The sequence below is a fragment of the Onychostoma macrolepis genome, chromosome 14, assembly GCF_012432095.1.
Source record: "Onychostoma macrolepis isolate SWU-2019 chromosome 14, ASM1243209v1, whole genome shotgun sequence".
Taxonomy (NCBI): domain Eukaryota; kingdom Metazoa; phylum Chordata; class Actinopteri; order Cypriniformes; family Cyprinidae; genus Onychostoma; species Onychostoma macrolepis.
In genome coordinates, this window is record NC_081168.1 from 30753092 (window position 1) to 30897270 (window position 144179).

Consider the following 144179-nt stretch of genomic DNA (forward strand, 5'->3'; position numbering starts at 1 on the left):
ACAAATGAAGTAAAGAATATGGATTCTTTACGATGACGTAATACAATACATGACACGGAAATATAAAGGAAGTTATAAAGCTGCAGAACAACCACAAATAGCACAAAACAAAAAAAGAAACAATATAAAAGTTAACTCTGTTATAAAAAAAACCCAAAGTACAAAAAAAGAAAAAGGAAAACCACAGCGCGATGCGCAAACAAAATTATACTAAAAGAAGCTAAGTCAAAATAAAACAGATAGATGGCCTGGCAAATGCACAGAGATCGGCCTAAACGACCTGCCAAACAGCGAAGCCGTAAGCAATGACTTACAACAGGTCTGTACTCAAAACAAGAACAAAAATGCCCTAAGCAAAACAGCAGTGGCGTCACAGGTAGTATCTTCACCAAGAGATCAACTTAGAGGCGGTGATGTTTCATTCCCCCTTTTACGGTTAGGGTTGAACGAAGACCAGCGCAAAGCTATATGGTTACTCCAACAAGCGTGACTCAACATACCAGACAGCATTCACGCATCCGCTTGTGTCACCATTACTGTAAGTGAACTCCGCCACACACTTGCCGCAATATCGATGCCACCAGCCACACTCTAAAATCAAACTGACGCAGTGAGGAACGGAAAGGGGAATGCCAGGAAGAGGAGAGCTCAGAATCAACCAGACACCACGCTACCCCTCAAAATAAGAGTCCTTAAGTAGTAAGGCTGCTTACATCTCATTGGTCCACCAATCAGATCCAAACCGGACCAAAAACAGATAACACTACCCTGCTACATACAGTCTTTGATGATCGGGGTATATCATACTTATTTGTTCTTCTGTGAAACATGTAACTATGTAGCTACTCAAGGGCAGTACTAAATCATCACATCATCATCATCATGTTCAAAAATTTATACCCCCAGGTCTTAAAACATCAGTTGTTGATCATCCAGGTAACAACACGATTGAATTAAATGATATTATTTATTTTCTAAATGTATAACACGTTGTCACTCTTTATTACTCATGCAAGACACTGCTCAGTGTCTTTAATTTTGCAAGCAACAGTAATGATCAATGGCAGAGCTTCTGACAAATGTATAATATAAAATATACGTATATGTATAATGTAAATATATGTATAATATACAAATATAAACTTTTATTTATTTGTATAGCATATTTTAACACAATTTTATTGCCCAAAGTGCTTCACAATTTAAAAGAAAGCATATACAAAGATTAAAACAATGACATCTAACATAATTAGTAAGAATAAACCACTTGATGAACCAACCCACATGTGACAAATACCCTTGGTTGTTCCTCTACAAAGGTCTTTCCTCTACGAAAGCTAATGTAAAAAGATGAGTTTTCAACTGAGACTTAAAGACTTCTAAGGATGGAGCCTGCCGAATATGAAGTGGAAGACTATTCCACAATTTGGGAGCCACAACCATAAATGCTCTATCACCTTTAGACTTTTTTTTAGAACCAGGAACTGCCAGTAACAGTTCATCTGCTCATCTCAGTGTCCTAGCTGATGTGTGGTACTCTAAAAGATTAGTGATATAACTTGGGGACATGTTATGAAGTGCTTTAAAAACCATCAATAAAATCTTAAAATCGATCCTGTACTGAACTGGTAGCCAATGGAGAGAGGATAATATTGGAGTAATATGATCTCTTTTCTTCGTGCCTGTCAAAAGTCTGGCAGCAGCATTCTGTACAATTTGCAGACGAGATAGTTGTCGCTGACAGATCCCAACATAAAGAGAACTGCAATAATCCAATCTTGAGGTAATAAATGCATGGACAACGGTCTCTAAATCTTTAAAACTAAGAATGGGTTTTAACCTGGAAATCATTCTAAGTTGGTAAAAACTACTTTTTACTACCAACTTTATCTGATTGTCAAAGCTAAGAGTTGAGTCGATTATGACACCCAGGTTTCTTACACTGTTTTTTACAATTATTTCTAAAGGAGCAATAGTACTAGAAATCATCTCTTTAAATTTTGGTGGACCAAAAATAATTATCTCAGATTTTTTCTCATTTAGCTGAAGAAAATTTTTAGACAACCAAATTTTTACATCTTCCAGACAGAGTAACAGGGACTGTAGCGAGTGCTCATACATATGATAGGAAATGTCATAGCGACGACATATAGATCCAAGTGGGCACATGTACAATGAAAATAATATAGGGCCCAGAATAGAACCTTGAGGAAGACCATAATTTAAAGGAGCCACAGAAGATGAAGTATTTGCGAAGTTAACAAAAAATGTTCTATCATGCAAATATGAGTGAAACTATTTTAAAGCTGGTCCTTTGATGCCTACATCACACTCCAAACGTTTTAAAAGGATCAAGTGATCAACAGTGTCGAATGTGGCACTGAGATCCAGCATAATTAAAACAACCCCCAACCCAGAGTCAACTGCCATCAGTAAATCGATCACAACTTTTACCAAAGCGGTCTCTGTACTATGACCAGCTCTAAATCCAGATTGGAATTTATCCAGAATATCATTTTCACTTAAAAAAGAGGTAATTTGAGAAAGAACAACCTTTTCTAAAACTTTAGATAAACATGGTAATTTAGAAATTGGGCGGAAATTATTCAGCTCTGTAGGGTCAAGGCCTGATTTTTTAAGTAAGGGGGAAACCACTGCTTGCTTAAGGCAGGGTGGAACAACACCATTAATTAAAGAGCTATTCACAATAGATAATATACAAGGACCCATAATTTCAAACAGATCCTTTAAAAAGTGAGGTCACCACTTTGAAAGCCTTGAGAAAGTCATTTAATAGAGAAAAGGCATCTGTGAGACATAATTTTTTACCTAATTTGAGTTATGTAAGATAAAATATGTTTGCACCAACCATACAGTACCTGACGTATGAACCTTACACACATACAGTAACTGGAGTTAAAAATACATGCCTAAGTGCAGGCAGCGGTGCAGACACTGGACCATTCGTATACATGCTGATTAAACAGAATGTTTTCCCCTTATAGATTTAGAGCAAATATGTCACTGTCCATAAATAGAGTTAAGCTCACAAACTGCATGACGCCAAGTCTGTAGGAACAGAAACTGTAAAAACGGGAGTAAAACAAACTATTACCACCTTAAATTAAACACAGTGTGACTCGACAGTGATCCTTACAACTTACCAAGGAACTAGTGATCCAAGGACATTGACATATTTCCAGGAATCTATTTTCTTGACATATATTTGTGCCTGATTTCAATGCCAGCAAATTACATAAAGCAGAGCCTTGATACTTTTTCTGTTAAACATCAATATACAATATAGCTAGATCTAAATCCAGAGGAACATTTGGTTTCACTTTATTTTGATGGTCCCTTTAACACATTCTATTGACTATAAGTAATGTTGCACCTACATTTCTACTGACTCTCATTAGAGTGTTAGTAGTGTATTAGTCGACTGGTAGGGTTAGGGTTAGATTAAGTTGACACGTTCTTGCAAATTTACTTATAGTCAGTTGAATATCTGTTGGGAGACCAACACAATAAGGAGTCAGTAGATATGAAGCAGACAGTCTACTAATACTCTTATGAGAGTGTGTTGACATGTAGTTGCAACATTACTTAGTGTCAACAGAATGTTCAAAAGGGACCATCAAAATAAAGTGTTACCGAACATTTATATCATTGTTATATTTTCCAGCCATAAATTCCCATTACATGTTGGCCAATAGTATGTTATTAGTTGCTGAAATAAGCACAAATGCCAGGGCATGTCAAAACATCTCAAGGGCCCCAAAATCACCTCAGACCCCAGAGGGTTAAAGCACTAAGGCATTATAGACATTATGACTTTCTGTAAACTTCTTTGAAATGACGAGTAATGTGAAGTGCTATACAAATAAACTGTTGTGCTGGTTGCATGGGATTTGCTGGTGAAATTGAAGTGATGATTAAGTTGTTTCAATATTTTGGTTGCACTTTAGTTTAGTAAACAATTCTCACTATTAACTAACTATTAACTTTTGCCTCAATAAACTCAGAGTTTGCTGTCTATTAATAGTTAGTTAGGTAGTTCTTAAGTTTAGGTATGGGGTAGGGTTAAGGGATCTAAAATATGATCATGCAGAATAAGGCATTAATATGTGCTTTATAAATACTAATAAACAGTCAATATGCTAGTAATATGCATGCTAATAAACAACTAGTTAATAGTGAGAATTGGTGCCTAAACTAAAGTGCTACCATTTTTTTTTTTTTTGTAGAAACTTAATGGTTGAAAGTCAGCTGGATAACTGTCATGACGTAGAGTTTGACTTTACCCCCAAATTCAACATACATGACACAAAACAGTAACTACAAATCCATTTTTGGGTGCCTGAATCAATTGTTTCTGCAAATTGCAGTGATCCATTTGCTTCTATTTTCTGTAGTCTTTGGCAGTCTGTAAAAAGATAGCTTGTTTTCTTATTGAACCCATTTGTGCAGTCAATTGAACAAGAGCTCTTTCCCATTTTAGAAGTGTTTCAAGCTGAACACTAATGCTGCCACTCAGTCTTTCTGCCTCTCAGTTGATGTAACCGCAGTGACGTCATGTGTACACCATCTATACAAATGTGTAATATGCCACCTGGAAAAGACATCACATCACTGCTGCTGCTGTTACAAGTCCCCATAGCAAACTGAGAACTGCAGAATACATCATGAATGCAAATAAATATTTCCACTTGAATATAGTGATCAATGATGATGGCTTGTTGATATACGCTGCTGTTGGTTCCCCAGCCCTGTTCCTGGAGGCACACCAACACTACACATTTTCACACTCTTCCTAATTGTTAGTAAAGACTCCAAAACTTGCAACAGATGGGTCAGAGAAGGGATAGATCCAAAATGTGTAGCTTTGGTGTGCCTCCAGGAACAGGGTTGGGTTCTATGCATCTACACTATAAGAAATGCTGGGTTAAATACAACCCAGTGCTGGGTAAATACTGGACAGAACACATGTTGGGTTGTTTTCAACCAACAGTTGGGTAAAATGTTTAACCCAGCCTTCTGGGCAGTAACCCAACCGCTGGGTCTAAACAACCCAATCGCTGGGTTTGTCCATATTTTACCTATTATACATTTGAAAATTCCGTTTTCATTTTTAAAAAACTCTCTGTCCAATTTAGCGTTTTTTCCAAAAGTTTCTCATCCACACTGAAATGTCGGAAAACGTTAAAGCCAGTGTAAAGTCAATTCTGAGAATTGTTTCTAAACATATTATATATGTTTGAAATGCATTGCTAAAACATGTTACAAAGACTATGATCTATGCAGTACTTAATTGTGGAGTTAGACCGTTAAACAGTTTTTCAACATTTCTGTTTTCAGGATTTTTTTGAGTGGGGTTAAAATCATGACTCGATGACAGCGCAGCACTGCTTGAAGTCAAACACACCTAATAACTAGAGTGGATTAGCATCAGTGCTTTGCCCACTCAGTCGCGAGTTACTGTCATTACTAGCTATGCCTTCATCACGCAAATGCATATTAGCCTGGTTGCGATAATTTACAAAATTAGGGAGTATCGGTAATTGACAGTTGAGAGAAACGGCAGCTTTCCCACGAGTGGGTGTGGTTTCAGTGGGCACGCCCTAGCGTTTGAGAGCAGAGAATGCTGTTTATTTTTTAAAGATTTTGATACCTTATTTTATTTACTTGGCTTTTTTATCATTCAAATTTGGCTGGGTGGTTAGTAACACATTTTCTGTGGTGTGACAAACTCAGAACACACATTTAATATTGCTTTACATGGACTTTAAATTCTGGGCATGTGTAAAACCTCATAAAAGCCCACTGAGATGATACAGAAGGAACAGACATATTAAATTTGCAATGCAGTTCTTCTGGCAGGATCATTTTATTTATGGAAATATCTTTTAAATTTTGTTTTTAAAAAGTTCAATTTTCCTTGACAAAAACGCTGTCTCATTGTGTACAGAAGCCCAAAACGGAGAGAAAAAGATGCATTTTCATATGGACAGGCCTTACCTGCAGAGTTGAGCTCCAACCCTAATCAAACACACCTGAACAAGTAAGTCAAGGTACTCAGAAATAATAGGAAGCCACAGGCAGGCGAGTTTGATCAGGGCTGGAGCTAAACTCTGCAGGAAAGAGGATTTCGCGGGTCTTACAGTCTTACAGGAATTAGCATGTTGTGTCTGGTTGCCATGGGTTGCAGTAATTTTAGGTTTCTTAATTAAGATGTGAATGCTTCCACCAAGATAAAATGACACCAGTGTGCCTGAAAGACAATCTTTTGTCAAAGCTAATCACGCTTACAATTGTTTAGCCCATATGAACGTGAATAGATAGCATTTCTGAAAGCATTAATGAATTCATTGTCTTCTCTTAACAAGTTCATAAAAACATAATATTCCCAATCATACCATCGTTTAGTTACTTAATAATCACAAGCAACAACCTTATTATTCCATTAAAATCCCAGAGAAACAAACTTTGAACACAAATTGCATTTTATCACAATATAAGTATTACTTAATATGCTTCATTAGTGCATTAATATTTTGTTTCTAATGGACAATTAAGCTCACTGACACTGAGGTGAAATGCATATTTCTTTATAAGCACAATGTACTTAGTTGTGTCAGCTTAAATTATCCATTTATACATGTACATTATATTTTGTTTCTCACTACTTGATTTAACTCATTAACATCTATTAATAGCTTAAGTCTAATAAATATTCTTGTTTTTATTTTGTACATGTTCCTGCCTAATATGAGAGTGTGTTGCATGCAAACCTTCTGCTTAGCATTACTTATATAACCCTATGTTAATATACATGCTGATGTGCACTGCATAGATAATCTTGTTGCTCTCCCTTGCTAAGTTCATGCTAATTCCCATTTCATTTTTTCACATGAGTTCATTCAAGCTGAGCTTAGTTACTGTTTCCTCACAGCAATGACATTGTCTTCCTGCTGCTGTGGTTACTGAACGCATTCCTTGCGCTATACACAACCTGTTAAAAATCAAACATGATTTTGATCCATGTTTATGTTGCTTCACTTAGGAACTGATGAATACAGGCTGTGCAACAGTTAGTGATTCGGAAAATGAAAAGAACGTTCACTTATCCAGGTGTTTTCTTGTGGGGGGTCAGGACCTGAAGTGGGAACCACTAACATTCCTTAAAGTATAATCTCTACTCTGAAGAAAAAAAAAAAAAAAAAAAGAAAAGGTTTCTATTTGAATATATTTTAAAATGTAATTTATTCGTGTGATTTCAAAGCTGAATTTTTAGCATCATTACTCCAGTCACATGATCCTTCAGAAATCATTCTTATATTCTGATTTGCTGCTCAAAACACATTTATTATTATTATTATTATTATTATTATGTTGAGAACAGCTGAGCAGAATCTTTTTCAGATTTCTGCCAGCAAAAGAAATGTTCAATAGAAATCTTTTGTAACATTATAAATGTCTTTATCGTCACTTTTGATCAATTTAAAGGATCCTTGCCCCTTCCCCAACTTTAAATGATTAATTAATTAATTTGAAAATATGTTCAAATAGAAAGCAGTTATTATAAATAGAAAAATATTTCACAATATTACTGCTTTTCCTGTATTTTTGATCAAATAAATGCAGGCTTGGTGAGCAGAAGAGAATTCTTTAAAAGTCTTACTGTTCAAAAATTTGACTGGGTTTTGTGTGTGTGTGTGTGTGTGTGTGTGTGTGTGTGTGTGTGTGTTTGTGTGTGTGTTTGTGAAAAGTCAGGACATAGATTTGTATAATGACAAAGGTATGACAGGTATTACAAGGTGAAGGTGACTTTTCAGGACATTGACCCATGTCCCCACTTTTCAAAATGCTTATAAATCATACAGAGTGAGGTTTTTTTGGGGAAAGTTGAGATGCACAGTCTCCTGTAAGGGGTAGGTTTAGGTGTAGGGTTGGTGTAGGACAATAGCACATACAGTAAGTACACTATAAAAACCATTACGCCTATGGGATGTCCCCACTTTCACAAATGTGTGTGTGTGTGTGTGTGAATTTCATGTTTAATTCAATGAGAAAGTGGCATTTCTTTGTAGTTGTAAAAATGGCTAGCATTTTCAAAGTGAAAATTGTTTCTACACCTTTTTTTTGTTTTTCAATGTAATAACTATTCCACATTTACCAGGCTTTTCGACAGGTGCTTGACTGAGCGGGAACCTGTTCGGAAGCCTAACAGGAACAGGAGAGTAATGCTCAGTTGCATTTCCCTTCAGCCATGAGGCCAAGTTGTCACTCATAACCACATCCAAAACAATAAATGACTGTTTTTTTTTATTCTCACTAACTGTAGCGATCGTTCACATGCGTGTCTCTAGCTCTGTGATCTTCTTCATCAGCCTGTTTATTGCCTTGCATTCATCTCATGTGATTGTGAATGATCCCTCACTGAAGGATGCAATAGCAATAGCAAGAGATCCACAGTTGGTTGATGAATGAAGAGTTTGTTGTTTCCGAGAGTAGGAGGTTTGAGACTGATGAAATTAGTGTGAAATGTGAATCACCAAGATAAAGATAGATCCATGAAGTATGAATCACAGAGGAGAAATAGCCTGATGTATTCCATAGATTCTTCACATTTAGAAAAGAATGTTTTCAGTATTGTCACAACATTTTGCACTTGAAATTAAATTAAAAGTTAATTAAAGTAGTATAGAAATTGGTGTAAATTGTGTATAGAAATTGATTAGCTGTCTACCAATACAAAATAAATATAATGTAATAGGCAAACAGAAACAGAAAGCAAACGGTATGAGATTATGTTTTTTAAGGCAAATGTAAATTCATGTTGCATTTGACTATCAATTGTATGTCTTTAAACATTTTTAAGAATTAAACAAGTTTCTTTTTTATACCAAGTACAAATTGCACATCTTGATGGCAAAGGCTATTTACATTAATCTGCTTGAGCAAGACAAAATTACAAAAGGATTTTGCTTTTGACTGAACCAAACTGAGTTTGAATTGGAGTTTGAATCCACTTTTTTCTGATCTTTTTCATTGCCCTTTTCCATCATATATCAGGTCCAATAGGCATTTATTTTGCATAAAAAAATTAAGGATGATAGTTGAAAATTGGAAATAGTGCACAACACGTATTTAATGCAAACAAACAAATGAACAAACATAATCAATCTAAGAAAATACAGTTTAATTTATATTGTATAAATTGTATCTATCACTACTGGCACTTTAGGGGTAGTTCACCCAAAAATGAAAATTAAGTCGTTTACTCAACCAGGTGTTGTTATAATGCCGTATTCTCTATATTTATTTTTTTGGACCACAGAAGATTTCAAAAGGAAAAAATAAAAAAATAAAGTGCTGCTTGCACTCATCTATATATGGCAGTGAATGGTGACAAACATCAAGCTTTTAAAAAAAGATGCAAAAGTTGTATTTTCCCCAGCAGAAATCCAGATCTTGGCCCCTGGTCTGCTGTGCATGTCTGCATCACGAGACTCCATTAGCACAGCAGCTCATGCCGATTTTCCCAGAAAAAGCATACAAAGTAATCAAAATATGACAATACACAGTCATGCACAGAAGACCAACAGCCAAAGTCAGGATTGGTGTTAAATAAATTTTGGTTTGTTTGCACCAAACCCTTTCGTATACCCCCAGAACACCTGGAATATATGGCACGTGTCACAAAGAATCATTCAGTGATAATTTTGTATATTTTTAAAGATTGATGCTGGTCGCTATTCACTGCCATTTTATGGGCGAGCACGGGAAGTGTATGTTTTTAACATTTGTCCTTTCGTGGTTTGAAAAAGAAAGAAGGGCAGACGGTGTTAGAATAACATCAGGGTGAGTAAATGATGACTGAATTTTTTTTGGGGTAAACTATCCCTTTAACTCTATTTGTACTTAATGCAAATAGCCTCTGGCAAATTATAATAATACAATAACAAGCATATTTTATTTACTATGCTTTATTTTATACTAAAAACTAGTTTTTGTCCATTAGTAACCAAACCCCACAGATGTAATGATGGATGCAGTCTCATACTTGAATTTTCCTCGAGTACTAGCTCACTTAATCACTTCATGTTTCAAGTTATTTCAAGCTTGTTTCAATCCAGCCATGACCAAAAGTAAATAGATTTTATTTACTCCATCCATTTCCACTGCACATAAATATATCTGTTATTGACAGATGTGCAGCGTTGTGGAAACTCTTGCTCGTCTCACATGACTTTCTCCTGTATTTTGCACAGCATGCTTCGCTGAAATTCACTCCCGTGTCTTTTTCTTTTGTGTCTGTGAGAGCCATAGGCAAGACCACCTACAGTATTGATCTGAGATCATTAAGTGTTAGTAATAACGTTCTATATATATATATATATATACTCTGGGATTGAGCATGGCAGGGGTAGCTGATAATAGGCAGCTCTGACAAATTACTCACATGGCCTCCCACACGAAGCTCTGATACGCCAGAATCCTCCCCACTGCCCTAACTAGGTTAAGTTTTCTCTTTATCTTTCACACTATTGCTGATGTGCCAATGATTGTCTTGTCAACTCGCTGTGCTTCTGTAGTATAAGCCCTGGAGAAATGCACAGCGCTTCTGCAGCTATAGAAAACCTTTATGTAATAATCACTGGGGTGCTTTGTAAAAATCTCTAAACTATGAGAAAGAGGTAATTACTACTATACAGATAGACATACAGTATGCTGGGCAAGGTCTTGTGAAGAGAAGCACACCTCCATCTGTATTCTTGTCTTGTCAAGTAGATGCATTCATTTTTTAATGAGTGGAAGCACGCAAAGCTAAGATTGCAGATCTACATGTAGAAAAAGAAACAATCTAAGCAAGACTATAAAACTGTTTTATTTTATTTTATTTTAGACACTTTACTTTTGATTATTTATTCATTGCAAAATTATCAAATTAATTGCAATTGCAAAATATGGGATGAATAAATGATGACAAAATAATAATTTTCACTTGAACTACCCCATTAATCTAAACTGAAGATTACACTTTTTAGCTTTAGATTGTTGGCTATACTTCTCTGTTAGTAGTTGTTATTTAAAGTGGCCTTCTGTTAGCAGATTTTTAACATTCTTTTAAAGAGATGTAATTTATCCTCACCACCAGGGGATACATTTTGAATGCGAAACCCTTAAGCAACATTAATATATATCAATAAAAAAATTATAATTATATATATATATATATATATATATATATATATTCTGCAATGTAATTACCAGTCCAGCTCAATATAAATACCCTATCATGGTGAGCATTGATAGATGCTCTCAAACTTCAGCTTGGGCATCTTGGGTCCTCGACAGCGCTCTGCAAAAGATCAAGTGGTTTTGAATTCCCCACTATCTGTGCAGAGATAAATGCGGTAATGAAATGCTGGGACAGTGCTTTCTGAGGGTGGGGTTAGAGTGCCTTGCGCCACACGCTCATTAGTGTGTGTGTGTGTGTGCACAGAAAGAGACTAAAACCCCTGCAAGCCAGCCTGCTCAGCGTGCCAGATAATTGCACACTGGCGGCCCAGGCACTTGATATTCTCAACACACGGGCAGAAAACACACAGCTGAAAAGAACATCCATCACCCTTGGTGCAACATTAAGTCAGACAGTCGGTGAGACCGCCTGGACCATGCCAAGACTCCAGCCGAGAGGAAACCAGTGTGTTGTGCTATAGCTTATTAGATGGACAGGAGATGCTCATATAAATAATATAGTGAGACAATGCATTGCTCGTGTGCAGAGATGCTCGAGTAGATCACCTGGCTTTGGGTTTGCTCTTCTGTTAACAACATCCAATGAGTTCAAAGGACTAGTTCACACAAAAATGACAGTTCTGTTCATGTTTATTCACCCTTGTATCATTGCAAAGCTGTATGACTTTCTTGCTCTGAACACAATTTTTTTTTTTTCTGAAGAATGTATGAGCAGCTCTTTTCCATGCAAATACAATGAACAGAGACATTGACTTTCAAGGATGCAAGAGCACGGCTCTGACAGTATTTGTCTTGCATTTCTTACATTTCTACATTGACACAAGATAACCTTAAATAAATTTGAATAGCAGAGAATTCAAATAAGTTATGTTTTCACAAATGATTGAATGTTTCATGTGCCATAAACATACAAGACATACAGTGTTTTAGTATATCAAGTCAACTCATCTTTATTTATATGAACTTTATACAGTACAGATAGTTTCAAGCAGCTTTAGAGTTATAGACAAGGAAATAGTCATTCAATGATGCAAAAAAAATAAATGAATAAATTTCAAATTCGTTTGTAAAGCAGCTCTAAAAAGACAATAGTAAACAGAATGTCTTGTCTGTACTGTACAAAAGTGAATAAAAACAATCGCTTTATTCCAAAACTAATGAGCTTCCTACCTGTAGCATTTAAGATATAATAAACATTACATGCATCTTTCAATCCCAGTAAGAAATTGCAATGAATCTGCCTAAAAATTTTGAAAAGCACTGAAAAGCACAAATAGTTCAGTCTAATTAAAATGGACTTCTTCACATATTTTCTGTTACAAAACCCACATTGTTAGCTTAATTCCAGCTGGAACAGCTGTTTGTTGTCTGTTTGTTAGTTAACTCTCTTATATGCTTCATGTAAGCAGCACTATTTGTGAGTCTTGCTTGAGTGACTTGCTCCATAAAGCTGCCTTATATGGTACTTTCTTATGAAGACAAAAGACAGTGGAGTATCTTACTGGGTTTTGTAACAGTGTCAGAATCAACCTGTGTGCAGGTACGTGATGATTGGTGTAGGGTTAGGGTTAGATTGAATGTCAGCTATAATGTTTTCAGGTCGAGTTTTCCTGTTTTTATTAGGCAGTTATTGATGAAAGCCATGGCCTGAAGCAAGAAACTGCTTCTGTGCCTTGTTGTTTTTGTTTTAATGATTTAGATTGTTTTTTTTTCCAAGATTGTTTTTTGTAGAGGTACTGACCAAGTTACTATGGATATAATGATTTTGCATCGAATGATCTTGCCTCCTTATTTTCTGAGCAATCTGGTACAGATGCAGTAAAGTTTGCAGTGTAGAATGGGTCATCAAATCTTGAGGCATCAGATTTTTAAGGCAACATCAAACTGTTCGAAATCCATTATTTGACATACAGGTGCATCTCAATAAATTAGAATGTTGTGGAAAAGTTCATTTATTTCAGTAATTCAACTCAAATTGTGAAACTCGTGTATTAAATACATTTAATGCACACAGACTGAAGTAGTTTAAGTCTTTGGTTCTTTTATCTGTGATGATTTTGGCTCACATTTAACAGCATCTTTAAAAAGCTGGTCAGCAGAAGGAAGCATGAAGTGCTCCAACATTTCTTGGTAAACGGGTGCAGTGACTTTGATTTTCAAGAAACACAATGGATCAACACCAGCAGATGACATTGCACCCCAAATCATCACAGACTGTGGAAACTTAACACTGGACTTCAAGCAACTTGGGCTATGAGCTTCTCCACCCTTCCTCCAAATGGTTTCCAAATGAAATACAAAACTTGCTCTCATCTGAAAAGAGGGCTTTGGACCACTGGGCAACAGTCCAGTTCTTCTTCTCCTTAGCCCAGGTAAGACGCCTCTGATGTTGTCTGTGGTTCAGGAGTGGCTTAACAAGAGGAATACGACAACTGTAGCCAAATTCCTCGACACGTCTGTGTGTGGTGGCTCTTGATGCCTTGACCCCAGCCTCAGTCCATTCCTTGTGAAGTTCACCCAAATTCTTGAATGGATTTTGCTTGACAATCATCATAAGGCTGCGGTTCTCTCGGTTGGTTGTGCATCTTTTTCTTCCACACTTTTTCCTTCCACTCAACTTTCTGTTAACATGCTTGGATACAGCACTCTGTGAACAGCCAGCTTCTTTGGCAATGAATGTTTGTGGCTTACCCTCCTTGTGAAGGGTGTCAATGATTGTCTTCTGGACAACTGTCAGATCAGCAGTCTTCCCCATGATTGTGTAGCCTAGTGAACCAAACTGAGAGACCATTTTGAAGGCTCAGGAAACCTTTGCAGGTGTTTTGAGTTGATTAGCTGATTGGCATGTCACCATATTCTAATTTGTTGAGATAGTGAATTGGTGGGTTTTTGTTAAATGTGAACCAAAATCATCACAATTAAAAGAACCAAAGACTTAAACTACTTCAGTCTGTGTGCATTGAATTTATTTAATACACGAGTTTCACAATTTGAGTTGAATTACTGAAATAAATGAACTTTTCCATGACATTCTAATTTATTGAGATGCACCTGTATTTCTGAGTGCTTTCAAAGAAAAAAACATTGATTTTATCCATTGAATCGTGAAAAGTGGCCCTATGTTAGAAAGTCAGTGGGGCTGGAGTAAGTTAGGGATGATTTTAGGTTAATTGGGTCATCTGTTCAAGTTAACCTGAATTTAGCCTATTTTACCCTATTATCACACATTATTATATTTTGAAGAAAAATTGCAACCCTTTTTATATATATTGGATTGAGATGCACCGATGAATCATGCACAATAAGATCAGGAATGCGCATTAAGACAGTAAATGGAGAGAATTTTGATTCATGTTGACTTGCAGAAGAGTAGCGTCTGCTGAGCACCTTATACAACGCAGTGAGTGTTTGAGCGAGCGAGTGTTCTCCTCCCACCTGATGGTGTATAAATCACAGTTCCCAGAAATGTCACACTTACAGTCTGGCCAGGACTTGCAGACTTGTGTTCACAGTCCCTTCTCCACTCTACAGCCACTAAGTCATTTGAACATTGAGATTCCTGCAAAAATAAATATGTTTGTTTTGTAATTTATAATTAGAAGTATGCTCTAATCAAAGATTATCATTTATAATGAATAAGAATTGTCTCTTCATTTGCTTACCCTCATGCCATCCCAGATTTATATAGACTTGCTTTCTTCATATGAACACAAAAGGAGATTTTTAGAAAATAATCCAGTCCACATAATACAAGTTCAAAGTTGATGCTTCAAAAATTCAAAATAATGACGATGGTAATCCATATGACCCCAGCTGATTAATCAACGTTATTTTGCAACCCAGCACTGGGTAAACATTGGACAGAACACATGCTGGGTTATTTTGACCCAGCTGGTTGGGTTAAACGTTTTTACACACCATGCTGGGTTGTTTTATTTAAGTCATCTATTGTTTAAAAATTATTATATTGCTGGCTTAAAATGGGCTGGAAATTAAAAGAGAGATGGCATGACTGACTCCAAAACCTGCCCAAAAACAAACAGTACTGAGATTAGAGAATGTTATGTTATGCAAGGCAAAGGCGTTTCCAGCGCGAAACGACGACAGCCACTGATCTCGTCCTTATGTTGCGTAAAATAATATTAAAGACTTTATAAATCAAATAAAATGTATACAAACCTTTATTTCCCTGAAAGAGTGCACCAAATCGTTGGCAGCGGCGCTGAGAACCGCTCTCTCATGTGGACTTAAAAAGCCTGTGCTCTCAGCAGCTGTGTTGTTGAGAAGTTTCACCGGAGACAAGCTCAACCCAGCGCCAGCGGTTAGGTAGAAAAAAATAACCCAGCATTTTTTAGAGTGTACCAAGCACATTCCCACATGCACTTTTAAAATGGATTTTCCAACATAGTAACAGGGTAGGAAATTATATGTTTGAATTATTTTGCTATACTCATGTTTATTTATTTATCTATTTTACTTATTTATTTATGTTTTAAGTTGCATTGCTCTCAGGAACAGGGCAAATATGGCAACCTCCATATGTAACATTCACCCCTGTGTTCACATAATTTTGATTCTCTTAACTGTTGTGATTTTCTTATTTAAAATTTGAGAGTTTTACATTGTATCCAGTATACTATAACACATATAAAGGGACATGAATATACACTTCACAACAGGAATGACAGAACATATTAAACACCTCATTACTGTTTCTTATGAGACCACTTGGCATGAAGTCTCCTCTACAAACCTGACAGTTTTAACAAGGCATCGTTGGAGGTGCAGTCTGGATTGATAGCGAGCCAGTGAAGAGGTGTTTTCCCAATCCACATATATTGTTTCCTGTCAGTAAGGAAAAGACTGAAACCTCCCCGGACTCTCTTGCTAATGACTTCAACTTTGACTCACTTTGTCACTTCACAGCTCAATCAGTGTGTAAACAGTATTCTCCCATTGTTAGTCAAAGCATGGACTGCTGCCAGTCATGAGGCTGAGCCGCAGACAGCGGGAAGCTCCGTATATCATGAAAGCTCACTGAGGAGCAGAAAAAAATGACACATCCAGGCGATCACAGGACGTCACAGGCTGCAGCTTACGTTATCACGAGGTCCGTGAGCATTAGTATGACTCCCAGTCTGAGAGCTTTTGCTGAAGGAAATTTTCCACTCACATCTGCCAGTGCTGCACATTTCCATCGCTCACATCTCGATCCACCCTCAGCACTTGCAGCGTCTCATTCTTCATTTCCAACTGCCGCCCACATGCAGCCGAATAGCCCTCCTCTTCTGTTTGTTCCAGATAAAACCTTCATTCGCTTTGGCAAATGCACAGTCCATCATGCTAATGTGCTTCTGGAAGCATTTGTTGTCTGAAAAGTCATTGCCAATCAACTCTTAATGGCAGTTTTGTTAGTAAGTTTGGATTTTGCGCTATTCGTTGTTTCAGTCATCTTGACTAGTCCTTTGGACCACAGCATAAAGAGATGAATAGGTTACACACTCTGTATTGTTGGATCAGTTATTGTATTGTTGGAGATTTCATGTCCAGTGTGAATGTCTGTCTGTCCAGCAGGGCTGATATAATTGGGCAATTATTGATGAAAGACGCTGCCTAAAGCAAGAAACTGTCTGCTTGGTTTTGTTATAATGGTTTGTATGTCTCATTCCGGGGTTATGTTCTGGAGAAATCTTGACTTCAAGGATCTCTAATGATCTTAGACTTTGTGTAGACAGTCAGATCTTGTCTGTATTTATTTGAAGTCAGCATAGATTATTACTCATAAAAATGTAAGTCATAAAAATAGCTTTGCAGGTATAAATTGATGTATATTGGCGGGTTCTGTGGTTGTTGATTTTTTTACTTGAATAAAACCTGTCTTGATGTTAGGCAACCATTTTTAGGTTACCATTTTTCAGTGCATTTTATATGGCTTGTTTAGGCCTATCGTGGATTAATCTATATGCCACTAAAACCGCCTGCAAGTCCCTGTCTTAATGAGTGATTAATTAGATCATTCATTCAGAAGATTCATTCAAAACAGCTGAGTCATTTAGACATTAACCAAGTCTTTATGAATCACTGATTCAAATGATTAATTCAAAAATAGATTAATTCAGGAATTAAACATTGCAGTGTTGCTCTGAGACGCACAAATGTTCTGATCCGACTTTGTTTGGAACTGTTTTCATTGACGAAACAGAAAAATTGTCAACATTATTGTGTCTAAAATGTAATTCACTCAGTATTAACTTCATGCTTGTTGAGCTGTTGTATTAAATTAATATCAGATTTGCGATCACACTTATGAGCTGATAGGATTCTTCATGCAGTGAATGCTTTTGGACTCTCAGGACTTTTTTATATTGTTACTTGTGTAACAATATACACTACTGTTCAAATGTTTGGGGTCAGTAAAATTTTTTCAGCACTTTTTTTTTTTTTTTTGAGAGAGAGAGAGAAATTAATAGTTTTATTTAGCAATTGATTTACAAATAATATTGAAGACTTATATTGTTAGAAAATATATATGTTTTGAATAAACAATGTTCTTTTTAACTTTTTATTCATTAAAGGATACTTTATCACAGGTTCACAAGTTCCAAAAAAATAAAAATAAAAAATACGCAGCTGTTTTACCAGGAATAAGCAGAATCATGTGACATTGAAGACTGGAGCAATGATGCTGAAAATTCAGCTTTGCATCACATAAATGAATTATATTTAAAGTATATTAACAATATAAAATCATTATTTTGCATTGTAACAATGTTTCACAATATGATTTTCTTTTTTTTTCATATATTTGATCAAATAAATGCAGCCTTGATGAGCATAATAGACTTTAAATAAAAACATTAAAAAATATTTTAAAAATCCCACATTTTTGAACAGCAGTATATCATTTTGGTGTATTTTATCTATTATAAATTGACTTAATGGTAAAAAGTGGACATTTATCAGTGTCGTTTTTTTTTTTTTCAACTGTCCTATTATTTTTTACTTAGACCACGAAATGAATATCCAGAATTGATCTATTCAAATAAATATTGTATTGAGCATTAATAACAGACCTGTGTGGTTTGTAGACGCAGGACAGCCTGACACTTTTTCTTATTGTGCTGGAAAAATCCTTAAATCCTGTTATATTCATAAAAGAGGCTGCATAACCTCTAATCTTTCTATTCCACTTGCAAAGATGCTCTGTCAGGGGTTGGTGAATATTCTTATACATCATGTATGCTGTGCTGTTCCCAGCTGCTGCCAGCAATTTATTTTAAACGCTAAAATCCATTTGACCCTGAGATAAACATTTCACGATTGCTTTTTCACTGCTTTATGAAACACAATGGCTGCGTATCACCCAGTACCTCTGCAGACATAATAATCTTCCCTCTGGACAGGGATTGCTTTACTCTTCTGGACCCATTGCAGTCGCACTAACAGATGGATCATTTCTTCTCTAGAAAGACATTGTCCATCTGGTTGGGTCCTATTGTTTTGGTGACCAAACATTTTGTATGCATCCCTTCTCAAAAGCACCTGATTCAACTCATCAGTTAGTTAATAGAGACTCTAAGACTTGAAATAGGTGTCAGACAAGTGAGAAATACAAAACATGTGCTGAAATGCATGGCACATAAAAACATCAGCATCTCTGCTCATTTAACTTAAACTAAAATATGGAGTATATTTCTTCCCAAGCCTAAAATCCTTCCATTATTCACAATCCACCCATTATTAAAAATCACATCCTGCAATAACCTTCTCCAGTAAAACGCTAATTAATATGTTGAGTCACTAGCTTTTGTATTGGAAGGCAGCGTCGAGTCTAGGCTTCTGTGAATGGTGCTTTTAAGGATAAATATCACTGTTTTTGTTGCCTCTTCAGTCTTCTGTCTATCAGTGTCACAATACAGCTGTAACGCTTTGAGCTGAATAAGACGGCTTTGATGAATGAATAATGCATATGTACATAGGGTTAATTAAATAGGAGCCTTTCATTGCTGTGATATAACCTGCATTGAGATGACTGTAGCACACAACCATGATTCGGCATTCTTAAATCCCAGGTTATATAACCTGCAAGCAAATAAACTAGAAAATTAACCAGGACTGCACAATTAATCAGAAAAAAAATAATCAAGATTATAATTAACTAATCATAAAAAATGTTCATCACGTGAATCTTTCCATTGAGGTCTACAGTCAAAGGTTTCTATCTACATCTCCGCTATGAAAATGCATTTAGTCATTTAGCTTCTACATTAACGAGGAAGATCACGAGTAATTGTTCACACTAGCCAAGATCAAGTGTGCCAAAAACAAGCATCAAGAGTAAGCTAGAGCACAGAAATAAAAGTGCAGGAAAGCAAAGATGTTTTTTTTTGTTTGTTTTTTTTTTAACAGAAATGTATAAGTAACTTTGGTCTCTCTTTATTAGGTGTCTTTAACTTACATTTACTTTCATTCATTGCCAGACCCTTTTATCCAAAGCTACTTACATTGCATTCAAGGTTTACATTTGATCAGTTCTTGCTTTCCCTGGGAATTGAACCCATGAGCTTGGTGTTGCGAGCACCATGCTCAGCTCTTTGATATATAGGAATACATTCACTGCTGTGTTTACGAGAACAGTTTGGTATTTTTGTGTTGTACTGCAAAACGGAACATGGATTGATTAAAGGCCAGGGTCAACGGTGTAATTATAGATGTAATTACAGACATGAATTGCACATGTAATTGCATGCAGGTAATTTGTAAATATTCATACACAGGTGTGTGTTTTCTATTTCAGAACAAAAGCAAAAAGTACTATCGCTACTCTAATTCATTTTATGGATGTCACATCTATCTGTCACTGTTTTTATGTTGTTTGTCTTGATTTACTAATGTATTAAACAATAAAGTAAATCAGAAACCAAGTTCTTAGCTTATTTTGATTGTGTACATGAAAAATATGGCATACAACAGCAACACCCGGAAAATGTCTTAAAGTAAAATGATACCGCACATGATTTGAAGTATCATTCATGTCCATAACACAAACAATGCATGATAAGCTATGCACTGAAACATGATATTATGGTTAGGTTACACACTGAAGCAGGGCTGCTGCTGGCCAAATGGGTGCCCTAAGCAGGATTGTATTGTTGTGCCCCCCTCCCTCAAATATTATGGAAGCAAAAACAAAAAAAAAAAAGAAACACCTACTATAGGGGTCAAAATAGAACTTTAAGTAAGGAATAATTGATGTCGGGCTGTTGAATTCTTAGAAAATAATGCACACCCGAGGTGGTAATATGGCAAATTTATTTGTTTGTCGTTGTGGGTTTTGGATATTTTGCTGTTTAAGGACCTCTGAAATAACTAAAATCATTTGTCTAAGTGATATGGTCATGTAATGTGGTCAAGAGCTGCCTGGAACTATGTTCGCTGTGCGTTTCCCTGAAAATAATTGCACACCTTAGAACATTCGTCAGCCAATCAGATTCAAGCATTCAACGGCCCCGTAGTATAATAAAATAGTAGTATAATAAAATCTAGACAGCTACATATGGCTATTATTTTATTAATACAGTTGTCTGATTGATTTTATAGTCTCAAGCATTCAGAAATCACGCAAAAGAAAATTAAGCAGTTTTACTACGATAAAACCATGGTTAATTTTTGTAAGGGTTGCAATGTCCACATGTTTTTTGTTGTTGAAGTAATTATAAGACTGTGTCATCTATAGCAAAAAGGTGGACAAAAATTAAAGATTAAGTGGATATTTGAATTAAATGTCAATGTTTGGCCTTTGGCTCTCTTTGCAGGCATTTGTAATAACATGTAATGTTGAAAAAAAAAACAATAGACACCATCACAAAATGTGTAATGGTTTTACTGGTTATAATGGGACTTGTATTGGTTTTAATGGAAACTGTAATGGACCCTGTTGGTCTCTACTGGTAATTGGTCACCTTCTATTAGTGGTTAAAACTAAACCCAAAATACACTACAGAAAACCATTTTTAATGGTTTTAATGGTTAAAAGTTGATGGTTATTTAATGTTTGTAATGGTATTTGTGATTCATTTGTGATGGTATTAGAATTTTCTGTGATGGTTCTATTGTTTGTTTGTTTTCAGCAGGGTTGCCTCATTGTTTTTTTCTAATGCATTTTAAGTCATTTTAAAGGCTGTTGTTGGCTTAGGTTTGTTTTTATAACCACAAAAAATATTATTTTAATAATTCTTTGTAAATTTTTATTTGAAGTGACAAAACCATGGTTAACTTGCAGTTACCATGGCTACAAGAACCATGTTTTTTTTGGGGGCATTAGGTGCGAGCGGTCGTGGGTGCAGATGAGGAAATGGCGCGTCACGTTTTTTGTTTGCTTTGTTTTTTTGGAGCAACTGCGATGGTACCCCCACATCTGGGCGTGACTCAATGAACTGTAAATATTGACCCAAGGTACTGCTTCACTTTCTTTTGAAGCCATTTTGTCGGCCTTTGCAGCCGTACTTTGAAACTCACAAACTGAAAGAGAAATGGGCACATGCCAGTAGAGCTCTTCTTGAGCTCCCATTGAAAATCTATTCGGAAAGGATAAATAGTAGACAGTGGAAATAATTCAGTTATACAATTTGAAGTGGGACTATTCGTTTCCAAGCACCAGATGGGCCTCAAATGTTGCTTTTAGACAGCTGAATCATGACCTTTTGTGGTAAGCATGGCCTCATCCGCTGTACCAGTGAGCAGACAGCTCTCAGTTGGGTTAAAAACGGCATCAGCAGGGGTAAATTATATAGCAGATTAAAGAGAAATGACTGCTAATGGCCAGTAAACGAAACCGTACACACAGGACTCTTAACCCTAAAGTGCTACATTATTCAGGAATTCATTAATAACTCATGACATTCTGTAGAAAACATGTTTTACGCTAAGCTTGTTACATTCAAAATGCATGGGACTGAACGCTGTAATAATCGCAAAAACAGCTTTAATTTTACATATTATCATACCAGATCACATTACATACAGTCAATATTATTTTTCTTACTGAAAAAAGAAAAGATGCGATGCAGTGGCCAAAAATATGCACATTGACCAATATCGAGTTATATAGTATATATATGTATATATACTGTATATAGTTTCTCAATAAATTCTGACCATGCTTTAATTGTTCTTGGTTTAGCTCTGTTAATCCTTGCTGTTGGATGTTCTAAACATGTATTTTTTTTTAATTCTATGAGCCACATTTTTGTCAGCCGGGAATGTGGGTTCATGCCAGATTTTAAAGATTAGCTTCTTGGCTGCAGTTAGTGCGGTGTGAAATACTCTCCGCAGGTAAGCGTTCAAATTAAGATCAGAATCATCGTTCAACAAACAAATATTGGGATGTTTATCAATAACCCTATCACGAAATTCTGCAAGAATTAGAAAAACCACGTTGACCAATATTTAAACAATAGTGCAGATAAATGCGAGAACATGAGACTTGAACACTAACTGGTCTTTACTTTTTACTTTGACGTCACTGATTTTATTGAGCAGGATTCATCAGTGCATGTTAATTCAAAGAAAATCAGAACAAACCAAGACATTAAAAATTATCATGCATTAGTATGAGTAAGAGATCAGGTTTTTGTCCTTGGTGACAATTTTAATGGCAAAAAAAATAACATTTTTTTCCAGTCAGATGCAGACACAGGAAGACATGTACTGCTTTCAAATGACAGAATCCGTCAGTTTTTGGGCCGTCTGAATGCTAAAATCTTCTCAGCCCAGACTCTGGGAGGAAGACTATGAGAGCGGTGAAGATGACGTGTGTGGTCTGTGTTACGGCAGGTTGAGTGTAGCCATCATCTGTTGCGGTCATATACCTCACTTTTCATCAGCTCACATCTGCTGTATCCATGGCAACACTTCAGCTAGTCATGCCCTTGGGATGCATTTCTTGACAGTATTACTCTGTCTTCATTGCTGAAAAGGTTGGCCTAATGCTGAAGCATTGTTTTGTATGCATGTGTCCTCTCTTCTAGGTCTTTTGTTTTGTGTATCCTCCTCTGATAGGGATTTATTTGATTTAAATCTAACTGATAATGACAGCAGCTCTTTTGGGTCGTCTCACTAATGTCATTACAGTATTGTACACCCAAATTAGAACTGATGTTCTCTAAATTAGAGTTATTTACCGGAATACTGTATCAGTCAACTGAAATCTGTCAGTAAACAAGTGTCTGTACTCTCCAGTAATTTGGCAACCTATGTTATGTAAATCAGAGATCTGAACAATGACTTGAGCAATGAGCTTATACCAAAATATCCAATAAAAAGTCTGCATTAGTATTTGTGCTGTTTAAAATACAGGAAGACAAAAAGGTGTTAGAAATGGTGAAAAACTAAACTGATTTTTAGGAATTTTATGAGCAACGCCAGAGGCAAAATGAATACATACTTTCAGTTGAACATAACTGAAACTGAAATGAAAAAAAAAAAACTCATTATGAACGCGTAACCTTTAAGCAATAACATCTTCCTTTGCCAGGTTTCTAGACCAAATAAGATTTTTATGCAAATTGATAAGCACACCTAGCATGAAATGCTTTAAATATTTAGTACTAAAGCAAGCATCGTTATTACTATTGTTCATACTTGAGTGTTAAAATGAACTCGTGAATCATTGCTGGGACTGTGTTGGTGATGCTGGCCTGAGGATGCTGCAGTGTGCTTCTCCATCTTCATACTGGCCAGAGGTTTGCACAGGCATTCACATGCATCGTGGCATTCACCTGATGGAAAGTAAACCCTCGTGACACATCCCGTCCCGTCCCGAGCGCAGCTCACCTCCAGCGCATGAGTCATCGTGCTGGGTGATGTTAAGGTTACCGCTGCCTCAAATACAGATTTCCACAGCTGCCTAAAGTGTTTTAAACATACAGCAGGAAGAAAGTGCTAGAAAGAGTCTGGGGTGAATAAACAAGCTGCTGTAGCCATGACCTTCAGAAACTGCCGGGAGGAACTTGATGACTGAAGATTGTCACTTTGTTGTGACACATTCACAGCCAGACGTCAGCAGCCTCTGCTCTGCAATATTACCATTCGTACTAAGACCTCTCCGTTTTTCTTTTCTTTGTCTCACTTTGTCTCTTTCATTCTGACTCTTGGCAAATCCACAGCACAGAATAAAAAAAGAGTCTTGGTTGAAATCTATTATTTCACCCTCCATCAACATGGCCATGCGTGATTCACACTGGTTCTAAGAGTTTTAAGTGCTTTTGGCATGATGCATCTCAGAATATTCCACAAGGGCTCTGTTTACCATTCAAGTCTTTTATATAACGCATGGCTTTAAGAGAGAAACTAGTGATATGCAATAAGTTATTATTTATTTTTAAATTTGTTATTAAAGAAGTTAATTAAATTTGCAGTATGAATTGATGTAAACTCTGGAAATTACATATCATAGACATATGAAATCTACGCTACATTCACATTTAGTCATTTAGCAGATGCTTTTATCCAAAGAGACTTACAAATGAGGACAATAGAAGCGATCAAAATCAACAACAATTCCAAAAAATGTTCCCTTTTACAGGTTCATTCGATGCTACATCACTAACTGATGCTTTGGAAATGCTGCAGTTGCATGCTACTGGATAACTGTGAGTTTATCAGCGTGCACTTCCCAAATTAACCAGAAGTCAAGTCCACATTCAAATCAGATAAAACCTGATAAAAGTCTTCCAAACATCTACTAATGTGGGGAGCACAGACAAATTTGGCAGGAGATGTCTGCCAAAAGGACAAAGAGAGGTGTCAGGTGCAAAAGCGGGCTTTGGTTGATCAGACCTTCCAGGGTGGGGAGCTGAAGTTACTGAGCTGCAGGGCAACCCATTCCTCAGGATGAGCGGTCGGATTTAACAAAAAGGCTAATCTGTAGCGGTTCAACATCTGCTCAGGGATGGCCTTCCTGTGCAACAGATGAGGAGGACTTAATCACTGTCCCCTCAGGGTGCATATGTGCCATCAGTGAGGCAGAAGACCTCAACTTTTCTGGGGGGAATAAGTTGTTCTTTTGCAGTATAGATCTTATCAACTTATGTTCTGGTTCCATATTCACTATTGCACCAATCTCATTGGCCGCTGGCATCTCTGAATAACCCTGCCGTAATGCTGGTGAAGTCAAAAGTAGCATGATTAGTGACATGCTGAGATTGGCTGCTTCCAGGATCTTGAGATCTCCTAATGGAGGTATTGAAAGCACAGCGGAGCCTGCAAAATCTACACTCTGGGCTGTATTGGACCACAGGGGTGGACTTAACCAGTAAGCAAGGTAAGCAGCCGCTTAGGGCCCCGGGGAATCAGTTGGCCCCATCTGATATTGCAGAAACATATTTGCAGCGTTGAACAATGTTGCCAATCACAGACATATCTGTTAATTTTCATGAACGCAACCAGAAGTGTTTAAGTTAGAATCCACTCACCGCTCAAAATGCAGAGTTCGCTGAGTTCTGCAAGCTTGGGAATCCTCTCATTATAACAAAGTGTAGATATGATGTAAATAAGAGATTCATTGTGCAGTGTAGAGAGCTTATTAACAGAATGTTGTGAGATCGCAATGAACTGAATTGAGTGACAACTTTTAGTGATTAAATGAGGAAGCGTTCCTTGCACGCATTATAGGCTGTATATTAGTCTGTCTCAGAACATAGATATTCACCTCAGTAAAGAAAGTATTGTGTTTCAAGTCATAATTTTTATTTGTCTTGATGTTTCAAAATGACTCTAGTGTGATTTTCTTGTGTGATTTTCCTTGGCACGCCGGTGCGAACTGGTGCCGGTGCACTCGTATGAAATGCACGTATAAATGCACTCGCATAAATTCACGAATGCGATGACTGGAGATTTTTGCTTCATAATAGATTACATTTTTGATTTGTTTTTCGGCAAACCCTACCGTAAGCCTTCAGAACAATTGGACTATGGAATGAGTTGCATGGGATAATTTCATGTTTGTAAAAAGATTGAAAAAGTTTACAGCTTATTAAATGGACAAGTGCAAGCATTTTTTTTATCTTCTTTCGTGATCCGAAAAAAAAAAAAAAAGGTAGCCTAATATGGCTTTAGAACAGAATCAGGTTGACTACTGGTTGTGAAGCAATAAATAAACAATGAGAACGAGCGAGAAAATAAGGGTTAGGCGTAAAAGAGCACATAGTTATTGTGTTGGGGCCCCATAACTGGAATTTCCATAGGGCCCCCAAATCACCAAGTCCGCCCCGCCTCCTCAGAGTCTGATGCGCACTGGACTCTGGCATAAACTCTCCCGTGTGAATTCATCCAGAGACATGCAGTGCATGTGGTCCAGTGACAGAGAGAGGGAGAGAAAGGGAAAAGTCTGTCTGCTCCCCTTTCTTCCTTTGCCTCCAGCTCAACATCGGATCCCCAGGACCCTACTTCATGTGTCACTTTGGCTACTGCAGAACCATAGCAATTTACCTCCTTCCATTGAAAAGAAGCAAGCCGAGAGCTTTCGTCCTGAAATGATCAGAGTGCATGCAGTTGGAGGTGCCATCATGCTGCACACCCAAACACTCAACACACCTCTCATGCGAGTCCTCACTCATAAAAATAATAAGATGGCAGCAAACACTTCCCGAACGACATTGTGTTCCCCCCTGAGGAAGTACAATATCTACTTCATGATGGTTACTGAAACATGATAGCAGGTTTGATAAACCGCTTCTTAAAGAAGAGAAATCTGAAAATTGATGGTGCCGGCACGTACTTTTGAGGCGCTGATGATGACGTGTCTCAGAGGACAGCATTAGAGCCATCATCCAGTGGATTGCCATGTTTTTAATCGAGATTCAGAAAATTATCATTCCTGGAGGTTGCTCCCATAGCATCCACTGTAGAACAGATGTAGTATGGAGTCAACTTATGACAGGGAGCATATTCTTACTCAAAATATTATTCCCAGGCTAACAAGCACTCATTCTGACATCAGAAACCTAGTGATGAAGACTGGACCAGAATTTGTCAAAATTGTACTCCAAGAAATTTTGGAGTACGACTTATTCAATTTGTAAATATTAAATCACTTTTATTGGACTCCCAGCAGCTGAATGTTAGCAATGTGAGAAAGAAAATCTGATACATGCTCTGTGAATTTTGTTCTATGGTTCATGATTATATCAGTATGCTGCTTTTCATTTTGCCCAAGTATTTATGTCTTAGGGGAACCATCTTTTTCACTTAGCGAATGGATCCAAATATGTGGGAAGATAAATTATTATTATGAGAGACTGGCGGTCAGTGGGGGCGCCATCGAGAAAGGATTATAGAAATAGGGAAAGTGGTAGAATATGAAAAAAAAAAAAATATATATATATATATATATATGTCTTATACTGTAGTTAACTAACTAACATGGACTTTTATAGGAAAAGGTGAGACTAATATTTTAGGTGTATTGAGGATAACCTGGGGCTTCATGTATAAACGTTGCGTATGCACAAAATGGGCATAGAAATGTGCGTACTCTGTTTTCCAAGCACGTATATGGATTTATAAAAAATAAACTTGGCGTAAATATGTGCACACCGTGCGGATGCTCTTGACTGTGTGTACGCACTCTTTTTCCTGGAGTAATGAAGTAAACAAGGATTTTAAATTTTCATTTAGATATACACATTTACATTAAATATTCCACTCTCATTAATATAATAAGTCATTACACAGAAGTTAAACCAAAATTATATTAATTTAGACATATTTGTAGTTGATGCGCTTAATCACTTTTCCTGTGGCATGCAATGTTTTAATGACAGCGATGAGTGCTATAATAATATTTAAACTAAACTGCAGATCGCATGTTATGAGAAATTTTTTAGAGAGAACAATGATCAATGGCGGACACTGCTGGATTCGGTGGTCGAACGGTCTATTGTCCGGTTTGAATAGCTACTGTACAACCGCAGCAGCACAAAGGTGTTGATGTCGTATGATGGCATCTCCACAACATTATGAAAAATACCACTGTATTTGAAGGATAAAAAACTTGGGGAAAAAAAATAAATAAATAAACTAAGATTTGCCTGTTTCCTTTTTAAAAATACTTTGTCAGTGACGCATGAGTCAGACAATTATTTACACTGCAATGAATGGCTGTTTCCACTAAAAATAGCTAAAAGATGTTCACCTTTTCAGCAAAACTATTTATAAAAATATTTTATTTGATTTGAATTGTTTAAAACAATTGAAATACTATTTCAGTGGAAAGAATGAGGTCAAGTATATTCAAAAATAGGTTATTTAGGCTATCTGAGAACTAAACAGTTTTGTTTTTATGGATATTTTGATATATTCTAAAACATTCTGGATGATTTTCGCAATAAAAATTAATGTGGCACAAATGGCATTTAGTCCGTATCTCATATTTCCTTAACGTCTTGTACCTTTGACGGTGTTAAACACGGTGTCAGGTGGATGGGATTATGCATGGAAATTATATGCAGATGAGGTTATGCATAGTAAAACTAGGCGTTGTAAGCTCCATATATGGTGATTTCTGGGAGGAGTCGGGTTGGAGATGCATGTATGCACAATCTTCCCCTGACTGGGATTTATAAAGGGATTTTTGCACATGTTCTGGCATACGCATGCTTTTATGAATCTGAAAACTTTTGTGTGTACGCAAAATCTAGCTTTTGTGTGTATGTACACTTTTAGGATGAAATCTACGGAGAGTTTTATACATGAGGCCCCTGGTGGTGAGATGCAATATAAGAATGAATATTTTTTTTAAATACAAATGGACTATATTTTATCTTGTTTTTTTTATTAGATATGTTCTAGCAATCTAAGCCTAATTGTGACACACGTATGTAGTATTGGTCATCTAGTGGTAGGGAGTTTGACCTCCATTTTACAAAACAGTGCACTCCAATTTAAAATTAATTTTGCCTACTGAAGGAAAATAAAAAGTGTGAATCATAAAAAAAAAAGTGTTTAAAAAATGAAACGATTTAAATATGCATGATTTGACCTCTTATAAATTACAGCTCATCTTCTCTCATCTTTGTCCACCCAGGTGAATGTGTAGGAAACAGAGCCAGCCCTCTGAAGCGGTTCACAAGGTCCGGTTCTGTCCTTTCAGGGGATGGCCCGGGTCCAGGATGGGCACACAGAGGAATATGACAGGTGCAGTCATTAATAATCCTCTTACATCAAATGAGAACAGTGGGAAGCATAAAAGAGGCATTACCTTATCTTTGCACACATACAAAGGAAATCACCTCATCTATACAACACAGAATCAAACAATGGCACAAAGCATTGATGTTTTTATTAATGGCTTGCTGTTACATGAGATACAGAGATCTGCATGAATGTCTATATTAGATGTTGGAAACTAGTGCTGGGCGATATGGACCATAGTCAAATCATCTTATCGTCAACCTGAAGGATCGCCAATACACAATATTATCATAATTAATTTAATTATTTACCTAGTTTCATAGCTGTGAACATAAAGTGAAACAACTCAAGGGTAAGGCTAAAAGCAGCCTAATATTAGTGTAATTTATTAACTACATATTATATAGCATATGGTAGCATATGGATGTCATGAAATATACTGTATATTTAATTTGTATTTAACATGATAACAATTTAATAAAAACAGTTTAAGATACTAATTATAATGCTTACATTTCCTCAGTTATTCAAACAGCAACTACAGAAAACGAGCAAAGAACATTTACATTACCAAAGAACATCATCACTGACTCAGTCTTCAGTCTAGCGCACGTTTGTGAACTTTAAAAAACACTCCCATTATACCAGTGAAGCTGTCTACACTGTATGATGAATAAATCTCTTACATCACACACACATCTGCACTTTGTTGTTTATGTAGAGAGAATTCACGAGAGAGCAGAATGTATTGCAATGAACAACGAAACCCAACTGTTTCAGCGATGACTCATCTGAACGCCTCTGATTGGGCACTGCATTCATAAATGGTTATAATGCACAACACTGTAAAAACATCTAAAAAGAAATATGATGATACCAAATAAGCCCTAATATTAATTACATAATAATACTAGCCTGATAATAATAATAATAATAATAATAATAAATGAATAATCATCTTAATATCATCAAAGGCATCAGCCACAGATATCGATACACAATACTACTGTATATCGGCACAACCCTATTGGAAACCTAATGCTGCGATAGTTATGCAAATCATGGACAATAAATCACGTTTACTTGGAATATGTATTTATGATTTGTGTCACCCTAGAAATGTGGTTTCATTTTGCTGACACTCAAGAACTGTGTTGTCTTATTTGGTAGCTCTGTGATGTTAGAGGACGGTCAGGATGGTATGGACAGTGGTAGCCTGACTCCTGGCTCAGCTCGACAGGTCTGCATCCAACGCCATCCAAGCCACGGCTTCGGGTTCATTGCCGGCAGCGAACGGCCTGTCGTTGTACGCTCTGTCTCTGCGGGTAAGACGTGTGTCTCTGTCTGGAGCTATGGGACAGGTGTCTGTTGTCCCCTGGCTCTGGTGTGCCAGGTTTTTGAGTTCTTCAGATCTGAGATGAGTCTAATCAAATGGGAATTCAGATACTGTACTTGAGGTGTACGATTAAGTTTCTATTTGATGCCTTGATAAGATAAGTGTGAAAATCCACTGTAGGATAGGTTATTATAACTGCCTTAGGAAACAAGTGTGACTAAAATGATTTAGTGATCTATATCAGCATATATTTTGGGACAAGAAAAGAAGACGACAATGTCAGGGACTTTAACTAATCAAGTCTATACAGAGCAAGACGAGTTTACAGACTCCTCCTTTACAGACGGACCCTCAAACGGCAAGCTTTACCCCGGAGATCAGATCCTAGCCATCAACCAGGAACTCGTGAGCGACGCGCCCCGGGAGAAAGTCATAGACCTTGTAAGGTAACACCCTTTACTGTCACCAGAGGGAAGGGCCTTGTCTGGACGCATGACTGTGCTTTATGTATTTCTATTCCATGTGTCTCCATCAGATAAGAGAATTAATTTCAGATAAGACACTCTTTTCACATTCTGCAGCTCACTTGCCAAAATGTCTTTTTCTTCTGCAGGCGGTGCAAGGACTCGATTGTTCTCACTGTGCTGCAACCACAACAGGTAGTTAAGGACATTATGTCTTCTCCGAACCAAATTACATTAAATCGGTCCCTTTCAGTGATGCAGTCAACCCACTATGCCAATTTCAATAGAGTCTGTACATTTTTACTGGAATTTGACATTCAGGTTCAGCTTTGTGTACAAAAGCACATTTGCTTTGTGCCAGTGTTACATAATTACTATACATACACAATTACATAATTAGTATATTGAGACTAAAGCTCAGTAGTGAAAATGTCATGGGAATGATTCATGTCAATGTTCCCCAGTGCACTGAGCTCAATGGAGCATTAACCCTGCCGCCACATTGCAAACAGGTCAAGCTGTAACAGCGCTCAAAAGTTTAAACAATTTCAACTTTGACCTTGGTTGCTATTGAGCTTGCAGTGTACAATCAATCGCCCAGCTGTTGACAGAAAAAAGACTGATCCTCTGTATATACAATTCCAGCTGTACTTCCATTCTAAGTCATATCATGATATTCAGAGAACAGTGCTGGGTAGATAACTTACAAATTGTACAACCCGAATTCCGGAAATGTTGGGACATTTTTTAAATTTGAATAAAATGAAAACTAAAAGACTTTCAAATCACATGAGCCAATATTTTATTCACAATAGAACATAGAGAACATAACAAATGTTTAAACCAGTTTTACAAATAGTTGGGACGGGGACATGTTTACCATGGTGTAGCATCTCCTCTTCTTTTCAAAACAGTTTGAAGACATCTGGGCATCGTCTGGGTTATGAGTTTCTGGAGTTTTGGTGTTGGAATTTGGTCCCATTATTGCCTGATATAGGTTTCCAGCTGCTGAAGAGTTCGTGGCCGTCTTTGACGTATTTTTCGTTTAATGATGTGCCAAATGTTCTCTATAGGTGAAAGATCTGGACTGCAGGCAGACCTATTCAGCACCCAGACTCTTCTACTACGAAGCCATGCTGTTGTAATAGCTGCAGTATGTGGTTTTGCATTGTCCTGCTGAAATACACAAGGCCTTCCCTGAAATAGACTTCGTCTGGAGGCGAGCATATGTTGCTCTAAAACCTTTATATACCTTTCAGCATTCATAGTGCCTTCCAAAACATGCAAGCTGCCCATACTGTATGCACTTATACACCCCCATGCCATCAGAGATGCTGGCTTTTGACCTGAACGCTGATAACACGCTGGAAGGTCTCCCTCCTCTTTAGCCCGGAGGACACGGCGTCTGTGATTTACAACAAGAATGTCAAATTTGGACTCGTCTGACCATAGAACACTTTTCCACTTTGAAACAGTCCATTTTTAATGAGCCTTGGCCCACAGGACACGACGGCGCTTCTGGACCATGTTCACATATGGCTTCCTTTTTGTATGATGGCACGTCGGATTGTGTTTACCGACAGTGGTTTCTGGAAGTATTCCTGGGCCCATTTAGTAATGTCAATGACAGAATCATGCCGATGAGTGACGCAGTGTCGTCTGAGGGCCCGAAGACCACGGGCATCCAACAAAGGTCTTCGGCCTTGTACCTTACGCACAGAGATTTCTCCAGTTTCTCTGAATCTTTTGATGATGTTATGCACTGTAGATAATTGACATTGAGGAATGTTGTTTTTAAAGTATTCCACAATCTTTTTACGCACTCTTTCACAGATTGGAGAGCCTCTGCCCATCTTTACTTCTGAGAGACTCTGCCTCTCTAAGACATCCCTTTTATAGCTAATCATGTTACAGTCCTGATGTCAATTAACTTAATTAGTTGCTAGATGTTCTACCAGCTGAATCTTTTCAAAATATCTTGCTTTTTCAGCCCTTTGTTGCCCCCGTGCCAACTTTTTTGAGACCTGTAGTAGGCATCAAATTTAAAATGAGCTTATTTAGTGAATAAAAGTGTTAAATTTCTCCATTTAAACATTTGTTATGTTCTCTATGTTCTATTGTGAATAAAATATAGGCTCATGTGATTTGAAAGTCTTTTAGTTTTCATTTTATTCAAATTTATAAAAACGTCCCAACATTTCCGGAATTCGGGTTGTAGTTCATTACTGATTATAGATTACATGATGAAATTTGTAGTTAGTAACATACTCTAGGTCAGTGTTTCCCAACCTTTTTTCTGCCACGGCACAGTTTTGATATGTAAAAAATCCCACGGCACACCACTAAACATCATAATATATATATATATATAATTTGGTCGTTTACTGTTGTTAAAATATGCTATTTATAGCCTTTTATATCGCTCCACAAATTAGCATTTCAGACGTACACATTCATCGTAATCGTGTGTTTATTATCTTATATAATCTATAGTGGCTGTTGTCATGTTTATTTCTGCTGCTCTGCTGAAACTCACGTTGTTTGATGTTACAACCGCCTCTCCGTTCTCCGTTGCCAGGGATACATTCCAAGTATAATACACATTAGTAAAAGGATCTGTTTTAATTTTTATTTGTCTATATACACTTTGCGCGTACATTATAAAAGTAGCACAAAAACCGCAACCCACGGCTCTGTAATTTTTTCCCGCAACTATATTTTCAAAATAGCCCACTTGTGCCGTTACCCTGGCAACACTGGTTTGCTGTACCCTCATCACACAATGAACGATAACCTTCCGCGCTGCGATGATGGGAAGAAGTTGGGGTCAAACCTTATCAAACAATTAATTTGCGTAACAAAAAATATTAACGCGTTAATTTTTTTTGATTAATCGCATGTGTTAACGTTGACACCCCTAATATATATATATATAGAAAGAAAGTGGGAAAGTTTTTCCCCCCCCAATAATTAAACATTCCGTCTTCAGAGTTGGTATTTTGGCTTTATATATGATCAGAGACTTGCACTTAATTTCTTAAAATCATATTCAAATGGAATTAACAAGGTTTTTGACGACCGAATGACAGAGGTCTGTTTTGTCGCAGCACAGTGGTTGGGAAACACTGCTCTAGGTTACTCATTTTAGGTAATGTAGATTACTCTTTTTATCTAACTTGTTTTAAACTTTCCATTAAATGTACCATATTGATATATATATATATATATATATATATATATATATATATAAAATGCAAATTAATCAATGATTAAAATAGATTTTTGGGTGCTATTCTAACACTTGTCGGGGTAAAAGCAACACTAAATGTTTTTTGTTGCCTTGAAAGCGGGATGTAAGTCATGTGAACAGAGCTTCAGCAGTCTAACTGAACTACCATTATATATTCACCGATTTCAAATCTACACTGCTAAAAACAATTACTTTAATCCATATATTTCTCTTGTTGTCAAGTAAAAATGTATAAATGTCCATAAAAAAGATACTTTTACTTGAGAAGCAAAACTGCATTAGATATTAAGCATTGTTTGCAGAGAATATAGCTATTTAAGACCAGATGAATGGTTGTAAAGGTTTTTTTATCACTCTAAATAAATCTAGTCTTAACCTCTGTTTTCCTGTCTATTTCTCTTTCTTTCTTCCTACCCTCCCTTTGTCTTTTTGTTTCCTTAGTCACCTAAGTCTGCCTTCATAAGTGCAGCCAAGAAAGCTCGTCTGCGAACCAATCCCCCCAAAGTGCGCTTTTCTGAGCAAGTGTCCATCAGCGACCCAGACTCAGTATGTGCTGCTGCCTCTTGCCCACATCACACCCCAGTCATATGTGTGCTAACACAGCTGTCTTTATGTGCTGCAATGAGACCCGCACAACACTGGCTGACACCAAGACTCCATAGCTCCTGCTATGACTTGTATGGATTGTAAGATTTGAGTTTGTCGAATGGACTCAAGGTATTTTGTGACATGACAGTTCACAGTCTGCTCGTGCTAATATTTGTTAATATTTACAAAATCAATGTGACAATCGTTAGTGTCTCTTTTTGAGAGTGTTACATGGCTGTCATTTCAGAGTTTCAGTATTGAAGTGCGATTCACTCTGCATCTCCTGCTCATCTCATTTCATCAGGTTTATTACCCGGAGGGGCAACACGTAAATCCCTCTCCGATGGTGCTTTCTAGATGTGGTCCACCATTTCAAGAAGCTAAACGGATTAATTCAAAATATGTGCACTTCTGCGGTTTCGTCTTCTTCCACCATCCATGAACTCAGACTTTATTAAAGTGCATACATGAAAACACAGGGCTTGGAATTGACTACGCTTGGTTTGGTTGGAATGAAAGGGATCTAGTGTTTCTCTGTTTCATATGCATAGGGTAGATTTGCATAGAAGTCAGTCAGGCAGATATTGACGGTTGCTCTTTTTTTCTGAATAGAATATGAGTCCTAGTTTGTTTGTTTGTTTAGTTACTGAGATTTACTTGGATTTACTATAGACCGATTTGAACAAGTGCTGCAGTATTGCAACTACGATTTTCTGAAGCAATTCACTGACTATTGAAAAAGGAAATTCTTACAGCAAGAGCTTTGAATAATTCCCTCTGATTCTGATCAAGGTGTTTAAGTTAGAGAGTTACGTGGAGGAACTTAGCGTCAGCTTCCTTTGAACCGTTTCAGCCTACTTAGCAGTAATTGAATAAGGTAGCATTGCATCTAGAGAAAGGCCACAGCCTCCCCATGACCTTAAATGTTGTTACTAGACATTCATTCATTCGTAGCTTTTCATTAGCTCTACAGCTGCCATCTCCTCTTGGTGAACATGGGTCGACAGCACCCATGTTAATGTCAATGTCCATGGATTATGTCCCATACAGTTTGATATCTGCCTTGTGAGCAAGGAAGAGTCAACACTACACCCTTGGGTGCTGGTCGCACCAATTTAATAAAGCGGACCGATGGGAGGGGTGTGCAGCTCTCCTGGAAGAAGAAACTTGCTGATCAGGCCTAGAGGGCCAAAATCGGTAAAGATCAAACCACCCTCACCTGAGCCTCCTCCTCTAATCATGTCAATCCATCTTGTGTGATCAGCAGGGGCCAGCGGGGCTTTCTTCATTAAAACTCGCTGTCAGCACAGAGTACACAAGCTGCTACGTTTTTATTAAAGGGGTTAGGCTTAAAGACAAATGCCAACGTGGGACTTATTATTCATATCACATCATCTCACGCCGTAGCTAACGTGCAATTGATTGGGATTGTGCTCAATGTATGAAATAGAGTTAGCCAACCTGCTCACTTCACCGCCTGTCATAACATGATCCCAACCGACACACCAAATTGATGCTTGCTTATTTGTTTCCATTCTGTATTTGTGTATAAAGTGTAATAGCACTTTGCACATGTCTCCAGAAGCAAGCCTAAAGGGACTTTGGGTAAAACTCTTGCCAAATGTACAATACTTTCATGGGTGTATCAGACCTCATTAAGTGTCAACATTTGATTACATTAAATCATTTTATTGAAAACACTCAGTGGAAGATCAATGAACAGCTGATAATATGGAACCTAGTATAAATCAATATGATTCTGACTAAACATAATGACCTTTCATTCTTGATACAAAAGTGCCTTCAAGGTCTCTCACCCACTTTAAGGTGCACTAAGTCATTTTTACCCACTTTTTTCGAAGTTGCAAGTAAACAAATTTTTGACAAATATTAAAGAAAATGATAGTTACATCAGTGAAATAGAAACTGGCAAATATCATTCACCTTATGTCAGTTACTTTCCATTACAAAATAACATAATCATGGATGACAATTATCCATCTAAATAGGATATTTCTTAAATCCAATACCAAAACTTTGCTTTAGCCCTTTACTGCAATTTGGCAACAGGTGTCAGGATAGCATCCAAAATCATTGTCACTGGTTGTTCCGAAAGATTTATATTTACATTTATTCATCTGTCTGAGTGGTCTGAATAATTGTTCCACTACAGAAAGAACAAGTGTGACATGGACCTTTTTGGTTGAAAACCAAATCCACTGCTGTGTTCTTTATCATTGGCTAACAGAGCATTGCAGTAGTCCAGTCTTGAGAAGATAAGAGCCTGCGCAAGAACTATGCATGTAGGGTCTGATTTTCCTAATGCTCTAAAGAGGAAGGGTCCAAGCACTGAACCTTGAGGCACTCCGATACTTGATGTGATTTAGTAACCCTCTCTAGGATACTTTGAAAGATCTGCCATTAGGTTAGGCTCAAAATAGTACAGTGTACTTCTAGTAATGCCCAGTTCAGGGAGAATGAGTGACAGATAAATCTGGTGACTCACTATTTGAAAGACAGCAGACTGTTGCAGTTTAATGAGGATTGATGGTTTGGGATTGTTTTTGGCCAGCCACAGGGTTTCAGCGATGGCACCATAGGCTTTGAACCAGGAAAATGAATGAGCCAGTTCAACATGAAAAGAAAAAAAAAAGAAAAAATACTTAGTGCACCTTTAACTTTTCTTATTGGAAATGAAGTAGATGCCTTGAACAATTCCTCTCTTAGCTACAAATATATTCTGCAATTTAATTCAGTGTTTGTGTCTAGTTGATTTGCATTCATAGGACATGGTTTCACGTTGGATATAGAATGAATGTGATATGACTTCTGCTTAATTCTATACTCTGTATGTTTAAAAGTCGAGTTTTGGTAGTATTTCCAATTCATTTAAACTATTGCTCATTTATTAAGTTAGACCAAGATCTTCCCTTTAATCACTGTTTCAAACTTAATGTTTTTCCTTTCAGGTTTTCAATATAGTTAAAGTCCTGTCATGTCTTTCTACATTATTTCTTTTTCTCTTAGATATTAGATTTTCTTATTTGAGACTCTGTATTGACCTATTGAGTCTTTTCTTTTCTAAATATCTCATCCAAGTTTCACTGACTGCTTTCTCGCCTCTGTCTCTTTCAGACCATGCTTAAAGACGACTCTCTGCTTCTGATACCAAATGTGTTGAAGGTGTTTCTGGAAAATGGACAGATCAAATCCTTTACGTTTGACAGCCGCACCACTGTTAGGGTGAGTGTGATGGGAAAACTCTTCCCAGTAACACTTTATTTTAAGGACCAATTCTCACTATTAACTAGCATGCATATTAATAGCATATTTTATTAGCACATATTCTTATTCATAGCCTTATTCTGCATACCCATATTTTAGATCCCTTACACCTACCCCATACCTAAACTTAAAAACTACCGTTACCTTTACTATCCGTTAACAAGCAGGACAATTGTTTGATTGATAGATAATAGTGAGAATTAGGCCTTAAAATAAAGTGTACTCTTTCCTGTTACTAGAAACACAATAGGGGGAATTCACTCATTTTTGTTTTTTGTTTAATAGGGACAACGCATATAAATGAACATGCCATAGTATAGAAACATTGCTATTTACATCTGTAGTCCCTATACAGGTAACACAAGACAATGATAATGCATTTTTATTAATACAAATACAAAAACACAATACATAAATGACAACGTAAAATTGTGACAAAGCATTACAAGAGATCACAGATCTGGTTTACTTCTGGGTCACCGTCTAAGATGGCTCTTGAAAGTGTAAAATGTAGAGCACTGCCTTAATGCATGGAGGGGTAAAATGACATGACAAAGTAATCAGTTATGTCAGTTATGTAAATACATTGGTTTGCGTTAAATGCGTTGATGAGTCACACTGATGGATGAACTCATGCCTCGGACTCATTTATTTAACAAGCTGTCAATTGTGGTAGAATCTGGTTGTGATTTCAGCTTTTCGTTCATAAACAGCGACTTCAATCTGCTTAATTAACATAACATTTCAAGAAAACATTTTCACACCTGTAATCAAATGCTACTGCCAGTCCCAAATAGTGTGAACACAGCCATCATAGACATTTGTTGTCTAGGAAGAATCTGAATTCCAATGTTATTCCAATATATAAATGTTGCGTTACTGACAGTTTTTCCAGTGATGGGCATCAGTGACACTGTTAGTGCCCTATTCAACTATTTCATTTAAAAGGGGTTTAATTGAGTGTAGGTACATAGCAGCATTAATAAATGTGCTTGACATTTTTAAATTAAATTTTACTGTTTTTTTTTTAGAGTTCAGTTTTGTTTTGTTGAGCTCCTCTCCTTTCAGTTTTGTAAACATCATACACATTTTTGTTTTTACTTATTAATTTATTTATTGTTATTGAATAATAAACATGACTAAGTAAGCCATGCAGAACATAGGTGAATGCAGATGTGAGACTGAAGGATGCTTCTTGAATGTCATTTGCATAAGTAACAAATGCTCCATCATCGGTATACATTTGAATATTGACATTTGGACATGCATGGGGTAAGTCATTAATATAAAGTTTAAATAAGATTGTACCAAGAATAGAACCTTCTGGGACCCCTGTAAAGCAGTCAAGGTGAAGAGATGTGGTCCTGTTGGTGCACACGCACCACTTTTTATTGAAAAGATGTGATGTCATCTAAAGAATTCAAAGAATATTAAAAATGGTTTTGTAAAAGATTTTTTCAGAACTATTTGTAGACAATACGCTACAAATTTTTAAACAAGGGATTATTCTTACTACGCCCTCACTACTCAAGTATTACCTAGTCTCTGTGCAGCAACTACTAGTGATCTGGAGAATAATTTTCAAATTAATAAAAAAAAAAAAAAAAAACTACTTTTTTCACTTCAAAATAATGGTCCAGAGCACTAGTAGATCTAGGTAACACAACTAATTAGTAATGCATTTGATAACCATGTTCAGAGTGGGGAAAAAGGACAATTGCCCATGTCTCAGACACATTAATGTTGTAATTAATTAACTGGCAGTTCTTTATAATTGCTCATAGTTAGTAGTTCTTAATTATCCTACTCTCATTCAATAATTATTGATTACCTAATAATTGCCCTGAATTCACCCGTACTTACTGATTAGGTCATCTTGTTCCAGTGTTAGAGCATCATTCTAAAGTGTTACCAAATAGAGTAACGTGACTTGGAAAAGTCATTAGCCAACATTCTTTCTGAAAGCAAAAGTGGTAAAAAGGGTAATCACTTTCTTTTGTACAGCTGATCTTATGTTACGTCAGAAAAAAAGCATGAATTCCAAGAGCTGTAATCAACTGAAAGAAATGCAATACAGTTTTTATTCAGCCTTCAAAGGCGATGTAATTGTTGAACGTGTAGATGAGTTGAGGTTTGATGGTTTCAGACCATTAAAACACCTAGTGAGCTTTTTTCTTCTCCTACATTTGGGGTTTTACAGCATTGTTGACATTTCTCACAATCCCTCCTGAGCTGATATCTTCAGCCTTTGGTCAGTATCACCAAACAGATTATCTCAATCCTGGTGACAGAACACAGTGCAGTAATCCGTCTATCTCCCATAGCTGGAGTTACTGTCATCAAACACTAAGTATATAATGCATCACAGCAGCCAGTACACATTGGTGCTTCAGCACAGTGTTTGAGTACAGTATTTGCTTTGGTCACATGGAAACCTCATTAAATATTTGGCGTCCATTTCAGAAGCAAAGCCACTAGTCAGTAAAAAGCCTCATTTGTCTCCAGAGCAGGATCCAGTGACTGAGAGTGTTGATTTCAGTGCTCTGTCACTGATGGAAATGTCAAGTCTGTCCTCCTGTAGTTCACACACTGCTGATTCTGTTGCTTTCCACTACATTTACTTTGCACTGCAATATCTGAGATACAGTAATACAGTAATCAGAAGAGTCACTACAGAATACTAGACCTTGTTCTCCTTTTCCCATTCGCCCCAGGATGTGATATCGTCGCTGCAGGATCGCCTCTCTCTGCGCTACATCGAGCATTTTGCTTTAGTGCTGGAATCCGGTGGACTGGCCCAGAATCAGAGGCTGCATCTGCTCCAGGAAAACCAGCCACTGTCTCATGTGAGTAAATGCCACCCAAAAACCACTGACTGATGCATTACCTTCACTCTAATGTTTAAGAGCTTTAAAAGCAGCCTTAAATATCAAGTACAAGGTGCTTTACACCAGCTTTCTATTGTGTGTTGCAACAAACAATCCTAATGAAGTTTAAAAAAAACAAAAAAAAACGAAGTAGAAGTAGTGGTGGCCAAAATTGTTAGAACACCTGACAGATCTGAAAATATTGACCTTTTTTTGCCTCCAAAACACGATTTAATGTTCATGAAACATGCAGATGGTTGCTCTGAGCACAACAAATATTTGATGAAGTGAGTCGTACTGTTTTTAAGCACTTTTAACTTTAATATTTGGTATGTCCACCTTTTGCAGCAATTACAGCAGCACATCTCTCTGGCATAGTGTCAATATATATCCTGAGAACTTCAACACTAATGTTATCCCATGCCTTCTGCAACTCAATCCAAAGGCTTTCCTTTGAACGTACAATAGATCTGTCCAGTTTATTTTACAACTCGGCCAAAATTTGCTCGATGGGGTTGAGGTTCGGACTTTGAGAAGGCCAGTCCATTATTTTCAATGTTCAACAGATTCCTTCCGTCACAGGTAGTTCCAGCAATAGTTTGTTTTATGGGTATTATAATGGCCAATTCAACAAAAACAATTGAAACCTCTTAAATATGCCAAGTGTTCTAACAATTTTGGCCACCAATTTATATAAGCATTTAACTGTAGTAGTATTAGCATTTGAATTAGATTTAATTGTATTTATGTCTAATGTTATCAGCATGATTTCAAAAATATTCCAAAAAACATCTTGTGCTCCAATAGAACATCTGACCATCTGGACAAAGCAGTTCAAATGCCCAGTCAATAATTCAGTTATTCGATTAGTGGCAGAAATTAAATTTTCAATTATATTACATTATTTCAAATCCTAAAATGCTCTGTGGTTTAAACTGGATTTTGAATCATAGATTTTCTATTCAGTGTGGTCTTAGACTCATAGACGCCATTGTATATGAATATACAGTAATAGAACCTTTAATAAGAACCTGAGTTACAGGATAATGAAATTGATTTGTTATGGCTGCTATATCACATCACCTTTCTACCGTAAGGAATGCAATGTGACAATTTAGTACTGGTGTATTTGTTACTGTTTTATTTCAAAGGTGTATTTTATTCTGTATTTTCAGGTAGTTCACAGGACCTACTTCCAGGGAATGAAGTGTCTTTTCCGTATTTGCTTCTTCCCAAAAGACCCTGCTGACTTATTGAGGAGAGACCCCGCTGCATTTGAGTACCTCTACATACAGGTGGATTACTCAGGAATATTCACATAATAAGAAACATGATTGGTCTGATATTAATATATAGCCTCTTAATATGTTATTCGTTCTAAATTCCCCCAGAGCCGTAATGACGTCATTAAAGAGCGGTTTGGGATGGACTGGAAGTCTGACATCACGCTTAGGTTGGCAGCCCTCCACATCTACATCACTGTGTCGATTGCGAGACCCAATCAGAAGATTTCTCTGAAGCATGTTGAGTAAGTCTTTAAAACAGTCATGATTGCCTGAAAATAGGAAATTTCATGTATTTATATAAGACCTGGATCCCTACCTTGATTGAAATATTATGCTATGAATTAAGGATAAGAGGAAAGATGGATGTTTGAAAATTCAGTGCACTTAATTGAAATGGAATTTAACGTGCGTGTCAAAAATGCAAAGTTGCCAAGTGTTGTCCTTGTGTTTTTTAGCAACATTTTGAACAATGATGATATTTTCGTGCTAAACATTGTGTTTATGTGAACAGGCATTTAGAGTAACCTAGAGTAACCAAAGAAGCATGCATTAGATTTTGGATGAGCACCATAAGCAGCATATAGTTTTACATCGGTGGCAGATGACAACCGTGAAACCATCAGAGAGCACTGTAAGGTCTTGTAGCTGGTTGCATGTTTTGAAGACTAAACCCGCATCATTATCTTAAGGAAAGAATGGGGCTTGGAACCTTTCCTTCCTTTGACTCTGTTGCCAACTATCAAGGAGAAAAACGTCTGCAAGACTCTCTCACAGCTGTTGAAGACATATCAGCATCCTCCACCAGCTGGTAACAAGGTATATGTTGTTACTAAGAATATTTGGAGCAAATATCATTAAAAAATAGGGCACCATGTACTGTATTTGAAAGAATTTTCCGTATTTATTTTTTACAGTTGTTGTACCTGTATTTTGGATTTTACACTGCATTCTGTTGTTTACAGTTAACTGAAATGTCTGTAGAATTAATGGATTACCAGTTCTTTTCTCTTTCTTTTTTTTTTTTTTTTCTTTTACAGTATATCTTAAATGGAGGTCTTTGTCGTCTAATGTGAATCAAGAAACCTTTTATCTCTTCAGTCTAATGCATGTTTTTGTATTTGTGTATTAATTTTATGCCCTAAGAGCATAGTTTATATGTGTAATGGTGGAATAGAGATATGCAAAACAGTGTGCATTTAATTTCTTCATACCAATCATACATTACACATCAGACCTTATAGCAGCAAAACATTGCCCTCTGCTGGCCAGAATATTATCCTCTATGCACTTGCACATCTTATTTTCTCTTTATCTGTGTTTCTATGCAGGTTTCTCCTCTTCAAGGAAAACTACAGTACATGCGTGTCTTAAATGACCTTCCACCATTCGGAGGCTTCTTGTTTCACACAGTTGGCTTGGTAACACACATCTGAGATCACTTCTTAAACAATAATCAAGAACAATTTTGCATTGATTTCATGGTTTTACAAAAATGTTCTAAATATTACCACGCTACCTTTCAAACCTAAAAAAATAAATAAATTACTTGTCCTTCTGTTACTGAATTTCTCATTATTTTATTTTTCTACTAAAAAGGATGAGAAGCAGTCAGCCACTACGTTGTTGGTTGGGCCGAGACATGGTATCAGTCATGTGATTGACTTGAAGAACAACCTAACAACGGTCTTAGCAGAGTTCAGCCGCGTGGCCAAGGTCCAGCTCTTCAGAGAGCATCATGGAGTAGCCCGGGTTGAGGTTGTTATTCTGGATGCAAAGGTGTGGAAAAAGCTCTGAAACTAAATCTGAAACAGTATTGCATTATACAACATCCTCAGATGTAATACTATACTAATATCTGTTTTCATACTAATTATTGTAGCCCTTGGTCTTATTAATGGAGTGGCCAGATGCATCAAACTTTGCCTGTTTGATATCTGGCTATTACAAGCTATTTGTGGACCCTAAAAGGACAATCTACTGCAGGATACCTGGTCAGCCTTATATGATCAAGGCAGGTATGTTAGAAACCGTATTGTTATTGTTGCAATTTCATTGAAATACAACAAAGTCATTGCATGTAATTTTCTGACAGTGCATTTGCTTTGCTTTTCATCTTCCACTGACTAGCTGAACTAAAATGTGTTGCGTTGCATATGAAATTTGGGACATTTCAAAATAAAATAGATGTAATAATGGAGATAAAATGTCCATGGTGACATCTAAAATATAAAACAAAATAAATTTAATTATAAACAAAAAATAAATATTTGAATCAGTCACGAAATGAATTGATCAGGTTGCTTTCAAAAGGATCTTTGATGATATATATTATAAGGACTTATCATGGCAATCATTCATAATTCCAGCTTGATCCCTCCATCCTCATCTTGAGTCAGTTTATGCAAGCTTAACTGAAATGCTGATCAAGATAAATGCATATTTCTGGAAGTTAAGTGTATGTTGCATCGCGTTACTAAACCATGTATTGGATGTTCGCATCTCCTGTGGTCTGCCAAAGAGAAAGATCACAGCATGCCATCACATCCCACAAGGCTCTTTTCCATCTCTGAGAACTCTATTCAGCAGACTCACCTTTGTCATCTGGACTCATTCCCATCCATCATGTTTTCTACTCGTTCAACCACTCAGACAGTTCTGTCATTTAGATTCCAGAAGCTCTCATGCCCAATTCCGCTCCGGAGCCACTGTGCCAAGTGGGAGTCGGCGAGAAGACAGAGAGGGGTCGTCCAGAGAGGCAACACAGAAGACATCAGCATCACCCATATCTCAGCACCTTGGCCTGTGTCACATCCATTTAAAAGAGCAACAACAGCTGCAAGAGCTTCAGATACAAGCTGAACAGGAGCTTGACATTAATGAGAACCTTATCTCACAGGTACAGAATCGTTCACGCACAAAGTCTGACCCCACTCTAAAGAGCACCGAGTCAGTGGCTGAACAAGACGGTCCCACCGATGACAAATCAAGCTTCAGAAACAGAGCGAAAACAATGGAGCCTTCACAGAGGTTTTTCTGTGACTCCTGCAAGGCAAAACTCCAAGCTGAAGGTTTGATCTCAGACACTGGGGAGGCAGGAAGGCTCATTTTGCAGCAGTGCACAAATGCATGTGCTTCCCGTGAAGTAGGGGTTGTTGATCTCATTGCCTTACCGCTACCTGGGAATGAGGAAGATGAGGAGATGGATGATGGAGGAGGAAAGCTGCAGCCTCCCCCTCCCGCCATAGCAGCACCGCCCCCTGGGTTTCGTGACAACAGCTCTGATGAAGACGACCCTAAAAAGGGTCGGAAAGGAATCAAAGCCTCTGCTGCTGTGGCAGAGGGTCGAGAGGAAGTTCCTGTAACACTGATTGATAATGTGACCACTAGGACGGTTCAAGACCACGCTCAGGAGTTAGACGATGCATTAGTGTCCACCCTCCAGGCGCTGGAAGCACTAGCTGCATCAGAGGATTACCCACACCATCACCAGCAGACACAACAGACAGCAGGTGGACTATGTACTATTAAAAGTGCTGGTTCTTTACATGTCTATGAGTAAATAAGACTTTTAAAAGTCAAGCAAACTGTAAAATCAGAAATAGTCATTAAAAACTAGTTGTTTGTACATCTTCAAATTACAGAAGGCTAACATATTAAGTTATAAGGTCTCAAAACAAATATCAGTGCAGTGTTACATACTCATTACCAACAAAATAAAAAAAAAAAACATGATCTTAACACCCTTTTATAATAAAATTGTTGACTTTTAATTCTTAATTAGAACATGCATTTTCTCCATATAATTTTGTTTACCTGAAGTGACCTTATGAGATTTCTTATGAGCATGGTTGTTTTTTTTTTCTGTTCCCTTACAGGGTTGATTGTGCTTGCTGCCATAACCCCTGAATCGTCCCTAGACTCTGGACATGAGACAAATTCTTCAGAGCTAACTGATGTGTCTGAGATGGTGTCTGCCATGAAGCAGCATCAGAACCAGGCCTATCTACTTGCCCACCACATCAACAAAGAGCGACTTTTCAGTCGGCGAGACTTCCCCTTGACAATCCCTGGCTGTACCACACAAGCAATTGGTGGAGGGGCTTTTTCAATGAGTCAGATCCGTGGCGGGTGTCCACCAAAGTCTGTGATCTTAAGTAAGACCGTGCCCTTGAAAGTATGCCCCAATCAAGGAGTTAGTCCCTCTGACAACTCTGTGGAGCAAGGGAAGAGCCATGAAACAAAAGGTGAGAAGGATATAGAAAAAACAGAAAGAGGCCCTGTCAAAGAGTCCTTGGAAAAGTCTGAACTGCAGACATCTGAGGAGCTTAAAGCATCTGATCAAGAGGGTGCTCCCAAAGTCAACATGGATCAGTTGCCTCAAGCTAATGAAGAAAAAACAAGCTCCGTTACCTCAGAAGGTGTCCAGGAAAAAGAATCTGGTACAGTCACCCTAGAAACTACCAGTATAGCCTTACCTGTTCTTTTACCAGTGGATAGAACTGCATCTGCTAAGATTTGTCCGACAAATATGTGCCAAGATGCCGACAATGCCTCAAGTGAGACCACTAAGCCTTCAAGTTCAAAGGGCCTTCTGCCAGCTGCTGACTTGTTCTGCACCTGTCCGGTACGACCAGAGCCTGGCCCACAGGTGCGTCTGAAAGATCCACAGGCCCAAAAACTGGTGGTGTTTCACTCATCATCTCCCACAGATGACGAGCGTCTCCGTGCCAAAGGACTTCAGTTAGCTAACAACAAAGAGAATGCAGCAAAGACACCTGATGCAAGCTTGGCTAAGCCTAGTACCCTGCCCCCTACCAAGTACTCACCAGCTATGCCTGTTAAAGTAGAACGGAAGGAGATGCCAGAGGCAAAGGCAGAGAACTCCCAGAGTAAAGACCCTGTGGAACCACAGAAACCTGCTAAAAGTTTGCCTGTTCTGGTAGACCCAACACTTGTCCTAAGTTGTGCGGAAAAGGGTGCAACTATCCCAGGAGCCGAGTATAAGAAACAGGCAAATAACAAAGTCAAATCCCAGCGCAGTACTCCCTTCCTGAGTTTTAGGAACTTAATTTCAGCCACTTTCCCAGCACGTTTGCGCAGAGAGACGGATGAGCGTCGTGCTCAACTTCAGAAGGTCAGGCAGTATGAGCTAGAGTTCCTGGAGGAGCTTCTAAAACCTAAAACATCCCAAGGAGAGTTCATACCACAGGGATCCTCTCCTGTTCCCTCATTTACCCCATGTGCCTGCCAGCTGCGCACGAGTCCCGTACAGAAAGTTCCTGGGATCTCACGAGAACAGCGACGCAGCTGTGATTGTAAGAGAATGTGCCGCGGAATGCGTCTCCCGGATACAGCTGTTGGTTCTGCAGCGGACCAGAGAGGGCGAGAGAGGACAGTCTGCAAAACTCCCCCAGCTATTCCAAAGTCTCCACATGCTCAAGGAGAATTACGGAAACCTCAGACTTTGGAAATCAAAACCACTCGAATCCGCTCCACAAGCCTAGAGTCAAGGGAACCCAGAGATACACCCACGTCATGTTTGCCTACATGCGCTACCCGTTCAGAATGCATGGCCGCGCCACAGTACAAAAAGCTACAAAGGAGATATAGCATAGGGGAGATTGACAATAATGACAGCACCCCCCTGTATGCTGAGGTTAAAACGACAAAAGCAAAGAGCCTTGAGAAAGAAATGGAAAGAGTTAGGGCCACTGGACTTAGACTTCCAACTCCAGTAGAGCCTGTACATACTAAAGATGGGGATGCAAAGAAGAAGGGGATATTTTTTATTCAGGGAGAGGAGCTTCTTCAGGAAAGTCGAGAGGGTACTGCTGAGGTTCTGGGGTTGCCAAGTGAGGATCCTGAGGACAGAGAAAAATGCTGCTCCTTCTGCTTTTGTTATCGCAAATGTGAAGCTGCTGATGAGAGCAGTGAAAAAGATGAACTGTCTTATTCCATCCCCCTGCAGGTTTTGCCCGGGATGCACCTAGACTCAAGGGCAATGCCAGTAGTCAGCAAAACACTTCAGGTGCTCGATGCAGAGGATTGCAGTGGGGAGGAGGAGGAAGAAGAAGAGGAGCCACAAACACAGAGGATTGATCTACGGGCCTGTGGGAATCTGGAAACTAGCCTGGCAAGGGTACAGTCCTTGCAGGGCAAAACATTCTCGCTCCCTGACGGATTCCTAAACGCACAACTTGATGCCAATGAGCTGCTCTCAATTTTAAGGCAGTGTGCCAACAGTCCCCAAATCGAGGGTGAGCCTCGTATCCCTCCTGCAAAACTGGCAGAGTACAAGCAAGAACTTGCAGTCCGTTTTAAAGAGTTCAGGGCATCATGTAGACGCGTGGCAAGTGTTGAGAAAAGTCCCTCTCGAATGCTAAGTGCTGTCACAGCTAGCTTCCAGGTGCTGTGCAACCTTACTCAAACATTCATTCGGCTGGTCAGGGGTGTACGTTCTGAAACCCAAAAACTGCAGCTTTTACGTAAGGTCGAGGAGGTAGCCGTCAACTACACCCTTCTTCTTCGTGCTGCTGAAGAGGCAATGGGACACTCTAGTAGCCTCCCCAATAAGAGTGCAAGTCCTCAACTCCACACATCCACCAACATGGGCTCTCTTAATCGCCCAATCAAAACCTTGCCCAGCAAGTAATGACTCATTCACTAATGAGATTGTGGGGCAGGCCGGACAGACAACTGCCCAACACTTTGGCAGGAATCTCTTCGGATCCTTCATCGGTTTACATTTTTACTTGCCTTTCTGTTCACCTACTGCTAAATTCCATAGCCGCATAACTATCTACTGTTATATGTTTATGAAGGTTGTGCTAACTTGTACACACAAAGGATCTTTTACATTGTGCACAGAAGTGGGAAAAAAATACATCTGATCCTGTGCATTATAGATGACCAACAGGGCTGTTCACTCGTGTTCTTAGAGAAAGGGTACTGTGAAATGGACTTAGTTTTTGTATATTTAGTTGTTCCTATATTTAAATAATAAAGTGACTGTCTAGGGAAGGGCTGGTGGGGTTATTTTGTGTCCTAACAATGGTTTATAAAGCATATTATGGAAAAACTATATTATCATTATTGCAATTACTGTAGAGACATTATAGCTACATAATCTAAAACATGCCCTGAGGGTGGCAAATCTATATATGTATCACAGAAAATTAAATGATAACAGATTTTGTAAATTAGGTAGAGAGAGAACTGGTTATTTGGTAATGTGCTTGTTTTTCAATTTCGTTTGTTGTGACATGAAATACTCCCTTTTCACAATATCGCATTCACAATGTCTGGATTTGTATCTAAGCGTCTGAACTGACACTTTTTTAATGAATATTTATGAACACAAGAGCCCACTAACAAGATAGTGGAAGGAAACACCTGCCCAGGGCAGACAATGTAGCAGATTTAAATTCACCGGAATATTAATTGAAAGGATACAATGGTTGAGCTGAGACCAAGATGAAAAAAGGCGCTCCTGTTTGCTAATGCACAAAAAAAATCCTCTCTCACTTTCACCCCCACAAACTCATCCAGATCCATACATCGTACATGTAGTGGCAAACAGTGTCATCATTTTTTGTACTGGAGGAGTGGGCTGAGCTCATGATATCTGCATAATTTAGTGCAATCACGAAGCTAATGCTTGTGTAGATGACACACAACCATTTTCTTTCCAAGTATAGCCTAAGTACACAGATAACCAATGGTTCACAATATTTTTTGAATATTGCTTTGTTTTTCTTCTATCCCATATTTTGAAATGTCTTATATGTAGAAAACTTTATTTTTTGGATTTTCATGTGATGTCATCCATTGTGCACTCTTGAGAACATAACCCCGTCCCCATCCACACACACAGAATAGTTTTATATGTATTTTAATAAAACCAACTGCTGTCTTATGTCTGAAAACTTTTCTGTCTCCTCTTCCAATCTAGGATATGAATGGTTAAATTATGGTCTTATAATCCATATAAGGCTCTACTACTGTGACATTTAAACAATTAACACCTGACTGTTTTGGGTGTCTTGCATGTTATGCCTACTTTAAAATAGAACCGAATGAAGTGGGCTCTGTCAAGCCAGCAACTAATAGACTGTTTAATGCTGGGATTGGATTAACTTATATCATTAAAAGATTAATAAGAGTACAGATACAATCTAGTGTTTTACAATATTTCAGTATAAAAGTATAATTATTCTAAACTCAACAAAAATATTGTAAAGAACATGAGATATTTGTGAAGCTTAAAGTCATTCTGAAAAGAACATTGCAAATATTTATCAAAATAACTTTTTATTTTAAAGAGAAATCACATGTATCTTATGATTTATAGTAGTATGTGCCAGAAACAAATAGTAACTATATTTTAGAGTATAATATAGCATGGAACATGTTTATTTTTATAAAATACAAACAATATCCTCATGTTTATACTTTTTTCCCAGACATACTTTCTGTCAAAGACTAGTTGCGTTGCCAAAATGAGATTTGTCACTGTGCTTCATTTTTGTTGTATGTGTTCATATTTAGTTCTTTGAGTTCTTGTCAGTGTTTTTGCTTCACTGTGGTCTTTTTGTGTGTAAGGTCATGTTTTAAAGCAATAAAGAATATTAAAAGTAACATTTTCAGCTTAGTTTTGGCTATGAGATCAACTGATCGAATTCATAACGAGTGCTCTGAAAATATATATATTATTCATATATTGACTTACACCCTTCCCGGTAACACTTACACAGTAACAAAGCATTTTTAAATCACTTGCAATCTATTATATTTAATTCATTGATTATAACTGTACATGCTACATTGTTAATGCATTAATAGGCTAAATACAAATAGCGAGTCCTTCATTTATTAACACTGTAATTAACCAATTATTAATGTTTAATTAGCTCATATGTAAAGAGTTAGATCGTGTTTTTCATCCTTTGTTAAGCACCTGTTAACCATACATGACTGATGTACAGCATTAAACCAGTAGTTGTTAATGGTTATAAACAGTTTGCACTTTAGGTCATAAAAAATACTGGATTGCCATTAATGAAGTGCTTTAGACCTACCTTTATTATTAAACTTTATCTAGTAATAGTAAGTGTCCCTCGATGTTAAGTATAAATGTGTATCTCTTCATTTTATACATGAAAATTTCTTTAATATGACTTATTTTGAATGTTTTCACAAACCATTAACAATTGCTTTACTGGTCTCTCATTGTTTATATGCAGATATTCGTATGTAACATTTACAGGTACAAAAAGGTACTTTTTTGTATGTTTGGATAGATGCTGAAATGTACAATATGAATGTGCTGAGAGCATCTAAAACGATGTTATTACATATTACAAACATTTTTACAAATTCTCAAGCTCTCTCTATAGACCTAAATATTATATATAGTTAGTTAATAGTTGATTTTATTCAATTGATGATCAGTTATATTAAGGATTCATAAACATTTGTACTTCTGTATCTAAATGATTTATGTTTTAGATGCTATCAATACGTAATTATTGTATTTTTGTGTCTGCAAACAACATACTAAAAAGCTGAGTAATTTTTTTTTTACAAAAAAAAAAAATACATCAGTTAAGGTTAGGATATAAAGCATTATCTAACTCATTCAATTTATTAAATTCAAGAAAAAGGGTCTAACACTAATGAGTTAATAAAAATAATAAATTAAGTTATATGTCTGAAGGGTATGTGTTTGCTTTCCCTTTCATCTCAGTGGCATTTGTGTGACTGGCGTAGATTCCCCCAAAAGTACTTGATTTCAGCCAAGAATCTGATTTCAGTTTAGTTTTTTTTTTTCCTGATGAACTAAAGACTAACCATTCTGGAGCCAAAACAGCATCAGCTAATGACACTTAAACACCCGCGTCTCACAAGCCTACATTTACTCTCTTTTAATGCTTCACTCAGAAACCACAACCTAAATTGGGCTGACTTTAATTTGAATGAATGTTTGCCCACTCCTCCTCACCACGGTCGGAATCAAAGCTATTTGTATTGTTTGCTTTAAATCATTTCATGTTTGTTCTGCTTCAGATTTCTGACCAGTGTCTGCACAATCTCCTCAGGTACTGTTTAGATATATATTGTGAATTCATGGTGGACCCACTGACAATAAGACCAGGACAGAAGAGAAAAGAAAAAGAGGCAGAAAATTAGTCCAGCAGAGAGCTGTAGAAACTGAGGAGAAAAGCTCTCAAAAGTTTGACCATTAAATCTCCTAAAGAAGTTATGACGAGGTAATGATGTGACAACAATACACTACTGTGGCTAGCGGCTAACCTTGTAAAGCAACTTAACTGTCAGTAGAGCAGCATTGGTATAGGGGTTATGAGATCAATACGCTTGCCAAAAACAACAAACTACAAAACTGAACTGATGGACAAAAACTGCGTGTAAAATACAAACCAGAAAATCTAACCTACAATACAAAAGCAGTCCCAGTTTTATTTGTTGTTGTATTCAATATTTTTATGGCTACACTTAAATAAATACTTGGCTATATTTTATTTTAAGGTGTCCTTGTTACAGTATAATTATACAATTAACTACATGTGCTTACTATAGGGTTAGGGTTTATCTTAGTGTTACTTGCGTGTAATTGTGCATAATGTATTGTTATTATAATAGTAAGTACATGTAACATGTAACAAGGACACCTGGAAATAAAGTGTTACTATATACTTTTATTTTAATGCATCACTTTATTCATTGTCAAACTCCGGGTAGGACTTCTTTAAGACACTTCACACAATTTTAATTTAATTTTTTGGGCTCAGTGAAAAAGGTGCTTATCATTCAGAGAATGATGTTCAGGGAGGTCAAATGAAATCTCATGTGAGCAGTCTTATTCATTTGATGTGAGGTTTAGGCGGTTTTTGAAATCTTTTGTCAGCATAATTTCCAAGTGCAGTTTAACACCTGGATTGTTTTTTTTTTTTTTTCAGAAAATAAACATCAAATAAGAACAATAGTGACGTGGAATGTTTTCATACACTGTAGCAAGATCTTTTTTTTTCAGTACAATTCAGAGGATTCCACTTTATATCATGTGTCATTTAACCAATTTGTGTTTAGAATCAAATAAGAAAATAAATATTGATACATTGATATAATGTAACTCTTCGGAGATTGGCATTTGCTGTTATTGAGGTTTATAATTGACATATGTGGTCAATGTAATTACAAAAATGTGACCCTGGACCACACAACCAGTCATTAGTAGCACAGGTATATTTGTAGCCATAGCCAAAAATACATTTTATGGGTCAAAATCATCATTTTTCTTTCATGCAAAAAATAATTAGGATATTAAGTAAAGATCATTTCATACGATAAATATATCAAAACGTATTTTTTTGATTAGTAATATGCATTGCTAAGGACTTCCTTCGGAAAGCTTTAAAGTCGATTTTCAAATAATTGTATCCAAATATTGTCCTATCCTAGCTTGTTTATTCAGCTTTCAAATGATGTATAAATCTCAATTTTGAAAAGTTGACCCTTATGACTGGTTTTGTGCTCCAAGGTCACAAACGTCCTTTAAATGGAGATGCAATGTAAAGACATGTATTTGAGTAAATGGTATCAAATGCTCTGGAGTAAATCTACAGAAGCCCTAAGGATAGTCTGAACAGTCATGCATATTTAAACTTGGAGATGAACTGTCAAAACGTATGAAACAAAAAGCACTCAAAGAGTGTCTCCATCAGCTCTGAATGTGCTCATCATGCACATGAACTCAGACACTGGTAAAGGAGCGTTGGCTCACCACACATTGTGACACAGGACTCAATTTCCAGTGGCATGGCCACATACTCATGTTGCAAAACCAGTGATATTTATCAACAGGCAGAACCAATATCCTCCTGGCATGGTTTTTATGCGGCTTACAGTACATTATGAAAAAGCATTTGTTCTGGTAAATATTCCTGCACTATTTCAGCTGAGCTGTAATTACAAATAATCAAAGGGAACAAATTATCAACATGTTCTCTAAAAGTAACGTCTCGCAAAATGCCTTGCAACTCTTCAAAGTTTCGAAAATACTCTTGATTACTTTTTAATTGGAACAAAAATGGCTTAAGGCTTGAATAGCTGTGCTCTCGACCACTAGAACATGAAAACAACTTTTACTGTATTTTCTGATCACACTGGGTGAAAAAAAAAGTTTCCCCTCTTTTGTCTTAAATCTTGTTTCATGAGAAACTGGTCAAATCTGAGTCTGATTAAACTAGAACAAACACCTGCCGATGGGCTCAAAGGGAAAACAAGTTTCACACCCCATTGACATGTTAGTCCTCGTTTTGTGCATTTTTTCAGAAAACAAGACTTTGCATGTTCAATTTGCATTTCAAGTAAATGCATCTTGATTTAAGGATGTTTAGATACAAGAAAAAAATACTGAGGAAGACGTTCATGGTTTTGCAGTGCATGTGACATTTAATGCAATTCATATTTAAATAAAGATTTTCAACTCAGTTTTATTTATTTTGAGGAAGAGCGAATGAGACATTTGGAGACCTGCAGAAACAGTGTAATTAAACAGAGGTTTGTCTTTAAATCTTCTAACGAATGTCATGATATTTCTTGAGTAGGCTTCATGCAATTTGTTTTGTCCATCTAAATTTCTGTTACGGGAACATAGCGAGCGTCCTGATTGTTGTGGTGGATTGTGGGATTTTTAGGGACTTAATGTTCCAGAATTATTCTGTGATTGGGAAAGCCCCTGACGAGTGCCCTAACCCTGAAGTAGGGAAGTGATTGAGACGCACACAGTAGCAGAATACAGTATGTGTAATTACCCACTTTAATGGCATAATACAACACTTATAAGCAGGTTAAAATGATTTTCCTTGAATGATTTATTTAGACTGTGTTAATTTCTTACATCTGAAAAGTGCTATTTGCTAAACGTCAAGGAAATACCTGAGTGTGAAACCATTTCTGAAAACAAAAAAAGCTTTTCGAAAGAAATATTTATTTTGATTCCTTCTCAGCAGTAGTCCACCTGTCAGAAAATAATTGTAATGCATGGATTTTATTTCGCATGAAGAATGTTAACAAACACAGCAATATCTAGACCGCTGACATGATGCCTGCCAAACGAACTCCTGCAGTCTGGAAGATTTCAAGAGACACGAACCTTCATTCACAAAACACCAGCGGAACGCATCTGTGAGTCCTTCATGAACGATTGCGTGAACTGCTGCGTCTGTTCAGTGCATCGATTCACGCAAGAACAGTTATTATTCACACACAGACACCGCTCTCCTTGTGGTTCATGAATGAGAGTGAGTCCAGGGATCAAATGTATGATTACTTTGAAAGCACTTGATCAGTTAAACACCGTTTTAACTTAATACAACCAATTCAACTATGAATAAAGCAAAATCTACTACATCCATTTACGCTGTAACTTCAGTGAGATTTCCATCTGTCCAGATGATGAACCATTAGAAGCGGCGTCTTGTAATTTCTAGAATCTGAATTACTGTGAACTAAGTCTTTTAAAGCTGTTGCAAATCACCCACTCTTTCAATTTCACCGCGACGTCTTAAAAGACCTTTTCTTCTGAGAAGGAGCTTATAACAGAGGTTTTTATACATGCGCATTACAGATTATGATGTCTGACAAAAACATGACTGACAGGAAGTACCGCCCTCCAAATCCACCCTGTGTGGTACGAGAGCTGCTGTGAACCACAGTCATAGCTACGCCGATCAACAGAGCAAGGCAGGAATCGCTGAGGTCTTTTACACGCAAGTACTGCTGGGAAGGGGCTGAAGGATGGCTTCTGCTTTAGGATGTCGTGTCTACGTTTGCCCACCCGCTAAAAATAAATAACTCAAAGTGACATTATAAAAGCAAAAGGTGCTCTTAATGTGATTTGCATTTGTTAATGTATACATCTATTATAGCGTAACTGAAAATTGTTAAAAATATTCACAATCGATTCATACTTACTCAATTCAGTGCAAAAAATATACATGTAAGGCATGACTCAACAGATCAGAAATAATTGGCAGTATGTGCACGTTTGCCGTATTGTTAACGTTTCATTTTACACAAACATTGAATTTTGTAGTGGTATTCACAACGTTGAGGAAGGCCGAAGACACCGGGACCGCAGAGAGCAGATGCTGGAACAACGCACTGGTTTAAATCGTACAGTTTCAGATACCACAACAGAACTGCTCAACGTAACATCATGATGGGTAAAAAACAGTAAAAGGTACAGTAAAACCTGGACATACAAGCTGGTAAAATACATCAAACGATTGAATGACTTTGGAGAGAAAACTTTTGTCTGTCCCGATAGACTTTAGTCAGGACAGCGCCGGATTTAATTAGTGAGGAATCAGTAGACTGTGATGGTGTTTAACAACAGACCGATTGTACAGCTGATGAAGCGTCTTTCAGTAGACAAAAAACTTCATTAAACGGCTTTCAGATGACATGCGATCTAGGTTTATAAAGTGCATGCCATTATAAAGACTGTACGTTTAGCCTCATTTTGTGTCGTCTATCCTGACTAAGGTCTATCATGATGCTCTGACCAAGAATATATCACCGATAAAAGAAAACTACTATAATTTGCTCGCCCTCATGTCATTCCAAACCCATGCCATTTTCTTCCACGGAGCACAAAATCACTGCACTGCTTTTTCCATACAAACGTTTACAGTGACCAGAAGCTCTCAAAGTCCAAAATGAACACAAAAAGTGCACAATGTCTACTTTTATGTTTATGGTGCTTTTTCATCCTTTTTGAAGCCTGACGGACACTGGTCAGTAGATGCTATTAAGTTAATGAAAGAACCTTCTGCGAAACGCCTTTTATCCTCTAGAGATGATGTTTGGAACAACATGAGGGCGAGCACATTTTAATTTCTGGGTGAACTATTCCTTTAATATAGAGGATACAATTTGCTAACAGCATTTAAGCAAAGTGGGTATAAAAATATAGGCATCTGAGACCCTGAATGACTGTTTTCTTCAAAGACCGTGAGAGGTGTGACATGATCATTTTGACCAAGACCATACTGTTAGCCACTTCTACCCGCCTCGGCTGTGATTTATGTTTCTTTACACATTAAATCAGTGGTTCTCAACTCCAGTCCTCGGGACCCACTGCTCTGCACATTTTGTATGTTTCTCTTATCTGACGCACTCAGTTCAGTTCACGGATCTCTCTCCTAACGAGCTGATGATCTGAATCAGGTGCGTTAAATAAGGGAGACATACATCTTAAAAATAAAGGTGCTTCATGATGCCATAGAAGAACCTTTTTTTGTCTAAATGGTTCATCTGAAGAACCTTTCTGTTTCACAAAAGGTTATTTGTGGCAAAAGAAGGTTCTTCAGATTATAAAGAGGTGTTTTTTTTAAAGAGCCTTTGACTGAATGGTTCTTTGTGGAACCAAAAATGGTTCTTCTATGGCATCGCTGTGAAGAACCTTCTAAGCACCGCTCTGTACACAATGTGCAGAGCAGTGGGTCCCGAGGACTGGAGTCAAGAACCACTGCATTAAATAAGAGGGCCGTAAATGACACATGTAGCTGTGGAGCAGAAAGAAAGAGCGTTATAGCAGGGTTTCCTTGTGATGCCGCATTATGTGTTGGTTCTTTTCCGACGGCCGCCTGAAACCCTTCTTGCAATAGTCACACCTGTGCGGATAGTCTTTAGTGTGGATGGAAATGACGTGCCGTTTGAAACCCGAAGCGTCCGTAGTGTTGTACTCGCAATATTGGCACTGATAAACCTTGCGACCGCTGTGCGTCTTCATGTGCTTCTTAAGTTCGTTCTGATGCCTGAATCCGCGCTTGCACCGCTTGCACTTAAACGGCAAGTCCTTGGTGTGAACGGACAGAATGTGGCGGCTCAGCGTGAAGGGGTCCGACGTCTTGAAATCGCAGTGCCTGCACTGGTGCACTTTATTCCCCTTGTGCGTTTCAGCGTGCTTCTTCAGTTCGGAGGGTCTGTGGAAGCCCTTCTCGCACACGTCGCACTTGTGCGGGAAGTCTTTGGTGTGCACCGAGATGACGTGGCGCTTCAGGTCGCTGGAGTTGGTGCTTTTGTGTTCGCAGTGTGGACACTGGTGAGTCTTGTGGCCCTGGAAGATCTCCGTGTGCCTCTGGAGCTCCTTGTCGTCGGCGAAGGCCTGCGGGCAGTGGCCACACTTGAAGGGCAGGTCGGTGCCGTGTTTGCTCTTTATGTGAGTCTTTAAGTTGGACTGGTCAGCGCATCGGAAGTCGCAGTGCTGGCAATGGTAGGGCTTCTCGCCCGTGTGCGTCCGCATGTGCTTCTTGAGCTCCGACGGGTGCCGGAAGCCTTTAGCGCACTCGACGCAGACGTGCGCAAAGTTTTTGCTGTGCACCGCCAGCAGGTGGCGGTTGAGGAGGCCCTGCTCGGCCGTCTCGTACTCGCAGTACTTGCACTTATGCAGCTTGGGCTCCTTGTCGCGCAGGATGAGCTTGTTGGAGCTGAGCGGGCTGGCCTCGTGATAGCGCCGCGTGTACTCGGTGTACTCCGGGATCTTCTCGCTCTTGATGATCAGCTTGTGGCTCTCCAGGTGGTTGTGGAAACTCACCTTCTTGTTGGTGGTGAAGTCGCAGTCGGTGCACTGGTACTTCTTCTTGAACATGTGGTCCGGGTGATTCTTCATGTGGCGTTTCAGGAAACCCCGTGATTTGAACTTCTTGCCGCAGATGTGGCAGGGGTAGACGGTCAGGGGCTGCCCGTCGGGACCGATGATTACAGCTGAAAAGGAAAGAGAGCATGCTGGACATAGACTTCAGTTGTGAGACAGCATACCCAACAAGAAAAAACAAAAATGAAAGGACAACTTTCCTTTTAAATATCTGCTTTTGAGGAGGCTGTATGTGACTGTATATGATTAGGGGGTCAACTTCACCATCAAAGGGGTCATCGGATGCAAAATTCACTTTTATATGTTGTTTGAGCTGAAATGTGTGTTGGCAGTGTGTGTACACATCCACCCTATAGTGATAATTTTTTTTTTTTTTTAAATCCCAATAAATCATAAGCACTGTCTCAGATCAAGCTGTTCTCAGATTCTTGGCTGTGTGACGTCACACAGACCCAGGCCCCTCCCACGATTGTTGATTGACATGTTTTTTTTAGCACAGACTGAGCAAGCTGTCATCAGTCCGCCATTGTTTCAACACAGGAGCAGGTGTAGACAAGAATGCCTTCTAAGAGATTGAGGTGTTTTGTTGTTGGATGTAATAACGAACGTAGCAGTCGTCATTTACTCCGACATCTGAGCCGCTGAAGACGCAGAGGATTACAATTGTTTCTGAAGGGAATGTGACCCCGATCTACCTAAATGTGTCTATGTTCATGCGAATAAATTTTTTTTATTAATTTTTATGAATCTTTGAAAATTGCGTTTTCTAATAATGTGCTAGTTAGCAAATTCCACAACAAATGTGGCTAAAATGAAGTCTCAGAGAACAGCTTGTCACCCCACGGAAGAGAGGGGCGGGCTGAGCAGAGCTCATTAGAATTTAAAGGGAACAGAGCTGTTTTTGACAGGGTAAAAAGGGTGTTTTTTTACACTACCATTGAGAAATTTTAACCAAAGTATGCTGACCCTAAAGAATCATACCAACTTGTGGAAAATGGGCATCTGCTGACCCCTTCAAGAACTTCCTTTTTTGGATGTTTTTTTAAATCTATCATTATTATTTGCTATTATTGCTCTATTACATGAACATTAATTCTCAGACACCGAGTGCAGCAAAATTGCAACAGTTGTTCAGATTTAAAGGGGTGGTTGACAGATTTTTCTCTAGGCTTGCCTGTGTTTATGGGATGCAGTGTAACATGTCTTCATGCTTCATTAAAAAAAATAAATAAATAAATAAAAAAAATAATAATTTTTCATATGTTACCTTTATTCTACGCCTCCATTGTCATTTGAACAGCCGGTTGACTTCCTGTTTCTATGATATCACTCAATCCTAAATACGCAATGGGCTCAGATTGGTTAGCTGGCCCAGTGTATTGCGATTCGTTAACTGCATATTGCACATTGTCCGGAAACGTCACGCCCAGTCAATAGCTGCATGTACTCCGGTGGAAAAGCTGCGCAACATAGCCTCGTTCCCGGGGGCGGGGTTTACGTTAATTGCAGGGTCACCAACCCAGGAAGTAGTCCCTACCAGTCGTAATTGTAGGCATTAAACAGACTTTTCTTTAAGAGACAATACCTCCGTTTCCACTAAACTTTCAGCGTCGTAACTTCACAGATATTGTTTATGCTCAAACAGCAACATTACACACTAACTAAAGTTTAAAAAAGTGAAATCGCGATCAACCACCCCTTTAAGGAAAGGAGTTAAATTACAGTTAAACTTCATATAACAGAAGCAAATATTCTGAAATGTATCATAAAACAAGTTTGAAAGTAAAACATTTACAAATTCTCACAACATGCAAGAATTTGACTACAATTTTTGTTTCTGTGTGAGATGAACACAAAGTTTCAGTCTTCTAGCCGACAATGATATGTGCCACAAGACTGTTATGGAAATAAGGTTGTTATGACCGAATTGATGCCTCAACTGTGTCTTAAGGCCTGTCCACACTGAGGCGCTGGAATAAAACAATAGGTTTCTATGGATGCTTCCACATAGTCCACGAACACTCGCACACTGAAAACGCAAATGTTTTTTTTCCCCCAACCAGTCCGACGAATCTTTTCAGTTTCACAAAGTGAAAACACAGTCTGTCCAATCAGATTTGAGTTTAGATGTGACCGGAGCAGCTGCTGTTGCACAAAAGGGTGAGAATGGTGGCGCTGTTTCGAAAACCAGTGTAAACAAACACATAAGAGTCTCCCGGATAAGAGAAGAGAGTGGATGCTGAGTTCTTGTTATCATTGGTATTTGAGAACAGATTTATTCTCACATGTTATTTATACAGAATAACTTTTCTAATAATTCTCCACTGAATCATGTGACCTGTAGAGCACATGCGCAATTGTTTTAACACAAAGAGTGCATGTGTCTGCTTATTATAGAATCAAAATCAACTATAGATCACAATCGGAGGTTATTACAAGCACTCGATGATGGTTTAAAGTGGGTAAGCAAATACATTAATTACATACATTTTCAAGTGTAGCTTGATGCTAATTGCTAATTACTTCTAATTATATTTCAGGATGTAGCCTATTCTTGTAAGCATTATAGATAGTTTGTGTTTCTGGTGTAGAACCAAACTTTGTTTATCTTAATTTAGATGTTAAATCCATATCTGAGGAAAAATGCATTGTTGGTCGGCGCCACCTAACGTGCAGGCGTGAATTAACAGAAGGCAAACAATCGTTTCACGCTCGGTGTGAAAGCACCGTTCGTCGGTGAGTCGCATCGAGCTCAGTGTGGAAAGGCCTTTACTGTGCTTGAACTGTCCAAGATTGCTTTAAAATTTAAACTGGCAAAGCTTAAAAATGCATGAAAAGGAGAACTGTGCTAAAGATGATTAACCACAATGTACAGTATACTGGGTGTTAAATTCATTCAGTTTATAGTGTCTACTAGCATATCATTCACTCCTATATGAGACTAATATTAGATAATAGTAAATAATATTAGTTTTTTTTTTGGTTGTTTGTTTTGTTTTTGAATAAACGCAGGCTTCCTAAAAACACATTTAAAGGGAAAAAATAATACATTGTTAATATCAATACTTGGGTCGCTAAGGGTTAAATTACAGTATTACTTTTTGTCAGCTTTTTATAAAGATTGCATTACCTACAATGGTAGTCTAAAAACAATGACAGAAAAAGTTATTTTGCTTAAGTCAGAAAAAAAAAGTCATACAGTACAACTGACACTGTGAAAGATGAAATATTGGAAATATTTTTTTTTGAAATAGCATAAACTGATGAGCTTAGGAACATATGTGACCCTGGACCACAAAACCAGTAATAAGGGTCAATTTGATATTTTTAAGGGTCGATTTATACCTGAATAGCTAAGCTTTCCATTGATGTATGGTTTGTTAGGATCGGACAATATTTGGCTGAGACACAACTATTTGTAAATCTGGAATCTGAGGGTGCAAAAAAATCTAAATATTGAGAAAATCGCCTTTAAAGTTGTCCAAATGAAGTTCTTGGCAATGCATATTACTAATGAAAAATTAAGTTTTGATATACTTACAGTAGGAAATGTACAAAATATCTTCATGGAACATGATCTTTACTTAATGTCCTAATGATTTTTGGCATAAAAGAAAAATCAATAATTTTGACCCATACAGTGTTTTTTTGGCTATTGCTACAAATATACCCCAGCGACTTAAGACTGGTTTTGTGGTCCAGGGTCACATGTGTGTTCAATTTAAGTTCATGTTCATTTAAAAAGTTTCCAGCACTAGCAGCAGATCATACCTGTCTGGCACTGGCGTGTCTCTCCTCTCCTCTTCTTCTTGATCTTTTGTTTAAGTGCTCGGCTTGTGCTGATGCTGTCAGTGATCTGTAGGTAGGGAGTGGCTGCACCATTCTTACTTTCAAGACTGCTTCCTGTGGGAAAGCCATGACTGGTAAGGGGTTTGGATTGGACATTTACACGCTATAAATACACTAAAATGAAAAGAGAATGTTTCTATAAATGTTAAGTTAGATGATAATGTGATAATGACGGAGAGCCACAAATGATGGTTTTCCATGGTTTCCCATTTGTGACTTTGCAAACCTAATAATTAAAGGTAAAAACTTAAAAGTAAAATAAATAAATAGGATTGTAATAAATACATCAAATTGCAAAAGGCTATGATTCAGTCTGATGTGCTGCGTTTCACTTTAAAGTAAAGCTACAAAGACAATGCAAACACTATTTCTGCTTGTTTGCTTTTTTTTTTTTTTTTGTCTAAAATAGGTCTTAGTTGTTTTTTTTGGAAAGATTGAAAGTGAACATCCTCAAAAGCCACTATTTTAATTAGCAGTATATTATTTTGTGAAAAATATATATATAAATCACAATATAATTTCTGACCAAATTGTGCAGCCACAGTAAAAATAATTAGTATTTAAATACTTAATATAAAAACAATCAAAATAAAACAACTAAACAAAATTGTTTTCCTGTAATGTCATGTGACTTTTAACCATCATCAGAGAACCATGCAATGTATTGTTAAATTATTGAAATTTTAACCTATATTTTAAAATATTTTCTTGACGTTCGCCAGGAATTTTGTCAAAAGGATTCGACTGAAACCTAACCCTGAGCTATCATATGGCTTCACAAGACTTTGAATATAGTAATATTTGGACTACCATACTAGAGTATGATACTAATATGCTACACTGAGTTCAGCTAAAATGTTCAATTTTGGTGGACTATTCATATAAAGCAATTTCTATCTCTGCCTGCAATATAAATAAAGTAAAGGACCATAAGCAGTCGCCCAGGCAGCAGGAACAAAGGTCTTGTTAACCGGTGTGTCCTCCAGCTGCGCTTCAGTGATAGCAGCTTCTTCCTCCCCAACTATGACCTCCATATACACCTGGTCAGTCATCTCTGAACAGTCTACATTCAGGACAGAGAACAGCATAAACATAACACACATTTCTGAGTTGCTGCATGCACCTGTTACTCTTCTTAAAGAGCGATGGAGAACTCACTGATATCCTCCTCTCCTTGGCTGACGTCCTTTACCGCCATGTAGACCATCTTCTCTCTGGGCAGCCTGCCTGAACCCGCCGGCTCCAGCACCGTGTGCCCATTGGGAAAATCACTCTCTGCCACCACCTCTGTGCTGCCTACAACACAACCCACACAGAGTCATTACCGTAACTTTGAGAGACAAAAAGCATATACGGGAAACACAAAATGAATACCCGTGGCTCCTGACGATATATGGAGGTCTTATGAAGCAAAATGATTGGTCTGTGCAAGAAACTGAACACTATTTACAACATTATTACCTGTAATCCAGAGCCTCCGGCAAACGATCCAGAATGATGCTCCGGTTCGCAAACAAAGCATTCTTTTAAACCGGTTCTTTTTAGTGAACTACTTGAACCAGTTCACCAAATCAAACTGAAGCGTCTGAAACCGTTTATGGTTCCTCGTGGTTTATATAAAATGTTGAACTAAAGAAAGCTTATGCTTTAGACATGTAAAACACCCACGTTTCACATCATTACAGGGTGCTTAAATACTATAATTGAGTATATGTGACGCCATTGCATGATTATGTAAATGAACTAGTGATTTGAACCAGTTAATTGAAACAAACTGTCTGAAAGAATCAGTTCACGGAAACAAATAACATTTCCCCATTTACCTGAGGCTCTGGATTACAAGGAATAATGTTGCAAACAATGTTCAGATTCTTGCACAGACCGATCGTTTCACTTCATAAGACCTCAACATCAGGAGCCACGGGTATTATTTTTTGTTCCCAGATAAGCTATTGTTAAATTCTCAAAGACGGGCAGACGCTGACTTGCATTTTATGAATCATCAATGATCACAGTTTCAGCTAAAAATCCTGTTGGTTTTTCTTTCAAATCCCTAACAATAATAGTGATTGCACGAGTAGCAGTATGGAATCTAGAGCTGAAACGATTAGTCGACATTATCGACAACGACGACAATAAAAAATTGCTGACAAATATTTTTGTCGTCGAGTAGTCGTTTGATCTCATATAAGCTAATGTAAGAGCCTGCTATAATGCGGTTTGACCAGTGTGGCGCTGTAGCACAAGACTGTAATTCAGCTCTCCTGGATGCAATTCAAGAGAAGAGGACACACACAGAGCTCCAGAGCAAACGCAGCCGAACCTGAAGCTGCTGAGCGGCGTTTGGATGAATATGTAAATATATGCTGCGCATTGCTCTCAATAACAATATAAACACAATGAGAACTGACAGCGGTGAGAAAGCAGCGGTTAAGAACGCATCAGATTATAGAAATGTGGGTGTTTGCACGAGCTTCTACACCATTTTTTTTAAATAGTACTTGATGCTGCTTAAATCAAGCAGCTTTATAGTATTAAACATGAAAATCCAGAGTCAGTGTCACGTTCAGTCAGAATTACAACTTGATTTTCTGTTATAAAGCAGCTCTGCAGTGTGGAACTAGCTAATGATAAAATCTTTATTTCATGAAAATGAATTGTTGCAGCCCTAATGCAATCAGGCTGAGGCACAGATGTGAAATGTGTTCCTTACCTATTTCCACATCTTCATCTCCATCTGCCTTAAAGATGTAAACTTTAATGACCTCTGAGCTGAACTCATCCTCTTTCGAGCCGTCGTCGTCCTGGCCCACATCTGCGGTGATCTTTAAAGGTGCGTCTCCAATGTCTAGCTTTTCCCCAACCTCATCCACTGCAAAGAAGCCAAACATCAAACACTGCTGTGGACAGAATCAATCCATCCACAGGGCTCTTTAAATGAGCACGGATGAGAAGAAAGGCGGAGCATGTGAAAGAGACACGCTGAATGAAAACGCACATTGGCCGCTGACGCTGCCGTTACCCCGGTAACCCTGTAAACAGTTAATTATATATTCTGATAAAACCATATGACAAAAGCTTCCACGACTATTGTGAAAATTTGATACCGTCACATACCTAATGTATATTTAATATAGCTATAAATAATTACATCATTATCTTATTAAATAGAGTCTGAAGTAAAATTATTTAAAAACCTTGTGTACTTTCTGCATTCTGATAAATTAAATAATTGTTGATCTCCGCCACATTAATACCAGTTTCAGCACAAAATAAACATGACTAAACATCTGAAGGTAAGTTAAAAGAAAGAGTACAACTTTACAGTCCGTATCCTGTCTCATGTAATCGCTCAATCAGTGTTTCAGCCGCGCAAAGACGTCAATATAACGTCTTGTAAACAATATCACATAAAGTCACATTTACCTCAGAAATCATAAACTCATTAGTCAGCCAGAAACATAAACTGTAGAGAGGAGCATTTTGCTAAATATATGCACCATATAACATTCATTATATAATTTTTTTACTGTTCTTTAATGTTTTATTTATGTTTGAATAAATCCGTCCAAGTTTTTATGACAGCCACTATTTAAATGTGTATATTTAAAAAAAACTGAAGTAACTGTTGTACAACTGTTGCAGTTGTACAGCACAAATCAGTCAAATTTAACCTTCAATATTATAATGCTGTACCAACGGACACTCGTGTATATTTTACAGCATTAGTTGAGAGACATTTTTTTTCCTTGAGAAAATTTGGCATGTACTGTACCTGACATGTATCCAAAATAATCTATATTGAGTCGAATCAAATCGAATTGGTAATCAAATCGAATCACAATCTTGTGAATGAGAATCGAATCGTGAAATTTGTGTCAAACCCCAGCCCTAATTTACACTGAATTTACACAGTATTTCCTGCTATTTATACTACTTGTTGCAAATAGTGGCAATTATCTGCACTTCAGTATTGAAATTCATTAGAAAACAGTATGCTATAATAACGTATTGAGTGAAAATGATCATTTTAATTCAAATTATTAAATGGATGCCACCTTATTGGTACAATAAAGCCCTCCCTACACCTACCCTAACCCGACCCGATACTTTATTTTCAACCTTTTGGTTATTTCCTTAATTTTTATTGAAAATAAAAGCCCTTACGATGAGATTTGAAAAGGGAGAAAAAAAAGTTCGGTAAAAGGCAGGTTCGAACCCGGGTCGATCGCAGTAAAAAGACCACGGCACGCGCTTTACCACCTGCACCACTGGAGCTGATGATTCCTAGCTGTTTTTTATAATGTTGACTATCCCAAACACACGCTGGTTGGCGGAGTTAGTGTGAATTGTTTGCAGAGGCTATTTACACTAAGTTTTAAAGCGCTCCTAAATTTTTCACCTTAGAAACACATGCGCTGCTTGGGAAAAAGGTAAGCGTCAAGCCCTGATCCATCAATCCATGTAACAGCAAACTCACAGGAAATCATGAGGTAGTCCTCTGAAGTGCTCTTCGCATCCTCCTCCTCCTCCTCCTCCTCCTCCTCCTCATCGTCCTCCTCATCGTCATCTGCTTTAATGGTGACGTCAGACGGCATGGCGTCGTGTGCCTGAATGACCGTCTCCGTGTCTGTCACCATGACCTCTGCGGACACCAGGTCGTGGTCCAGTGGGCTCTGATCATGAGGAGATATGAGGTCGGCCACAAACACCTGATCCGGCACCGTCTCCTCGATCAGGTCAGCGGTGCCACCCAGAGCCTCTTGGATGGCCACCTCGGCCCCCAGCATGGACTCGGACATGATCACGCCCTCGGTGGTGATGACGTCCTCGTGGCAGATGTCTGGCCCCTCCACCACCTCAGCCTCCAGGCCAGTCTCAAGCATGATGCCCTCGTCCGTCACCACATCCGACACCATCACGGCCTCCGGCACCGACACCACGATGTGATCGCCGTCAATGTGGGCCAGGCCTCCCATCCCTGCGACTGCACAGAGGAACATCACAATACATATGTCTGGATGTACAGTCCAACCAAAAATTACTCAGACACCAGATATAATTTTTAATATTTTTTACTAGTGGGTGCAGGACACTATAGTTCATTTATGTAAGTGAGGACAGCAAAATAAAGTAAACTGTTATACCCAAACATTCTTCTTACAGTGGACTACCAGTAAAATTGATCAAAATTTGGGACCAAAAATTATTCAGACACTTTGATCTGAGCATGTTTTGCTGAAGTGTTTTTTTTTTTTTTTTAATTGCTAATGTGACCTTGTACACCACAGACTGAACAGAATGAAGCATTGCTTGGTAATTGGTTGAGCTAAATTGGTATTATCTAATTGTTTACTTACATTTAACAGCTGACAGCTATTCAACCGAATTCATTACACACCTTTCTATCAGAGTTATCGGACATTATCAAGATTAATTTGTTCTGACAGATTTTAACTCCGAGTTCTTCTCATATTTTATTACAATTTTCTCAACTATAGCGAATAAACTGTGATAATGTGAGAAATGTTGAAGGTGTCTGAAAATTTTTTGGTTTGACTGTATGTGAGGCTTGAAAAGTTTTTCAATGCAGTGGTTGATAAATATTGGGGTATTTCTTTCCATCAAAGGGATAGTTCACTCAAAAAAGAAAAAAAAAAGAAAAGAAAAGTTCTGTCATCATTTACTCACACTCATGTTGTTCCAAACCCATAAATCTTTGAAACACAAATGAAGATATTTTTAATGCAACAAGAATGCTTTCTGTTTCTCTATTGAAAGTAAAGATAACCAAAAAAATCATAAAGGTGTCTTAAAATGAACCCATATAAACTGAGCAGCTTAAACCACGTCATGTGAAGAGATGATGAACGGATTTGGTTACATGGATATTAAATGGAGAGATAGAAACCTCCCAGGCAGAGATGCAAACTCGAAAAACAAAAAAGGTGACAAAGATGTGACCCCCAATCCCAATTTCGGTTGTTATAACACTCCCTTTAATCCCTTTAACTGAGGGCCGTTGTCTATGGTGCACACTTGAGATGTTTGGAAATTAAGTATATTTTTAAATACATAATATTTTAAACACTTTATTTATTTTTTTTTTTTCCCAACTCTGCAGTAAAGATCACTTTAAAGAGGATCTACATTTCTAATTTTCACTCATGGAAATAACATGAAAAACGTGCCAAGCTTAAGTGGATGATTTCTGCCACCTGGAGGAAAACAAACACTTTTCAAATGAAAATGACATGAAAGTACAGCTATAACCAGTAGATGGCAGCAGAGGATTACTCATTATTTTTCACTCCCTGATTTAGTTCTTTTCACATGTTGTGCTTTTGGATTATTATAAAATGACTATTACAAAAAATTTATCCAATCATAGCAAATCTTCGTCAATCAGCAATTTCAGGAGTGACGCGTGGAACAATTTAGCAGAGTCACTCCTGTAATAAAACACAATTGTTATTAAAAGAGGACCATCATTCGTAAATTATGACAACTTTCATTTTTGGGTGAGCTAATCCTTTAAAGGTGCACTGGATCTTTCAGAAGTGTATAAAGACTAGGTGTGTCAACGTTAACGCATGCGATTAATCTAAAAATTTTAACGCGTTAATATTTTTTTAACGCAAATTAATCGCTTGATAAGGTTTGACCCCAACTTCTTCCCATCATCGCAGCGCGGAAGGTTATCGTTCATTGTGTGATGAGGGGACAGCGCAGTGTTGCCAGGGTAACGGCACAAGTGGGCTATTTTGAAAATACAGTCGCGGGAAAAGTTACAGAGCCGTGGGTTGCGTTTTTTTTGGCTACTTTTATAATGTATGGCAGCCGCCCAAAGTGTATATAGACAAATAAATATTAAAATAGATCCTTTTACTAATGTGTATTATACTTTGAATGTATCCCTGGCAACGGAGAGGCGGTTGTAACATCAAACAACGTGAGTTTCAGCAGAGCACACATGTCTTTTACACAGCAGAAATAAACATGACAACAGCCACTATAGATTAAATAAGATAATAAAAGCATGATTACGAAAGGATATTTGTATGTGATTTTCTTGAGTTGAATGTGTACATCTGAAATGCTCATTTGTGCAGCGATATAAAAGGCTATAAATAGCATATTTTAACAACAGTAAACGACCAAATTGCACATGTGATTGCAAAAGGAAGTTATTACAAACACTTGATGGTGGTTTGAAGTGAGTTCTGAGTAAAAGTGTACTATTAATCTCATAAATTGTCTTATGTAGCATGATGCTAATATTAGCTCTAACACAGCTGCAGAACAGGTCCAATTCTTCTTCATAATGCATTTTGTCATAATACTTCACGTAAGGTCGCAAGAAAATGTTTTGTTGTATTTATTTAGAAATACTTTTGATAATAGTTGGGTAAATGTATACTGGGATTGAAGCGATGTGGCTTGGTAAACATTGTATTGCCAGTTTAAAGGCTGATAATGGCTGAATAAAAACAAAAGAATAATAAGGATTATGTCTCATACCTGGCGGAAGTGTGAAAGGTTCTGTTTCCTTAAACTAGTTTGTCATGCATTTCTTTATTTCAACACATTTACAGGTAAATCCTAGTATTTTAAATTTGTGATTAATCATGATTAATCACAGTCCATGACAGCACTAATAAAGACCTTACATAACGAACCGTTATGTTTTTATTAACTTAGAATGAGCAATTTATATCTACATACACCGTGGGTCCCCTTACATGGAAGTCGCCACCATGTTTGTACTGTAGCCCTTACAGGACAAACAGAGCGTGTTTCGTCACTGTTGTTCTTGCGAATAAAACACTGACACAATGAACAAGTAACAATAATATTCGCAATAACATATTGATTAATTTAAGTAAATATAATTCCTTAATTTACCTTTGTAATAAATTAATAAACCTCATTGCCGGCTACTCTTTGCTGTCTCAGACTACGACATCTTAGCCTTGTATCGCCACCGTAGCGTCTCTAAAGGGAGGGCGAGCCGTTGGTTGCAATTCGCAACCTCAACCGCTAGATGCCGCTAAAATCTACACACTGCACCTTTAAGTGACGATCAGTTGTGTGTGCTTATGTACAAACAGCACAGTTTAACGAGAGCAAAATGAAATGTACATAAAATTGCTGAAATCAAATAAACTGTTTATTTACATTCATCAAAATACAAACTGTGCATTGTCCATTGGCAGCTGGAAGTTGAAAAACTTTTAATTATGTTAAATCATAAACAAACAAACAAACAAACATAAAATCATCATTCAGTGCAATGACTTAAAACTGACCAAGTATCGACTAATTAATTGACTCACTATTTCGGTGACGGTTCCTTACCAAAATCTGGCATTATCATTGTATGGGGCATTTTTAAATCCTTGTGAAGCTCCAGGATCCCTCCACCTTGATCCATTATCTGCGACTGTTCCACAATCCTGTAAAACAGACAAAGAATTACAATAAATGAAAGACTGCTGTGTGGTAAACACATACACATACATACATATACATACATACATATATATATAAATAAACACCAAATGACAGAAAATCTATCACAATGAATTAATATGAATATGCCTAATCATTAAACAATTCATTAATAATTAATCATCTCTTCCATTCAAAATGCAGGCACGTGAGAGTAAACGCTTGTATTTCTATATAACAAACCTTCACATTTGACAGTAGTTCCCTTCACGTAAAAGCATCACAAACATTAAGCAAATCTGTGAATCTGGCATCTGGGAGGAAAGTGTCTGAAAGAAACAAAGAAATAAACATTATGTTTATAATATTTTATGCAATTTAGAGACTACCTCAGGGAGATTTTTACTACAAATTCTTGTTTGGGTTTCCAAATATAAAATTTGGAGAGAGAAAATAAAAAGCAAAAACAACATATACATACATACATATATATATATATATATATATACACTGAAACACAGATCAATGCATACAAGCAAGGCAGCAAAAGAAAATGTCGTTTATAAATATATACATATATATGTAAGACAGTGTCATTTAGAAAGTTCATATGACAATGAATTCTAGCCATTGTAACACTTTTATTAACATTATGTATAAATGCAGTGAAATCACAACTGAATTACTGACAGTAACGTGGTTGGCTATAATTATAAACGGTTAATAGTACATTAGACTTTAGTAATAACAACTTGAGAAATATAACAATGCTGCGAGGGGATTTCCAACATGACGTCATTTATCTCTATTTGAAAATAAGTTTAGAGTCCATGAACAGACGAACGGTAACGTAATATTTTCAAAAAATGATTGAAGTGTCTGAAATCGCTGTCAGTGCTCTGATCAGGGCAGTGATTATGAGGATGATGATTATAAACTAGTCAAAGCATACCGGAGGCGAATTTACGAATCCTACTACGACAAAGGCTTGATTCATGAATATTAATTCCGTTACGTGCTCTTACGCAGTACCGCGCAACGTCAGAACGACCTTATTAATATTCATGAGGCCTGCCTTCGCCATAGTACGCTTCGCAATTGAGCATAACCGGTCCGTTCGTGACAGGAGTTTCATCGAAACAAAGTTACTATCGTTGCATCGACTCAATACAATTAGAAACATACACAATATATAATATTAGGTTGTAAAATCCACTTTAATATACCCGAAGAAACCAGTTTACACGCAGCTAAAAGCTTGCGCAAATGCAGCCGCGCTACTGCGCCATCTTGCCCTCCGCCATTACACTACATGCTAAATGGCTAATAGCATTAGCTACCTAATATGCCAACACGTAAATGACTACAACACAACCCGGAATACAACAAAAACGCGACGCCCAGATTTACTTGCTGCATTTACTCCGTACATGACTGATATTTGCGCCAAAAGCGAGGCGCGTGATCGCTGTAGGGACTAGTTTTGGCGCGAGCGCTGGACGCTTCCTCGCGCTTGAGCGCAGCGCAGGCCGACAGGGCCGCCGGCGACCGTTTCACAGACCTGTCGCACAAATCCAAAACGCTTTACCTGCTCCGCGACTGCCTTCGGAGCGTTGAAGAGTTTCGGATCCCCGCGAATCTGTCGTGATTTATTATCGTTAATTTTCCAACGGTAGCACTACTGCGGCCTGTACATTGAGGATCCCCGAACGCTCTTTTCCAGGCCTGAGCCAATCACGCTGCTCGATTCGTTGCCTCAGCCAATCGGAGTACTCGTTTCTATGCCTCAGCCAATCAGAATGCTCGTTGACAACAGCAGAGGGAGGGGCAGAACGAACGCGCTGCACGCTTTTACGTCACCTCATACGATAACATTGCGCTTTCTTCCGAAATAAGTTACAGTGAAATTAGCGTTGAGCTGTGTGAATACAATTTACTCGTTCAAACAAAACACGTGCTGCAAATGTATTTTGGCTACTTTTGATAAGATTAAAAAGCCGCTTCTGTTACTTGCCAAGCAAAGGAGGTTCCCTGAGTAAGAAGGCGCTTCTGTTCGGTTTATTGCTGAAATTGATTTATTGATTTTCTGAGGCACTCCATTATCATTGCATACTCATATATTTCCAATTTTACTGGCTTAGTGCATATTTAAACCTAGACTATACAGGCATCAAAATTTATAGTCATCCTTCCAAATGGAGTGAAAGTGTAGTAACTTCACGCACTCTGAATTAAGGAACAGTGTAGCAGTAGTAATGCACCTTGGCACATCGCTGTGATTGCCATTAAAATAATAAAAATTAAAATTATTTTCTTCTCTGAGGTCAATTTTTGTGAAAACTATTGCTGTGTTTATGTCTTGGCGATACAAAACAGACAAATTTCTTGCTTTACAGAATACAACAATTCCTTCATCAAATTAAAAACTTTTCCCACAAATAAAAATCATATATCCTTCATTTCTAAAAATAGATAAACATGCAAAATCAACATCAGATTACTCCACAGCATTTAGGAATTAAATTCCACACATTGTTTCACAAAAACAACAAGTATTACAGGACAAAACCTTTTTCATTATTCAAGTTATCATACTTCCCCATTCTCATGAAAATAAAAGTATATTGATATCTGAAAATCAAGCAAATATTACAATTTGTTGTAGTCTTTGAACGCAAACTGTGTCTGATCCATTGTTCCTCTCATTACGAAGGCTCCGGTTTTAGGGACTCTGTTGATTTTTCTCTGCCATGTCTTTTCATGGATTTCGCTGTGAGGAAAACAGCTGAAGTTCTCAGGGCTTCAGTAACATCCGTCTTTCCAGGATTCATCAGCGATGGGAGCGCACGGTTTGGTCATTCCCAGCGATCTGCTACAGAGAAAAAGTAACCTTAGTTCCACAGAGCTTTCTCAATGGCTACGACATTCCATCATTACCAACACAGTTCAACGATTCGGTGTTTCCTGAAACCACAGTTCAAACGAACATTCGCATCGCAAACTTACGTGGTTGAACTACAACTCTTAACATGTGGTTAGAAACATAGTTTCTTGTTTGTAAGACACATGGGCTTAAATAAATATGCTGTTGGGCACGATCTAAATATAATAAAGCAATAAGCCCCAAGAAGCCATGGTTTATAACAGTGAATTTATAACAGCTAGGCACGACGCAAAGCCGAGTTCAATTCAAATGGAAAACAATTATTCTCAGATTATGTAATCCGTATGAAACATGCATACAGGCGCATCCGCTGTGGAGATGACGAGTCAGTGTCGCCGACTTCATCTCTTAAACCGAGAACAAAGAAAGCACTAGTTTATTAAAATGTTAATGCAGTCCCCTTACTGTTTTTCACTGACACACTATGGGAAACGCACCCCTGGCTGATCTTGACTCACCTCCTGGGCGTCTGTGGAAGTCTGCCTCTGGACGAAGGTGAAGCGGGCGTCAAGCCTCTTCCTGGCGTTTGCCGGGTGACAGCAGAGGACCTGGAGCCGGAGTATGACGCCCCATTGTTGGGACCGGGAGACTGCACCCTCCTCATCCCTCCCTGGGCACTCGCTGGCCCTTTGGCCTGCTGTCGCAGCGCAGACATAGAGCTGACCGGGCTCAGGGCTTTCATGGGAGTCCGCAGATAGAGAGGGGACTGGCCATCAGCCCTCATCCTCGCAGATGATACACCTACAAGAACAGCCAATCACAAATTTTTGCAGCTTAACTTATATTCAAGTGCATCCATCCACAGAACACCCACAAAAATCCCTAATGGTTCAGAAGTACAGCATTGGGCAAGAAAACCGAGAGACACTTTTGGAAAATGTGTGCATGCGTGTGTGCGTGTGTGTGTGTGTGTGTGTGTGTGTGTGTGTGTGTGTGTGTGAGAGAGAGAGATTCCAGGAACTCACAAACATGATCTAATTCAGTGATGCAATTATGACAAAGCAGTTAATATGATTTGTGCCTTTAATAAATGCATATTTAACATGATTCTGTACATTTTTATTTCAATAATGTTGACTTGTTTTAATTTACTGGTATGACCGCAAAAAGTTTGTAAAAGTTGCCGTTCACATAAGAACATTTTCACATCAGTTTTTCCCTTAATAAACCGTGATCTGTTCCTCACTTTTGACCTGGACCTTTGGAGGGAAACGCTGAGCTGGAAGATGTCTTGGTTGTGGTGAAATACTCAAGAAAAGCTGGATGCCAACTGATGAACAAGCTTTTGTCCAAGGCAACAGTCTCAAAGCGAGTGACTGAAGAAGACAGTCCCTGAGGAAAACTCTGGGCGAATCTCCAGGAGAGACTGGTGTGTGTGAAAGATCTTATTCTCCACACTCACAAGAGGGCACTCAATCAGGCTAGGAAACGTGATAACACACAGCAGCCGCAGGATACCCAGAGACAAGAGCAGGATGAAAGACTCAACACAAGATGGACTCTTCTTAGGGTGCATTGAAGAGCTCAGAGCCTAAATATTGAGCACAATAACACTGCAATGGCAGTCCTGTTGTTTGGTTCTAAACCAGACTCCCAAAGGACACGAGCTGGCTGTAGGCTGAAACTAACCCACATTCATGTCACATAACTATTAATAATAGAGATGAAGTCAAACTACACCTCTGATATCGAGTGCCACAGGGATTATATAGGCAAAAATCTGCAAATGAGTTTAGCATTGTACTTAAGTCAGTGGGTTTTTTGAATGGGTTTTTGGTTAAATGCCTAAATCAAGGTCTGTGAACACAAGCTCAAGATGTTTTTGCGTTGTATTTTATGATATAAAGATACACCAGTAAATCCCCCCCTTGTGATTTTTTTTTAAAGCTTTTACTTGTCTTGAAAAAGGCTGTTGCTAACTGGGACAACAGAGGTTTGTAGGGACATTAAACGGGTACCAAACAGGTCTCATCTACTCACTAGTCCAATGAATTTAAAGGCCAAAGTATACTTCTGTTTTTCCGCATACGCGAGGGTGCGTGTACAGTGTGCGTAACGCAAATTTCATCACCAGAATAGTATGTGCATTCTGTATGCTCACCATCCCATTTTTGTAACTGTGCGAAGTTTGTATGCGCAGGTCACATGCGCATAGCTTTGGTTTTGCACTAATCAGTTGTTCCACAAGGTGGCAGCACTGGCTCAGGCCGATGTTTCACAGTAGAAAACGAAACTAAAAAGATGGAACAACAACAACAAAATAGCAGAGACTGCAACAACAACAGACAACCGCGCATTGACAAACGCTTGTGTGAGAGTTATGAGAGAATGAGTACAAGACATTTTCATCGTTTATAACTTCTGGAGAAAAACAGAGCAGACGCTGGAGAAAGACGACGTATGTGTCGACTGCCTGCGTTCATGTACACCTCAAATGGTCTATACTTTGAAAGGCGTATACGTGTACGGCTGTGTGTGTACATGTAAAAAAATAAGTATACTTGGGCCTTAATGCTGGTGACACTGAAGTCATTTGACTCTGGTGTTCTTTTATAGCCTACATTTAGCATTTTTACTTCTGGCAATTTACTTAGGCTTTAAAATACAAAAAAGTTGAGCTCATTTGTGAATAGGGCTGGGTAAAAAAATATAGATTTCTTGATTTTAATTGATTCTTATTGTTACGAAACAATATTGATTCTTAAATAGTAGTAGTCTAGCCTGTTTACAGTTAATGAACAGAACATTGTAGCGCACCTCCCACCCAATAAATTGCATTTTATTTTGCAAAGCTTTATGATTTGTTACTTTTGATAAGAAAAAGTCTCAGATTTCACATTCTTACCATTTTATTACAGTATTCAAACAATAAATGCTGTTTTGGTACTAATTAAATGTGGCGTGGCCGATCGCTGTAGCGCCTCAGTTCAAGAAGCGGCAGCATGAAGTGCACGTGAACTGATCATCTCTTTAATGCAGTTACAGCGCAAAATAAACATGAATGAATATCTGAAGGTATGATAAAAGAAAGACTACAACTTGCTGAAATCCGTATCCTGTCTCATGTAATCGCTCAATCAGTGTTTCAACCGCGGAAAGACGTCAATGTAACAGCTTGTAAACAATATGAAAAAAAAAACATTTTGTGACCACAAACATTTGGTTTGTACTATACCTGATATATCCAGAATAATAATCTACATTGAATTGAATCGAAAATCAAATTGAAAGCTTGTAAGTCGGAATCAATAACATAAGTACTTGTTAAAAACTAGCCAAAATTAAAAAATGATGTACTTGTAATTTCCGCACAGGAGAGACTTGATGTTTCCAAACAAAAGGAAATATATCGGCATCGGCTATCGGTCAAAATGAGCTGAAAAATATCGGCATATCAGATATCGGCAAAATCCAATATCATGCATCCCTAGTTGTGACCCCTTCACAGAAGAAGAAAGCCGTCAACGTTTACAACTGTGAAAATGAGTGCATATCAGGATGAACTAAACACTAGATTTTCAGAAGTATGTGAACTTCACGGCACAGACTCTGAGAAGACAAACCGAAGACGATGTTATTGTAGGGACATGGACTTCACATTTTCATACTCCAAAACATGATGCTGAACAAAACTGTGATTGGCTGTGACATGTCTGTCAGATGGCCTCTTAGGCCAATGAAAGCTGAGATTGAGTCCAGACCTTCTGCTGTCAATCTGAGGCTGTTTCTCAAATCCAAGAACGCAGAGAACGGACTTGTGTTCTCATGGAGACCGGTCTAGCAAGGCTTCCTTGGAAGAGCGAACTCGGAAGGACGTGAGGACACAGAACACATCCTTGTGAGAATTGAGATGTACTGCGTTCTTGCTTAACTGACCGCATAGTCTCAGCATAAGCAGCGGCCAGTGAACAATAAATATAACTTCACATTACAAACAAATGTCATAACTTATTAAAACATTTCATACTTATATATATGTGTGTGTATATATATATATATATATATATATAGTTTTATTTTACAGCGTTATATGTTTAACTATGACTACGTTAAAATTCATTGTAATATGCCAATAAAAATACTGCAGCCTTTCTCCGGGTCTTACCACTTTATTAAAATTAAGCAAAACAAAACGATAAATGTTTACTTTCAAGAGCTGTCAAGTATTTGCGAGAGTGAGTTTAAAGCTTACAGGCTTCCGTACACCGGCCGCCCGCAGCGTCTTCTGGGATTTCTAACGGCTCGATTCTCTCAAATCTGCACTCGATGCATCCTCGATATCAAGAACACATCCGGGAACTTTCATGCGTCCTCTGTTCTTGAGTATTGGAACTGAAATTCGACGGTTGATGACGACGTAGAACGAGAACACAAGGACGCAAGATCGCTGAAGAACGCATATTGAGAAACGGCCTGAATGTCCGGCAACACACGACTTGTGTGACAGTGACACTAACTTCTGAGCTAGCCTTCAATAATCCATCATCGCTGCAGGCTGTATTAATGACATGCTATAGTGGCTCAAACAACAGGTTAAACAGGTTTTAGGAACAGACTAACGGCGTGAGAGAGAGAGAGGATGGGAGGAGAAACTGACCCAGCAGTGTATTGTCAGTTCAACAATGGTTTAGAGTGAGGGAGTGATCACACAGAAACCAGACACGCACACACACACACACACACACACACACACACACCTGTGCATGGGGTTGTGGACGCTGGTGATCTTGAGAGAGTGTTAAAGGGATAGTTCACCCAAAAATTAAGATTCTGTCATTAATTACTCACCCTCATGTCATTCCAATTTTTGTTTTCATTGCTCACAAAATATTCTCATAGCTTCATAAAACTACGCTTGTACCCCTCATGCCACATGGACTGTTTTACCGATTATCTTACTAGCTTTCTGGACCTGGGAACATTTCAGTTGTATTGCAGTCTATGAAGGGTCAGAGAGCTCTCGGACTTCATCAAAAATGTGACCCTGGAGCACAAAACCAGTCATTAGTGTCAATTTTCTACATGAAAGCTGAATAAATAATCATTCCATTGATGTATGGTTTGTTAGGATCAGAAAATATTTGGCTGAGATACAACTATTTGAAAATCTGGAATCTGAGGGTGCAAAAAAAACGAAATATTGAGAAAATCACCTTTAAAGTTGTCAAAATTAAGTTCTTAGCAATGCATATTACTAATCAAAAATTAAGTTTTGATATATTTACTGTAAACATTTGACAAAATATCTTCATGGAACATGATCTTTACTTAATATCCTAATGATTTTTGGCATAAAAGAAAAATCTATAATTTTGACCCATACAATGTATTGTTGGCTATTGCTACAAATATGCCTGCGCTGCTTATGACTGCTTTTGTGCTGCAGGGTCACATATATCTTAATCTGTTTTCCGAACATGAAGGTCTTACGGGTTTGGAACGACATGATGGTGAGTAAATGACAGAATTTTTGGGTGATGGTCCTGAGGACAGAAGAGGGATGAAGGTGAAGGTGAAGGAGCGGGGTACCAACCTGTGGGGGACTGGGGCAGACGGGACGTGCGGTTGCCTGAGCTCTGTAAGTTAGCCTCCATGCTGCGGCTGTTTCTGACTGCCTCCAGAGACTGCAGGCTGCTGCGCGGGGTCAGGTTAGGCATGCTGTGCCTGAGCTCCTCTGAAACCACACACACGGCCTGCTTAACACACTCACAACACTCATGCCGAGTCCTCTCCTCTCCATACGAGTGCAATCAGCTTCAAAGGGGTCGTATCATGCGAGGTTCACTTATAAGATTTATAGAATTAAACGGGCAGTTTTTTTATTTCAGAGCCTTTATGACTTCTGAACTGATCTCTTCATATGTGACATTAGTAACAGTACTTCATTGCTTTGCTGTCAGATCCAACACAGTCAATAACAGCATCTTCGCAAAGTTGTGGTTTTGTGCCGAAATGTGCAGTTCGAGGTGTCAAGATCAGACACAGAAGTGATTCAGCTCCATTTTATCATTAGTTCTTCTAGTATTTATTAGGGGTGTAACAGTACACGTATTGAGTACCGAAAATCTTCAGTACGGGTCTTTCGGTCCGGTACACGTGTACCACACAAGCAGAAATTCATTGGAAACTTTCAGTTTTATATATTGTTACATTTGATAAGAAACAGTCTCATCTTTCAAATTCTAACAATAAGTTTGATGTGGCGAGACAGATCGCTGTATAAACGCCAACAGCAGCGTGATCATCCCTTCATCTTCACTACTAGTAGGGCTGTGCAATTCATCGAAATATGGTTTAGATTTTGATTTCGGCCTCCAACGATTATGAAGATACAATAATCGAGATAAAACGATTATTGAGCCCTTTCTCGCAGTGTGCTTTCACTCCTACATAAAAGCCCAATTTCACATGCAAATCAGTAAATCATGTAACGTGACTTTTGCAAAATGGGACATGCTTGATTTATTAATGTTGATTAGATTTATTCATGTTTTTAAAAGCTTGCGCTGCCCCTCGGGAGGATTACTGTGATGCACTCCGAGAAGGAGCACGCGCCTAAATGGTCAAATACACGCAAAAATGAGTCAAAATGTGGCGCTTAGTGATTAAACTAAAATAAATCATTCATTTAAAGTTTTGGTCATATGGCCCACTTATAATCGTGTTAAATAATCGTGATTACAGTATTGACCAAAATAATCGTGATTATGATTTTTGTCATAATCGAGCAGCCCTTAAAAACTCATGCCTCACTTATTCGCTCAACCAGTGTTTCAAATCACAGAAAGACATCAATAAAACAGCTTGTGAACAAAATGTTGCGTAGCATTTCATTTACTTCAGGCAAGTCATCAGTGTCCACTAGACAAATGAAGTCTAGAGAGAGGAGCATTTCACAAAATATTACACTACGAACTCATATTTTACTTTACCTGTTAGTGATGTCTGTCTTATTTAATGCATGTTTAAATAAATCTGTTATTAAACACATAAGACTATATTTCAACAACAAATAGAAATGTTATAACTTAGAAGTTAATCTAAAAACTGCAATAAGTGCAATTTACATGTTTGCATACAAAAGAAGCAATTTTGAACCGTGACCGAGGTACATACCGAACCATCATGTTTGTGTACCGTTACACCCCTAGTGTTTAGGAATAATAATATCTATCCAGCTCTCAGCTTGCTAGTTTCTGATCACCCAACAGGCAAGACTGCGGTGTAAATTCAGGCAGTTCTAATGAGCCTTTTTTTCAGCTGAGTTTCAAGTCTTAGCTCAAGTTAGCGGAGTCTTTTTGGACAGGGGAGGAAGTTTTGAGTTCTGTAAGTTACAGTTTAACTCTAATTTACTTCTGATACTGTCATCTGACTTCCTTTGATAAAGGGGTCATGAAATGGAGAATCAAAATCCTTGTCCTTGTATTTATACATATTAATAAGAATTTTATATTGTAAGAACTGTTACCAAAGTTAAAATATTTTTAAAGTGCCCCTATTATGGGTTATGAAAGGTTCTTTTTTTTGGTTTTGGGAGTCCCCAACAGGTTGACATGCATGCAAGGTCAAAAAACACTTTCATTTTGTTATAATATGCATTTATTTTTACCTTATTTGCTCAACAACTCCCAAACGATTCGCTCAATGATTCATTTTTCCAAACCCCTCCTTTGCGTGACACTCATCTGCGGTGATTGGTCCGATTGGTCGATTTCATTTAAAGCAGTGTTTATGATTGTGAGCAGTGCTGCTTTGTGTACAGCGTTACCAGGGAAACGGCTATTTTTAACGCCCTAAAAGGGCACGTAGTGGCAAATAGTGGGCGGGCAATATGCTAATGTTTAATTTTGACATCAACATGAAACGGCTTAAGATTTGTTTTAAAAGCGACTCGTTTCAATGATTCAGAGTCGACTCTTTCTTTTAGAGACAATGACTTTATATACGGTGCACTTTCTGATTTAAAACTTTGCAGGATGTTTTCATTCACTTAGAGCTGTACACTGCATGAAAGCTCATTTTCAAAAATCCATAATTGGGGCACTTTAATATTTAAAGGTTTGTTTGTCATGTGTTTTAACTTTCTAAAGGTGTAACAATGAATAAGTAAGGATTATAATGTATTATAACTGTGGGTACAATTATTCATGAGATCATATAATTAATTATAAGGCATAACATAAGTAATACAAAACCTTTATAATGCATATTATATAAAGGCTTTAAGTGAACTGTTCCTAAATATTTTAATTGGAGTTTTAACATCAGTAATTTTCGTCAGACATTTGTGTTGAAGGAGTTAATGCTCCTTGAAATTAGTGTTTTTGACAGAGATTTAAAATGAGGATGGAATTTTCTTTTTTTATTTACTAATATGGACCACAAAACCAGTCATCGGCATCATTTTTTTGGAAATTGAGATTTATACACTATATACTGAAAGCTGAATAAATAAGCTTTCCATTGATGTATGGTTTGTTATAAGGACAATATGTGGCCGAGATACAACTATTTGAAAATCTGGAATCTGATGGTAAAAAAAATTCAAATATTGAGAAAATAGACTTTAAAGCTGTCCAAATGAAGTCCTTAGCAATGCATAGGAAATTCATCTTCACTTAATATCCTAATGATTTTTGGCATAAAAGAAAAATCAATCATTTTGACCCATACAATGCATTGTTGGCTATTGCTACAAATACATGCGACTTAAGACTGGTTTTGTGAAATCAGAAACATAAATGTAAAGATCTGAAAACACATTTCATGACCCCATTACATGATAATTCTTTGTTCTACAACACAGCATTAATGTCACTGGGTGATCGGTGCAACCATTATTTAGCTCATCAATCAGCATCACAATCAGTTCTGTTGAACAAGTAATTTTCCCTAACAAATTTTCCTGTGATTTGATGTGTGATGGACAGAGGCCTACCCTCACTCCTGGGCCCCGGGCCCTGCAGCGAGCGGCGGGACATGCGCGGGCGGTTGTACTCGGCTAGTGTGCTGGGCGACAGGCAGCGGGGCGAGCCGTGGGGCGAGGGCGAGTAGCGCTGGAGCCGCTGCGGCAGAGAGCAGCACTCATCCTCCTCGTCCTCCTGACTGTAGGAGTCCAGCTCCTGGTCGCTGTAGGTGCCTCGACGCAGAGACTGCAGGGAGGCGGAGGAGCTGCGGCGCGAGGCCGAGGTAGAGGCGTAGTCCTGCCGGAGACCTGAAAAACACCACCACAGGTCACGGTGCAGAAAATAAAGCTTACAGCTGCAGTCTGTAACTTGTTTTGGTTAAAAATAATCCAAAATCAATATTTGAGCAAGTACATAACCAGCCAGTGTTCAAAACTATCACCTTACTTTAGCCCAATTCACAACGGTTAGCTTATAATAATGTTTTCTAATTTGAGTGGCATGGGTAGTGTTCGCGGGAAATTCGAGCATGGCACTGCGTCATTACGTCACGTCTGTAAACAACCCCCGGCTAGTAGGCTCTCTCATGTGAGGATCCTGCAGGTGACAAATCGTTTAGCCTTTTCTCACAGCAGCCATAATAATTAAATGTATAATTTTGATGGAGGATTGTAATCCAGAAAGGATTATGTGTTTATGAAACACGTGACTGAAATTAAATTATATTCCAGTTTTAACTGTGCATCTGATTACAGATAGCCTGGGATTAAAAAAAGATTTGTATTTTAGAGAAAACCAGTTCGAAGGAAGAATATTTAGCCTTTTGGGTTAAAAGAATTTCTTAATATGAAATTTGAATGGACAATTAGGGATTAGACTGTAAAGAAATTTAAATCTACACACTAACACACACTATGTATACACAGTCATGCAATGCTGATGTTGTTAACATTAACAATTTGAGAACAAAGTATAACAATAATAATAATAATTTGCACAGTTTGATATGGCATGAGCTAATTAACCGATCATTAGATTAAATCACCATTGGTAGCGCGATTTATTGTAATGCTTTTTTCCTCAGTTGGTCAGAACAAAAGTGGCAGACTTGTTACTAGTTCAGATGGCAATATCCGGTGAAAATTCTTATTTGGGTTATAGGTGACCCTGGACAACAAAACCAGTCATAAGGGTCCATTTTTCGAAATTGAAAGCTGAATAAATAAGCTTTCCATTAATGTATGGTTTGTTAGGATCGGACAATATTTGGCCGAGATACAACTATTTGAAAATCTGGAATTTGAGGGAGCAAAAAAATCTAAATACTGAGAAAATGTCTTCAATCTCATTTAGTTAAAATCGTGAGAAAATCAAATTATGAATTGAATCGCGAGTTGAGTGAATCGTTGCATCCATAGTTTTCGGTCCTTTGTATTAAACTATGCATACATATGCATAGAAGCCAAAAGCGAATTAGTGAGAGAAGACATATGTTGTGTTCCAATTCACATACTATCCAACCTAAATAGTATTCAAAATTAGAATTAGTGTGTCCCAAATTGTATTATGCTCATTGTGCTTTGGAGGATGATTCATTTTCAAACTACAAACACAAATAAAAAATAAAATAAAAAACTACAAACATGGCAGATATGCAAGTGATATTCAGTGTTACCTACATTGTATTTAATCTGCAACACAAGACTGACCTTTTATAAAGATATGTTTGGTTGTTAACTTTTAAATGCATCATTATGCAATACACATGAGGAGAGTTTTCAGCTTGAAAGACATGCAACTGGCAGATAAACGTTTTTAAATGTGATGTGTTATTTCTGAGCAAAAATTGATATTCAACAGGAAAATATGTCAGGCAAGGTTTTATTTGGTCCATCAGGAAATGCTGAGAAACTGGTTTTAAAAAAGTAAAGAGGGTCAAACCGTATGGGCCTTACAAACTCAATGTTTGTCAAATAATGAAACTTCTGAGCTTTCACCCTCAACTGCTGTGTAATAGTTACACAACAGACTCAAGTTAATCCCCAAAAGTGTTCTCAATACACAAATAACAGCAGTCTACAGTTTGCCTGAACCATTGTCAGATCTTGCTGTTGAAGCAGAGTTTAAAACAAACAAAGGACATTCAAGAACAGAAAGCATTTCCATATCCCACATTTATTTACATTTCGCATGCTGCGGTGAAACCTCTCGCGGTCTGGATTCGTGTCAAGTGAACAATACTCACTCTCCTCCTGCAGACGAGCCATTATTTGAACATCAGTCAGGTCCTGAAGCTTATAGCCCATGGAGATGGAGTCATCTGAGGTGCTTAACTCACTGTCAATAGACGACTGTGAGCTGAGAGCAGAGGGAACACCCATGCACCCTGTGACCAACAGAACATACACTCAATAACAGGGCTACAACGACTAATCAGTAAAACTGAGGATAATAATGGATAATAAAAAGAGGTTACACTTTATTTTAAGGTGTCCTTGTTACAGTGTAATTATACATTTAAGTACTGAATAATATTATTTAACTACATTTACTTACTATATGGTTAGGATTAGGATGAGGGTTTGGCTTAGGGTTACTTGCATGTAATTAGGGCTGGGCGATATGAAAAAAAAATGCATCTCTCAGTATTTTCTGGCAGATTTGCGGTATACGGTATATAACCTGATGTTGGGAAATTATTTTAATTTGAATAAATGAGCCAATATTTTATTCACAATAGAACATAGAGAACAAATGTTTAAACTGAGAAATTTTACAATTTTATGCACAAAATGAGTTCGTTTCAAATTTGATGCCTGCTACAGGTCTCAAAATAGTTGGGACGGGAGCATGTTTACCATGGTGTAGCATCTCCTCTTCTTTACAAAACAGTTTGAAGACGTCTGGGCATCGAGGTTATGAGTTTCTGGAGTTTTGGTGTTTGGTCTCATTCTTGCCTGATATAGGTTTCCAGCTGCTGAAGAGCTTGTGGTTGTCTTTGACGTATTTTTCGTTTAATGAGGCACCAAATGTTCTCTATTGGTAGATCTGGACTGCAGGCAGACCTATTCAGCACCCGGACTCTTCTACTACGAAGCCATGCTGCTGTAATAGCTGCAGTATGTGGTTTTGCATTGTCCTGCTGAAATAGACATCGTCTGGAGGGGAGCATATGTTGCTCTAAAACCTTTATATACCTTTCAGCATTCATAGTGCCTTCCAAAACATGCAAGCTGCCCATACCGTATGCACTTATGCACCCCCATACCATCAGAGATGCTGGCTTTTGAACTGAACGCTGATAACACGCTGGAAGGTCTCCTCTTTAGCCCGGAGGACACGGCATCCCTGATTTCCAACAAGAATGTCAAATTTGGACTCGTCTGACCATAGAACACTTTTCCACTTTGAAACAGTCCATTTTAAATGAGCCTTGGCCCACAGGACACGACGGCGCTTCTGGACCATGTTCACATATGGCTTCCTTTTTGCATGATAGAGCTTTAGTTGGCATCTGCAGATGGCACGGCAGATTGTGTTTACCGACAGTGGTTTCTGGAAGTATTCCTGGGCCCATTTAGTAATGTCAATGACAGAATCATGCAGATGAGTGATGCAGTGTCGTCTGAGGGCCCGAAGTCCACGGCCATCCAACAAAGGTCTTCGTCCTTGTCCCTTACGCACAGAGATTTCTCCAGTTTCTCTGAATCTTTTGATGATGTTATGCACTGTAGATGATGAGATTTGCAAAGCCTTTGCAATTTGACATTGAGGAACATTGTTTTTAAAGTATACCACAATCGTTTTACGCCCTCTTTCACAGATTGGAGAGCCTCTGCCCATCTTTACTTCTGAGAGACTCTGCCTCTCTAAGACATCCCTTTTATAGCTAATCATGTTACAGACCTGATGTCAATTAACTTAATTAGTAGCTAGATGTTCTCCCAGCTGAATCTTTTCAAAATGTCTTGCTTTTTCAGCCCTTTGTTGCCCCCGTGCCAACTTTTTTGAGACCTGTAGCAGGCATCAAATTTGAAATGAGCTCATTTAGTGGATAAAAGTATAACATTTATTTTTCGTTTAAACATTTATTATGTTCTCTATGTTCTATTGTGAATAAAATATTGGCTCATGTGATTTGAAAGTCTTTTAGTTTTCATTTTATTCAAATTTAAAAAATGTCCCAACATTTCCGGAATTCGGGTTGTATATCTCAGTATTTTGGATTTGGATCAAACAAATAAACAAATAAAGTGAATGTAACCATGTAGGCATATATTTTGTGCAAAAAAAGGGTTAAAATCACATTACATTCTAACATTGTAACATTGCAATCTAAAAACAAAAATAATGCTTTTAAAGCAAAGTAAAATTTACTTAACTAAAAATGAAAAAAAATAAAAGCACAGACTAATTAGGTAAAAAAGGCTATTGTGATTACCCCATTACAGTCACTTTACAGTTAGTGCTATCATACAAATACACTTACTTGCAGGTTTAAAATTCTACATGCGTTACATTTATTGTCCAACTACAAATATTTCAGCAAAATATATATTTTAATCAGAATTATTGCACTCCTATTTCATTGAGCTCCGTCTGTTTGGCGCTCGTTCAATGAAGTCTGTGAAGTTTAGCAGAGAATCGCAAAGCAGAAGGCTCATGCACTTCTGACAGCAAAATTGAAATATTTCCATGGTTTCTAACATTTACAGATGGAGAATATAGCTACCTGTGAAATGTAATTTATGCATTAAAGAAAATATCGGCCGATACTCAGAATTTTTGGTGTCAGATTGGATCTGTGCATCCCTAATTACAATAGTAAGCACATGTAACATACATAAGGACAACTTAAAATAAAGTGTTACCTGAAATAATTGTCAACAAATGTGATTGATTAATTGCGTTTTGCCATTTGACAGTCACGTAACTTTAAAGTGGTGAATAACATTGCTACAGACAAAATTAATTGACCCTTTTTTCCCCACATAATGAATAGCATAGTCCACATACTGTAGATACAATAACTTTATTTGTTTTAATATTTGTATATTGTTAAAAAGGAAAACACTGGACAGGATGTAAAATAAGTGTGTGTGTATATATATATATATATATAAAAAATCTTTTTTTAATAAATGAAGAAAAAAAAATGGCTTAAATTAACTGATTAATCAAATAGATTGATTAACCAGTTATCAAAATAATCATTAGTTGCCCTAGTTCAATTCTTTGAAGATTATTCTGATTTAAAAGATCAGATGAGCAGCAAAACCATTTCATCTGTAGAGATTATTATAAACAGGTTGCATCCAAAAGTGGATCTACGTTCAATCTCTTCCACCATTCTGTCTAAAAATACAGAGATATGATTTTTGCTCCATATCACATAGCCGTAATACTGCAAGTGAGTCACACTGATGCAGCAAAGCGATTAAATGATCTCTAGTTACTAACGAGGTTCATTAAACAGCAGAAACTCATGCAGAGGCAGTTACTCGTGACTTCAGCGCACACTGCACACCAAACAGGTTTTTAAACACATAAAAACACAGATGAAGACAACGCAAGAGGAGTGTGCCAGCCAGAAATGTTTGCCAGACACCTCATGCATGAAATCTGATTCTGTCATCTGCTTTGTGCCCTGAACACACAGTCACAGCCGCTCTGCCCACACCAGTGAACGCCTGCGAGGGTGTGTGTGTGTGTGTGTGTGTGTGTGCGCGTGTGTGTGTGTTGTGGAACGAGGCGTGTGATGCACAACGAGGCGTGTGATGCACAGTGAATAGGGTTAATGCCATACCTGAGCTGCCAGAGGTTAGTAGTGTTTTGTTAGTTGATTTGAGGTACCCAGCAGATGAGGACGCCGAGACGCCAGCCTCACTGGACTGAGATGGGCTACTGTACACGTTCTTCCATCTAGACGCTACAAAACAAATCAAACAATAATGCATTAGCAATATATAATTGGCAATATAGCATAGCAAGTCTAACTGGATTTAAAAAATATATATATATTTATTCACCCTCATATTGTTAAAAACTCCCATCACCTTCACTTTCTCCTGTGAAACACAAAACATGATATTTTGAAAAATGCCTCAACATTTTGTTTTTGTCTCTAGTTGAGACATTTCTTCAAAATATCTTCTTTTATGCCCCACAGAAGAGTAGTAGTAGTATATTTTTATTTAATGCCATGTCAGCATCTTAGACTATTTTCATGGCAAGAACAATTAAAAAAAAATACAAGTATAACAATTACAATAAAAATGTCCCACAGAACTGAGAATGTGATATCAACAAATGACGAGTGAATTGTCATTTTTGGGTAAACTATCACATTTAAGGATGCACCTATTTCCATTTGACGAAACAGTTAACAGTGAACATTATGAACAGTCAGCATTAGACAAAGACTTGACAGAGCAAACATCACAACAGAGAAAGAAACGCAATAATGTTGACTAAATAAATACGCATTCTGATAATTTCAGCAAGAAACGATTCTTATAAGAAACATAACAGTAATGGTATTTTATAAATTTTTATTTTTTGTCTTTATACCAAACAGTTACTAATTACTCCAGCTATAAAGACAATAAACATTTCTGACAGCAAAAAACCAGCAAATGCTTGTTATTATTTTAATGATCTTCATTATTAATGCATGTTATATATCTCATCGTGAACAATTCATCCATGCACATTCTTTTTTATTTTTTACCTGGCAATGTTTAATTAACAAAACATCTGGCGATGTATGCAAGACTTTACTAATTATTTAGTCTGATTAAAGGTCATGTTCATCTGTCTCCAGAGCCACGCTCACATCTCAGCATCCAATCAATAACCGATGCACAGAATCAAGTCTCCATTCTATGCATTTTCTTTTCCGATCATCTGTTTCGCTCTGATGTATGCCACCATACAGAAGAAAAGATCTAATTCCTATTTTATCGTGACTTAAAGGGCAGATTCATGTTGTGACCAACGCTACAGAAGCTGAAAATACAGGAAATCAGCAGAGTGCAAAGCAGAAACATGCCACATTATTTCCCTGGAAAAGCCCACATCGGTAATGCTTCTGTAGTTCAGTGAGGTGTTAAAGCGCTCTGACTTAAAACTAAAATCATTCAGTCATTCTGTGTTCACGTGCATACAATCAACATCAGTTACATCATAAAACACTGCTTCTACTGCACATGAATGTATTCACAAATCCAGTAAAGTTTCCCTACTTTGGTCTAGCCGGTTGATGAGCGTCCGACAGGCGACCTCAGTCTCTGGACTGGGATGATCGAGAACTTTTCGACACCATTTGAGCGGTGATTCAGGCCCCAGTTCAGCCGCAACCTGCTTCTTTGGTGAAACGTACAACCTGAAGAGAGAAAAACAGGACACATTTCCAGAATAATAAATACACAGAACCTGTAATTGAAATCAATCGTGTAAATAAACCTGTAGTGACAGCCAAATCAGTTTTGGAGGAGAAATGAGACTACATCAAAGACCTATCATTATGATGTTATTATATTTTATTGTTTGAGAGAACTGAGATTATTGTGCATTTGCAGCAATGCACGTTCTTGCGTCTCTCAGTAAGGTGTTATTTCGCTCCACATGATGTCTTCGCTTCTGGTGTCTGCAGTGTTTACTCATCACCGAGACTTAATTACTCCATAAAAACAGCACCAGAACGTCCTGCTCCTCTACACGACTGTTGCTCAAATGTAAATAGAAGGGGAATCAAACGGTCTTTTATGTGGGATGGACTATTTACTGAAACAAACGCTTGAAGTCCATTTGTGAAGCACCCATCCATCATGAACGGCTGTGTCAATAAATGCTGCTCTGATGAAGCCCGTTCTCTCTAAGACAGACACAAAAAACATTCAGTTCCTTTCGAGAGAAAATACAACAATGGCAAATGATCCCGATCCTATTTCAAAGCAGAGACTGGACCGCTCAGCATTTAAAGTATTAAACGTCTCAGCATTTTTAATTCTGGACTACTAGCATCCACAAATAGAAGAGCAAATATAACGACTGTTTATCAACAGGTTTCCCAAACACTCGTCCTGTCAAATGGACAGTATTAATAACATCACCAAAGAGTTTACGCCACCTTAACAGAAGGGATAGACTGACGAGGCCCTAACCCTAAACCTACAGACGGGCATCTTCAGTGTTTAACAGCAAGTCTCTCTGCGAACATCTTACCAGCGGCATTTACACCTACTTCTCATTCAACAGATATGAGAGACAATGTAAGCAGCATCCCAAACAAAACAACACACCACAGCTTTATATAACGGATCCTATTAAAAACTGCCCTGGTCACCATCCGGTTCATAACAATCCTCTCTTTTCAGCATCCAGATTGAGCAGTATCACATGAAGCTTAAATCCAGCAGAAGCCGCTTACCGCCTCGCCAAAGACACGGCCCCAGTGCCATTAACCTCACGCTACAGATATGGACATATGGAGCGGCTAATTGCTGCAGGATCACTGGCTGGATTATTCTGATGAAAATTAAAGCTGCATTACAGAGATTAGCTGCTTGTTATTATTAATTCCTTTTGGAAATTCTGTATTAAATAAACAAATCAATGCAGAATGAACTAAGCCTACAGCCTAATAATTACATTTCTTAAAATACACTAATAATAAGATCACTCTTTGGTTTCAGTTTTACAAACGTTGAATTTTTCGCTCACATTTATTTCAAGGTGTCCTTGTTACGGTGTAAGTATGAGTAATATTAATTAACTACATGTACTTACTATATGGTTAGGGTTACTTCCATGTAATTATGCATAATTAATTGTTATTATAATAGTAAGTACATGTAACAAAGACACCTTAAAACATACTTGGTAATAAAGCTCTTTTTGACTTCTGATATTGTTATTATAATAGTAGTGAGTACATGTAAAATGTGTAATAAGGACACCTTAAAGTAAAGTGTTACCACATTTTTCTTGCTGTTATTCTCCCTCACTGACACGCAGCCTGTTTTTAGTTATGAGATATGTATAGTTATGAGCTGTATTCAAGTCAACGCTACTGGACAGGTCTATCCAGTGAGTCACGCATGCTGATGGTGGCGTTAAATATTAAAAATGGTGCTTGAGAAATTTCCAATCAAGAACAAATCATGTGCATCTTAGTAATGCACCTGACAATCCTTCATTCCCACAAAGTGGATTTCACTTTGCACTGAACCGAGAGAAGAACGGCCACTGGACGTCCCATGCAGAAGCAGGAGGATCCCGCTGGTCTCAGACGCTCTCAACTCACAGCCACATCCACCCATGCAGCGCTGGCACGCATTCAGTGAGATCGCACAAGAATTACAGCAGACGTACTTAAACAATCTAGAGACCAGAATATCACAGAGAATGGGCTCATTTGATAAGCAAACCCTAGCTTGTGTGCTTTCCCAGGGCGAGTCGGAGTGAACTGCTGTGCTAATAGAGTCCCATTAAGGCACAGTGGTTCACATAAGACTAATAGTCAAGGTTTTGTGTTAAATAATGTGTTAAATAATGTGTTAAATCTGGTTTGTTTTTCACCAAACCCGAGAGCACGAGTCGCATGGGTGATAGCCTACTAAAAGGTATCAGGGAGTGATACTAAAATTAAACAACAACAGGGTGAATAAATGATTACTTCATTTTCATTTTTGGGTGAACTAATAATTTAGGATGGAATACATTACACGAGTTTTTGCAGTCCAGACGAGTTGATGCGGAAAGTCAGAGCCAATCTGTAGATATGAGTTGACCGATTTCACAGAAAACTGTGTAGTGTGTTAATGCAACAGATTTTGAGCCGATTTTAAGACGTTGTTTTTATTTGTCAAGAATCTAGCAACAAAGCACGTTTGTGTGTGAATTTGTAGTTTTGGGAATGACCGGAAATATTGGTAGTGTATGTGATCCTCAATCATTTAGTGTATGATGCTCAGCTTTTATCTGTAACCATTTCTTAAGTGTGCAAGTGATTGTTCCTATTTTAAACGTCATGTAGTGTACTGCAGCCTTAAAGGATTAGTTCAATTCCAGATTAAAAATTTACTCGCCCAAATGTCATCCAAGATGTTCATGTCTTTCTTTCTTCAGTCAAAAAGAAATTGAAGTTTTTAAGGAAAACATTCCAGGATTTTCCTCCATGTAGTGGACTTCAATGGTGCTCAATGGGCTGAAGGTCCAAATTGCAGTTTCAATGCAGCTTCAAAGAGCACTACACGATCCCAGCCGAGGAATAAGGGTCTCATCTAGCCAAACGATCGGCCATTTTCTTAAAAAAAAAATTACAAATGATATACTTTTTAAACCACAAATGCTCGTCTTGCACGAGCTCGACCTCAAACATTACGCAGTGACATGATGTAGGAGGAAGTACTGACCCCAGTGTTTACAAAGCGAACGAGCAAAGAAAGTCAAACACCCTTTACAAAATAGGTAAAACAACAACTATTTTGAAGTTGGAGGAGAAAATCAGATGGAGTTTTTCGCCCTACACACACTTTCTGAACTAACCGCGTGTGACCTTTCCAACGCCAGACTGTTACTGAAAACTCTGCTTTATGCAGGACAGTATTTATTAATCCTCAGTTGTTCAAATTATGGTAATCACATTCAGTTAGTGCTGTCAAACAATTAATCGCGATTAATCGCATCCAAAATAAAAGTTTTTGTTTATGTAATACATGTGTGTGTGTATAATTATTATGTATATTTATGTAAAATACACACACATACAGTATATATTTTGGAAATATTTACATGTATATATTTATATAATTAATATTATATATAAATATATTTTATATGCAAATATAAAAAATTTCTTAAATGTATACATGCATGTTTGTGTATTTATATTTACATAATAAATATATACAATACACACACATATATTACATAAACACTTTTATTTTGGATGCGATTAATCGTTTGACAGCACTAAATTTGGTTTTAATGTTAATTAAAATATGAAATGGTAATACTAACTGTGGGGAATATCATGATTTATCATCAAACCGCTAACGTTACATCCCTAGCTACGTGAGATTATAATAAAGAGATGATTAAACCCACCAACTGTCTTCATCCTCGGCCTGAGCGCACGTCTCTAAGTCAAGCTCATCCACCTCGTCCAGGGCGGACTGGTCCATAACCGCACCACTCGCTCCCAGCGTGTCCGCTTCATAGAGATCCGGAGACAGACTCGGGTCGAAGCGTCCCAGTGTTTGTTTGGAGCCTAAGAACCCATCCTCCTCCTCCTCTTCCTCCAGCCTGGAGGCCTCGGGCAGCGGAGACATGTCCTCACTGCTGCTGCTGCCCGCCAGGTTCCCAGCATCCTCTGCTCCGGGAGAAGTGTCCATGGCCCCGTGCAGGTTATTCCTGTTAGCTCCGGTGGAGAGGTTGCTGTTGCTGTTGCTGGCGGCCCCCAGCACCAGTTTGCTGCCCCTGTTGCGCAGGGCTTGATTCTGGACCTCCAGACGGCGCACCAGCTCCTGCAGCTTACGCACCTCCTCCAGCTCCACCGTGGTCAGATTGGGACCGAACTCCGGCTCTGAGCTGGACATCAGCTCGTCTGCATCACTGCTGTCCGCTGGCTGGATGACACTTCCACCATCAGGGACGACCATTCTCCTGCAATAACACAGAGGTTCATGTGTGTGTCGGACAAAAGAAGCAAGCAAAAATAAATAGAAAAAAAACATCTCTTCTCAAAGCTTCTTACTAGGACTTAACAGTTTATTTTATTTATTTTTTATGTACTCCAATACATTTACATACATATGCCTGAGAATAATCATTTTGTATTAGTTAGTAATCTTCAACAGGCGTATCCCTTAAAAAAAATAACCATGGTTTTACTACAAATTAAACCAAAAAAAAAAGTTAAAAACATGGTTACTGTAGTTAAACCATGGTATTTGTAGTAAAACTGTGGTCATAAAAATGTTAATCAATATGCCAAAGAACACCATGGTTACTACACCTTTACTACAATAAAACCATGGTTAATTTTCGTAAGAGATAGATAATAAATTAAAAGTAATTATTAAATACAAAAACTTTGTAAATATTACCGACTGAGTTTAAACAGTAGTAGTTTAAACTTTTTTAATAATTACTACTGTTGTTACATATAAAATTACGCAAAATTGTTATATAGCAAATATTACTAATATTTTATTAATTCATCCTTTTATACGTTATTGTAGAGATCCTCAAGAAAGGTTAAATGTAGATCTGTTATACTTAAACTTGAATGTTAATAGTGATATATAGAGCAAAACCTGACATACTGGGTTATATTAGGTTAATTTGATGCGCTAGCAAAATGTTCATCATAACAGCAAAGGCACAAGTTAGCAAAACAAATAAACAAAGCAGCAAACAAATGAGGTTTGTTTGAACACGCAAGGATACACTTATAGAAAAAAAAAACTTTTCATCAAGTTAATTAGTCTGTAGACATTAAACAATACTAACATCTTAAACCAATAACGTGTTAAATACCACAGAAATGTTGGGTGTAGTTATTTGCATCCACATTAAGCTAATATGTTTCTGTATCTCTAGTAGCGTGTAAGCTGAGCGGTTTTCAATTAACTTAGTACTCGCACAATAATCAACATACCTCTCCTTCCGTCCCGGTTTCTGCAAATAACCGATTTAATGTTTAAATATAAATAAAAATAAATAAATGTAAATAAGTAACCCGCGGGTTTCTCGCCGCTATGCTTCATTCACGGTATTTTGTCTGTGTGGAGCTAGTTAGCTCGTTTGCTATCGACCTGAGTTGATGGACACCAGTTGAGCCAATCGGACGCGAAGTCCCGCCCACTGCAGTAACGCCACGGAACATATATGGAGATGTAGCTCCGCCTGCTGGATGACGTCGCTCGGAAGGCTGCAGTAGCGCGCTCTGTCCAGTAGATGGAGGCACGACACAAACTTCCTCAGTTCATGTGCTGTAGACCGGAGTACTAGTAAACAATACTAGTGCTCAGTTACTGAATATTGCACAGTATACGATGCATACTGGCTACTGCTTACTTCGATAATAGAAAGTGAAACAGCACAACTATTATGCAACAATAAACTCAGCAATAGTGTGCTACATTTTTCTCACATGATCTTACCCGGTTATATCATTTTGGGAGAAAAAAAAAAAAAAAATTAACAAGAAATGCACTGCATTGTGGGAAACTAGCTCATGCAGTGTCCTCTCTCAGAAAAAAAGCTATGAGGTCACCAGGGCGGCACCTTTTCAAAAGGTACACCTTTGTACATAAAAGTGTACTTTGTAAAGGTACCGCCCCAAGAGTGTAGTTATACAGGGTGCTTTCTCACACATGTAGTAGGTTTATGCATACAGAATATTTGCATACACAGGTCAAAAATGAAAGGAAGTGTCATTTTGTGAACTGTATCACCTGTATTGCCAAGTGTCCTTTTTTTCTGAACCGATGCCAGTGAAATAGCTAAATGCAGGCATTATTTCTCACAGAGTAAAACACTTGAAGGACCTGAAGGCTGAATTACAATGAATGAGAGTAGGCATTTATTTATTAACCCTGACATGTGAAATAATAGTTAGAATATTATTATTATTATTATTTTATGATGGTTTAGTGAACCTTTAGACAAGAAAGCTTGCATACGTGTTTTTATTGGGTATCATATTTGATACATCGGGCTCATATAGTATGTTATATAAGAGAATAGCTCTCAAGGAGAAGACCAAAAACACCAGATTCATTCAGAAACCCAAAATGAGCAAATATATGCAGATGCTGATATTTATATGGACAAAAAGTGAGATGAAATTCTGATGCTTGTAATGTAAATCCATCAGATCTTTATAACAGTGGCTGCTGGCATAAAATGATCTAAATATCCGTGATCACTCTATATCTCCAATAATATGTCTTAGTCAGATGAGATTGAAATGATTCAAACATATAGACGAAGAAATAAACGCTCCTCAGAAGATGTGAGATGAAGATCATTCCTCCGCCGAGGAACAGTGAGAGTAAAGCTTCTGGAAACAAATGCTTTGATTTGATCAGATTTGAGACGCACTGATTTTCTTCTCATTCATTCGTTCATATAAACGCATTCATTCATTGAAAAAAAAAAAAAGATTGATGGAGAATCATCCAAAGCTGAGCTGCTTCAGTCCAGTAAGTGTTCATCTGGAAATATTACTACAGTTATTCTGACATTTACTTGATAAAAATCAGTCAAGATGTGACCGCAGAAAGACACTGAAGCAGCAGCTGAAGCTGGACGCTTGTACAACTTGTTTTGGATATGGATATTGATATTGCTATTCACTTGTTTCAATGATATTTTAATTTGCTTGCTTTTGAGTTGATGCCATATATGCTTGAATATGAAACTACCTAAAATGCTTTAAATGATATTGATGTAGAGCTTAGATAAATGTGCATGACTTCCCGTGTTTATACTGTAGAACAGGTGTGAAACCGTAATGTTTGCAACTAACCACAGAGGTTACTAAGAGGGCACACAGGGGTGAAGAGAAGGTTTACAACCACACACGGAGGTAAAACAGACAATAGCCTACTACAGCAATGAAGGAGAAGAGTGATTAAAGATGACAGAGTGGGAAAGACGGAAGGACATCCGGCAGCCGGACATGAGTCACAGAGACTGAGATTGAATTGGAGTTTCCCTAAAAGTAGTATAAAAAGTCTGAGGAATAAGCCACTCTTCAGATACTGCCTGCATTAAGCATCTCCAATATTGCTGTTGAGCGTTTGATTGTAGAGCTGATTTTGTTTTATTTTTGCATTAACTGCTTTGTATTGTAACTAATAAAATAAGAGATTGTATTGTTACTATTGCCTCCCGTGAGACTTTACTTTTAAAAACTGAGCCTCAAACAAGAACAACCACGAGAGAGTCTTCTACATCATTCCTGAAGAACTTCAAGCTGCGGGCGGTGAGTGCTTCGTGGTTTAGGCTGGATTCGACTGTCCTTAATCTACCTGAATAATCACAGGGTTAAAGGTGTAAGATAAGAGCTGAAAGAGCTTTGACTGGATAAAAAACTATCGATCAGATGACAGAAGACATGGAGGAGATTGTGTGTGTTTTTCAGAAAGGCCTTAGACATTTGTGACCCTGCAGCACAAAACCAGTCTCACGTCGCTGGGGTATATTTGTAGCCAACAATACACTGTATGTGTCAGTCCTCTGTCAAGTGTGTCATGTGTTCCCGCCTCTTGTTTCCTTATTTGGTCATGTTCCTGTCCTTGTTCTGTGTGATTATCAGTTTATTCAGTTCAGGTGTGTCTAATTATCTGTGATTGTCATGTGTATTTAGTTCCTGCTTGTTTAGTTAGTTTTGGTCTGGTCTGCTCGTTACTCCCCGGTGTTCCTGTCTGTGTCAGCCTTGCCTTGTCTTGCCCTGATGTCGTCATTAAAGACTATTATTTTGACGTTACTCCTCGTCTGCGTGTTCCTCGTTCCTCCCTGCTGTGTGCACCGTGACAGTATGGGTCAAAATTATTGATTTTTCTTTTATGCCAAAAATCATTAGGATATTAAGTAAAGATCATGTTCCATGAAGAGATTTTGTAAATTTCCTACCGTAAATATATCAAAACTTAATTTTTGATTAGTAATATGCATTGCTAAGAACTTCATTTGAACAACTTTAAAGGTGATTTTCTCAATATTTACCCTCAGATTCCAGATTTTCAAATAGTTGTCTCTCAGCCAAATATTGTCCGATCCTAACAAACCATACATCAATGGAAAGATTATTTATTCAGCTTTCAGATGAATTATGACAAATTTACCCTTATGATTGGTTTTGTGGTCTAGGGTCACATTTGTGTATCAAATATGATACATCAGGTTTATAGGGTTAAATCACCCAATCATAAGTCAATAACAGGTCAGGACATAACAAAATTAGACTGAACTTCCTCGCTGCACCCAGCAGCTTCCTAATTACACTTCTGGCTATTCATTACACACACACACACACACACTGAAAACAAGGGCTGGTCTGAGTCTTCAAGTGTGTATTGTTAGTTAAATGCATTTAAAAAAAAAAAAAATTCCACTAAATGTTACACAATCAATCTTGATTGTGTTTCAAACCCCTCTTATTATGTGCATAACAGCACAAAACCAAACTTTTTAAAGTCTCATTTTTATACAGCGGGTAAAATAAGTATTGAACACGTCACCATTATTCCCAGTAAATATATTTCTAAAGCTGCCGTTGACTTGAAATTTTCACCAGATGTTGCTAATAACCCAAGCAATCCATACATACAGAGAAAACAAAAATAAGTTCAGAAATGAAGTTCTGTGTGATAAAGTGGAAAGACACAGAGGAAAAGTATTGAACACATGAAGAAAGGCAGGTGCAAGAAGGCATGGAAAGCCAAGACACCATCAGAAATCTATCAGTAATTAAAGCAATCCTGCCCCTCGTCAGTGGAAATGAATATTAGCTTCAGTCCCAGCAGCTACAGAACCAGGATGATGAAGATGATCCCAAACACAGAAGCAAACTCTCGACGGCTTTCAGAGAAAGACAATAAAGCTGCTAGAACGGCCAGACAATCATCTGACTTCAATCCAATAGAAAATAAGAACTAAAGGTCAGAGTTCAGAGAAGAGACCCACAGATCCTTCAAGATCTGAAGACAGACTCACAGCTGAGCAACGCATGCTGCTAGTTTCTGCTGCAGGAGCGTCCTGAAGCGCTCGTTACCAACAAAGCCTTCCGTACTTAGTGTTCAATACATTTCAGTAGCTCAATACTTTTCCCCCTGTTTCATTCCATGTTATTACACATATCTTAGTTTCTGAAATTATTTGTTTTGTTTTCTTTGTATGTATGAATTACTTGGGCTGTTATCGACATCTGGTGAAAATTCAAAAATATATTAACTGAGAAAAATGGTAACGTGTTCAATACTTATTTTACCCGCTGTACATGCAATCAGGTATTTTAATGTGTGATTTAAGTGTCCAAATACTGGTGTCACCTTTGGTTACAATCCCATATAGTGAACAATATGCATTATTAATGATGATGTGGCATAATCAGAGTCTGAGAAAATCAGTCACGCTGAACGCTGCAGGAGCAGTAAACATGTAGAGACTCGTGTGTCACGATCAGCTTCAGACTCCGCAGAAACAGGCCGCAAAATTCAAGGAAGTCAAATGAGACACAAGCATAATGAGAAATCAATGGAAAGATTATTTATTCAGCTTTCAGATGAATTATGACAAATTTACCCTTATGATTGGTTTTGTGGTCTAGGGTTACATTTGTGTATCAAATATGATACATCAGGTTTATAGGGTTAAATCACCCAATCATAAGTCAATAACAGGTCAGGACATAACAAAATTAGACTGAACTTCCTCGCTGCACCCAGCAGCTTCCTAATTACACTTCTGGCTATTCATTACACACACACACACACACACACACACACACTGAAAACAAGGGCTGGTCTTAGTGTTCAATACATTTCAGTAGCTCAATACTTTTCCCCTGTTTCATTCCATGTTATTACACATATCTTAGTTTCTGAAATTATTTGTTTTGTTTTCTTTGTATGTATGAATTACTTGGGCTGTTATCGACATCTGGTGAAAATTCAAAAATATATATAAGTCAAAAATATATTAACTGAGAAAAATGGTAACGTGTTCAATACTTATTTTACCCGCTGTACATGCAATCAGGTATTTTAATGTGTGATTTAAGTGTCCAAATACTGGTGTCACCTTTGGTTACAATCCCATATAGTGAACAATATGCATTATTAATGATGATGTGGCATAATCAGAGTCTGAGAAAATCAGTCACGCTGAACGCTGCAGGAGCAGTAAACATGTAGAGACTCGTGTGTCACGATCGGCTTCAGACTCCGCAGAAACAGGCCGCAAAATTCAAGGAAGTCAAATGAGACACAAGCATAATGAGAAATCAATGGAAAATTCTGAATCAAAGTACAGTAAAGTTAGGCATAAATTAAATAAAATGACCTGTAATATGTTTAGAAAATCTGCAAACATGCCATCAGACACAGACTGTTCTCTGACGCAATGTGGGTTTATTAGGGTGTGTGTGTGTGTGTGTGTGTGTGTGAGAGAGAGAGATTGTGTGTGTGTGTGTGTGTGTGTGTGTGTGAGAGAGAGAGAGATTGTGTGTGTGTGTGTGTGTGTGTGTGAGAGAGAGATTGTGTGTGTGTGACAGAGAGAGAGAGTGTGTGAGAGAGAGAGAGAGTGTGTGTGTGTGTGTGTGTGAGTGTTTTGTGACAAATGAGGACATAAATGTGTATAATGACAAGGGTATGTCAGGTATTACAAGGAGAAGGTGACTTTTCAGGACATTACTCCATGTCCCCACTTTTCAAAACGCTTATAAATCACACAGAATGGAGTGTATTTAAAATCTGAAATAGCAGACAGTCTCCTGTAAGGGGTAGGTTTAGGTGTAGGGTTGGTGTAGGGCAATAGCACATACAGTTTGTACAGTATAACAACCATTACGCCTATGGGACGAACCCACTTTTCACAAAAACAAACGTGTGTGTGTGTGTGAGAGAGAGAGAGAGAGAGAGTGTGTGTGGCGACAAAATGTCCCCACAAGGATAGTAACACCAGAAATGTTTGATTTTGTGGGATATTTTTGGATCTCCATGAGGAAAATGGTGAATAAATCATACTAAATTAAATTTTTTTTAAAAACCTTTTCCCACTAGATTCATGTTTCACACATCAGTGCTGCCTGTAATCAGGGGCGTCAGACGGCGGTAATAGTGGAACTGAGTAAAGGTAATATGATTGATGAGGTGTTGTGTTGTGAGGGTCCACCCCCTTGGTTCTGTGACCGGGGCCCAACTTTTGTTGCTACGCTCCTGCCTGTAATTAATTGTGTTTGCTAAATCATGCATCACCACTATTGTTCAAAGATTAGATAACGTTTAAAACAAAGTGTTAAAGTTAAGCGTGTAGTTCACCCTGCACCATGAATATTAGGTGAAACATAATGTTTTAGGCGAATGCAAAACCCATGCATCTAATAGGACAGAAATCCTGCTCTCTTCAGACATGACCACACTCGTCTGTCAGACACATTCCTGTCTGATGAAGCCAAATGTCTTCACTAGTTACTCAAAGTTAGCTTTCTCCGTCTCTCAGTGTGTTGTGTGATGAGCTCTGCTGCTCAGACGCGTGCGGGTTCCTGTAGAGGGAATATCTGGAACATTTGAATATGCAGATTAGTGTCACAATATGTTTCCCCTGCGGGCTGCAATAGGTTGCCACCTGTATAATCAACCAAACACAAGCATTTCTGCCTGATAATGACTTACAGACCGTAGAGTTATCAGTGAGAGCTCCCTCGCTCCTTTGGCAAGAGTTCAGTAGTGAAGCTGCGAAATAACACAGTAACACTAGCAACTACTTGACAAAGTTACTTATAGTTAGTTTAATGTCTAAAGTGGACTATCAAAGTCAAGTGTAACCGACAAATCTCCTTTAACTAGGAAAGGCTATAATAATAGGCTAGTTTTTTTTCAACTGCTTACAAACAAAATCTTTACTTGTCACACAGTTTCTGAAAGCTGTCACTCAAACAGCCGAAGCACACACCAGATCTGCAAAACATACACTGATTCTCAGCCTTTGACTCAGTTTTCAGTTTCATAAAACACCTTTTGCACACACACAAATCTAACAGGAATTAATATTATGTTTGCAAATGTTTGCTTTTGTGATATTTTGAATGCAGTGCTTAGTTTTGAAAGAGATGCGAGGCATTTTGCATTTTGTGTGTTGGACATTTTTAAGTTTGATTATTTATTCTTTACTTATAGATCCTTTGTGGATTTTGTTCTGAAGTATTATGTCGATGTGGTAAATATATTTGTATTAATACTAATATACTAACCTTCACTCCGTCCAGTGAGTGGTGAACAACATCTACACTACTCAACAAAAGTTATATTTTTAATGACATCTCTTCCGCTCAATGTGCTCAATAATACAGTAATATTGAGAAATAGTATTACAGCTTCAAATAACTGTTTTCTATATGCATATGTGTTAAACTGTAATTTATTCCTGTGATGCGCAGCTGTATTTTCAGCATCATTACTGCAGTCTTCAGTGTCACATGATCTTCAGAAATCATTCTGATTCGCTGATTTGCTGCTCGAGAAACATTTCTGATTATTATCAATGTTGAAAACAGCTGAATATTTTTGTGGAAACTGTGATATGATATCTGAAGGCTGAAAATTCAACAGCAATCAATGACGTTTTGTCACTGATATTCACATAGAAAACAGCTATTTTTCATTGCAATAATATTTCTCAATATTACTCAGCACATGAATGCAGCCCAGAAGAGATGTCATTAAAAAACATTTGAATTATAATGCTTCTACTGTACTGTACACTAAAAATAATTACTTTCCACAAAACAACTACAAAGATTACTTTTCATAAAGCACTGGTTTAAAAACATCCGGACACAGTTGAGACATTTTTATTCTCATTTATTAAACAAAAATATCATCTCACATGTTATTTGAAGAACAGCCAGCACAGAATGGCAGCAGACTGAAGCGAGCAGCCATTGGCTGGTGATGACAGATACAGAAGTGTGCTCTTTAACTGCCACAGCATCATCATCTCCTCTCGAAATCACACATGATCAGAAGATCGAAAATATCCACGGTTCCAATTACATACATGATTCTGCAGTTCACACGGTTTTAAAATGAATGATTAGGGATATGCAGGAGCGGAGCAGGGGTCCGGGAGGAGAGCGGCACGGCTTGCATTCATTTGCCTCCATCTCCAGCCTTCTTCTCCTGCTCGATGTCTGTGAAAGCGTGAGAGAATCAAGAGAAACAGGGTTCAAGCAGAGCTGCTCCCCTCTCATTACGGGCTAGAAGCGGACCCCCTCAGCTGTTATCAATTCACTGTAAACCACTGCTTCACGGGGCTTATTGCGTTATAAAACGGTTATTCCATATACTTAGCAAGATTTCACAAAATAATAATGTAATGATATTAATAAAAACACTGTTCTTCCGCCAAACAAATGTAGTTCCTCAGAAACGGTGTGGTTGCCGAGCAACACACAGACGTAAACAAAGGTACAAAAGCGTCGAACTTGGCTCAACCAATCAGAATCAAGGACTGGAACTATCCGTTTAATAATGCAAGATAATTCCTTGAAGTGCTTTAAGTAATTGAAATTTTGAGAGCTAATGTTTATCAAACTTATTTTTCAACACTATTTTCTGCGAATGCGCGAGAGTTACGATTCATTAGAATAACAAATTTTTTTTGCTACAAACCAGTGTGTTTGTGATTATGATAAGAAATTTAAATAATATGATAGCAAACACCAGACTGCAATATGAAGCAGTATAACAAGATGTTTTGCACATTCACGTTAGAAATAGCTCTTATATTAAAAACTTAGCTGCAGTCCTCCAGAACTCAAGGCTAGAGAGCACGAGTTATATTAGAGCACTTTACATTATCATTACAATGCCAGGTATTTCCCTGTTTATGTATTTATTTATTTATTTATTTTTCCTTTGAGGAAACTATACATGCAAATTGAGATGTAAATACTGTCTCCACTGCACGAGAAAAACAAAAGACGACTTTGTCAAAAACAAAAAAAAAACTAAAAAACTGTGGAAACCATTTGAATGTTTCCCACTGCAGTCTATTTACAGAGTACACGCTACTACAGCAGACCTGAACAATACAATAATTATTACACATATTTACAGACAACATTACAACATCTACTAACACACCAGAAAAAAATTAAGACCAGCACCTACAGCAACAAAACACACACATGATCAAAAACTAATGTAAAAAAATATATGTTTTTTAAATTATTATTATTGTTACATCTTTTGTATTTTATGTGTTTTATATATATATATATGTGTCTATATAGATTTTATGAATTTTTACTTAAGTTTTAGTTAAGTACATAAAGTTAAACTAAATTAAAAGGAGAAATGTTGCTTTGGCAAATAGCTGGAATACGTTTTTTTACATATTTTATTTTATTTCAGTTAGCGTTTATTTAATTCCAAGTCTTTTTCTCGGTTCAGTTTTAGTTAACTATAATAACTCTGCTGAATTTAAATATTAAAAGCAATGCTTGAAGAAAACAAACAGATAAATCATATGTACTGGAGCGTGCCTGGATCTGATCTCATTCCCTGCAGTTACATTTTAAACCTGTAAGGAGGAGTGTTACATCAATATTATGTAATAATATAATATTCCTTAATGAAGCTTACAATCCATAACTAGCTTTCTTAGCGATCCGTTCCTTTGTTTTAACTCTGCCGCGGGTGAAGAAGGCAGACGGTCTTATCTCTGAAGTATGTGTAGAATTAATTGTGTGTGTGTGTTTGTGTGTGTGTGTGTGTTTGCTTTGCCGTGTCAGATCAGAACAAGACAAGACTGAGCAAGGGTGAGCTGTGAACAATGAATCACGAGGGAGAGGCTGCCAAACCCGCTCACCTTCTTTAGTGGGCAGAGTGTTCTTCTCCGCCGTGTTCGTCTTCTTTAGGCATTTCTTGTCGAACTTCTGCACTTCTTCTTTAACTGGGTTGTCGCTCATTTTGGAGAGTCTGTGAGAATTCAAGTCATTGAATGTTAATGGCAGCGTCCTTCTCTGCATGCAACGTTTGCTTTGTATCGTCCTAAATCAAACTATTTGTGAATCAAATCAATCGACTTATTGGCAGTCCAATGCAACAACGGTCAATCCAAATGTGTGTTTGGACGGTATTTGTGATTCTTCAGCTGTTCGAATCTTTCTCACAGAGGTGTGTGGCAAAGCATGCAACGGCATCTCGATCGTGGTTAAACCACATTCTGAAAAGCAGAAGTGCGTTTAACCACCCAAGACCCGTTTCCTCAAAGGTGTGAGCTGAAGTTTTGGCGTCTGTGTATGGACACGTCGACACACCCTTGTCCTCAGGTGTGTTTATGTAAGCTCTTATCAGCCAGAGCTACAGTAATATCACCGGCCTAAAATTACACTCTACTCAAATGGGTGGTTTTCCTTGCTTTTTGCTTATTTGCAGAAACCACGAGGATGCTTGTGTGTTTAACAGATAAAGTCAGCGTAACGCTGAAGTTACAGAGAGATCTGCACAACAAGAGGAAGTCATTTCACAAAATCACCCAGCGCAGCCGCTATCAAGTAAACAGACAGTTTATCCCTAAAGTAAGCCTGCTTTATGCTGCCACATTGTCTTTGGTTTTAAGCAACACACAATATTCTGAATTAACTGTTTTATTCAAGTCTTCACTTAATAAGACTAAATAACTTGAATAGTTTCAAGGGCCAGATCATATTCACTTTTTTTCTGGCAACTTAATATCAGATCTCATTAAAAAAAGAGAGAGAGAGAGAAATAAGTGAACACAGTAACTTTGAAAACATTTTAGTTTTGCAAATCAAGCTATTCATGTAGCCTGTTGAAGGTTTTTCTCACATGACACATAGTCTACAGTGTTAGTCTCCCTTGCAAAGAATATTAGAGCAATATTATGCACGCACAAATATAAAAATAAAATTAAAATAAAGAAATGATCTTAGTAGGGCAGTGTGCACATGATCACCGCATGAAGCAATGTTTTATATGATCACGATATTTTCCTCACGTCGTCACCACACCCAAGACTCGCGCCAAATCTCTGGGATTTTGCAACACTTGACAAAAACTTGAAACATTTGAATTTTTGAAACGTTCCAATCGACGTTTTGCCGCATCTGGATTCTTCTAACGGTGTATAGCGCATTAATGCGCCACAAGAATTAATGACAGACTGCGCAAACCAAAGCCACAGACACACACCTTATCACACCGCAGACGGCTCGACGCCACAAACTAGTACGTTAATCAAGTACACTACAAGCGCGCGCGCACACACACACACACCGCATACTGCATTGACAGGTGTGCACAAACATATGCTGTCCTGATTTGATATTTCCCTCCATATTACTATACGTATTAAATGTAGAATGAAATGTAAACGCATATTTGATCAATTTTGCAATTGTAAAATGTTCCTGCGCACTTTTAAAGAGAAACGCCCGTCTTTATTTAGACTGCGTTATTAGTATCTGAAACAGCATTCACAATAATCGGTATAGTACTGCGGAATCTCTTTCTCAGATTAAATAAACATATGAGTGTGTGTATTTAAAGAGCCTCACCTGGCGCTGGCCTCGTAACTGTAGTACACTAGATATGCTGGACTCAATCTCTGTGCTGCTCAAGGTGGGCAGCTGCTTTAAATACAGCCCGTTGCACAACAGCACAGATGTAATCCGCTCGCTCTGATTGGCTCAATCTCTCACTACTGTATTCTGATTGGATAAACGCGCAGCGCTTCTGCCTTGTGATTGGACGAACCAGTGAAGTAACGGTAACCGAGCGTGAAGTGAGAGAGAATTCTTATAAACGGAAACTAACAGTATTGTGAAAGCAGTGGACGTGTTTCTGGAGGACAAGAGAGACAACTTATTATATTAAATATTGCAGTTGAAGTATATTTTTCTGCTTAGTGAGGCAATGACTCTACTAGCAGCGCCATCTTGTGGCGAATAACCTTCAGGTAACGTTACTGATGCAAAATCCTAAATAAACGCCTATATAAGTTCTGTCATACTTTTAATAAAGGAAACGGAGAGAACCCTCTTTTCACTTAAATTGCTTAAGCACTTTCCTACTGGAAAAACTACACAGTTTCTCTACAAAAACATATTTCAAATCGTTTGATTCCATTTGGAATCAGTGCTGAATTATGATAGAAATCGGACCAAAACTTGATTTGATCTACATAAAAAAGTAGAAAATCACACACATTTTCAAAATAATACTATTAAAGAAATAGTTCACCCAAAAATAAACATTTGCTGAAAATGTGCTCAATCTCAGACCTTCCAAGATTAGATGAGTGTGTTTCTTCATCAGGTTTGTAGAAATGTGTCTCTGCATCAGTGTCTCAGCAATGGATGCTCTGCAGTGAATGGGTGCCGTCAGAATGAGTCCAAACAGCTGATAAAAACACCACACCACTCCAGTCCATCAGTTAACATCTGAAGACAAAAGCTGAGACAAATCCATCAAGACGTTTTAAACTTCAGACCATTGCTTGCGGCTAAAACACAATTCTTCTATTCATACCATTGCTTTCTCAAAGTGGTCTGGTCTGAATCAGGAGAGAAGTCTGCACAGATCAAGCACTTTTCACTGGAGGAAGCGTTATTATGGATTATGGACTCCTATTATGGACTCATCTTGATGATGGATTTGTTTCTTACGAACACACAGCTTTTGTCTTCTCCAGATGTTAACTGATGGACTGGAGTAGTGTGGATTATTGTGGTGTTTTTATCAGCTGTTTGGACTCTCATTCTGACGGCACCCATTCACTGCAGAGCATCCATTGCTGAGACACTGATGCAGAGACACATTTCTACAAATCTGATGAAGAAACACACTCATTTTGACCTCCTTTAAGCAAAATATGTGTCATTATTCTTTATTAAAAACAATACAAACAGCTCAAAACTAAATCAACACAAGGTTTCACAGGCTCTAGAAAAAAAGTATTTGAGAAGAACCAAAACAGGCGTGTTTTCTCTTAATTGCATAAGGATCGTTTCACATTTTAATAGAACTGAGCAACTGCACAGCTTCATTCCTTAACATTGGCTATACATTATACATCTTGCATCACTATTGCACCAGTGCATACATCAGCAAATTGGTGATACAGTAAATAACATCCCTGCCAAACTGAAATCCATCAAGTTTGTAGTAAAGCAGCATTGAGTATTAACCTGAGCCGTTCTGGAGGTTCTGGGGGTCATCTGGAGTGCCTCTTCAGCTGGTCGTATATAGCAGTGGTGATTCCCCAGGTGATGCATGAGCGGAAGATGACCAGCGATCCTCCACGGTACAGAAGAGCCAGCCTGCGCTGACGAGCATCCCAAAGCTGCTGCCAGCTGCCTTTAACCCCTCCGCGTCCTCCGTCCACCTGAGCCTGCATGTTAGCCACCAGCACAGAGAGCGGGTAGAGCGGCAGACTGATCACCACTGAGTTCAACACACCAGTGATGAAGGAGGACGCTACTGGAGAACAGCCACAAGCCCTGAGAGTCTCAGACACGGGGTCCTTCAGCCCAAAATACAGGCTGCTCCCTAAGGCATTGCGGACCAGTATGGGCAAGAAGGCAGTGTAGTATCCGGACGCTAACGGCCTCAAAACTAGCTTGCACAGTATGCTTCTTAATGTAGGAAGGCTGGAGTCATTCCTGCTGTTCTGCAGGACGTTCTGCACGCGCTCGAATGGGGTAAAGAGCACGGCCTCCAGCACACCTGCACCCAAACCCGCCAGAGCCGGCCGAGCAGCGCTGGGAGCACAGTCCCAGAGCCGGAGCTGCTGCAGGAAGGTGTCCTGGAGGCCGAACAGGAGCGTCCCGTTCAGGGATCTCATCAGTAAGGGCGGTAACACGCCGCGGTACAGTTTCACCGGACCCTCGCTGAGTAACTGAGCCACCGCCTTTCGCACCGCCGTGCTGTGCAGCTGCTGCCGGAAGACGGTCTTGTACAGAGGGAAGGTGATGACGGTGGTCAGCGTGGAGATCAGGCTCGACGTCCCGCCGTGCAGAAAGCTGTGAAACCGGACCCAAGAGTCTGCTGATTCCAGAGCGGCTCCCTGGCTGCGGTGCGCATCGCCTCCCATCTCTGACACTGCGGGGACTGAGGAGGCCAGAGTCACATGACAGCAATGAGTGCTCTTGCTGTGCACCTTATTTTAATATAAGACAGCTTGTTATGCTTCTTGATGTTGCAAACTAGTATTTATCACATTGTTTTTAATTTATTATGATAATCATAAACACACTGGCCTGCGTTTCCTAAAAGCATTGCAAGTTTGTAACACTATGTAACACTCGAAAATGTTTTTAAAAATAATTGTTTATGTTATATCTCTTGGATAAACAAGTGAACACAAAGCCACACTGATGTACATTAAGGTGCGAGTAAACAATGAAAGTAGGCACTGCAATTATATACAATTCTATTATCTATGAGACAAATTTATTCATATATGCATGTTACCTGAAAGCCTTCAAATGGCCCATAATAATTGTTTTAATTAAATACGATGTGTTGTGGAAGATGGCAGATTCTAGCTGTGGCTGTGATGACTGTAGCTCACTATTTACCTGAAACTTTGAGATCATTTCCCCACATTTATCTGTCTGTGAAATCTATAACTTAAGTAATGTCAAGTACTATCGCACCATCAGTGAGAGCTGCAACCAGGCACGTGCACAGACATTATTTTCTAAACAAAACATTAAATATATTAGGGGTGTGCGATACTGACAAAAAATATATCAATATTTTCTGGGATTTTATCGATAACAATATTTTGCTGAGTGTGTTATTGTGCTGATATCTTAAGGACTACTGTGGACAGCTGACTCCTAAAGTTTTTGATATTCTGTGGTGATCAGCTGACAGCAGTGATAGAAATGAATCTTTTCCAATAAGTTTAAATAGATTTTTTATCTTTTATGGGCATTTTTACCTTTATAAAGCCCTGCATGAGTGTGCATCATATTTTCAGTCAAATTCTTCAATTAGAATAAGTCATTTAAGCTGTTACCAAGCAAATTAAATCAGTATTGACAAAATTAATCTTTGCACTGCAGAGAAAACACAGAAGCTGCATTAGAAGTGGCATTTAGATGCATTCACACACTGTTTAATGCAGGACACGAATGCATTTAACCTGCAGTTACAAATGCATTAATACGGTTTTGATATTTTAAACATAAAACGTTGATATTTGAAATTATAAAAAAAAATAATTAATTTAAAAAAAAGATACTTTAAATGTGAAATTAAAACAGCCAGTAGGTGGCAGCAAGTCACTGTTAATAAGTGAGTCATTGCGACTGAACCGAATCATTTAAAAGGTTGATACATTCAGGCAAGAAACAGCTGTTGCTCAGAGACGAAATTATATTTGTTGGCGAAATAGAGCAAAAACAGTTAATATTGTGTCTAAAACGTAAGTGTGTTAATATTAAATTCTTGTTTATTGAACTGCTGTATAAAATCAATATCACATTTGTAATCATGTTGCTTTTTGGTGGAAAATCTTCGCGTGATACTGATTAACTATGTGAAATTGTATAAATATACACATTTCTGCCCCCATATCTTGAATTTTGTGATCATTCATAATCTAAATGCATTTTAATAAACTGAATCATGCAGTGAAAGAACGCGCGCCGGTCTGACCTGTTTGTTTACACGGTAGCTCTCTCGTGAGTTATGTTAGCAAGACAAATTAACTATATTTACCTTTTGGATAATTAGCTAATTAATTTGAGGCACAGGTAGCTTAGTCTTTTGTTTATCACCACTCTCCTCCACACCAAGACAAACACAACTGGAGAGGAAGGGTGGGCTTCACTTCTGCGGTCCTCTGTCTGTGATGTGCATGCGCGGATCAATAATGTGAGCTACACTGCTGTGCTGCGCGCGCCTGCGCCGAGACGCGGACGGGAGAGAGGCATCGAAACGCGACAATCTCATTTCCTGAGATTTTTCTCATTTTCCTGACATTTCCTCTTTTTTTTATTTGTTTGACAGGGAAAGTTGTGCGCAAACAGAAACACACACGCACACATATTTAAAAAAATAAAAATAAAAACTCCCCAGAAAAAAGGGCAGGTGCTCAAGCCCCCTTTTATGTCTATGTGTGCACGTGCCTGGCTGCAACACTAGAGAAAACTAAACATGAGTGTAGTTTGTCCAGCGAATTTTGTCGAAAGAAGTCAATGGACATTAAAGACCGTCAGTCTTCAGGAGGGTCCCAGGATCTCGTGCGCCCAGACATGCATCCGTCTAACACTAGGTGGCGCTATAAGAAGGCAATTTTCATTTTGGATCATAACTCTGAAAGCCTAAGGGCAAGAAACCATATTTTTTTTCTCAAGCCCAACAAAATATATTAATATACACATGACATTCTGTGGATGCTCGCCAAGTTGAACTAAAATTGCACCTATAGGGGGCTTCACAATTAAAATTCCTTAATAACGGTGTTACTAAATAATCTGTGAAGTCTGAAATTGGTATGAATCTTCTTTGTTGGGCAACATATCTTCTAAGATGACTCAACTATAAAAAATAAAAATCAATCAATCAATAAATAAACAAACAAACCAACAAACATGGCCACCAGCAGCACATTTTCAGGAGCTAATAAACTCTGAATGGTCCACAAGTATGAAAATGGACATTGTTTTCATATCATGTGAAAACAAGTGTGTATCGAATTTTGTGAAAACAGGCCAAAGGTGATGCTATAATAAGCTACCTTACATTTTGACTGATAACTGCAAACATGTATTAATCATTATGTTGCTCTATAACATAACATAACTATTCTATTTTGATAAAAACCCTATGTTTTGTAACTCCCACATGTCAGCACCAGACCATGCTGGAGCAGAAGTTATCAACAGAATCTGGATCTGTTGTTGTTGCAGATATGATTTGACATAGGTGTGGCCCATTATGACTAATATTTACATTTAAGCATTTAGCAGACGCTTTTATCCAAAGCGACTTACATTGCATTCAAGCTACAGTTTCTACATTTTATCAGCTCTTGCTTTTCCTGGGAATCGAACCCATGATCTCGATGTTGCTAGCGCCATGCTCTATTATTTGAGCATACAAGTCCTTCTGAGGAAAATATTAGTTTTATAAATTTCACTGAGAAAGATCACTGCTGTGGTCCACCAGAGGCAGCCACGGGAAATTACTGGATAGATTTAATACAAAAATGCATATTTATTCTAGTTGATTACATAGTTTAGCATAATCAGTTTGCAAAGAAATCTGTGATCTCCAAAAGGCGTAAAGGTCATGAAATGTTATCTTAATTTTTATAAATCCTAACGATATTAAAAACATATTAGTCTAGCTGCCAGACTCCTGTGTGTCTGTCCAAATAAAACAAAGAGACTATATTATTTGTGGCTTTTAACATAATACACAGAACGATAACTGCATAAAGAGACATTATTTGCAAAAAGAGACATGTTTCTGTTTTTATTGAGTATTAGCCAGTATGATTAGTAATTGTTCAGAGGGCGTGTCCTCAGTTACTCTCTGTATTATATTCATTAGCAGACAAAGCGATTCAGAAATGAGCAATAACAGTACAGATGTTCAATACTTTTTTTTCTTTTTGCATACACCGTTTTATATTATGACACTACATTGATTTTAAAAAGCAAACCCTCCCTGATACATATCGATCAGAGCAAACAGCAGCCAGCCCGTCCTCTCATTATACAGGCGTACCTTTGGAAATGTCTCTGTAATTTTTCCTGTAAAACGACAAACGAACAGATTAACTGCGATGCATCGGCTGAAACGAAAGCGATAAGAAAAGAAAAAGAAAACAGTCCATGTGAGGGCACAATAAAACCCTTCAATTACCTTCAATCCGAGCTTCTCAGCGCTGAGCAACCGTCCTCGGGAAATTAATTACTGTCACTTTAAGAAATTAACTTAATTTTGACGTTATTCTGACAGACTCTGATAAATGAAGAACAGATGTAAAATCTGCAGTTTGACAGATGTGGCTCGTCTCTATCATCGAGTAAAGATGCCACTCCGTTATTCGGTGCATTAGACACCCATGTGATGTTCTGCTTCCGGCAAATAGTATTTTCTTATGAACCGCTATATATACACACATGTGTGTGTGTGTGTGTGTGTGTGTGTGTGTGTTTTATAGCTGAATCCTTTCATGCCATCTGCACTTGTTTGCAAACCTCCAGATCAACAGTACGTTTGTAAATCATACACAGCAGCTATTATTACTCGCCTCTGGTTCTTTTTATGGTTTGATTTCATGTTTGCTTTACTTCCTGTAATCTGCACAGATTCACTTCCACAAATAACTTCCTCAACAGTTTAACAAAAGCAACGTTTGCTTTCAAATAATAATCTCTCTTTTTAACAGGATGCATTCAAAATAAGAATATATGAACTATAACACTGCAAATGCTTCAAGAACGTGAACACAAAATAATGCCAAAGCAGTTTAATATTAAACTTAGCCTAGTATTCTGAAATACAAACGATTCAGTCAAGAATATCAATGAAATCAACACACAGAGGAGGAATCCGAGGGTAATCAGAATGGCATAATGTAACCAAAATGATATATTTTTTTTTTATTTATAGAAATGTTCATATAAAGAGTTATTAAAAACATCCATGAAAAAACTAAACCAGGAAAGTAAAATAAAACCGCAGATTTTTGTTAAGGATCTAGTGTTAAGCCTGCACCAAGCACAAGCTAAAACCGCTTTCATCTAACGAACTAAACCTTGAAATCCAAAATAAAGTGTGTCCACAAAAAGGATATCCGTCTCTCCATCTCGTCATGATGTGACTTTACTTTTCCCGAGCACAGGAGTGAATGCAAACGGAGGTGAATAAATAAATGAGGTCGTGGGAAGCTCTGGCTTAACCCGGTCAACCTAACGACTAACGTTCACAGTCTCGGATTGTAACAGATGTGTTGAGTAGAGCAGACTGTAACACGTGAGGACAGAGCTGAAGAGGTCTTGCAGGAGTCCTCAGCTCCGGGAACACACCGGCTCGGATGATGAACGAGGGAGCTCTGGTTCGGGCGCTGTGTTACGTTACAGAGGGACGTGACTGAAGAGATATGACACAGACTCGCCGTTGTGGGTCCTGCGGATGGCCTCGGCGAGGATCATGGAAATGTCGATGACCTGCAGAGATCAGTCAATTTAGCATGAGAGAAAATCTGCATGATACCAAGCCAAACGGAGAAGACACCTCTTTATCACACGCCATTCATGTTTTCTGGGCTGCTTTCATTCTCCTCTAAACCACTGGACTGTGTTGCTTGGCTGATTCTTGATGCGATCGCAGGCAGCACAGCAAACTTGATTTTGTGAACTAATATTTAACGGTATAGATTAGGGACGCACCGAAATGAAAATTCTTGGCCGAAGCCGAACAAAATGAAACGATGGGACGTATTTTCATGTTTTTTTCCCCATGCATTTTGCCAATTTTCTTTTTCACCATTGCATAAATTAAAATACCCACATTTTTACTTTTTACTGTTTTGTCTTGCTTTCCAAACATTTCAAAATAGTTACTTGACAGTGAACATTTTTTTAAACATTCTAGCAGACGTTATACCAACAAAACATGATTTAACTTAAAATTAATGGGTGATTCTTAGACTATGGGCACTTTTATGTTCTTTGTCCAAAATATGTTTTTTTTTTAAATATGACCAAATTCCTCTTTCTTTGTCAAACTAACAATAAAACCACCTTAAAAGCGTTTTACTACCTTTCTATTATGATTTTTTCATACTTTTCAACCTCCTTATAGGTGTCAAAATCACTGTTTTCTCCTTGTTGCACACCCAGACTTTTAAACTTCAACAATGAAAATACAGCTTAAAAATATGACTTATCTGGTAACTATTAATGTACCTGAATTAAGCACTAGTAAAATAATTAAAATACATTATAGTATTTAATGTGAGAGCACTATCAATATTACTTTTTATACACAATATAGGTGTCATTTCCAGCACAACACTGTACTGTCTCTTTAAGAAGCTTGTGTGAAAGATTGTTTCTGTGGTTTCTATGGAAATGTTCAGTGACATCAGAGCACATGCTGGACATGGAGGAAGTAAACAACATGTGAAGAAAAATCAAAGTAAATATTGCTTGATCAGTTAATATCATTAATCGTCATTTCCAAACATGCTGTACCTTCAAGGGTGTTTTTAAAAAGCTAAAAATTTTAAGTTAAATAAGAGTATTTTGCATACATGAAATGCTAAGTATTAATTCAAAGCTAATCAGTGAAGCCATCTTCCATTTTTTCACAAAAAACTACAGAAATGTAATTTCCACCACTGTCTCTCACACACTGCCTCTGTGGCGGAAATTACATTTATGGTTACAAAGTACAATTGATATGTTTAATGACTTTGTGGATTGAGTTTAATGAGTGTGATGAGTTTAAGACTTTTTCTAATAAATATCTCTGCTGTTTCTCTACATTCAGGTTAATTCATCATCATTTCCATCACAACACATTTTTTTTTTTAAATATTTAAAAAGTTCATCACACATTAAAAATGTATCCACAATTTATGAGATCATACTCTACTTAATATAAAAATTCAAGATAACAGTAAAATTTCAATACTAACATTTATGAATGTTGATGGAGCTTGATGATGAATCATGATTCTCCTCATTAAGAATTTGTCGCACATATCACATCGTCACATCCATGCCTTGTAAAAATGCATAAAAATGTGAAGAGTAACACCGTTTCAGTGCAGATTTTCCTCGCGAACACTGGCTAACAAGCTCGCGCAGCGCTGTTTGAATACATGCGATCTGTGCGTGTATTACAAAGCATAATGTTCTACAATTTTATTTACTAATTGTTGAAGGCCATTTGGCGATTTCAGTCATCATACAGTTAACCAGCATCAACCACCCCTTCCTCTTCTCATCGAAGATATGAGACGCAGTAATAAACAGTCTATCGCTGCTTGTAATGATTTTTGCGTCTTTCTCGTACAGTTTTCAATGCGTTCACTGCATTAGAGCGCGCCTCTATCGTGTCACATCATTGTTCGGATCAATTTATTCAGTCTTTTCGCTTATAATGAAAGAGCTTTTTTTGCTATTTTCAGCCAAATAATTTCAGTAGCTGAATATTCAGTGCATTCCTAGTCTATATTTAGCAAATAAGCATTGATAAAATTTATTGACTATTTTGAGACAAAGGTTAATAAAACTAAATGTTATTAAGTTTTGTTCAAAGAAATTAAATCAATCAGTTTTTCAATAATTCAGTTATATATACACACAAGTATGGTATTTGGGGTAAATATATATGCTGCTATATATAGCATCCATTTTTTTGACATGACAGTTAAATTCATAATATTTATTAAACTGGGCATCCGATTTAGAGACAATTAGCATATTTATAATGAAACTATTATATTTTAAAATGTGATGATATATTTACTACCTCTAGAATTTTTCTATATTTTTATCAAAATAAACAGAAAACGTTTTCATGAAGTAATGGTGTTGAACAAGTATTAACTTTTTGGTATCATGCAATACATATTACCTTAGCTTAAGTATTTTTTTTTTACTAATACTGGGTCTATTTTACTCCTCACCACTGCATACATTTATAAACAAAAAACACTTTTTTTTCTCTACAAAACATGCTCCTTCAATGTTCAGTCAATAACAAATATTATATATATTTAATTATATTATATTTATTTTAGCCCTTTGGGTAAAAATAAAATAAAATGCATCTTTTGCATCTCCTGTGTAAAACACCTTTAAAGAAGTGATAATAAAAGTAACTAAATACTTTTGCTGTCATTGGACTAAATTCTCTTCACTTCTGTGGAGAAAAAAAAAAAAAGAAGACTAGTCTGCGCTGATTCAATAGACACAGAATCCAGTGTTTCCGGTTGAACACAAGCATTCTGTCGGGACAAACCTGTATTTTGGGACAATGCTTCATCTTCTCCTCCTGAGGAATTGTATTGGTCACAACTACAGCCTCGAAGCCGGCGTTGTTGATGCGTGAAATGGCTGGTCCAGAGAAGATGCCATGGGTGAGGATGGCATACACTTTAACTGCTCCCGCTGATATTAACCTGAACACACACACACACACACACACAGTGTTACGGCTGCTGAAGCACTCACACCGTTTCACACAAAATCTGCGATACAGATAACACACTTCATTAATATCTTCATTAGCCTCTTACTTATCAGCAGCGTGGCAGACGGTGCCGCAGGTGTCTGCCATATCATCCACCAATATGGCCACCCGGTCTTTCACGTCTCCCACCAGAACCATGCGGTCCACCTCGTTGGCCTTCTTTCTTTCTTTGTGAATGAGGGCAAAGTCAACATTTAGCCTGTCTGCAATGGAGGTCACCCTGTGAATGGAGAAACAGAGCTCAGGGATCGGCCACGACACACACTAAACAGTAGGGCTGTGCGATCCATTGAAATCATCATAAAATCACGTGATTTCGTTTGCCTTATGTCTGTTCTAGAGACACGTTACAGCTTTTTGATGAAGCTCTAATTGGTTTTCTTTTGGAAAAATGTTTCAAACTCACATCGAATGCATTCATGACTGTAAAGCATGTCTGTGCGTGTCACAATTGTGATTAAAATCAAAATCGCAAAATTGATCAAAGAAATCACAATAGGTTTTTTTGTCCATATTGCACAGCCCTAATAAACAGGCAGTAAACAGGACGCCTCCGGACCTCTTGGCTCCTCCAGCATCCGGAGACACGATGGTGCAGTTCTTCCACTCGGGGATGTTCTCCTTGATCCACTTCAAGACCGCAGGCTCTGCGTATAAATTGTCCACTGGAATGTCAAAGAAACCCTAACAAGGAAGAAAGCAAGATCACTCAGATATATACTTTGGACCTCTGAGCTCATTTTCCACAACATCTCATGCATTTCCAAGAACTGCCTTCCTGCGGCTCAGATCATGGGTTCGATTCGCACGGAGAGCAGGAGACTGATAAACCTGAATGCAGGTGTTTGCATTTGTCACCGAATCATTCAAGAGATTTGTTCAAAAACACTGATTCATTCAGTAATGAAACAAGTATTTAAGTGAGTCATTGAATTATTCAAACCACTTTTTCGTAATTTTAATATTAAGTATTGGTTTATTAAATGTATTATATTTAAGTACATATATTATTTATTAAAATGTTTAATAATTCATTCAAATTAATTAAACCTTTTTAAATAGAGTGCAGCAATAATATTTTGTCACGCAGAGAATTGTGATCTCTATCTGAGACACTTATCCAGAATTGTACAGCTCTAATATGTAGGTACAAAACTTACAAAGATTGCATATTTTTCCCATTATTCTCACTCTACACCATTAAGAAAAACAAGTCAATGTAATCCGTGTAATCAATGTAACTACATTTGCAATGTAATCAGCACATTTTGTTCAAAAACACAGTTTGTTGTTAATTTTACACAGATTAAAGTGCAAAAGAATTATAAAGATAGATAGGCATCACTTTACAATTAGATCTCATTAGTTAACCTTAGTTAATGCATTAACATTCACAATGAGCAATAGCTACATTTGCTACAGAAGTTATTAATATTTGTAAAATAAAAATACAACTCTTAGTTCATGTTCGCTCATTAAACAACACGGTTGCAACTTTTGATTTGAACAACATATTATTAAATATTGGAATTACCTGAGATTAATGCATTGTGAGCAGTTGATGGGAAAAGTATTCTAAAAATGCATTCAAAATTCTGAATAATTTGTAATAAATAATTATTTGCGGTATTTTGAAGTGCCCACGATAACAGCATCGTGCATACTTATTATAGAGATATATCGCATTATCGAATACCGACGCATGTCTAGTGTGTGTGTGTTGCATCACTAAATCCTTCGGAGTGCTGTAAAACACACCTGTATTTGAGATGCATGCAGGTCCATGGTTATGATGTGGTCAGCACCAGAAACCGACAGCATGTTTGCCACGAGCTTGGCAGAAATGGGAGCCCGACTCTGCAGAAAATGAGTGAAAAAACAAAACAATGAGCCACACCACCTACTTCCCAACAACAGCAAGCACAAAACCCTCCTCCTTTCACTTTCACGGACAGCCCACCTTGTCCTTCTTATCCTGCCGGGCGTAAGGGAAGCACGGGATGACCGCTGTGACTCGGGAGGCCGATGCGATTTTGCAGGCGTTTATCATAATCAGAAGCTCCATTAGATTATCATTAATTTCTCCACAGCCGCTCTGGACTATATACACATCCTCTCCACGGACACTCTCTCCGATCTCCACGCTGCAGAAACATCTCGTTAGTAAACACCAAATCATCTACTCACCCTGCTTCAACCAATCAAGCTCTGACACCAAACAGAAGATGCATTTGTTTTACAATATTAAAGCTGCAACAACAAAAAAAATGCCTTTTCTTAAATTGACAACGCTCTGTAATAATTAGAGGTCGACCGTTTCATCGGTTTTGCCGATTAATCGGCACCGATAGTTGATTGCCGCAACTATCGGTTATCGGCAAAAATCCATGCCGATAGTTTTCCGGTTTGCAACCGTTGCTGGAGTGGCTGAGAAGGGTCCGCTGGCATTATACAGCACGAGAGCGGCCTCTAGAGGCGGAAATCACTGACAGCACGTGTTGTTTATTTTGACACGTGACACTGCGCGCTGCACAGAGCGGGAAACTCCAGACGCGCATTTAAATACAGCCGACAGAAAAGCCTGCCGCGGAACAGAGCGCCATTCACATGGTTTTCTATTCAATTACATTATATTTGTCCCAAATCGTTGTGAATGTATGACTTCACCCTAGGCTATAAATTATGTATCGTGCATTTTTCAGCAAAACGTTTATTTTTCTGTGGCTCTAATAAAGTCGGTATGCTTCATGTAGAGAGCTGTGATAGATCGCGATTTCTCTTTCCACTTGCTCTGTTTTTTTAAATACCGAACTTCAAACTCATTTATGCCACATTGTTCATTCTTGAAGCAAACGTATGTCCGTTTGGTGATTTAAATAAATTGTTTTAGACCGCCACTTGATTTGAACGCAAAGCGTCTGGTGTGTGTGTGTGTGATACCTCTGAGTTCTCCTGGACGCAGCTCTGCGCTTTTGTCCGGTGTGTGACTAACATTTCTTTCTTTCTTTTTTTTTTTTGATTAGATAATTATCAAGTGTTAAAAATAGAAGCAAATAAAGTGTGAGTACACATACAATATCCATATGTATGTAATTTTAATGCTATGGCCTTGTGTAGATATTTAAAAATGGCCATCTTTAAGCATGACTGTTTAAATTAAATGCTAACATTTAACAATAAGAGTCCATTCGTAGCATTAATGAAAACTGTATAAGTATTGTTCCTTGTTAGAGTGTTTTCATTTCAACATTCACTATTAGCTACTAATAGGCTATATTTTTAAATTTTAAAGTTAACATTAGCAAATTATGAAATAACTAATGATCAATATAGTAAATAATATTAATATTTTTATTCATTTACAAAGTACGGTTCTGTACTTTTGCTGCTTTTTTTTTTTTTTTAAATAGTAAAGCACTAGCTCTCTTTCAGTATCCATTTTGAAAACTATCGGTTGATTAATCGGTATCGGCCAGTGTGGTCCAACCTAGCTATCGGTATCGGTAAAATCCACTATCGGTCGACCTCTAGTAATAATATCATGTAATCTTGTATAATGTACAGTAAAATGTAAATAAAAGTCTATTTGAATATGGTAGTCACTAGTGTTGTCAAAAGACCCGGTACTTGGTACCAAGTCGGTACTAAAAAGTGAAAACGCCACGGTACCAGGTTTTTAAGTACCGGTGGTACAGTACCCGTCAACCCGGTTCTTGACGCCAGACGGCCCGATGATTTCCGCGATGCAGAAAACGCGGACGGAATCTCGGAATCCAGTTATAAAAACGGAATTTACAGTTTAGCACGGAATGTCACGGAATTTGTCAAAGTTTGGATGAATCAATCAAAAGTAGGTCATTACACTTAAATCAAATCGCGACGTGGACTAGTATCTGTAAATATTAAGCTGCAAAAGTCGATTCAAATATGAATTCCGCATGTTCTGCGAGTCTCTGTGTGAGTGAATGAATGGCAGAGACGCGTTTTTCTTTTTACTACACACACTGAAGCGCGTGACGCCGCGGTGATTCATCATCTGCCGTCTCAATGAGGACATAAATACATAAACAACATCTCCAGAACTGCTCTGAGAGTCCCTCGCGAGCATTTTACCGTTTCATTGAGTAAAACCAGCGTCATATCATATAGCTACACACAAATGTAAAGGTATTCACGGCAACCCGTCAAAATAAAAGTTCATCTTAAAGACATTGTGCCAGAAATATAATTTTTTTTTTAATATATATATATATATATATATATATATATATATATATATATATATATAAAATTTTATTTAATTTTTTTTTTTTAAAGTCGTCACACAATATTTCTTCCATATTTTAATTTTAATAGTAAATCCCTTTATTTACCAAAACAATACAATGTGTTTAAATTTAATTACTTAAAAGTTAATTTACTTGAAACTTGTTCACTGTTTTTCATACTTTTGTTATTTGCGGAAAAACTTGAAACACAATTTAAATAAAGTATAAAGAATGGGATTGATTTTTGTACATTTTTATTTTTGTTTGACTTTATTAAAAATAGTATGTTTTTTTTAAATTAGCATGTGGTACCGAAATTGGTACCGAGAACGGTGGATTTTGACTGGTATCGGTACCGAATACTGAAATTTTGGTACCGTGACAACACTAGTAGTCACTAAAGAGCTTCTTACACCAGTGCTGGTGAGTAACTAGTTAACATGTAATGGAATTACGTATTTTAATTACAAAATAAAAGTAACTGTAATCAGTTACAGCTACTGAGAAAAATGTTGAATTAAATTACAGTTATGTTAACGATTACAAAAGGGGGTTACATCTGAATATTTTCACACACACACCAATGTTTCATGAGTTTAGGACACATACTTATTCAATAACTGTTTTATTTCCTATTTGGGTTTATGTATATGCATTATTTTTTTTCCAAGGCATTGTTAGATGCCAGTGTTTCCAGTTATAGCTGTGCAAAGACTTTATTTCAAAAACAGTATCATAGCTATTGAACTATATATTATGATTTTAAATCTGGATTTAAAATCATAATACAATCTCAAAGTAAGAAGAGGCGCTAAACACTGATTTTTGTTGTGGCTGTGCTTTAAAATTAAATTATAATAATCTATATTATTATTGTTATTATATAACCCTGAAAACGATTCAGTTTGAAAACATTCGTTAGAAATTTAGAATCAAAGTAGTAATCAGTTAAATTACTTTAATACAATAATTGAAATAGTTACACCACTTATTACATTTTAAACTGGGTAACCTGCAATCTGTAACCCATTACATTTCCAAAGTAACCTTCCCAACACTGTATTACCACATGACTGACGCATTATAACATCACTGTTTGTTTGGTAAAGCTACTCTACAGGACGAAAGCACAAACACTCTTTATCAGTGTTCACAATGCGAACCGATAACCGGGGAATGTCTCAGGGTCATTGCATGACTTAAACATAACGCTGCCGGAGTCAGAAAGCAGAGAAATAATTCTCCCCCTAACAAGTGAATAAATACAAACTAAGGCCTTATGATAACTGACCCACCAGACTATCATCATGTGGGGAGTAGAAGTGAAGCCATCGTGGCATGGCTGAAATGTTTTTGGTAAGTTAAAGGTATAAGTTCGGAAGCTACTGACGGAGTTATGTATTTCCATTCCTGCATACGTGTTTATGTATTAAATACTATTTAATGGCAAAATGTACGTCCATGCTGAGGCAAACAGACATCGCCACGCAGCCTTCTGGGAGTTGTAGTTTTCTGCAACCCACGTGGAGCGCTGGCAGCCACAGTCTGAACTACAACTCCCAGCGGCCCGCGGGAAAAAAACGGTACTTCAACATGTTGATGTACTAACATAAAACACGCTCGGATGATTTCCATAAATGACTCACCACGTCTCTTGGTTGCTGAACTTTTTCGTAACCACTTTCCCCAGCTCCAGCCCGAGACGGTCCGCGATCTTCTGAGACAGATCCTGGTGCGAGCTGCCGCTGAAGATCTTGATATTAGGCATGTTTCCGTTAGTTCCGCGAAGATCAGAGAGAGTGCGCGAGGAGATGGGATGTTTGCGCGTGAGCTGCAGACGGATAATGGTGAATCGTGCAGATATCTGCTATCCGATGTCGATTTTACCGGTAAAGTGCGAGTCGCCACTACCTTTCCGCCATAGTTGATTCTGGACGTTACGCGCCTGACGTCACATGCACGCTGCTGCTGCTTCTTCTTCTTCTTCTTCTTCTTCTGCGATTCCAGCTCCGCCACTAACTGGACTGGAGTGAGGCATCTATCTATCTATTAAATTTTAAAATGACATTTTCAGGGTAGACTTTCTTATGCCAACATCAAAGTTTGTCTATTAATATTATTATTTATTTATTTATTTTACCTAATTAACATTACGCTTTAAGCGTTTTCCTCTCATAGAAAACCGTTAACGTGGCTTATTAAAGAGTGTTTTAAATGATCAAACTCATTATTAACAAAGCATATAATGTACAGACAAGCAGGTGAGTCCAGAATAAGAATGCAACGCTTTTAATTACGCGTTAAGCATTTTTCTCCCATAGAAAACCGTTATAAGGAAAACGCTTAACGGGGCTTAATGCATTAAAACAGTTTATAAAAATACCAAACTCAATAAACCTTATTAATAAATAATGCTATGTACAGACAAGGCTGAGTTTGGTCTTTTAAACACTATTTTAATGCATTAAGTCACGTTAAGCGGTTCAGAATGTCCCTTTATTAACTTACACATTAGACATTAATGTGCTAAACCTATCCTATTTTTTCTTCAGCGTGGAAGTAGCCTATGGGCTCGACTTCCGGTTCATTAACAGTGCAGTAAACGTAAAACTGTTTTAACTACAAACCAGTGTGTTCATAATTAAGAGAATACATTAAAATAATATGGTAAGACACCAATTTTCAATATCAAGCAAAACGAGCTGTTTTTTGACACAGGACTACTGTATCTCCAAATGCTTTTTTTCTTCTTTTTGGACGTGTAATCCTTTGCAGTCATTAGGAAATGTAGAGTTTACTGCACTTATATTTTTATATGTTTTTTGCCATATATCACCTTTAAAATGTAATAAAATCCAGTGGTCAAATGCTGTGTGGCTTCTCCATTTTCTGTGTAATTATAGTCCAGTGGCAGAAAGAATTTTTATTATATGCTAATGTAAAAAATCTTGTGTAATATAACTTGTGTTTGTTCGTCTGCTGGTTTTTATTGTATTTGTTATACTTGTATTTTTAACTGATTTTGCCATGTAGCCGAAGATGCTGACATGGTATTTAATAAGAAGTTTTTAGGAAAACTATAAGAAAGAAAAAAAAAAGAATTAGGGTAAATCAATAAATGTTGAATAATTTACTTTGAATAATATGTAATCATGTAACCAGTGGAAAAAGTTACTGTAATCTGATCATGAGCATTTTAAAATGTAATCTAATTTAATCACAAGTACTAATTTTTGGAATCTGATCACATGCATGTAATCAGTTACTACACAACACTGTTTATGACAAACATAATGTTTTTAAATATACGCACAACTGTTTCAAAATTCACATTTTCAGTATAGGATGTGTAATTTAGGTTATTTACTCATAATTTGAGAAACCCTATACAGGGAAGTCTCGAGGGAAGCGATGGTGAATTAGTCGCTGAGAACAACTTTTCTGTCTCAGCATTTGTTTTCACTGGGCATCATCAGTATCAATAACTCATAACCGCAGATTCAAAAATCATTTCATTCCATCTTCAGCACACTTTTATTTATCTCATTTGTCTCATTTTTTACAGAAAATGATCTGATGGCACCGGCAGAAGAACGAGTCCATTGTTCACCAGCAGACACGTCAACTCAGCATTTCTGATCAAATAGAAAATAAATCACAAATGCCCTTGTAACTTGCTTTCATTCAGTGCAACAAAAGAGTCCTTTCAAGGTTAGATTCAAGCTTCAATAGCTTTTACCAAGAGCCTTTTCCAGTATAGAGACTGAACAAAGAATGGAGAAATGCTGACGCTGAACTCTGAAGAGAGCAGACTGAAGCGGAGCTACATCTATATCAGTTTGATTTCATGTTTGCAGTATGTTCATTTGACACACACACACACACACTTCCTTCCATAGGCATAATGGTTTTTATACAAACTGTATTTTCTATCCCGTACCCTAAACCTGCCCCTCACACAAAACTTTCTGCTATTTTAGATTTTCAAAACACTTCATTATGTGTGATTTATAAGCTGTTTTCCTCGTGGGGACCTAAAACTAATGTCCCCACAAGGTCAAAATTTGGTATTACTGTCCTTGTGGGGAAATATTCTTCAAAAATATAAACCCAAGGCTCACAGCTGTTATGAGGACCCACAAGGATAGTTATACCAAATTTTGACCTTGTGGGGACAAGCTGTGAGCCTTGTGTTAATATTTTTGAAGAAAACATTGTTTTAGGCAATTATATAAACCCTCTGGGGATGGCTGTAACACGGGGCAGTTGTAACACCTCTAATTTCTCAAATGAGGAACAATTTACAACTCACCTGATTCACTTCACACATTCTCAGTTTAGCCCTTATGTGAGGAAGCAAGTAACTTTTTATTCTTCATTTATTTTTGTGATGGCAGTCCCTGCTTTGTAGTTAAACTCATCAAAGATAAATGATGTTTAGATATTTTTAATGCAAGTTGTTAGTGCTAATGTTTTGGCTGTTTGCTGTGAGCTAGCATGCCTACTTGTAACATCAGTGAAACATGTTATAACTTACTCCAAGCTTATTCTTTTTTATGTTTTGTTTATTTAAGTCAGTGTTGCATAAAAAGTTTTGAAACTAAACCATTTATTTTGAATGCACTCACTTCAAAATAACTCCAAGATACAGACAGACATGTCAAAAACATTAATCCCCATCCCCAGTCTCTCCTAACTTGAATTTATTAAAACGTGTTTCTTTTCTTTACATTTGTTTTTCTCTGAAGTTTGCATATTTTTCCATTAGGGATTAAAATATTCAATAAATAAGTTCAGTTAGAATTGGCTGTGTCTTTCTATTGTATATAGTTATTATTCTATGCCTAGCTGATTAATTTCCCTAAAGTCTTATAAGTATTAGTTACCAAAGACAAATGTGTGTGTGTGTGTGTGTGTGTGTGTGTGTGAGAGAGAGCAAAGTCAAGAGCTGCATCCTATTTTCAGTGTCTAAATTGAACAGAGTAATGTCTTTGCATTGACTTTGTGTTGTACCTGGACTTTAAAGCGGAAACTCACCGTGACAGTGACTCCAATTAAAAGTTACGAGTCACCTTTTCCAATACCACTTGAGTGAAAGTCTTAAAATATCCAATTGTAACGGTGCTAATTTACTGTAGCTTGTATTGCATGCAGTATAAATGATGTACTATTCTCATAACCTCATAACAGGTAAAAACCAAGACAAAAAATCAAAAAGAGAACATTTTGGTAATAAATATAAAACTGAACATCTCAATAAATCCAGATGGACACAACAGCCTCTTAAACATCCCTGAATGCAATGTGACCAGGATCCGGCTCAAACCTCAGTAAAGCTCAAGTGCTTAAAAAAAAGAGTAGAATGTAACATAAATATGAAGTGAAATGGCCAGCATGCTCTCAGCTGATGTATGAAGCACCTGTGATTTGGCACTCATTCACACGGAGCGGATCTGTGACAGCTCTGAGTGTGTTTAAACACAGAAGATCCAGTCGCTTCAGTGTCCTGCAGATGGAGACATCGCCTCTTCCACAGCAGAAACAGCTCCTGCGCCCTGCTAAATGCAATGAATAAACGCTGCTCTCATTCGAAATGAAGTGGAGTAAAGATATATTTATTCAGAAATCAAGAGAGTAGAGAGTAAACATTGTAATATACTTACAAAGCAGCCAAAAAGATACTAAAATATATAACTGTAGTAACTTTGCACAAATACTTCACACCACTCTGAAACATAACAATGCACCTTTCTGAATTCAATCTCTTTTGAGATTTCAATTTTAGTTTGACTTTCAAAAGCAATGCTGCAAAACACGAGATCTTTTAAACGTAAGCTAGTTTCCACAAAAATTAAAAACGCAACTGTTTCTCACAATTCAGACCTTATTTTTTTCCCCAAAATAGTGAGATATACAGTAAACTTACATTTCTGAAGAAAGAAAGTTAGATTTGTGAGATTAAAAAGTCACAATAACCTGTTTCATTTTTGTTTTTATTTTTTATGGCTGAAAATAAATAAATAAAGAATTGTGAGATGGAAACTCAAAAAAGTATTTTATTTTTTTCATTTTTTATTTTTTTTCATACTGTGGTAGAAACAAGGTTTCATAATTCTATGTTATAATGAGAAGTGCAAAAGTGTAATTGATTGATGGGTCGTCAGCATTTGAGCTTTACAGCTTTGAACTAATGTGGTATACTGTATGTGATAGTAACAGTTGATATTATGCAAGTGAGTGTGCTTTAGAGATCTGTTCACTTACATTAATTTTCATCATCATCATCATCTCTTTCAAATCAGGCTTCTCTCTTTTTTTATTTGAGCTCAAGAAGCATTTGCTTCAATTCTGATTCACTGTCTCTACATTTTTAATCATGTTATTGCATCATTTCACAATTTATTTAATGAAAAATGGCAGATAAAAGATACTTAGCAATATCGTAACTGATTCTAGTCCACATCTGGAGTCTCCAAAACCTCCAGCTCATTTGTGTAAAGCTGGACACAGAGCTGAGTGATGGCCTGCTGGACGCTGGAGGACCGATGAGTTTGAGCTGTGTGTGTGTGTGTGTGTGTGTGTTAGCTGGTGATTGGACAGACTGCTGAAGGACGTGTTAAACTCATTTACAAATCCACTGCTCTCTCAGCAAGTGCTGTTCAGACTCACTGTGAGTTGCTGGGCCAGCAGTTAGCGGAAATATATTAGAGCAGCTGGAGAAATCACTTCACATTTCTGTCCTCAGTTTAACAGTCCTTCCTCTGATGAAGCTACTGCCAGATTCACATCTGAATGAACTATGAGTCTTGTAGATCTCACTGGAAATCGTATCAGGGTATATATATATATAGTTTTTTTTTTTTACCTGTTTTATGAATACTGTGAATTCAAACATTATTTCAACATGCTGTTTTCACGTACTATATATGGAAGTAAGCATATTAGCATGCAGCCTCTGTATCATTTGCAAGGCTTTTGTTGTAGCTCTGACAGAGAGCAGCTGTTCTTCATTACGGCGATAAGCACTGCTGTTTTGCTCTTGCCTCAGCTGAGCTCAGTCGGGGTCTTGAAGGGAGCAATTAGCTGGTCTGCACAAGCGTGCCGTCCCCTGTGTGTCGCCAGCGTGAGAGCGGAGTGTAATGAAGGCCGCGGCTCACAGCAGGGCTGCGGAAGAAAGACCTCTCAGTCGGGGGCGCAGGGAGTAATGTGACTTCTTAGTGAGGAAGTTAAGGCTCGGATATGACTGTGCTTTATTCAGACTATTTTGAGTCTTACAGGCTTTTCATTTCAACTAGTTCAAAGAAGTCAGTAGGGCTTGTATTATATTGTATTATATACTCTCAGGAAAAAATAAATAAAATAAAAGGAACAAAACTGTCACTTGGCCTGTACCCTTTCAAAAGGTACAAATATGTTCGCTAATGTGCACTTTTAAAATACTAATATGTACCTTTAAGGTACTAATACCATTTAGGGGTATATAAGCAGGGGTGCACATAAGTTATTCAGCCTGGTTCTCTTAAGAGACACTGCACATAGTGTGACCCATTAAATATAACTATAAAAAATAAATTAATAATAGTTCTGTCATGACAACTCTCGGAGGGATTGGCATGGTAATGTACATGACAATGTTAATGTATTTGGTCTTGGTGGAATAGATCTGCTACGCTGCTACTGCGGCAGAGCAAGTACCGAGACTTGCTACTGCTAACACATCCACAACATGCTGCTGTGAGCATGTAAGAAATACTGCTGCACATATAACATACATGAAATAACCCCCTATAGCATACATGAACCACCTCGTAGCAGATCTATACAGGTGGAGCTGGGGAAGGTGGAGGGTTTCTGGAGCACAGTGCAAACTGCTACAGCAAGCACTAGTCATATATTTGAATGTTGAGCAGCGAGCTCATTGGCTACTGATACAGAAGAGAACCAATCAGCTGCGCCATGTGATAATGATGTCATTAGGTCAGATTGAGTTAGACATACCGGACTGCGCCATCTAGAGTTTCATGCCAGAACTCAGTATTGATAATATTATTGCACTTTATTTATTTAGTTTTTTGTTGTTGTTGTTGTTGTTTTTTAAATAAAATAATGAACAAAATAATAAAGTGTGATAATACTATTATATTTTAAAATAAAAATACATTTTATAGTAAACTTAAAAATAAAATGCTAATATTTACTTCTTCTTTTATATATATATATATATATATATATATATATATAAATTTTCATCATTTTCAACCTTAACATCAGCAGGCTTTTATTTTGGCGGGTTGCCAGCAAGTAAGTATATTCTCTTCCGAAAACAGCCGCAGGTCGCCTAGATTTATGCTTTCAATTTGAATAGAAATCTTATACAGTACAGTTTGTCAATCTAAAATGGTAATTGTGCATTAACAGCTGTCATCCATGTCGGTACGCAAAAGCGCATTTTTTATTTTGGTCGCGCATGCGAATCTGCGGACCACTTATGTGCATCCCTGTATATAAGGTACTTTTAGCTTTGGTGCCTTAGGTTAAAGCATCAATCAGCTGATTGGACCATTTACAGGGGCGTAGAATTAGTGGAGGACGCAAGGGACGTGTTCCTACCAATATCCAGCGACTACCAAACTGTCCCTGGCAATAATTTTGATCAAACAATTACATATATGTATATGTTTTTGTAATTTCAGATGCATCTGAAAGGTCATACCATTGACATATACCTAAGAAGTTCAAGTAAATACGTTAGAAAACTGAGCGCTTTCAAGGACGCACATTTAATACAAGGGTGGAATATTCGCACACCGGACGAGGAGAGCAGCGCGGCATTTAGAACAACTCACAGGGATTGCACCCAATTCAAGTCCGCAGTCTAAAACAGTTAATAGAAAAGCCCACTTCAGGAATTAACAAAGCTGCATCGATGAGTTTGAAGTACGGTGTTTGACTAAACAGAGCAAATGGAAAGAGAAAGTGCGACCTATGGCTATTATTAGATACAGACAGAAAGACAAACGTTGTGCGGAAAGAAACACAATCTTCCAGCCTAGGATAAAGTCATTATTAACATTAACAATAATTTGGGACAAATATAATGTGGATTTTATGGTAAACTATGTAAGTGGCACTCTGTGTGCAGCAGGATTTGGATCATGCGTCCTGAGTCGCCGCAGACAGTTTTTAACTTTAAATTAATGATGTTCAACTGTTTGTGTTGGGTTTATGTCCCCACCAATGTCAGAAACAAACCTACGCCCTTGGTAATAATTGTCACATGGCCATTTCCCATTATAATCCATGTAAACACAAAGTTCCTTTCCACCACTGTTGTCTGGCTCACGATTCCAGTTTCTGAAATCTCTCTGTCCTTCCTGATAAAAATCATTGTCTTCCAGTGACCATCTCCAGATGTTCTTCAGCACATCATCATACGGTCCAATCCAGACTGAGCCGCTGCAACTCCCATTAACTGTGTTAATCAGCCTGTTCATTTCCTCCATGTTATCAATGGTGGCCAGATCACTGTAATTCTGTCTGCAGTATCTCTGAGCTTCAGTCCTGGGGCCTCATTTATAAAATGTTGCGCAGAAACCGTCCTAAATTTGATCTTACGATCGTTTCTCAGAAATGCGTACGTGCGATTCATAGAATGAATGTACGAACAGAAAACGAGCGTACGCGCCTATTTCAGATGTGAAATCTATGAATTGCAAATTATCTTGAACTTGCGCGCAATTGAATAGTTTCAGCTCTCTGCCTTGTAAACGACTCCTAATTAATATCATTAACATATAAAATATCACCAATCATCATAATTTAGAACAGCGACCTGCAAGAACAGCTTACATTTGAAAAATCTGCATTACTCCGACAATAAAAAGTGCGTACGTCTGCTCGGACCCTGACGTGACGCTAATCACTTTTCCACGTCAAAGACCGTTTTTATAAATATGAGCGTTGGCGTGGATTTAAGCGTACGCACACTCTACGATCAAATCTGTGCGTATGCACGCTTTATAAATGAGGCCCCTGGTCTTAGACTCGTTCACAAAGTGATACTCACGGGATGATGTCAAAGATGAAACCGTGGGGAAAAGTGTAAAATTGTAAGTTGCTTTAAGAGAAAATTTAGTTTGATAACAACAAGGCATCTACTCACAGCTGTAGAAAAGAACAAGACAACTTGTACCATTTCAATTAATGCAATTTAATGGATTACAGTCCAGGTCGAGAAATATACATACCACTGTAGCAAATAAAAGGAAATGTAGAAAAGCAGTATTCATCAGTCCATTTCCCAGAGACTCTAAATGAGACCGCAGTACAGGATCATCATCTGGCCGTCCTGTCCTCCAGTTACTGAATGAAGAGTTGCTCTGATCTGACCAAGTTCTGGTTCTGTACAGTCCGATCCAAACAGAGGAAGGATATTGTAATAACGACTGAACTTTGAAGTTTTCAGTCTCATTCCTGATACTGACGAGGTCTGTGTGATGTTCTCTGCAGTAACTTTGAGCTTCAGTCCAGGGGCCCGTTTCAATAAGGAGGTTCAACCAACTCTGAGTTTAAACTTGAACTCAGAGTTTACTTACTCTGAGATGGGAAACTCTGAGTTTTCGGTTACAGAACAGCTGAACTCAGTTAGTTTACTCAACTCCAAGTAGGTTGACTCTGAGTTAAGCGCGTGCACCACGACTATGAAAAGTCATGATCAGTGGAGCGTCGAAATTACGATTCACCATGGCAACAGCTCCCGCCAAAAAAAGGTCAGCGCGCGTACTTCCGTCAATGCGTAACTTTAATTCTTAATAACTGTCAATAACTTAATAACTGTTATAATATCAGAGGTGAAAACTGCAAATTATTGAACTAATATTCATTTTAGGAACACGAACACAAAAAAGGAACACGACAGAAAAAAGAAACAAGAACGTGGCAGCAGTTATAGAAATGAAGTATAAAAACACAATTCAATCAAGGTAAAGCTTTAAGCATGAAAGGTTCATGGATGTGGGCTAAATTACTTTACAAACATTTGACATTAAATATCATTCAGTGTCTATTTCAATGGGCTGTAGCTTTTTCCACATAGTCTAACACACTTTTCACATAATTAAATATTCTCTAATCCAACCTGTTACATTTCTTAATTAATAAAATTAACTACTGACTTGTCGACAGCAAGAAGGCAGAGGGAGAACCTGCACCAGCACCACTGACAGATGAATAGGAGACGGTCAAGTATTGGAAGATTTCTAAAATCCAAAAGTAAAAAGAATAACTTTTGCTATTGTATTAGGAAATAAAGATGACCAAAAAATTGTGAATAATTTGTTTATTTAACAGCTGTGGTGGTGTTACGGCTCGCAATACCCCTCCATCTGGCATCCTTCCATTCCATACAGTAATCAGTTTCATTTTCAGAAGGTGAGATGGTGGAGATATGCTTGTCATCAATGCATCCAACCACACTGGAAATCCTGAAGGAAATTCTGATTATTGGGTTACTTCCAGAAGTCACAGAAAGATGTTATCAAGTGAACGTCATTTATCAGATTAGCCAGGATGCACACTTTCCTTAAAATCTGCATACAGCGGACTTATAATATGTTCTGAATCTCTGATGTGCATTTTTCTAATTTAGCTAATTATCTTCCAATGGGGTAAGAAATTAAAAATATTCTTCTTTCCGTTTGCATTAAGATTATTTGTCTTACCCTATGGCGGACAATTTTACTTGTTTTATGTAATATGCACATATTTACATATTTTATGTAAAATTCCCCAGGAAACAAGACTAAATATAGACCATTTTTCATATGTAAAATGCATATTAAGAATTTTTAGATATACCTATTATTAGATTTACCACGGTAACTGACTCGGAGTATAAGTTACCTCTCTTTCAGAAACGGGCTTGACTTACCCTGCTTTCCAGGGTTTGACAAACCTCCCATTTTGAAACGGAAAACCCAGAGTTTCCCTCATTTCAGGTTTAACATACTCAGAGTTTTCACTTAACCTCCTTTCTGAAACGGCTCCTGGTGTAGAGCAATGTTTATCAGATTTTGAAAGGAGATCGCCCACAACAGAAGTACAGAATTCACTTCATAATATAGGTGACTACTGTAAAATTTAGACCAATTTACCAATCACACAGAGACCTTTAAAATGATACCAAACATGAAGGGGAAAAACAGTATGTTCACAAGATACAGTATAACACATGGGGCATGTGGATATCCTTGCTTTTTGGGGAAGAAGAGTGAGGGAGGAGAGGCAGAGAGGGCAGGGGGAACAAGGGGGTGGTAAATGATCAAGGAGATAAGTTTGGTCAGGGTGGTGTTGTTTGTTCTCTTTGGACATCTCTTCTACAGATTAGTTTTATTGCATGGCATCTGTCTTTGCGAGAGTTCCTGAGTTTTGGCCTTAGAATTAATTTTATAAGGAAATAAATTCACTTCTACACACCAATGGATGAACCATGGGGAACACCATGAGGGACTTTGGATTTCTGTCTGTCACTGGCTATAGCTCAGTCCTATAGCTCTCGTGGTTATAGAAAAACATGCACTTTTTGTTATGAGTATGCAGGCGCAGTTCACTTAAAGGTATTATAATCATTCTGCATCCTCTGAATAAGTTCAGAACTGACGAGTTTGTGTCCGTGGATTCACTAAAATCGGCCAAAGTGTAAATCCTGTGCGATACCTGGTCCCTAATGAATGAAGATTTGAAACTATGGGATTTCCAGAATAATCAAATATCTAAATTAATATACAATCGATATCTGTGATCAGTTTTTAATTAAGAATATTGCCTAAATTTAATGATCACTTGAAATTGGAGTCAGATTGAAAATTGAAACTAAATCCAGATCAATTCAGAGGTGCAAGTAAAAGACCGAACATGCATTAAACCGTCGACCAGGTCGCTGGATTCCGCTGTTTGGGCTGGCGGGTGGAACCTTACACATAAAATATTAAGATTATAGTAGTAACTTTTAATTCAAGAATTTCCAAACTGGTTTTAGAAAGCTAGGACAAAGACCCTTTTTTTCCCCCCCGAGCGCCAAAAGCAATCAAAGCTGGTGCACAGAATAGAATTTCTATATTGCTTTGATTCAAAGTACCTCGAGAGACTTTCGAAAACATAAAGAACCAATGTCATACACTGATCGATCTGCACACGCAAACAAAGTCAAATCCTAGATCAGGGGTCACCAAACTTGTTCTTGGTGGGCCAGTGTCCTGCAGAGTTTAGCTCCAAAGTTTCAAAAGTTGAGTGCTTTTGAAAGTGAAGTCAAGTTCTTTTAATTGTATAGTGCATTTCATTCACCCAGTTTCATTCCCCACTGTTAAAGTATCAATTCTATTCAACCAGTGTAGTACAAAGGATAAGGCCAAGGCTGAATCGGGAGTGCATGCTACCATATTAGTTCTTCCATGAATAATTATATGACAGAAATGGTAAAGGTAGTAAGATTTTATGAATTCAGCTTAAGTTTGTGTCGATATCCATCTTCAAAATAAGAAAGAAGACTTGAATTTTGAGAACCAATGATATATAAACTCCCACTTGTGCAAGTCTGGGGAATCATTACAGTTAATGAAGAGGGAGGAGCTATCATTAATTAGCTGAAATCTGTAGAGTACAAAAAGACCAAAGGGCAGCTTTTCCATTTTATGATTAGCTATTGAATAATGGCTGGTAGTTTGTGCTTGGTTCAGATTTTGGCAGCTTGTGCGTTCTGTCATGCTGTTCCTCAGTGGAGTGATCTGCCCCAGAATCCTCAAGCTCTGATGATCCAGCAAACTGACCAGCGGTTTCAGAAGCCAGTTCAACAACAAACTGACCAGCGGTTTCAGAAGCCAGTTCAACAACAAACTGACCAGCGGTTTCAGAAGCCAGTTCAACAGCAAACTGAGCCCCTTGATAAGTGTGCTGTAGCTGATTATGAGCAGATCCAATGTGGACAACCTGGGATCAGTGGTGCTGAGTGTGAAGCTATCAACTGCTGCTTTAACGGACAGCAGTGTTACTATGGGAGAGCAGGTAGGCTTTTTCAGTCTTATTCTGTTGACGTTAAACAGATTCTCAGAATTAACCTTCTCTTGTACCTTTTTGTTCCAGTGACTGTCCAGTGTATTAGAGATGGTCAGTTTGTAGTAGTGGTGTCAAGAGACGTTACTCTCCCTCGACTGAGTCTGGATTCGGTTCGTCTACTGGGTGGAAACGACCTACCTTGCGGTCCTGTGGAGTCCACACCTTCTTTCGCTATATACCAGTTCCCTGTGACCGCATGTGGCACGAGCATGATGGTGAGCAGCTGCTTCTGGTGTTATTCTGCTTTGCTTATGATGGACTGGATGCTAACACTGTTCCTATTCACAGGAGGATAGTGGATATGTGGTGTATGAGAACAGCATGACCTCCTCATATGAAGTAGGGATTGGACCGTTTGGTTCCATCACAAGGGACAGTCATTTTGAGTAAGTGATCTGACTTGGAGTGAATTTTAATCTGATAAATGCTACAAGCTCACCGTCAACCTGGACAACTCCAGGCTTCTCTTCCAGTGTAGGTACTCTGGAACTTCTGTTGAAGCCCTGGTTGTGGAGGTCAACTCTGTTCCTCCACCTCCACCAGTAGCTGCTCCTGGACCTCTCAGGGTGGAGCTCAGATTGGCCAATGGCCAATGTGTCACCAAAGGCTGTGCTGAAGGTAAGGTCTTGTCCTGTGTCTTCCTAAAGCCTTTCAAACTTGAGTCTGGTTAAACCCCAGTGTTCCTCAGGGGATGAGGCCTACACGTCCTACTACAGTGATGCTGATTATCCTGTCACAAAAGTCCTGCGAGAGCCTGTGTATGTTGAGGTGCGCATTATGGAGAGGACTGACCCCAACATTTTCCTGATGCTGGGACATTGTTGGGCGACTTCAACCCCCAGTCCACTCAGTCTCCCCCAGTGGGACCTTCTGGTTGATGGGTGAGTGTAATGCCAATCTTTATCCAGTTAGTCTGCTGGGAGACGCACTCTAACCTCTTCCCTTTCAGATGCCCTTACCAGGATGACCGTTATCTGACCACACTGGTTCCAGTGACTGGATCATCTGGTCTTCAGTTCCCAACCCACTACAAGCGCTTTGTTGTGAAGATGTTCACATTTGTAGATCCAGCCTCACTGGCTCCTCTGCAGGAAACCGTATGCTCTCTAGCTCTTCCTGAACCCTTAATATTACACTTGATTCTTAAATGGATTCTATGGCTTAACTCTCTTCCCCTCTGTCAGATCTTCATCCACTGCAGTACAGAGGTGTGTCATCCCTCTTCTGGCTCCTGTGAGCAAAGCTGCACCAGGAAGAGTGAGTACTTGCTGTAACTTGAAGAAATGGGTGTTTTTGATATGCCCCTCATGCTCTTACCAACTTCTCCTGCAGGGAGAGATACTCGTGCCAAGACCATCTCGAGTGGACAGACAGTGGTTTCTAGTGGAGAAGTTACTCTGGTCATGTGAATTCAGTGATTTTAATAAACCACATGTAACTTCAAGATTCTTGTTTCTTTGGCTTTTTTTAGCTGAGTCTCAAACACCGTTTATAGTTTGGTTTAAAGGGACACTCTACTAAACTGGTGCTCCGTTTGCTTTAGTAAGGTCTCTCATTCTCACCAACAAAGTGACCTCTTGCTAAAGCTGAGCATCTACAAAACTTAATTTGGCCAACTGCTTGTTAAGCTCCAATGGCAGACCTAGGACCCACCACTCAAATCGTCAAAATGCCTTATGAAATTAAAGGCTAGGACAGAGTTTTCCAACTCTGTGCTATATGGATTTTCTCTGGCCAGCGTAAACCCCATTCCTGCTTCCTGGCTGGTGTGCAGTGATGGTCAGTCATGACCAATGTTCCCTCTAAGCCGTGCACTTCTGCGCAGAAGAAATAGTGGGCCGTGCACATGCAAAAGTTAGTTGTGCGTGCTGTACAGGTCTGGTATAAAGAACATTTTTGCTCCGGTGTCTGAAGTCTCCGCCCAATAAAGAAGTTTCTCAGCAAGAAAAAAAATTAGAGGGAACGTTGGTCATGACCCAAGCTCCTTTTGAGACAAACGGTTTCACTTTGGCCATACTGTTGAGGCATTTGAAAGCTCTTTCCAGCAGTACAACTCCTTTCAATTTCTCTTTAAGGGTTTAAGGTTTTTCTAAAGCATTTAAAAAGAAAATTGGGTATAAGTGCTGCACTATATTTGGGTTAAAGCAAAATTTGATGATACTTGTCCCAGTAATACATTTTCTAGAGTAAACTGGTAATACCATACGCTATGTGTGAATGTATATAATTGCATATGAAAGGAGTGAAATTATTTCCTTATGACATATCTCATGAGGCCAAAACTCAGGAACTCTCACGAAACCAATGCCTTGCAATAGAACCAAACTTATCTCCTTGATCTTTTACGACCCCCTTCCTCTCTCCTCCCTACACCTGACTCCCCTCCCTCACTCTTCTTCCCCGAAAGCAAAAATATCTTGTGACTGTTTTTCCCCTTTCATGTTTGGTATCATTTTAAAGGTCTCTGTGTGATGGGTAAATTGGTCTCAATTTCACTGTAGGCACTTGTATTATGAGAAATATTGAAAACTTAAGTTAACTCTGTACTTCTGTAATTTTAGTCTAGCTCCGTGTTCAATCTGACTTCAATTCCAAGTGATCATTAAATTTAGACAGTATTTATAATTAAAAACTGATCGCAGACATCAATTTTATATTAATTTAGATATTTGATTGTGTAAATCCCATACTTTAAATTAATGGTTCATTAGGGACCAGGTATCGCACAGGAATTACACTTCGGCCGATAGTGAATCCACGGACACAAACTCGTCAGTTCTGAATTGATTCAGAGGGTGCAGAGTGGTTATAACTGCGCCTGCATACTTTCCTATATACTCTTTTTCCTATAACCACGAGAGCTAAACCGTGTTAAGCCAGTGACAGTCAGAAATCCAAAGTCTCCCTCATGGTGTTCCCCGTGGTTCATCCATTGGTGCTTTGCTATGATCTGTCCTGAACGCAAATTTGCGGAAATACCACTACACATTAATCTACTGGAAAAATGATTTCTGAAGAGATCAGAATAAGTCAAAAATAACATTTTATTATCAGTCAGGTAAATATGTATTAATTATGCCAATTGCATAGCCAATTCAAAGATGTCAAATCATATCAATACAAAACATCAAATTCTCAAAGATTAATCTAAGAGTAAAAGATGCACACCAGACCCTAGAACAGGGGTCACCAGACACGTGCTTTATCACTTCCCTTATATACCCAGATAACAAAGACAAAGAAATCTTCAAATCAGTTGTAAAAACATAAAAGACCTTTTGTTTTTTTTGGTTCCCGTGCTCCAGGGGCGTAGAATTAGTGGAGGACGCAAGGGACGTGTCCCTACCAATATCCAGCGACTACCAAACTGTCCCTGGCAATAATTTTGATCAAACAATTAAATATATGTATATGTTTTTGTAATTTCAGACGCATCTGAAAGGTCATACCATTGACATTGACCTAAGAAGTTCAAGTAAATACGTTAGAAAACTGAGCGCTTTCAAGGACGCACATTTAATACAAGGGTGGAATAGTCGCACACCGGACGAGGAGAGCAGCGCGGCATTTAGAACAACTCACAGGGATTGCACCCAATTCAAGTCCGCAGTCTAAAACAGTTAATAGAAAAGCCCACTTCAGGAATTAACAAAGCTGCATCGATGAGTTTGAAGTACGGTGTTTGACTAAACAGAGCAAATGGAAAGAGAAAGTGCGACCTATGGCTATTATTAGATACAGACAGAAAGACAAACGTTGTGCGGAAAGAAACACAATCTTCCAGCCTAGGATAAAGTCATTATTAACATTAACAATAATTTGGGACAAATATAATGTGGATTTTATGGTAAACTATGTAAGTGGCACTCTGTGTGCAGCAGGATTTGGATCATGCGTCCTGAGTTGCCGCAGACAGTTTTTAACTTTAAATTAATGATGTTCAAATGTTTGTGTCCCCACCAATGTCAGAAACAAACCTACGCCTTTGACCATTTACATTTATATAGGGGGTGTTTGCACAACACCATTTTCAAATAAAGAATAAGAACATTTTATGCATTTTGGTCATTCATTCATGGGCCTGAAAACACAAAAATGGGTTTGACACCGTCATCATCCCTGTGTAAACCACAAAAATGTGAATTTGTGAAAACCGTGAGGTGTATTACGTGTTTAGGCATTTGTGTGTATGTGCACAGGTGTGTCTACAAAGTGACTTCGCCATTGCCTGGCAGGGATAATACAGTATTTTAAGTTGTTTTCGCTGATCAGAATGAACGGGGATCATTTTGAAAGCATTATTGTCCGTACATGAAACTTTTAAAAGAATGTAAAGGAAATTTTTTTCAGTTTTTTTGTACAATATACTAAATGAACCTTTACACATTTGGTAGATGTGCTTTCAGACCATGCCTCTTCTATATGATTTAAGCTTAAAAAAAGTTCAAGTTAAGTTAAAATTTTACCAATGTTCCGTTGGGTGAATAGAAATAAACTACACAGCAGTCAAATGACTTTAATGTCTCCATCTTCCGACCAGCTTCTGACAGCTCTTGTAGTCTAGCTGAGTTAGAATATTTTGTAAGAGGATGATTACTAATAAAACGAGGCTGTTAAAGTGACTATTGAGTAGATGAGTTTACTCTGTAATCCCATTTAGCCACTTGTTAGCAACCACATTTTTCAAGACAAGTGTAACCTATAAAAAATCACAATGGAGTGCCACTGGTGTATTTTGTTGTAGACTAAAATATCTCAAGCTTCTGTTCACCACAGACCTTGTTTCAGGCATTTAACCAAAAACCCATTCAAAAACACTCAATAATACGTCATCCCTGCAGCACTAGACAATTCTGTCATCATTTACTCACCCTTAAGTTTCTTTCTTCTGCTGAACACAAAAGAAGATGTTTTGAAGAATGTTGGTAACTAAACAGTTGCTGTTAGCCAATGACTTCCATAGTATGGAGAAAAAAAAGAAAGGAAAAAAATATATATCTTCTTTTGTGTTCAACAGAAGACAGAAATGCAAGCGTGTTTGGAATAACTTGAGGCTGAGTAAATGTTGACAGATTGTTCATTTTTTTGGGTGAACCGTCTCTTTAAGGTCAACGAAATCCAATCCCAACTGGCCACAGGATACATATCAAGCATGTTAAAAGCAGCTGTTTGATTCCCACTGAAACGCCACTGATTCTGACTGCATAGTTTCTCTCTTGATTCCTCTTAAAGTTTCGTGTTCATCCTCCTGATCTTATTACCGATATCCTGAAGCCCTCACTAAGCTCGTCATGTTGAGAGTGCAACCACACTGTAGGCAATTTCCACTCCACTGCTTGATTTAAAGCGCAGTGAGATGGCCAGATTCTCTGTTTCTCTGGACCGTCTGCCCATTTAAAGAGACAGTTCACCCAAACATGAAAATCCGGTCATCATTTACTCATCCTCACCTCGTTCCAAACCTGAGTTTCTGTGTAGTGACCAACATTTTTCAAAATACCTTTTGCGTTTTTCGGAAGAAAGTTGGACTGACATTAGGATGATAAATGATGACATGCAGAATATTTATCTTTGGGTGAACGGTCCCTTTAAGATTTACTTTAATTCACTCCAACCATTGCACTGAATAATAATCCAAATGGCAAAACAGATTACAGTACCTCCTACAGAGCTTACAGTTAATTCCTCCATCAAGCCCCTTTTGCATATCATCATTTTCATATGTTTTTAGGCCTAATGCAGATATTTGCCATTGTGAATATTCCTTGCATTTTTGCATTGTTTACATCCTCAAAAATGCTCGCCAAACTGCTATGTCATTGTCTCTTTTGTCTCTTTTGAGAAGTATATTCAGACCAGAGGTTAATCTGTTCGGTCATCTCTATTATATCCAGATGAGACAAAGTAAGCTCAGATATTTCTAAACTGGGTCTTTTACCCGTCTGTTGTGGTGAACTGTGATGCGATTCCAGAAGAAAACACAGTAACAAAGTGCGGTTATACAGATCCGTCATGATGTTGTTGTGTTTGGGGGTAATGTTGGCCCTCAGGTTGTGGTTTTGTTTTTCTGTCCACAGCAGTGAGAAGAAACCGCCGCCCGCTCACATGTCTGAGATCCGTAATGATTGTTTATTCTTGTCCTGATTTGAGGGAAATGCTGACCGTATCACTGTCTGCAGGGCTATGCGGTCTTGTGTGGTGTTGTTTGCTGGTAGTAGTGTCTGTCAGGATGATTTACTGTAATGGTGCATGTGTAGTAAGACCTGGGCAAACGTCCCAAGCTTCCCCAGAAACTGACCCTATGAGACTTCTGAACCTATTCTTAATACATGACGCATTTTCTCTCTCTTATTCTTCATATTTCTCTCTCCTATTCAATGTATGTCGTATTTTCTCTCTTGTTTCCCCCTAGGACCTTTGCATTCTCTCACAAAACATTTGTGTTCTAATGCAAAAGTTCTAATTCCTCAAGAAACTTAGTATTTGCTTGCAAAACATATACATTTTCTCCAACCCATTCTCACTCCCAAGGCGTCAAAAACTGAAGCATGGTCAAACGCCTTTCGCGTCACTATGAAGACGCCAAAAGTGCCCCAAGGCGTCAGTATATGACAAAATAGGATCTCCACTGCTTTCAATTGCTTGCTTTATGCGTCAGGTCAAGACGCTTATGGAAAATGACAATACGTTCTCCGCCGTTGTTTTCAGTTGTTTGTCTTAGTTTAATGGTTTGCATGCATTTGTAAAAAATATAAATAATTTTATATACATTTATACTTTTATTGGAGCACCTAACCCCACCCCTACCCTAAACCTACCCACTTCAGAACAACATAAAACACGTAACAGTTAACAGGCAAATGTAAGTTAAATCACCGGTATTTATTGCAAAACTGCCCATAAACAAGCAGTATAAAAGCATTACAAACAAGTCGTGTTGCATTCCAGGTCTTCTGAAGCCATACAAAGTCTTTATGAGAAGAAGAGAGCAAAACATAAGGTTTTAATCGCTGAAAATGATCCCGCTCCGTTAACGCTCACATCTCATTCAAAAGATACTCCAGTCCCGTAGCATGAGGCAATTGGTCACGAGACACAGAAGAGCCAATAGCCTGTCAGAACAGCAAAACACAATCGGTCACGAGACACACAAGAGCCAATAGCATTTCACAACCAAGGCTTCTTCTGGCGGCATTTTTGAATTCGCACAGACTGCAGCATACGGGATGAGCTTAACGGCGGACGGAGACGGCGATCGCATCTACTCCTCTCACAAATCAAATGTTTTGCCTCGAAGACTTGGAATATTAATATTTTTTGAATAAATTATGACAGTAGTTGTATCTGCCTGTTATATCTTGTGTTTTATTGACAAATGGTAGGTTTAGGGGCAGGGGTTGGGTTATGTGCTCATAATGTGTAAATAATGTAATATAAATAA

The 144179-nt window shown here is 37.9% G+C and overlaps 7 protein-coding genes across 11 annotated transcripts; 2 read left to right on the forward strand and 5 right to left on the reverse strand.

Moving 5' to 3' along the window:
- Positions 1-31406: 31406 nt before the first annotated feature.
- On the forward strand, positions 31407-50428 carry frmpd3 (FERM and PDZ domain containing 3). Its single transcript, XM_058797663.1, has 12 exons — positions 31407-31452; positions 34949-35053; positions 38231-38338; positions 41095-41226; positions 42423-42542; positions 42639-42775; positions 43223-43349; positions 43862-43951; positions 44130-44309; positions 44413-44548; positions 45200-46042; positions 46409-50428. Exons 3-12 carry the CDS (start codon positions 38234-38236, stop codon positions 49183-49185), a joined length of 4647 nt encoding a protein of 1548 aa, XP_058653646.1. The 5' UTR covers positions 31407-31452; positions 34949-35053; positions 38231-38233; the 3' UTR covers positions 49186-50428.
- Positions 50429-55352: 4924 nt separating this feature from the next.
- On the reverse strand, positions 55353-73385 carry znf711 (zinc finger protein 711). 3 transcript variants are annotated; one of them, XM_058797653.1, is made up of 9 exons: positions 73076-73385; positions 71758-71843; positions 71422-71519; positions 67544-68050; positions 65777-65935; positions 64222-64359; positions 63992-64126; positions 62986-63117; positions 55353-59324 (listed from the first exon to the last, which is right to left on the reverse strand). In XM_058797653.1, the coding sequence occupies exons 3-9, from the start codon at positions 71495-71497 to the stop codon at positions 58147-58149; spliced, it is 2325 nt and encodes a 774-aa protein (XP_058653636.1). In that variant the 5' UTR covers positions 71498-71519; positions 71758-71843; positions 73076-73385; the 3' UTR covers positions 55353-58146. The 3 variants fall into 3 exon arrangements, with proteins under 3 accessions (XP_058653636.1, XP_058653635.1, XP_058653637.1); XM_058797652.1 differs by having other exon boundaries at positions 73103-73384; XM_058797654.1 differs by lacking the exon at positions 73076-73385 and having other exon boundaries at positions 71400-71519; positions 71758-71774.
- Positions 73386-73571: 186 nt separating this feature from the next.
- zgc:66447 (SLAIN motif-containing protein-like) lies at positions 73572-96205 on the reverse strand. 2 transcript variants are annotated; one of them, XM_058797656.1, is made up of 9 exons: positions 96032-96205; positions 94477-95034; positions 90609-90748; positions 89171-89293; positions 85610-85750; positions 83397-83672; positions 79992-80132; positions 74917-75199; positions 73572-74383 (listed from the first exon to the last, which is right to left on the reverse strand). In XM_058797656.1, exons 2-9 carry the CDS (start codon positions 95028-95030, stop codon positions 74317-74319), a joined length of 1725 nt encoding a protein of 574 aa, XP_058653639.1. In that variant the 5' UTR covers positions 95031-95034; positions 96032-96205; the 3' UTR covers positions 73572-74316. The 2 variants fall into 2 exon arrangements, with proteins under 2 accessions (XP_058653639.1, XP_058653638.1); XM_058797655.1 differs by having other exon boundaries at positions 73572-74386; positions 96032-96204.
- A 7743-nt stretch (positions 96206-103948) lies between these two features.
- tmsb1 (thymosin beta 1) lies at positions 103949-107801 on the reverse strand. The gene is made up of 3 exons (XM_058797661.1): positions 107687-107801; positions 105976-106085; positions 103949-104293 (listed from the first exon to the last, which is right to left on the reverse strand). The coding sequence occupies exons 2-3, from the start codon at positions 106073-106075 to the stop codon at positions 104253-104255; spliced, it is 141 nt and encodes a 46-aa protein (XP_058653644.1). The 5' UTR covers positions 106076-106085; positions 107687-107801; the 3' UTR covers positions 103949-104252.
- A 1331-nt stretch (positions 107802-109132) lies between these two features.
- LOC131553199 (solute carrier family 25 member 53-like) lies at positions 109133-114475 on the reverse strand. Of its 2 annotated transcripts, none has more exons than XM_058797659.1 (2): positions 111861-114475; positions 109133-110240 (listed from the first exon to the last, which is right to left on the reverse strand). In XM_058797659.1, the coding sequence occupies exon 2, from the start codon at positions 110221-110223 to the stop codon at positions 109345-109347; it is 879 nt and encodes a 292-aa protein (XP_058653642.1). In that variant the 5' UTR covers positions 110224-110240; positions 111861-114475; the 3' UTR covers positions 109133-109344. The 2 variants fall into 2 exon arrangements, with proteins under 2 accessions (XP_058653642.1, XP_058653643.1); XM_058797660.1 differs by having other exon boundaries at positions 111798-114475.
- A 134-nt stretch (positions 114476-114609) lies between these two features.
- prps1b (phosphoribosyl pyrophosphate synthetase 1B) lies at positions 114610-124628 on the reverse strand. Its single transcript, XM_058797658.1, has 7 exons — positions 124276-124628; positions 120322-120505; positions 120120-120218; positions 118921-119045; positions 118408-118581; positions 118131-118290; positions 114610-115324 (listed from the first exon to the last, which is right to left on the reverse strand). Exons 1-7 carry the CDS (start codon positions 124395-124397, stop codon positions 115232-115234), a joined length of 957 nt encoding a protein of 318 aa, XP_058653641.1. The 5' UTR covers positions 124398-124628; the 3' UTR covers positions 114610-115231.
- Positions 124629-136319: 11691 nt separating this feature from the next.
- Positions 136320-138182, forward strand: LOC131553196 (zona pellucida sperm-binding protein 4-like). Its single transcript, XM_058797657.1, has 8 exons — positions 136320-136687; positions 136766-136953; positions 137027-137124; positions 137199-137356; positions 137427-137619; positions 137688-137835; positions 137923-137995; positions 138071-138182. Exons 1-8 carry the CDS (start codon positions 136336-136338, stop codon positions 138145-138147), a joined length of 1287 nt encoding a protein of 428 aa, XP_058653640.1. The 5' UTR covers positions 136320-136335; the 3' UTR covers positions 138148-138182.
- Positions 138183-144179: the final 5997 nt, after the last annotated feature.

Bases quoted from the DNA above. Each gene is read 5' to 3' on its own strand.
- frmpd3 (XM_058797663.1), top strand. From the start codon at position 38,234: ATGCTTAAAGACGACTCTCTGCTTCTGATACCAAATGTGTTGAAGGTG. The intron at 42,543-42,638 runs GTGGATTACTCA...AAATTCCCCCAG, and splicing joins TTGAGTACCTCTACATACAG to AGCCGTAATGACGTCATTAA. The intron at 43,952-44,129 runs GTAACACACATC...TCTACTAAAAAG, and splicing joins TGTTTCACACAGTTGGCTTG to GATGAGAAGCAGTCAGCCAC.
- znf711 (XM_058797653.1), bottom strand. From the start codon at position 71,497: ATGGATCAAGGTGGAGGGATCCTGGAGCTTCACAAGGATTTAAAAATG. The intron at 65,936-67,543 runs GTGAGTTTGCTG...GCTTCTTTGCAG, and splicing joins GGACTACCTCATGATTTCCT to TGGATGAGGTTGGGGAAAAG. The intron at 63,118-63,991 runs GTCCTTTACTTT...GCTTTCCCACAG, and splicing joins TGCCTGGGCGACTGCTTATG to GAAGCAGTCTTGAAAGTAAG.
- zgc:66447 (XM_058797655.1), bottom strand. From the start codon at position 95,030: ATGGTCGTCCCTGATGGTGGAAGTGTCATCCAGCCAGCGGACAGCAGT. The intron at 90,749-94,476 runs GTGGGTTTAATC...TTCTCTCTTCAG, and splicing joins GCCGAGGATGAAGACAGTTG to GTTGTACGTTTCACCAAAGA. The intron at 83,673-85,609 runs GTGAGTATTGTT...GGTGTTTTTCAG, and splicing joins GGCTCGTCTGCAGGAGGAGA to GTCTCCGGCAGGACTACGCC.
- tmsb1 (XM_058797661.1), bottom strand. From the start codon at position 106,075: ATGAGCGACAACCCAGTTAAAGAAGAAGTGCAGAAGTTCGACAAGAAA. The intron at 104,294-105,975 runs GTGAGCGGGTTT...ACGCTTTCACAG, and splicing joins CACTCTGCCCACTAAAGAAG to ACATCGAGCAGGAGAAGAAG.
- LOC131553199 (XM_058797659.1), bottom strand. From the start codon at position 110,223: ATGGGAGGCGATGCGCACCGCAGCCAGGGAGCCGCTCTGGAATCAGCA.
- prps1b (XM_058797658.1), bottom strand. From the start codon at position 124,397: ATGCCTAATATCAAGATCTTCAGCGGCAGCTCGCACCAGGATCTGTCT. The intron at 120,506-124,275 runs GTGAGTCATTTA...ATGTTTCTGCAG, and splicing joins TTCAGCAACCAAGAGACGTG to CGTGGAGATCGGAGAGAGTG. The intron at 118,582-118,920 runs GTCCGGAGGCGT...CTCCATTCACAG, and splicing joins GATGCTGGAGGAGCCAAGAG to GGTGACCTCCATTGCAGACA.
- LOC131553196 (XM_058797657.1), top strand. From the start codon at position 136,336: ATGGCTGGTAGTTTGTGCTTGGTTCAGATTTTGGCAGCTTGTGCGTTC. The intron at 137,357-137,426 runs GTAAGGTCTTGT...AGTGTTCCTCAG, and splicing joins CACCAAAGGCTGTGCTGAAG to GGGATGAGGCCTACACGTCC. The intron at 137,836-137,922 runs GTATGCTCTCTA...CCCCTCTGTCAG, and splicing joins TGGCTCCTCTGCAGGAAACC to ATCTTCATCCACTGCAGTAC.